The sequence below is a fragment of the Brassica napus genome, chromosome A1 (assembly GCF_020379485.1).
Source record: "Brassica napus cultivar Da-Ae chromosome A1, Da-Ae, whole genome shotgun sequence".
Taxonomy (NCBI): Eukaryota; Viridiplantae; Streptophyta; class Magnoliopsida; order Brassicales; family Brassicaceae; genus Brassica; species Brassica napus.
Genome location: NC_063434.1, coordinates 6,772,490 through 6,907,968, shown reverse-complemented (window position 1 = coordinate 6,907,968; position 135,479 = coordinate 6,772,490). Strand labels below are relative to the sequence as shown.

Below are 135,479 nucleotides of genomic sequence, written 5' to 3'. Positions count from 1 at the left end.
GAGTATCTTTGTTGACGCGAACCGTTTGAGGAAGAGTGTGATCATGGACATTGTTGGAGCTACGAGCGAGCATCAAGCAGCTTTGTATCTTGAAGGGTTGTGTCAGTTTCTTGCTGGGTTTAAAGATCAGGTTCTTCTCCAAGATTTCGAGGTCGTTGCATTGCCCAATTAGGAAAATAAATAACTCTGTGTTTCTTCATGGTTGAATCAAGATTTGATTAGTTGTAGAATGTTTTCAAAATTTTGTAAATTTCTATGGAGTTGCACTCCGTTATGTTACATATTACATTCTATAGAGACGGCCATAGCCGGTTATTATCCGGTTATGTTGAGATTTTGTATAGATGATATGGTTTTGTAAGTTTTCCACTTTTCAGAGAAATGCAATGTTGCTTACTTGTTTAGCTAGGAGGGCTTATCCAGCACCTACAAAAACAGAACACTCTTAGGTCTATGTTTCTTCTTATACATAATTTGGATGGACTCTCAAAGAATGTGAACTACTAAGAGTCTATTTGTTAATGTTCGTATGTTAGTTTAGAAAACACTTAACATTAATTGAGAGTCAGTCCAAATTACTGTATGTATAATGTTGAACGAATATAGCATGTCAATCGGTTTGTTCAGTTGTGGTTTGTTTGGAATTTTTCGGTTTGGTTTCTAGATTGATTGGTTTTCCTTCCATTTTAACATGTTAACCCAGAGTTTGCATCTGGCTGCAGCTGACCATCGATGGAGCCCATGGCATAGCTGAGAAATATTATCGAGCCCATAAGCCTAGAATTTCTGTAGAATATGTATCTGAACTTTATGTACAATTGTTTCGACTATGGTAGACTAGGCCCACCAGCGCTAGAGACCTTTTAAAAGATTAGGAGCATATGCACCGCCGAAATGAAAACATAGTTGAACTTTGATGTCGATTAAATTAATCTTATAAACGTGTCGTACAAATACAACTCACTGCTTTTAGGTTTATATTTATTTTATTTTAAGTACTCGCTGAAACAGTTTGATGATATTGAACCAGTTTGACGTTTACATGGCTTGAAACGCTAAAAATGAGGGCAATTCAAAGTCTTCAACAACTCTGTTTTAATAAACATAAAGATTTGACAATAACGTCGGCCTCGACCATCTAATTCTAAGTAATCTCCTTTAGAATAAACGAGGGTGTTAATTAATCGGGGGTATTATATATAATATAGAGTGATAGAGAGATTTCAACCGATTTGAAATTATCAAATGCTCATGCATGTAATAATAATATGCATATGGCCTGGCCAAACTAGTCTTATATTATAAGATAAACGACTTATTCTCGAGGACTTGTTGAATCTATTAGTGCTTATCACTTCTTCCAATTTATTTAACGAGCCGTATGCTGCCTTTTGTTAGCTGGCGTATAAAGGTTCATTGGTCATTTTTCTATGTTCAGATCCAATATAATATAAGAAATGTCGTCGTTCACATGAAAATGATTTTATTTATTCGGGGGACTATCTATCAATCAATTTTCTAGGACTATTAACATTTGAAAAAAAACTCAATACAAAAATTAATTCACGTAACATGTGGTATATGAGTCGTTTCTATTGTTAACTAGTACGTGATTCGTGAATATAGGATCTTTCAGTACAGGTTCTTGATAAAAGAAACGAATTAGTTTCTTATAAATTATAATGAAGTGGTTTTTGAATTTTGACTATCTTTATCTGGTTAGAACCTCATAACTATTATGAATACATACTTCTTTTGGTAAACATATAAAAATATATTACAGTTCTGTATTTTTGACGAAAATTACAATTAGTAGCAAAAAAAAGATTTAAAAGAAACACTGCAAATACTGAAAAGTAGAAGATTAAACAAGGAACGAACAAAACAAAACAACACTCTATACCCTGATCGCGATGAAACCATCTAAAAGCAACTCCAATGGTGAATATACTCATATTAGGTTCTTTGTGATAAAAATATTAATACTTTGATAATGGTTTACTTTTTATTTAAATCTTGTATTTTGTAAAAAAAGTCACTCAATTGAAGAAAGACATCTGTGCTCAAGAGGTTTAGAGAAGTCTTACTTCTTCTGACACACTTTCTTACTTTTTGTTTTTTTAATTGATAAAAACCCAGCAAAAACCAACCGATGGAGTTGGCCTAGTTACCACATTCTTCAGGAAAAAAAACATCCCTCAAAACCTATTCCACTCCTGTAGTTTTTCAAAATTCTAACACTGCTAATCTGCGATGCAACTCAAACGACTACAAACTCTTTTAAAACCAGATGCACAAGGAACATACTACTCCACCGGTTAAAACCGACTAAATGTTAAGCTTGTGTTTTTGATTGTACCGATCTAGCAGGACCTTTGCAACACGGTGTATAAGTCTTGTGCTTAGGATAATGAATATATACTTTATGGTAGATATATGCATATTTTGTCACGAAATTACCCTGAAAATTGTCATCATACATTTAAATAGCATATTTTAGTACTCGGATCATGTAATGCAGAATACCATAGTCTCCCCTCCCCTAAAAGGGAATATACGATGGGTGTGATCGGTAAATCTATCGTAATCTAGAGTAATAGAAAATAGAGGAATTAGGAGTAAAATCTTTAGAGTAAAAAGTTATAAACTAAAAACAAAAAAAAAAGTGAAAATAACTGTTTTCCTCCATCAAATCTATAAGGAACGAAAAAAATGCTTTTACCATTAAATATACAGTAACTAAGAGTGTGACTGAAAGGTCAAGTTAGAGTAAATATCTGAGAATAAAATATTTTTTAGCTGTGTTACGCTTTTTTATAACCAGTCAGGTGAAAAAAAGAAAGAAAATGTTTTACTCTCGGTTGCGCTAAAGTTGTTTGTCTTTTAATGTCTTAAAGAGTAAACATTTCCTCTATATTTACCATGTGAAATCCAGCGCAACAATTTTTTTTGTTATTATTTATTCAAATTTACATTTTTCTTTTTCACTCTATTACTCCACTTTACTCTGTCTTTTTTACTTCACTGAGTTTCCTACCAATCACAACCTAAAGTAAATTAATGAGAAACTTTTTCCACTTGATTGGTGTAGTTTTAGCTGAAAATAGAGTAAATATGTTTTCAACTAAAAGTTTCTCCTAACTATGACAAACAATCACATTCGATATATGCTTGCATGTATATGTATGCATTGTGATACGAGGAGGCACATATGCTGGTGACTTATAAGATTATATGTTATCAAATAATGTTGCCTTATCACTATCACTGTGATAACACGTGAATATTGTCAAACTGAGCTTATAGTTAGTGGTCAGCACACATGATTTTTTAACTATTGAATCAACATTTCTGTATGTATACTTATTATATTATCATTTGCCAAACCAAGTACCATCAATAAGTGCATAGACAGGGACATTCGCAACACCATCCACGCAAGAAACAGGAGGAAAAGATTCCTCAACTATCTACCTCTTTGGAGCCACTGATGTTTGCAGCACCACAAATGTAACTTAATTGTCTCTCTGTTTTTCCTTTTTTTGCCAGAGAAGCAATTTTAGATTAGTGTTTCTACTCATGTAAAAACTCTTTTTATTTCATTTATGATATTAACATCCTTAGCAAAAAAAAGAATAAAGATTACTACAGGCTGTTTTTCTAAACAGTAATAATAGTAATAAGACTAAAAGAAAGAAAGTGCTGTGGTTTATCTTTTCAACCGCATGTTTACATTGGTATGTCGCCGATTTACATTGCAATGTCCGAAGGACCGAATTAATAAGAGGAGCTAATTAAAATACTAAGCCCATATGGCAAATATATCATGTATATAGCGTATTTTACTAGTCGGATCATGTAATGCAAGATATCGTAATGAAAACAAAATTTGGGACAACAATATATACGACATACGCTTGCATAGTTGCATGTATATGTTTGCATTAGGATACGTGGAGACACATAAGCAGGTGACTTATAACACTATATGTTATCATAAAACGTTGTCTTATCATTAACACTCTGATAACATGGGTTCGTTGACAAATTGAGCTTATAGTTAGTGGTCGGCACATATGACTTTTCATTATTAATCAGTATTTCTTTATGTATAACTATTATATTATGATTTTCCAGACCAAGTACAATCGATACCAACAAAGAACAAAGGTAACTACAGGCTGTTTCCCTCTGTACAATAATACTAAAAATTGCAAAGGCTAAAACAGAGGATGTCTTTTCAACCGCATGTTTACATTGGTATGTCGCCGGTTTACATTGCAATGTTGGAAGGACCGAAGGAGTATAAGGAAATGATAAAAATATTAATCCAATACATACAGGAGAACTGTTGTATAGTCAGATACATTGAATCTAGCAAATGCACTAACCCAATGTGCAAATAATGCACCCGCACATACCTGTCGATGTTTCTTAAATTGTAGTATTAATACAAATCTCTTATATTCTTACAACATTCATTTTACTTTCATATTATGTACTTCCATCACCTACTTAGATTGTTGATTCTCGAAACACATTATAATTTTTTTTTTTTGCTAAATAAACACAGTATGATTTGTTTTCAACTGTTCTTATTTATAAAATTCTTCCAGTAAATGGCGACTCGGGAAGGTGTGAGATTTATCGATCTGTCAAATACTCGAGAAGGTATATATGTATTTGTCATTTTCAGCTGTGTCATCATTGCGTCAGCATATGGTTGTGGCCGTCAATCGTCATAGATGCAGCGTAGGATACACGTGGTGAACCTTCCTATGACCAAACTAAATATAGCTGTTTCTTTTTGTTTTCTTTTCTCTTTAATTTCAATCTTTTACCTTTCTATTTTTCATTTTATTTATTAATTTAATAAGAAAAAATATACACAAAATCATTCATTCTTCACTGTAATTTATGTTTCATTTTATAGTTACTTCGAATCTGAAGAAATTCTTTTACTATGGTCTCAATTAATGGGAAAATAATTATATTCATTCAGCTACCATGATGCATGAAAAGTGAAAACTATATGTAAGCTCCACCACCACCAATAAAGTGATCACGAAGAGCAAATCCCAGCCGTGTATTCAGTACCTGGACCCACTTCACATACCAAACTTCTATTGGTCCTTTAGTTATTTATGGGTCCCGTGATTTTTAACTCTTCATCAACTAACATCTTTTAAGTAATTGTTAAACTCTATAAACCTAATTTAATAACACATTAGCCTCAGCATCCACATCATTCTGTCATTCTCATTACAAGTAAACTTGATGTTATGTTCAACTAGAATACATAAATGTGTTGTGTGTATTATACACATCTTAATTTGGCTGAATGTCACTTACAATTCGCGAACGTCGTATACGAAAAGGCAATGATAAATCAGATAAATATGCCGAAAAATGACACCGGAACTAGAAAATACTACAGATTATTTATATGGGCCCATGAAGGCCCAACTAACACGTGGTTGCGTCACAATATCAGATTTAACACGTGGCGCCTACGCTTATTCAACTCTCTAGACTTGTAAGCACGTGTCTATTCACGAACCAGCTCCTTTTGGGTAACAAACTAACGTCCGCCTTGGTTTTTCTTTTTCTCTCCCAAATTTATTGTAGGTAGTAACTTTTTCATTAGTCAACACGGTTTATTAAATTATTTATATCTTCCTCCATAAATGTTTTTTTTTTCCTGGTAAAATCCAAAAATGCTTTTCTTTATTTCTTTCCCTGTAGTTTCGAAATACTAGTATACACTAGTAAAATTTAATTTTTCGTAGAAGTGAGAATTCTAGAAACCATTAAACATGGTAATTTACACGGGTGAGTAATGCCGTTTATCACCCAAATCAACGACCAATTCATTTGGTCAAGGAAGAAAAATACATTTCTATAATAACAAGGTGTGGACTGTGGAATCACCACCATAATATCAAATGTTAATGCATTGCACAAACATTACTAATTTTTTTGAAATGTGAACATTGAATAAATCAAAGATTCCACCCCAGAATCTGCCTAATGACGAACTCGTTAATCATAAAATAATGCAAATAGTTTTTTTATTCAGGGAAGCTAATAAGAAACTTAACATGGTCTTAATGGCAGATTTGTAAACAAATCATACACGTAGGGGTGTTTTCGGTATTCAGAAGAGGTTAATAACCTTGTTAACCACGTCTCTGCTCTGTCTCTTTGAGAAACAGACCTGTTATTGTTCTCTCGCAAACTCTATAAATACCAAAGCCCCCCGTCTCCTTCTTTTTCTCTCCTTCTCCTCTCTCATCTCTCTTTCCCTAAAACTCGGGATTTTCAGTATATTCCCCCTGCAAATTTCAGGGTTTTCGTACAGAAGAAAAAACAAAAAATCTCCTTCCCCGATCTCTCTAAGATTCTCTTTCCAAAAGGAGAGAAAATCTGCATTCTCCTCCCTTCTTCTTGGCGCCTGCTGCTGCTTTGTTCTTTCCAGCTCGTTTGAATCAGGTTTGATATCTATATCCCTTTTTGATTCGTGGATTGTTGTATAGCACCGGGTTTAATAGCTCGTTCGACCCCATTTTAGGTTTATTGTTTATGATATTTCTAGATCTCTTGCGTTTTTTTTATCGAACATTTGATTCCCTCTTTGTTTGAATATGTCTCTGTTCTTTCGTAACCTTACACCATTGGTTTCTGTAAAACCTTTTAATTCACATCTTTTGAATGTTACTTACGGCCCAAATTGGGTTTTTTATTTACCTCTTTTGATAAAATAGTGAATTTAATTTTGACTTTAGAGACTAGTTTTGAACTGTTCGTTTGGTAGTATATACGCGTTCTTTTGAACAGTTTGGAGTAACAGAAGAAGAAGCTATAAGTTTTTTTTGTCGGTAGCTCTTAATAATAGTGATAGTATTGGCTGTCATATAGAAAAGTCGGTTGTAAACTTCTGGTAGTTGTCAATATCAGTGACTCCTTTTCTCTTAATGCCATTAAACAACCATTAAGATGATTAGGTAAAAACAAGAGGAAGAGTTAAAAAAAAAAAAAGAACATAACTTTCTTGTTGACTTTGTTATGTTCTGCTTTTATGTCTTCCTTGATGCTTTGTGATGAAACATCCAAAAAGAAAGAAACTTTATTTTTTTGCGCTGTCCTGTTACATTAAATTTAGTAGAAACTTGCATCCTGATTTACTCTGTTTCTTGTGGTTGTATATTATGCAGGTTTTGTAGTTGAAGCTCAAGATCAGGCTAACAGTGTATTACTTGTAGTAAAAGCCTTAGAGATGATAAGGTAATGTGAAAATAAAAGCTTTCTAGTTTTCAAGAAACTTATGAATATTCTTACAAAAAGTTTTCAACATTTTCTTAATATTGTTTTTTTTTTTGTTTGTGTATAATCAACTTCAGTGTTAACTTTTAATGGACCGTTCACCAACAAGCAGTGACAAGAAAACATTGAAGAAGTGGTTTTTCATTGACAAAACAGTCGGATAAAAAGAAGATCCCATCGAATTTTCTTGTTTGAAAGCATTTTGATTTGGAGTTAAATGGATATTAATATAAACAAGACGACCCCTGTTCTCTCTGAGCCTACTACACCAGTCAGCAAATCAAGACTCGGATCATCCTTCCCTTCAGGTAGATTCATGAGTTTGAGGAAGAAGATCCCTAAGCTCGACGATGTTAGATCCAATGGTTGGTTAGAAGCAATGATTTCCTCTTCCCCGCCACGTAAGAGGCTTGTCAAGGACTTCAACATCGAGATTGCTCCTGAAGATGACTTTGCTCAACGGGCTTGGATGGTAAAACATAATATATCTCTTGGTTTGTTTCATTCACAGATGTTTTTTTATCTCTCTATTATTTACACTTTTATTCTTTTAACATTGACAGCTCAAGTATCCTTCAGCGATTACCTCTTTTGGGCATATTGCAGCTCAAGCTAAGGACAAGAAGATAGCTGTGTTTCTAGACTATGATGGAACACTTTCCCCAATAGTCGATGACCCTGATCGTGCCATTATGTCTGATGCGGTAAGAACAAGAAAAAGACATTTTATTATTATTATTATTATTATTATTATGCTCTTGTCTGAAACACAAAAGGCTAACAAGTTGACTCTCTCTCAGATGCGTGCTGCTGTTAAAGATGTGGCCAAGTACTTCCCAACAGCAATTATTAGTGGTAGAAGCCGTGACAAGGTGAGACTTTTAAACCATCCATTAACCACAATACAACCAAAAGTTAAAAACGCTAACACAGTTTGGACTTTGCTCATGTGTCAGGTTTACGAATTGGTAGGACTAACCGAACTCTATTACGCGGGTAGTCATGGCATGGACATAATGACTCCAGCAAATGTCAATGGGTCACCTGAAAACCCCAACTGTATAAAATCCACTGACCAGCAGGTACAATGAATTGTACCTTGTCTCAAATTTATATTTTCAAACAAACTCTTCTAATCTCTTTGTTACTTCTTTTTTAATAGGGTGAGGAGGTAAACCTCTTTCAGCCTGCCAAAGAGTTCATACCGGTCATCGAAGAGGTTTATAAAAATCTCGTTGAGCTGACTAAATCTATCAAAGGTGCAAAAGTAGAGAACCACAAGTTCTGCGCCTCTGTTCATTACCGTAACGTTGATAAGGAAGACTGGCTAATCGTTGCTCAACGCGTTCATGACCACCTGAAGCAATACCCTCGTCTGCGTCTAACTCACGGGAGAAAGGTACTTGCTTGCAATGAATGTAACATCACTCTAAATTCACACAAACACAGTTGGTTTACTTGTGTTTTGTTAATATGATTAGGTTTTAGAAGTTCGTCCTGTGATAGAGTGGAACAAAGGGAAAGCAGTGGAGTTTCTGTTGGAGTCTCTCGGATTAAGCAACGATGATGACTTCCTCCCAATATTTATCGGAGATGACAAGACTGATGAGGATGCATTCAAGGTACTAAGGGAGAAGGAGCAAGGATTTGGAATATTGGTATCGTCCGTGCCTAAAGAAAGCAATGCGTTCTACTCTCTTAGAGACCCCTCAGAGGTACTAATTACATAATAATCTGTAGTCTTTTATCAGTACATATGTTATGTTTTATATGTAAATGTAATGGTTGTGGTGTAAAATGGTGTTGTAGGTAAAGAAGTTTCTCAAGACTTTGGTGAAATGGAGAAAGATGGAAGACTCCACAAGTATTTGATGATTATGTAGGAGTATCATAAGAGCTTCATCCAACGCTCTGCTTGTTTTTTTTTTTTGTTTTTTTTTTTCACTTTCTAGTTTCTGTTTTTAACAGTTTCGGCATTTATATTTTAATTTATCATTTTTCCATATTATCCATCAATTAAAATGTATTACAATTAAAACTTTTTCATTATTCATTTCATAAGTTTCTTAAAGGGGAAATCTGTCTAAAATGGTACATCCTCAGTTCATAGAATCTTCTGATTCAGATTTCTGATTCAAGTTTAAAAGAAAACTGAGGCTAAAGAGAACTAATCCTTTACAAAAAACGAAGAGAGTCTAGACAATACTTTAGTATCAATCCTAACTATATAGGAAGATAAGAGAGGCTATATAGTTTTTTCAGCGGCAGAACCAATTCTCATTGGTCTGTGCTTTGTTTTGGAGGGAAGGCAACATAACTGAATCAGTTTAACTGTAACCCACCTTGAATCTCATAAAATTCTATTCGGTCCGTTCAAATCACCACCATTTAAACCCAATTTTGCCTATTTATTTATTTTTCTTATTTTAGGAATCGAAATTCAACAGTGACCAAAAAAGGAATTAAAATTCAGTTATTGAACCCACACATAACCCATTTTCCCCGCTCACGCCATCCGATTTTATTGTGTTCAAAAGTGCACAAGCACCGTTAGATTCGTCTCTAGATATCACTAAATTACTTTTATGTTTTTAACCAAAATAGATCTAATCTTCAGTACTACTCCCAAATTAACCAAAATCATGAGTCCGTCATGGGTTTTCTTAGTCGTCATAAATAACAAGGGGCCAAATTAAACAATTCTCGAGAATATAAGTACTTATTGTAAATTAGCATAAACATTTCCTACCATTAATCAAGAGAGAGAACATAAAAAGAAACAAACCACCACACTCACTCCGACAAAACTCCATAACTATGGCTTCCACATCCACCGTCACGACATTGACCATCTTCTTCTTCGTCTGCTTCATCGAGCTTACTGTTTCTCAGCAAATCTCAACCGTCGATTCGGAATGCACCGGCCGTTGGATCCACATCCGTACACTCCCTTCACGATTCAATCTCGATCTCCTCTCAACTTGCAACCACTACCCACTCACCGACGATCTCTGCCCTTACTTAGCCAACCACGGCCTCGGCCCAAAGACCCATACCCGCACCCGAAGCTGGTACCGAACCGACCCGCTTCTCCTCGAACTCATTTTCCACCGTCGGATCCTCGAGTACCCGTGCCTCACGCCCGACCCGAATCTCGCCTCCGCCGTCTACCTCCCTTACTACGCCGGCATCGACTCTCTCCGCTACCTCTACGGATCCGACGTCAACTCCAGCGCCGATCACGGGTCGGATCTTCTCTCGTTCCTGACGCAAGACTCCCCGGAGATCTGGTCTCGCCGCTCGGGCCACGACCATTTCCTCGTCATGGCCCGGCCCGCTTGGGACTTCTCCCAGCCGTTGACCGTTGACCCTCCGATCTGGGGAACTTCCTTCCTCGAACGCCCCGAGTTTTTCAACTTAACGGCGTTAACGTTGGAATCGCGTTTCTGGCCGTGGCAAGAGCAAGCGGTTCCTTACCCGACGTCGTTTCACCCGCACAGCTTGCCGTTTTTGGAGTCTTGGATCCGGAGAGTGCGTCGTTCGCGGAGAACGTCTCTCATGCTATTCGCAGGCGGGGGAGGAACCTCCTCCACCCCGAATATCCGCCGGAGCATCCGGCTAGAGTGTACCAACGTGACCGAAACAGAACCGGAAACCTCCTCGGAAAAGATCAAGACCTGCGACTTCGTCGACTGCTCTAACGGGATCTGCGAGCACGACCCGATTCGGTTCATGAGACCCATGTTGCAGTCTTCCTTCTGCTTGCAGCCGCCGGGAGACACTCCGACTCGCAAGGCGACGTTCGACGGGATCATCGCGGGATGCATCCCTGTGTTCTTCGAAGACCAGACGGCGAAGATGCAGTACGGGTGGCATTTGCCGGAGGAAGAGTTCTCGGAGTTCTCGGTGACGATTACGAAGGAAGATGTTGTGTTCAGGGGAGTGAGGATCGCGGACGTGTTGATGAGTATACCGAAAGAAGAAGTGGCGAGGATGAGGGAGAGAGTGATTGAGATGATGCCTAGGGTTATGTATAGACGGCATGGTGCTTCCATGGGGTTGATGAATAAGAAAGATGCCGTTGATATCGCTATTGATGGTGTTCTGCAGAAGATCAGTTCTAGGGGTTGAGTTTACTACCGAACACAGTTAAAACAGGTATTTATTATCATGTTGTTGTTGTCTGTTTGTTTGGAATCTCTTGTAACTATAGTTGTTCATGATGAGAGAATTTTGCATTAATCTCAACTACATAGTATTTTGTAAGTTGGATTCAAAATGTGTGTTTTGGATGGTAATATATAGTATGATATACTCTGTTTTTGGGGACAATTTGGAGTGTGTTTTTGTCGAGACTACACTGGTATATGAATTGAATCCTCAGTTTCATAAGATCGCTTAAGTCAGAGTATAGTGTTAAAAGCTATTAAAAAAAACTCCGGTTTATATATGAAGACATGAAAAGTCATCTGTGAAGACAAGAAGGAAGGTTGATGACTTGAACTAATCCTCTGGATCTGGATTCTGCTTCCACTTCCCGTACCTTTTTTTATGCTTTCGCTTGGTCATTGAATACAAACAATTACACTTCTATTAACATTGATGAACTCATACGTTTTTGTGATTTGCAAAAAATACATGGCAAACGTTGGAATTTAATATAGTCCTGGCGTGCACATGAAGAAGAATAGATAGTAGCCAATTATAAGAGTTGAAATCGAGAACATATAATAACCGAATACAGTAAATTACATTTATTGGCCATCTGATATTTAAACTAAAAACCGAATACAGTAAATTACATTTATTGAAATCAAAGATTAAAAAAAGTCACAAGTCAATATGTGGAAAGCCATGAACACAATTACATAAACTTCATATTCTCCACATAGTCTATGAAGGTATGAATCCTTCTTACACTATGATGCCGAAATCCCTTAATATTGACTCTCGTAAAAGTATTCCTCTCCAAATTGTAGAAGAAAACGTGGAAATGGTTTGATAGACCGTGAGACGAGTACGACGACCACACAAGCTCGCCTGTGCTAGTCATTCCAACAAACTTGTTCCCCGTGACTATTGACTCCCCTAAAGGATTCAGTACGTAGATATGCTTTGACCATTTATGGCTTGTAGCATCTTCTAGATGCCACAACACAACTTCTCTTTCCCGAAGTTTCATAATACCTAGTTTACCTTTGTAGTTTAACAAAGTCAAAGAATTTGTATGATCTGCAATCCCTGGTGGAATGTCTACATCATTGTTGATAAGGCAAAACTTCTCTGACCTAACGTCGAAGTAAAATATCACCCAAGAGCATTGGGAGTAACCCGAAGTACAAAGAACCATTTATGCATATATAACCACGTATCCAATTAGTCACCATAAAATGGAATTTGCGTTCGACCGGTCTCCAAAAACGTTTTCCAGACTCCAACGACAAAACCCAATGAGTGTCGGGTCTATAAATTTCGTGACCTGATGAGGTCATACACAACACTTTGAACTGTTTGCCGATGGGATCATAGCCAAAATACATCCCTGCGATCTTTTCTGTCCCTTCTGGAGCTTTGGTGTTACCCGTAGTTTTAACTTCTTTGGGTAGTTTGGGTAGGATTAGGAACTTTCCCTTGGATTAGGACCTTTCCCTTGGCAGGGTTACAAATCACCCGCACCTGTCTTCTTTTCCATCCGTGAAGCAAGATCAATCCACAGACTGGGGCAAAGATATCAGTCGGAGAATATTTGTAAAAAGACTCATGAGAAGACTTCGGAAAATATAGGGCATAATATTGAAGATGAGGGGGTGTATCAGATGGAATATATTTGGGAACAGATGTGTGATATGGGCTGGCTACAAGAGTTATCATCTGGATTATGAGGCTGAGTTGTTGAGTAGAAAAATAACTTGCCATCAGCTTCTAAGGTGAACAAGAGAAGTGGACGAGTGCAAGACTTGGTGAGAAACAGCTCAGTGAAATCATGACGGCGAAATATGAATGCCCAAAACTTCGATACGCAACGAAACCTAGCTATGGACTTAGCCGGGACTAGAGAGAATATAGTGATGAGTAAATCGACTGGAACTGTGTCTGAGTATTCTCTTACCAGTTTGAAGATTGTACTGTTTCATATATCTGGAGGTTATCTGGAGGTTGTTAATAATAATTTTTCCGAGAACAGCTGCTCCAGATGTTTCATGGCTGATTATACAAACCCTAAAATAGCTTCAGAGCATAATTAAGTAGAACGAAACCCTAGACTTCCTTTTCTGGATTCGACTAACTTTATGCAAGAATTCTTAATAGGCTCAATTAGGCCCAAAACATAGTACAACTATTTATTAATTCTCTTTTGCTAGTGGCCTAATCTATTATAGTCTAAACAATTGCCGTTTTGAAATAATGTTGGATACAAATTCTACAGAATTCTTGGGTTCTGGGCACTGGGCTTGATAATTTCTCAGCTAAGTCATTTATGGTCCATTGATGGGCAGCTTCAGTGAGATGCGCAATCTGGTTTAACATGCTGAAATGGAAGTAAACCAATCAATATAGAACCAAACCAGATATATCCAAACATATCATCTATTTAAAATCTCAACGTTTACACATTAACCGGATGATAAGCAACTCTAACATAACCGGTGCAAAATCCATATCATCTATTTTAAATCTCAACATTTACACATTAACCAGATGATAAGCAATTCTAACATAACCGGTGAAAAATCCATAGAAATTTATATTTTTTCTGAAATTTTATACTACTGCAGAATCAGTAATAAGCATTGGAGTGCCCTCGAAGGGAAATCCTTCCATCTCCCTCTTATCACACTTCCGGCTAACTCAAATCGAACATACTTAACTGACGTATAGTAAGTAGCGAAGAACTTCTTCAACCTATCAGCCGTAACGGAGGATCTCAAACCATATGTATAAAGATTTATTAAATTTTATACTACTGTAAACAACATGTGTAAAGATTTATTAAGAATCACTAATAACCATTGGAGTGTCGTCGAAGGGAAATACTTACTTCTTCAAGGCTCTATCAGCAGATAATCAAGATTTAAACTCTATAAAAACACAAACCATCTCATAAGTGATTTTGACAGAGGCAACTCCCACCGACTCAGCAGCAAAATAAGAGAATATATAATTCTCATCCATTTCTTATGTTACGTTGTCCATCCATAACATTCCATCGTTTGCATGAACCATTCCATCGTTTGCATGAACCATTCTTAGTGTTAGACTCTGTAACAACTTTTATTTGACCAATTCAGTTGAAATCAACCCATTTCCCGAAATTTTCTGATCACTATATTTTTCATCTATAGAAAATTGATTAGTGCTTGATAATATACTTTAAACATATTACATTGGTGTTCAAACTCTCAAGATATATTATGTATTGTAATCATGTATTAGACCAGTTCAGTTTAAACAACTGACCATCTCCATATTCAAAGATTTTATCATTGATGTACTATTTTAAATTTTTGTTTGCAAATTTAGTACATATAGTTGGAAGCAAGACATGTAACAAGTTACTTTCAATGATATAAATAAAACTAAAATGTGAATTACTGTAACTTTTTTTATGAACTGAACTATGAAATATGTTCACGCTTCTAAATGATGAATAGTAAATTCATACGAAACAGATGATTCATAATGTTGATTACTCTATTCTATAAAGTAGTATAATAATGAAACGAAGTGTTGAAAATAATACAAAGAAAAACAGTACACTTAGGCTATAACTGATTTGTTCCGTAGAAACACTATTGTCTCATGTTCAGAATTGGATGATTTGTTATGATATATGTGTTTTCTAACATTAATAACACTATTTTATTTATTGGCACCATAGAAATTCCTTTCAATCAAGAATGAATAGACTTGGGGGTGTTAGTGGGGATGAGATTTATAATGAGTCTTAGAATTTCTAAGTCTAGTGTTATTGGTTTATAGATTTTCATATTCTCATTAAAATCTATTGTTATTGGTTTGATGATTCTATAACTTTATACAAAATCATTTGTTATTCAAAAAGTTTAGATTTTAATGATTTTACAAATGTATTAAAGTAAGTGTTAAAGTAAGTAACTTCAACAAGTGTATGAAAAAAATCGAAATGAAGCCAAAGAAAAAGATTTTGTAATGAATAATAATATCTGGCCGTGATTATAGAATGGAGTAAATGAAGAAAGGCCCAATGTAAATATATATTTTTTGTCAAAAGGCCCATACGAACGCTTTTCATGGATTATTATTATCCTCTTCGTCCTGTAAACGCCACCGTTTCATCTCGCAGATTAAATTTCTAACGACAGTCATGTCTCCGTCAACGGCGTCGAGTTTCGTCGGCTCCATCTTAGCGGTTGACGCCGCCGTCTCTGCCGCGATTCACACGGCGGCGAAGCCATTCCTCCCGCCGTTCATCCTCCTTCTCCTGGAAATCTCCGCCGATTTCCGATTCTCCTTCCCGGTCTCCCTATCCCTCCTCCTCTCCCCTCCACTGCGCCCGTTCCTCATCCCCTTCCTCCTCGGCCTCCTCCTCGATCTGATCTTCGTCGGAATCGTGAAGCTGATCTTCCGCCGCCCACGTCCCGCTTACAATCATCCCTCGATGTCAGCTGCAGTATCGGCCGATCATTACTCGTTTCCCTCCGGCCACGCGTCCCGCGTCTTCTTCGTCGCCGCCTCGGTTCACTTCTTCACTTCTGAAGCTCAAGTGGTTTCTCCGAGCTACTCTTTCTTAGACGGGTGGGTGAGGGATCGTGGAGAGGGAGTTGTGAAAGGAGAGGTCTTGGTGGGTGTGTGGATCTGGGCTACGGTGACTGCTGTGTCGAGGATTCTGTTAGGGAGGCATTACGTGCTCGACGTAGCTGCTGGTGCTTGCTTGGGTGTTCTAGAAGCTCTCTTTGCTCTTCGGTTTCTGAGATTCGAACAGATCTTGGGGTGGTGGTAAGAACATTGTTATTGTTGTTGATGTAATGTTTGTGACATCAATTGATTTTTTTTTCGATTACATTGTCAAAAACAATGGTTACTTTTATGTTTCATGAATTCAAAGTTTGTGTCTTTTGGTTTCACTTTCACCACAGGCTCTTGTATGAATTCTTGTGTGTTTATGATCTGTTGCTCCATGACAATGCTTGTTCATTGTGTTACTTTAAAGTAGAAAAGGCTAAACCTTTCACATAGATAGATAGATAGATAGATAGATAGATAGATGCTACTGTTACCTGAATATGGACCTGAGATTATCTATGAGACAGTGAACAAGCGGATGAGTATAATCTCCTTAGTTTACTTGTACACCTTTTACCATGTTCTTTTCTATCTACGTGGATTCAAATGATAAATCGAGGGAGAAAAAGCACTGGCATGTGGAATGTTGGGAATGAGACTGTGACTGATTGATTAGATGTTTTTTGCGTTGCTGTGAACGTGTTATGCTTGCTAATAGACCATAGGCTATGAGTAGGTTTCTTTTTTCTGTGCTCTCTTTCTTAGTGTAGTAGCCAACATGTTTTTGTTGATTGGCTTGATCTCGATGGCTTCTAGAGTGTCAATAGCTTCCCGTTGTTGGATATACTATTGCAAGTTAGGTTGCAGGTTTTCAATCTCTGCCTCTTAGACCGCCTTTAGTTTGTTCTGATAGTACATCAAAGGTTCAGTAGTCAGTTAGTAAGTAAGTTAGAATGTTTTAAGGTTGCAGGAGATGCGTGTGAAACTTACACGTTTCTGCAATATGTAAGAGATTGTCTTCTACACTCGTGGAGCAAACTGTGAGCCATATAAATTGTTTGGAACAGTGAACCTGCGGATGAGTACAACCTCCTTACTTTACTTGTACACCTTTTACCATCTCCTTTCTATCTATGTAACTTCAAAAGATAAATCGAAGAAAAGAAAAGCAGTGGCATGTGGAATGTTGGGAGTGAGACCATGACTGATTGATTAGATGTTTTTGCGTTGCTGTAAACATGTCATGCTTGCTAATATCTGTGGTTTATTCCTCTGCGTTTTTGAATATTTCATACCTATGAGTAGGTTTCTATTTTTCTTTGCTCTCTTTCTTATTGTAGCAGCCAATATCTTCTTGTACCATGTAACAGAGTCTTTTCTTTATCGTCAGAAAAATATTACCGTTGCTAAACTTCATTTTGGCTCGATCTTGATGGCCTTCTACATTCTCAATAGCTTCCCGTTGTTGGATATACTTTTGCAAGTTCGGCTGCAGGTTTTCACTCGAATCTCTGCCTCTTTTGACCGTCATCTTTTGCTTAAGGTTGGTGAAAGGTGTGGTTCTGACAGGCGTATAGGCTTGTAGGTACCAGTTTCAACAGGTAATAATAGTAAGTTTACTTAGAATGTTTAAGGTTGCAGGAGATGCGTGTGAATTTGGACCCACTTCTGCAATATGTAAGAGCTGTCTTCTACACTCTATAGATGCTATTTTTTTACAAAATTCCCCATAATTGAAGCTTGAATGAAAGGTGTTGCATGATTAGTAACTCCAAGACTGTCTTATCAATATTCTTCGTCGACATTTTTTTAAAGAAAGTTAGATCAGTATTATTTAATGTGATTGATTGATTTGACATCATAAACTTGCTAAATCATCGCTGACAGAATTTGTTATGTGTCAGCTTTTCCTACAGCAATTCCTGCAGGAAACTCAGTTGGATTAGACTGAGAAAACAGGGTCAAGGGTAGATAGATGGCCAAGGAGGTGTATAGTTCCTAAATCTAAAAGTTCAGTTATTATAACTTTCTGACGGTAACAACAATCTCTCTTTTATATTTTTTGTATCCACCATATTGCTTCTTGGATTGGTTCTTGTTGTTAACCAGATAAACCAAAATACCAGAACCGATCGGTTATGAGTTTGGAGTGGGAGTAGATCATTTATGAGAGTGTAGTCAATTGAGAGATTGGTATGTGTTGTTTTCTTTGGTATTATGTATGCTGCAAAAGTAGAGGCACACAAAGTAAGATGGTACATCAAGAACAATGCCCACCAGTGGGAAACTTTTTATTATGAGTTCACATGGTTCTTTCCTGTAGATCAAACAAGGACATACCTTGTTTCAACCTTAATGATCACTTTTAGATTAGCTTCTTACATTTCTGTGGCTATAAAACAAACCCTCTTTTAATATTTTAATGACCCTACCACCATTGTGAGCACTCGTTGTAGTTTTTTGACCCAAAAAATAGAACAAATTCCAGTTTAATGATTAGCAAAAGGGAGAGTGATTAGGGAACAGTTAAATCACACATAGAAAGTTCAAAAAAAAAAAAAAAAAAGGAGTGATCATTTGAGTTGAGAGGTGATGATGGAACATTGTTGCAGTGAAATCTTCTTTTACATCCGAGTGACAGAGAGTTGATGGGTATGGTCATCTCTTTGTTACCATTTTTGTGGTGAATTATTGTTGTACTAGAGTTTCTTATTTTTGCCCTAAATTTTGCAAGTCAACACTCCTGTGACTCTGACCTAACTCAGGTAAAAAGAGGATCTCATGCTGTTCTGAGTTCATCATTATATGTCCTGCACTAACATCCCCAAAAATGAGAAAAGAAAATTGAGAAGAAAATTTTGGTTTTTAGACATGTGAGTACTCTTTGTGATATAAAATCTGAAAGAGAAGAGGATAGTACCAAACAACACACCCGTAAAGGAATTCACTTTCTTCAGGTTCTGGTGTTTTTCTTTTGGGGTTTTGTCTGAAAGTTGAGTGAAAGTTGATTATTCTTGAACTGATTTTATAAAGTTCTTAAGAAGTATTTGACGTATTAAATTAAATCTAATTTTGTAGCTTTGATGTAAATATTTTACATGATAAATGCAGATCAGGAGGATTCAAAACAGGAGGAATTGGGTTAAAATATTGTTTTTATTACTTGTTTTAGGTAAATGTGGATTATTCTCCATTTTCTAGTTTCTATAGCCCTCGTTTTTACATAAATTGTGTACTAATAATATAACACGCGGATTAATCTTTTGGTCACCCTTTTTCCAAAGCAAGTCGCTTTTGTTAAGAATCTTTGTTACATACTTTGTGTACAACCAAATCATTCGTTCCTAGTAACGCATATTATTAAGTTTCATTAGCACCAAACAGGGCCGTCTAACAGCACATGCAACTGGAGCGGTCGAACAGGATCCGAATATTAAAAATAAAATTTTTAGAATTTTTCAACAATATATACATAAATTATGGTCTAATACTCACTAATTTAGAATTAATAATTTATAAAAAAACTTTAAACCTATATAAGTAAAATTATTAATTTATTAAACTATTTTATTATATTTTAAATATAACGTTAATATTTTTTGAACAGGGTCCAAACAAAATTTGAGACGGCCACCAGAGATACTTTCGGCCAAATAGATGAATAAACTATTCAACAAATAACTCGATTTTTTTTTGCTTAAAGATAACTCAAATTCCATCACTATCTATTAATTAATCCTCTATTTTGTAACAATCTTTGTTACATACTTTGTGAATGAATCAAAGGTGTGGTGATTGTTTATTGTAGTATAAGGAAGTTAATTATTTTGTATACTGAGTGTTAATTTAGTCAAAATTTTGAAAGGTAGATTTCAATTATTGGAGGAAATTACGAACCAAGAAAATGTAGGCATTAAATTTAGGACCTAAAAGCTTATTCCTTAATTTTACAGTCAAGTACATACTATAATACTGTTTTCATAATCTGAACTTCGGAAATGTAACGTCTTTTGTAAGAAAAGTTCCCTGGAGAACTTTAATGGTTATCGTTTTTATAAAGGTTAATCCATAGTTTTAAGAGAAAGGGGAACTACAAAACAGTGTTATTTACTTCTTCAAAGCCACGCAAGTGGCAATCCGTACATAAACAATAAATATGAAAATCATTTTTCTCCTACCATCTGATATTTCAACTAGAATTAATAACCTGAAATCAATTCAAATTTGGATTAGTGCTATAAAGAGATCAAGAGAAGTTACTAGGACGTCAGCTAACTTTGGCAGAAAATTTTCTTGATAGCTCGCAGGTAGACAGTGTGATATCTTTTCTTTCTACTACTAAAGTACTAAGCTTCTTGTTCATTCCGTACTGAAGATCATGATTACATTATTGGAAACGATAGCATAAACTTAGGATTCTTAAACAAAAGATATAATATCCAATGCTATGTTTTAGTTTTGAACAATTAACATCTAAAATTTCAGTTCTATTTTAAAAGATTAAGCTGTAAAACAATACATGAACCATGCGTAGTAACACATGGACATCAAAATCAATATTTATCCCAAACAGTGTCTATTACTAGGTTCAGTCCGTCTAGATAAGAAAATGATTAAAACAATATAAATACATTTTAAATATCTTTTTGTCAACTAAAAAATAATATTAATTTTCATCATTTACAACTAATGTTTACTGTTTATTTTATTATTTGTAGTGATCATACCCTTTTTCGCCATTAAAATGCATTAAAATGTAATTGCTTCACTTTGTTGTTAATATTTGTTCTACTTTCAATTTTATAATAAGTAAAAATGATTTTTTAAAATTTCTAGTCAATTGTGTTCAACACGAAAAAGGTAGATCATTTTATCTTTTATGTGTTCGTTTCTTGAATTCAATAGCCTATTTTTCATACATATTTTAAAATTTATTAGTTTAAAGCCATTTTCTCAAAAGAAATACTAATTTAAATGATACAGAATGATACAAAAAGAATGGTTGATTCATTATTAAAAATAACTTAAATTATGTATGAATCATGAAAACCTAATACTAATAAAAAAATTTTTGTAAACTAACCTAATACTAATTATTATTTTATAAATATATTTGTTTGTTTGAATCTTGTATATGTCATTATATTTGAAAAGAAAAATATTTTTTTAAAATGACCTAAGTAGGTCATTGATTATCACTTTTCAAAAATACATTCAATCAAAAGTTTTTCGTATATATATTATAAACTTTTATAAATATTTTATACATTTTTTAAAAAATTTATAAATGATTTTTGAAGTTAATTTAATCTTTTTATCATAAATTTAAGGTATTTATGAAAAAAATTATCATTTAAAGTTGGATTTGAAAAGTGGTATCAAATTTGGAAAATTTTCACTTCTGGTCTCAAAATTCATGTTTCTTTCATTAAAGAAACATTTTTACAAATATCTTATTCGCTAAAGAGGCAAAATACATTTTTATCTTTACTTTATAGATATATAGAAATATAAATAATTATTTGAAATAATAATAAAATTTAAAATTTAAAAAATTTCTTATAGTTTTTGAACTATACGTTTTCAAATTATAAATTTCAAGATTATATTTTTTTAATCTGAATTTTTTATAAAAAGTTTTTTTTTTAATTTTCAGAATTCTTTTCAAATTATTTTTTGAAATTCAAAAATTCTTTTAGAAACTAATTTTAATTTTTTAAAATTAAGTATTTATTTATATATTTATTAAAATTCTACAATCCACTTTCCAAAACTCCAACCCTCAAATATAAGACATAAGTATAGATTAGTTAACTATAAGATTATAAATTTATATTTACCTCTTTAAAATTAAAGGTAAATATGGTTAACGTAAACATAAAAAATGGTATTAAAAATGCGATAATTTAGAAAAATTTCCATCAAACTTGTAGTAAATTTAAATTTATATATTTAGAAATTAAGAGCATCAGCAATGAAAGTATCTATCATGATCTCTTAACATAAAAATAATAAAAAGAAATAGAAAACGAAGAGAGAGAAAGAGAAAATAAGAGAGACATTCCCCAAGAGGAGAGTCTCTTAATAATTCATGACATTTATCATCTTTTGAATGGTTACCATTTTTTTTTGTATGTTTAAATTCCAGTTATATTATTTAGTGATATTAATAAAATAAGCTGAGGTATTTTTGTTAGAGTATGTTTCTATTGTGGATACTCTAAATAAACCATTTTATCTAAGTAAATAGTTAGAGTTTTAAAATAAACTAGAGATTGACATGTGCACCCGTGCGGGTTTGGTTTTTACTTTTTTTATAAATGGTTTAGTGATATTTTTAGACATATAAGCTATTTAGATATTTTTAAGTTCCTAAAAACTTACTCGGATACGAAAGAATCCAACTTGAACCCTGTCCGATAATTTATAATATACGAACATAGTTTAATTTTAAAATTTAAAAACTTGATATCCATAAAAACCGATCTGTATCCGAATGTATATCTGAATGTTCATATCTAACTGATTATGTAAACAAGCAAAAACGATATTGTTAACCATTTTGAATTCTTGTCACCAATTGAGTAATTTCATTTAAACACGTAAAATTATTATGGTTAATACGTAAAATAAATGACTTCGAATTATTATGATAAATATAATTAATGAAGTAATTTGGAAGAGTAAAAAAAGAAATATAAAAGATGTAATAAAACATTTAAATGAAAACACTAAATGAACTGGTTAAAATTAGTTGAAAAAATAAAAATCTGTTGGAACCCACTTAAAAATATGCAAGTATATTTTGTACTTCAGTTTTAAGAGAGTAGATAATAATGATTGACTTCAAAATATGATATGTATATTGAATACGCTATATATATATATAACTGATTTATTTTTTATAAAAATTATCTTAATATTATTATTAAATATATTTATTTATTTATTTTATATTTATTAGATATTTTATATATTCTATTTAAAATTGGTACCTTCATATATAAAAATGTTAAAACTATTATTATATTACATTTGGATTAGATAATATTTAGTCATTAAAATCATCTCTTAAAAAAAATATATATATAATATATTGATTATAAGAAATGTATAATTAAATATATTTTACATAACTACTAAATACTAAAAAATAAAAAATAATCGTGAAAGATTTTATTCAAACTTAAAACTTTCATTAACATGTTCAATTTGTTTCCTAGCTTGTCGTTGTGACATTATGTGAGTAATCAAAAAAACTCATTGTGATTTTTTTGTTTCTTTTTAAATGATGCAAAATATTACCAAACCAAGCTGTTCACAACTTGGAAATTTCTTAAACTTTTAATTGGATAATTGAGTGGGGGTGGATGAGTGTGTAATGTTGAGTACTTATGAAACATGGATTTGATATGCAAGCTTTTTATGTTGTTCATCTTCTCTTGACCCACGTTTTTGCTTATTATTTATCTCAACAATGTCTTCCTCCCATTGTAACATTCTTGTGATTTAGTCAAAAAAAAATCTTGTGATTTTTCATATTTTTATTGATAAATTCATCCCATTGGATTCCTTTATCTTTGTCAAATTTAAAATTCCAAATCAGTGTCGTGTATTGGACTTCATTTACATCATACGCCATATTAGTTCATACAGTTTATTATACAACTAGTTCTTATAAAAGGATCATATTCACATTTTGTTTGCTCAACTGTTTCCACGAATTCTCATACCAAACGAGCAACCAAGTACAAAAACCGGATTTGAACCTTTTTTCCTCCAACTGATATTTATATAAATAATGTGGAATACATTGGTGAAATGCTAAAATCGACAAACTTCAGGAATGTCTCCAAAAACCATTCCGGTGAAAAATAAAAGTTTTCCTGGACAACACGAACCTTAGCAAAGGAAACTAACCAGCAACAATTTAAGACGACTAAAATCAGAAAAGAGTGAGAGACAACCGAACACCAAAAATAACCAAATTCCAAGAAAACCTTTGATTGAGAGTTAACAATGACGATGTGATAACTGAATCCTTCTAGGTACTAGAACATAATTCACATTGTCTTTTTTTTTTGTCAACAAAATTACAACAAAATTACATATTCATATAGGCTCTGTAAACCAAACCGGAAGATATTGATCCATGTAGACAACAAAAGACGGTTATCGTTTTGTCTATGATATCAAATTATCGATTTGTACCACAAAATATTGACTTTTTAGTTATCCAATTTTCTATTTAAAAATTTAAATACATGATTCACTATCATAAAATTAGTAAAAACAAGATTTTTTTTGTCTTTGCAAAGCTTAAACAAAAAAGGTATATGTGAAAATTTTATATGTCCACATGTTCACATTAAGTTTTATACATATATATTCGAGCCCTGTCAAATTTCTTCATATTTTATTTATAACAAAAATTTATCAAACCAATATATCTTTATAAATTTTTTTTTTTTTTTAAGATTTTTAATTTCTTTCGTGTGTTGGATTAGTATTTAGTAGCAACATTTAGGTAATCGATTTGCCTTCAGTTTCTTTTATCTGAAATATATAAATTTAAGGTGATGATTTGCACATTTTATTTTTATTTAAGTCATATAGATGGGTCCTAATTCTTATAGGTGACAAGCTTTTTCTTATGTAAGGCTAGATTTTCCAACATTGTTTGGCAATTAAGTGTAAGTTTGGTTGGACATTTAGTCAAAGACCTTTATGGATACAATTATTGTTAACAATCAATCTCTCCACTTGAATTTTTTCTTCTAAATTTCTAATGTAAAGTTGGATAGTACGTAATTAAAAAATATCTTAACTTTCACATCCAAAATAAGAGGATAGAAAAATTTCATGTTGTTTTTTTCATTTTGGTAGCTTTGCTCAAAAGAGTTATAATTTTGCTAAGTATAAAAATACTACTATGTTTTTCGTTTATCATTGTATTTGTATGGACCTTGTGACATATCGTCATACAGGTTTTATATAACTGGATCACTCAAGTTTTTTACATCTTGTCTAGCGAATAGTGAGAACAAATAAACATTGTTTTACATTAAGAATAATAAACTCTTACCAGCAAACTATTTGTTTTTAAATATCATTATATGGATGTATACATAATACATCGCAAAGTAAAGTCTAATGCAATCAAATTATAGCCTTTTATCATTTTTATTAGCATTCTCATGCACATGGCAACATATATATGTGGATCCCCACATTAAATAGAGGCCATCACTTTCCAAGGAAAAAAGCACCTCTCCCAAAAGCTTGAATTCAATTATTGAATTTTGACGTTGATTTTTTTATATTTAATTGTCTATTTATATTCGTATATACAGATAACTCAAACATTGAATTATTCTGAAATCTGATATTTTTCATTACAATACAAAAATATTTCCTTTGTTACTAGACAAATTATATAGCAGGTGTAATTCCAAGGGTTAAGCCTTAAATTCGTCATGTAATCGTCCATTATTATTCTACAATCATTTGTGCTTACGCTTATAACGCATATCAAATCTATGAACAATTCTAAATTAGGTGAGGCGGAAGAGTACGTGCAAAGATGATTAGATTCTTAATGAGATACTGAGATGCCGATATATACTTTAAAAGTTCATTCAATATAGGTTCGTAATCTTAAAGTCAGGAAACATCATGCAGCTTTTTTACCTTAAAGTTCTACTATTCAGAAGAAAAAAATTATACTATTGAAATAAGTTTCAAAGATATTTTTAATTCGGATATTCAAGTAAAGCTTAAAACATTACCTAATATCCGCGTGCTCACAAAGTAAAATGTAGTGGAGTGCCTTTGAATTCAGGTTACTTAGCACCTCCAAGCCCGCTTACCACTAAACTACCATTTTATGAATAAACACAACTAGTTTTTATTTAAGATTTTAGCAATGGTCTACCTGCTCAAAAAAGGAAAAAAAAATATCTCCACAATAGACCTACATAGATTTTATTTATAACCAAGTTATGTTAAAAACTTAAACAGATTAGACATGTGATTCAGACTAACTATCTTAATAATGTATAAAGAGTGCACAAACTATTTGGGAACAATGCCACTTGTCAGGGACATATGGCTTTCTACGATGTTATCTAAAGATAATCTTGGTCTCACAAACACAAAGACACGATATGTACCACTATTATTGATCTTTTTTTGGGAGTTAGTGGGTTCGACGTGATTCCATCTCGGTTTCATATTAGGATGACAATTTTTCTTTGTTTTCTTATTATATTTGTAATTAAGTGACATAGTTTCAAAATTTAGCCACAATTTTTATAAGTCACATCTTAATAGTTTTGTTCTCAATATATGATATTTTAGTACATCTTGCAGTACTGCAAATATGAATACCGGTGACTCCGTTCTTTACAATATAGTAATTATTTCTCATACACAATATAGAAAATTATAACAATTTGCAGCTTTAAAAATGTTTGTTTAATATCAATTATGTATTGATTCAGCTTCGGTGAAAAACCGTGTCTCGGCTGGTTATATAAGGAGATTCACGAATGGTCTAGTCAGCAGTTCAGGTTTAGAAGTTTGTAGTCAGTGGATAAAATTAGGGAGTATGTAATGTTCAAAAAAAAAAAAAAAATTTAGGGAGTATGTATTTGTTATGGACATCTCACGAGTGCTTTTTCACCACCTTTTATTGTTCTTGAATATTGTCATCGTCTTCTAACCGTAAAGTGCTGTATTAGTTAATTAGTGGATTGCTTAGGGGGGTTTAGCCGACATTTAGGGGAAATGAATATAAAAAAGTAGTTCACCGTCTCGTGGTCGTCTTCTTTGTAGGGAATCTTGTCATCGTCTTCTTTACACTAAAAATTGACCCTATTCAATACACATACACACATATATGTCAATACACATATACGTACTTTCGAATTTGTAAATTAACAAACAAAACAACACAAATCTTCTAAATAAGTAAATAACTATAAATAACATAAGAATGTGAAAATAAATGATATTCTTCTTAAATTGGGAGATGAAAAGTTATACGATGTTCAAATAACTATATATAGATATTCGAGATATAAAAATTAATACGGAAACGAACTAGATCAAACTCAAAGAATATGGAGAATGAAATGTTGTTTGATCAAGGTGTCGTCACTGTGCTGAGTGAAATTGAATCCCATATACACAACTTTTTCCGTGATTAATTCAATACCCTAAATTTCACACCATAGTATCTTTGTTCATAGACATACAATTTGTCACACATCATGTGCATTAACCTAATTTCTAAATTCTTTGTGGTTTTTAGCTAATTGACTCAATATTTTAAATATTTCAATGAAATCCTATTGTTTATCTATACGCATAATTTTGGTTATGCACTCGAGCATAATTTTTATGCTTGTCAATCGTTTTCAATACAACAATGACAATTATTAGTGAACCTTTTACTAAAAACAAGAAGAAAATACAATGACAGTTACTAGTTAGCTCGAATGATAATTTAAGCCGAGTTTTATATAAAAGCGTTTTCTTTGTCAAAATCACCTACCCATAGATGACTGAGTTCAACTCGGGTTGAGTCTTACAGAATCGCATTGACGAACTTACGTCTAACCATATGTTCTTTGAATACTTACATTCACAGCCTCTAATTTTAGTGTATTAATTTTCTTATGAATCGATCTCTCCCTCACAATCTACGCTCTAAGTGTTTAATCCTCACAACTCTCACGCTCTCGTTTGTAACCAAGAACAAAAAGAAGAATCAAAAGAAAAGAACACACAGATTGTTTGCCCAGTTCGGGATTCAATGTGAATCCGTACGTCTGGGTGCTTGACGGCACAAGCAAAACGATTTCACTATATCACTCCAAGAGATTGTACACAGAACGATGATCAAAGAAGCTTATACAATTACTCGCAAGTTCTTGATCAATCTTTCTACTATCTCTCTCTGATACTAGCTCCTCGTCTCTTTCTCTCTATTTCTCGTGATGATAATGAACTTCCTTTCTCTCTCAGCTATATAGAGGAGACCGGTACAGAGGAATGAGCTGACTCCAATAACAACCCGGTTATCGCTTTCTCCAAACGTGTACCAAGAGTTAATGAACCAAACCGGTTCACTACTCTAACCCATTGTTGAATGTCACCAAACTTAACAATCTCCACCTTGACATCAACAACGGGTGTTCATCTCTCATGCCGTCAAGCATAGCTGTGTGCTTAGCACTTAGCTACTCCGAGATCAACAAGTGCTTGATCAAACTTGTTGCTCGGAATCACCTTTGTCAACATGTCTGCTGGATTCTTGGATGTATGAACCTTCTGAATCATCACTTCACCAGCCTCTACCATGTCTCGCACAAAGCTCATCTTCAACGCTACGTGCTTCGACACTGCTACATGCTTCGTTCTGTCGTGAAAGACGTTGTTCTTCGCCAAACAGATTGCGCTTTGTGAATCGCAACCAATCACCACTTCTGGTTGTCCATAACCCAGATCCTCTGTTAGCCCTCTCAACCACAGACCTTCCTTAATAGCTTCTACTAATGCTATGTACTCTGCCTCCGTTGTAGATAGAGCCACAACCTGTTGCAACCCTGACTTCCAGCTGACGGTATTGCCACCAACTTTGAAGATAAAACCAGTTGTAGATCTTCTTCGATCGAGATCACCACCAAAGTCTGAATCTGAATAACCTTCTACACAAAACTTGTCTTCAGACTTCTTGAACACCAATCCCACACTCTGAGTTCCCACAAGATACCTTAGTACCCACTGAACTGCTGCCCAGTGCTCCTTGCTTGGATTACTCATGAATCTACTTACAAGACCAACACTGAATGAAAGATCTGGTCTTGTACAAATCATGGCGTACATAATACTTCCAACTGCATTGGCATATGGAACTTCGTCATCTGAACTTGCAAAACCTTGTTCTCCTTCCTTCAAAGCTATTAGCTTGAACTGAGCTCCTATAGGCGTTGACACACACTTGGCTTCACCCATTCTGAATACTTGAAGAATTTTCTTCATGTATTTTGATTGAGAAAGCTTAAGAACTCCACCTGCTCTGTCTCTTTCAATATCCATACCAAGAATTCTCTTAGCTGGTCCAAGATCCTTCATGTCGAACCCTTTGCTGAGCATTTCCTTGACCTTCTTGATGTCCGACATCCTCTTAGCTACTAGCAACATGTCGTCTACATATAATAGAAAATATATGTAGTCGCCATCCTTAATCTTCTTCAGATACACACACAGATCAAACTCGCTTTTAGCAAACCCATTCTTCAGCATGAACGTATCAAAACATTTGTTCCATTGTCGCGGCGCTTGTTTTAGCCCGTAGAGGGACTTTACCAACTTGCAAACTTTGCCTTCTTGTCCTTCCTCTACGTAGCCCTCAGGTTGTTCCATGTATATATCTTCATCTATAGTACCATGCAAAAACGCCGTCTTCACGTCAAGTTGTTCCAACTCTAAGTCTTTATCAACCACTATAGAAAGCATGACTCGGATAGATACATGTTTAACAACCGGTGAGAATATCTCCTGGTAATCTATTCCTTCCTTCTGAGAGTACCCTTTCGCCACCAACCTTGACTTATATCTTGGTTTTTCAACTCCAGGAATACCTGGTTTCAGCTTATAGATCCATCTGCAACCTATAGCTTTCTTGCCTTTAGGTAAGTCCGTCAGAAACCATGTCTTGTTATCTTTCAACGATGTCATCTCATCATCCATTCCGGCATTCCACTTCTCCCAATCTCTGCTACTCATAGCTTCTTCGTAACTATTTGGTTCTTCTGAGTCAATCACCTCTGCTACTGACAATGCAAACGCCAACTCAGAATCTTCAGTGAACCTCGCTGGCTTCACTATCTCTCTGCGAACTCTATCTCTCGTCAACTGATAGTTACTCAAGTCTTCAGTTTCTTCTGTTTCATGTTGCTCATCTAACTGAACTACCTCTGTAGCTCCACCTTCAGCTTGACTCTCTTCATTTGATCCAGATCCTCCTCCAATCTCCACTGAGCTTTTGATTACATCTACCCCTCCTGCAACTTCTTGCTGCGGCTTTTCGATAGACTCCTTTTGAATATCTTTGTATAACACATCTTCTCTGAACACTGCATTTCTGCTGATGATACACTTCCGATCATCAAGAATCCAAACTCGATATCCCTTCACTCCAGTAGGGTATCCAATGAACACTCCTCTTAAAGCCCTTGGTTTAAGCTTCCCCTGATCAATGTGTACATACACAATGCAGCCAAATCTTCTAAGATGTCTGTACCCCGGTGTCTTTCCTAACCAGAGTTCTTCAGGTATGTTAAAGTCAATCGCAGATGATGGAGTGCGATTGATAACATAGACCGCTGTTGCAACCGCTTCAGCCCAAAATTTCTCTTCTAGCCCTGATTCGTTCAACAGACATCTGACCTTCTCCATCATCGTCCTGTTCATGCGCTCTGCAACTCCGTTCTGCTGCGGGGTATAAGCGCATGTCCTGTGTCTCTCTATACCTTGCTGCTTACAGAAATCATCAAATGCAACATTACAGAATTCTAAGCCATTATCAGTCCTAAGACATCTAACCTTCTTATTTACCTGATTCTCTACTAGTACTTTCCATTCACAGAATTTCATAAACGCTTCATCCTTAGTAGCTAGAAAATAAACCCAAACCTTTCTAGTGTAGTCATCTATGATCGACATGAAATATTGCTTCCTAGCTAGAGACAGGTGCACATGGGGAGATCCCCAAAGGTCAGAATGCACATACCTCAGTACCTCTTCACTGTTGTGTTTACCTACGTTGAAGCTAAGTTTTTTAGCCTTTCCCATAATGCAGTTCTCGCAGAATTCCAGCTCACTTATCTTCTCCTTATCTAGGATACCTTTCCCTGCTAGCAGCTTCAGATTCTTGATACTCGTATGTGCCAGCCTGCTATGCCACAGAGCTGTATCATCCTTTGACACTGCTGCCAGCACAGTGCTCACCACTGTATCGCCATTGAGAAGGTATAGACTCCCACATAGAGATCCTTGCAGAGCTAACTTCCCATTCTTGTAGAATGACGTCTTACCAGCTCCACCTTCTTGTTTAAATCCCTGCAGGTCAAGTGAGCTCACAGAAATCAAGTTCCTTTTAAGATTAGGAACATACCTGACGTTCGTGAGGCACTTGACCGTTCCTCCTATGGCACTAATCCTGATGGTGCCTATTCCTTGCACTGAGACGGCTCTATCATCAGCCAGCAACACTTGTCCTCCTGCATTCTCTGAGAACTCAGTGAACCATTCCCTTCTGGAGGTCATGTGATAGGAACACCCGGAGTCAATGATCCATCTCTCTCTTGGATCTTGTTCTGATATCGTTAAGGCATCTACTTCATGGAACTTGTCAACCATCACGGCTGCTTCACCATTATCCTCAGATTCCATTTTTCTTTTCCGAGCAAAACAATCCTTCTTAACGTGTCCTTCTTTCTTGCAGTACCAACACGTGAGCTTTGATCTTGAATGAGATCTAGATTTGTTTGATGATCTTCCCCTGTAGTTTTCCCTTCTATCAGGTCTTCCTCTAGTAACGTATGCATCACCAGAACGTTGTGAAGTTGATGCAGATGCTTCTTTCACATCTTTCAGTTCGATCTCCTTTGACTTTGCTGCATTTGTGACGTCTTCGATCGTCAACGTCTCTCTTCCATACTTCAATGTTTCCTTCAGCTGATTATACTGGGACGGAAGTGAACTCAGCAATAGTATTGCTTGAACCTCCTCTGAAACAGAAACATTAACACTGCTTAAACCTGAAACCAGCTTCAAGAAATCATCTATGTTCTCATCTATAGATTTCGATTCTATCATCTTAAATGTATAGAACTTGTGCTGTAGATGAATTCTATTAGGAAGAGTTTTAGAATTATACAACCTCTCAAGTGCGGACCAGATCGTTGCTGCCGTTGTATAATCCTCTAGCTTCCGCAGCACATGATCACCAAGATTCAGAATGATCATGTTCATTGCCTTCTCGGCCCTCTCCGACTTCTCATCCTCGAGCTTCTTGATTCGCTCCTTGAAGTCTTCTTCTGCCTCGCCTTTCTTCATCTCAATCTCCGATCCAGAGGTAGCTGGAGCTTCGATTAGAGCATCCTTGAGGCCAAGAATGGAGAGATGCGCCATCATGCGCTTCTTCCACATCGAGAAATCCCCTTGACCGTCGAAACAAGCGATCTTCACCTTCGCCATTGATTCCTTCATCTCCGAAGAACCTGGCTCTGATACCACTTCTTATGAATCGATCTCTCCCTCACAATCTACGCTCTAAGTGTTTAATCCTCACAACTCTCACGCTCTCGTTTGCAACCAAAAACAAAAAGAAGAATCAAAAGAAAAGAACACACAGATTGTTTGCCCAGTTTGGGATTCAATGTGAATCCGTACGTCTGGGTGCTTGACGGCACAAGCAAAACGATTTCACTATATCACTCCAAGAGATTGTACACAGAACGATGATCAAAGAAGCTTATACAATTACTCGCAAGTTCTTGATCAATCTTTCTACTATCTCTCTCTGATACTAGCTCCTCGTCTCTTTCTCTCTATTTCTCGTGATGATAATGAACTTCCTTTCTCTCTCAGCTATATAGAGGAGACCGGTACAGAGGAATGAGCTGATTCCAATAACAACCCGGTTATCGCCTTCTCCAAACGTGTACCAAGAGTTAATGAACCAAACCGGTTCACTACTCTAACCCATTGTTGAATGTCACCAAACTTAACAAATTTTTATAAACCTGTATATAACATATCATTGAAAGAGAGAAAGAAAATTCATACTTATGTTATACAACATTACAGCGGTATCTAATTTATATTAGTTGCCAAAAGAAAAAGCATATAAAAAGTAAAAAACTGAAATTTTAGAAAGCTTTTAAGCAAACAAAAAAAACTTTTAGAAAGCCTTTTTTCAAAAAAAATTAAAAAACTGAACTCTCACGCGTGTGAGACAATGGGACAACAAGCCAGTACCGGGTCATCCACGCCACGCCGGCCCACTGCCTCAAACATCCCACGGTCGATGCTATTTTTGTAATAAATGAGAATCATAAACACTGTGCTATTATATATACATAATAAATCTGACATCAACATTATAGATTACTCTTTTCTTGTATTTCATCTCAACAGCTTTTTCTACTTATAGACTATTTTTATAGATGATACAAAAAGTATATTACATAACCATGGAGGTTTTAACATTGTGCTTAGTGTAGTTGATCGTCCTTTTTTTTTTAAACTAAGTAGTTGATCCTCTTGGTGGGTGAATACTTATGCACTTTGAATGATATAGTTTTGGTATTTGCGTAGAGACACAAATCAAATATCATACTGTAGGCTCTTTATTTCTGAAACCACTAGGTTGCTTTTTTCTCAGTCGCCACGTCACCAAGATTTTTTTTTTTTAAATTTATTTTGTCAAAAAAAACTTAAACATGGTAGAAACATTCACATGAAGGAAACTGCAACCGTTAAAAAGCTAAACATAAAAGAGTAATACAAAACATTTACCGTAAAAGAATAAATTCACAGAAAAAAATCCGAATCAATAACCATAACCAAGAAAATCATATTCTTTGTTAAAAAAAATTGAGAATTTGTACTCCCTACACACAACATATTCCCTATTTGCACTCCATACCCTATTTCCCCCCATTTTTTTTCCCCCCATCATCACCTTTTTCCCTCAACTCTATGGTATCTCACTTCTTTTTGTATATTGAGCTAATTTACTCAAAAAAATTCTTGTCATTGGGTATCCCCAGTTATATACACGTAAAGAACGATTAAAATACTTCTGAAATCAGACAATAAAAATTCTATGAGTCTTCGTTCAGCAAAAAAATCCTATGAGTTATTAATTTTTTTTTGTGAAGAGAGCCTTGTCAATTTGTCATTACCTTTTTTACCTTCCAAAAATCTAAGATGTACGGTTTTGTAACTTGGTAATTTACCTTATTCCAAAACTAAAGTGGGTTTTTCCTTGATGTACGGTTTTGTAATTTAAGTTAGTAATTTATTTCCCCTCGCTGATAAGTCACTTTCGGCAAACAAAATACGAGGAAATGAATGATTATAATGTTCTTCTTTTTTTCTTTTCTTGAAAAAACCTGTTTTCGTTTACCCTACGGACTTACCAATTTCCTGTAAGAGTTATATATATATTACATTACAGTAGATAATATAAATTACAGTATTTGGAATGTCACTTCATAATATTATACTATTTTGGTAAATAAAATTCAATATTGTACTATATAATAATGATTGCATAAACATATTCTGGTTAGATTGTACATATCTTTGCCAAAAAATATTAACGTTACTATTTTCTTTTGGGTGAGTTCTAAAATGAAAAATTATCTACACGTCAGAATGAATATATCATAGTTATGTTTGCTGTTGTCAATTTCCATTTTACATTTTATCCATTTTTTTTCACAAGTGACAGCCTATCATCCCACATTCCCAATATCATATAAATCTATTAAAAATAAACTAATAGAATCTTCCTTTTTATAAAGTGATCATTGCCTGATTTAGATTACTAACAACAGTTTTAACCATGGCCATATATGCCCGTGTTTGTCCTCAATGATACTTAAATTTGTTGTTGTTGATAAGAGAAAAAAATAACAGTAAATCTGATTAGTAAGGTTTGGTAACTTAATATTTAATTAGCTTATATTATATATGATATTTTATTAACGATATAGTATGTGATATAACGTATAAAATAAGATAAAAAGGTAAATTAAATATTACAAAGTGTTTTTTTACCACATTTACCAAATAGTTTGTTGAACTGTAATCATGGTGTAACTGTCAGTGACCTTGATTGCTTGAAATCAAACTATGTGATTAATGTTGTGGACCTATCTTCTGATTTAAATATTTTTTTTTAAAAAAAAACACTTTGTTAGAGTATCTAATTAAGGATAAATTATCTAATTAAGGATACAAATTAATGAAAAAGAAGTCATGTTTAATTCCTTCCATATCCTTTTCAATATTTGGAAATTACAATCTAAAACCACCCCCAACATCTTTCTCATTTATCATCATCATATATACACATAACATACATTATATACATATCCACCAGAGACCTATATATGTAAATGTATTACATAAAGCCTTTATAGTTGGGTTGAAAGCTTACGCAGTCTCACATTAAAGCAACAACCTCTCTCTCTCTCTCTCTCTGATTCTCTTGTCTGAGAAATCTGAGTTTCAGAGCTTCAGGTTCTTTATTCTTCTTCAAGTCGATCTTATCCCAAATCTGCATGCTTTCCATCTACCACTCTCTTCGATCTCTTTATTAATTTTTTTTAATTCAAATAAAAAAAAAACTCAGAGATGAATGTGCTTCTAAGTCTGTGATCGGAGTCACCTCCTCGGAGTGATCGGCGATTAAAAAAAAAAACAAAAATGCGGGTGAAGGAGCTGCATCCTCTCTGCTGCATCACTCTGGAGAGTCCACACGCGCTTGATGATAACAAACCTCCGCCGGAGCCGGTCACGAATCTAACTAGGTCCAGGAGTCTTCCGGCGACGTCGCTAACCGGTGGATCCAACCGGAGGAGCCTGGCCTCGGCTGGATCGGTGGCCGGGATCTTGTACAAGTGGACAAACTTCAGCAAAGGATGGAGATCTAGATACTTCCTCCTCCGCGACGGAATCTTGTCTTACTCCAAGATCCGGCGACCGGAGAATCTGAATCTACTCTCTTCCTCAGACGACGTGAGGCTCATCGGAAATATCTCCGCCGATCGTCTCTCGAGGATGGATAGTTGCAGTGGTCGCCGGAAACAGGAGAAAAGCGTCGGCATTGTTCATCTTAAGGTATATATTTACATTGAGAAGAACTCAAGATTTTATTTTATTGATTGAAGTGTTTGTTTGTTTTTTTTACATGTCTTTCTGGGAAAAGGAGAAGCCTTTTTACCACTCATAGTTTGAGAAAAATAACCAGCGGTTTATAGAGTTGTTCATTATGTTCTTTTGACGGAAAATAATAAAAACCCTAAATTTGATTTTTTGTTTTCTTTTTGTTGTATTAATATTAATCTGTTTGGTATTAAATTTTTATGCCAGCTTTGAACTTGCTGTTAATCTCTTAGTGGGTCACATCAACAGGTGCTTGTTTGGTTTTCAAAACTTTAAACACTTTTGTTGGTTGCTACAATCTGGTGTTCTGTACCTTTAGGGTTTTGTTCAGTGGTCAAATTGGTTTCTTATTAGTGTTTTTATGTGTTAGGTTCAGTTTCTAACCCCTTTTTTTTTGTTTCTATTGGTTTTTCAAGATTATAAGTTATAACGCATTTGCCATCCGTCGATAAAGTTTTGGATTCTTTCTTTTTGAGAAGAGGCCAAGAAGATTAAAGATATATGTCAATTTTAGTCACTGGAACTATGATATTTTTCTTCAGTTGCATAACTAAAACAAGTCTATTGAATTTTGGACACTTTGCACTTGCATGTGATTTGATTTGATTTGTCTTGCAATGGTACTTGAGTTAAAGCCTTAAAGGGTATAATAACCATTTTTACTTTTCATTAACATCTTTTACTTTTGAATTCCCATTGACTAAGACGACTTTTAACCATAAATTATTTCATTGTGATGGGCTTATGTGTATATTTTATTCTACTATATGTTCAATTATAGAGTTTATTTCTTGGATTTTAGACATGTTTTGGTGCTTAGAACAAGTCTGTTGGAAAAATAATGGAGGGTGGGGTCTAGCCAATTATAAAAAAGACCTGTTTTGACATGCTTCTTGCTTGACAATGAGAAAACGATGGCTTGTTCTGAATTTTTCTACAGGCATATTCTTTGTTGAACTTTCAAATTTTAAATATTTAGCCTAATCCAAATACTCTGATCCAGTCATAACCTTATGATATTTTTTTTTTGTTTATGTTTTTGCTGATATATAATAACTTTTGTCTTTCTCAACCTATATAAAATCTAACGTGCCTTATCCAGTCTAAAATGATTTCTTCATGGGCCCAGCTTGATTTGTTCCTGTAGTTCCAATCTGCAGCTTCAAGCTTTTTTTCAAAGTTGAGCATATAGTTTTTGAAATTTTAGGGTCCTTTTTGCTTTTTACAAGATGGATCTTTGAGATTTTTGATCCAGAAACAGATTTCTTGTTGGACGAATTTGTGGTCTCTACTTTGTTTTTTTGTTTTGTCTTCTTATTGGTTTGATTAAGTACTTGAGCTTGTAAATAGATTTATATATTTTCTATGTTTTCCTCCAGCAGGTTTCATCTTTCAGAGAAAGCAAGTCTGATGATAGGAAGTTCTATATATTCACAGCGACCAAGACTCTTCATCTGAGGACTGACTCTATAAGTGATAGAGCAGCTTGGTTACAAGCTTTAGCATCTGCAAAATGCATTTTTCCTCTCCGGTCACTTAATGGGGATTTCTCCTTCACCTCACCAAAGGATTTGTCTATATCAACGGAGAGGTTAAAGAAACGGTTGCAAGAAGCTGGAATGAACGAGAATCTCGTTAAAGACTGCGAGCAGATCATGCTATCAGAGTTCTCTGAAATGCATGGACAAATCAAACTACTTCATGAAGAACGGACTAATTTGTTTGACGCATTAAGGCAGCTTGAGGTAAGCTTCGTAATATATATGGTCACGGTTGATGGTTTGGTCTCTCATGTTGGATCAAATATTTATAAGCCCATGGCTTTATATATATCTGAGGAATATGTGAATAGAATTGGGCCATTCAGTGGCCTTAAGAAGTTAAATGAATGAGAAGGGACAGAGTCCCACATCGGTTAAAAGGAGAGGAGTCATGATGTATATATATGTGCATGTATCATCAGTGTTCAAACGACTCTAGGAGAGAGGACGGCTCCCCACGCGCGCGCCGCCGCCGCCGTCCGGCCGGCTCGGCTCGGCTCGGCTCGGCGTGGGCGTGGGCGTGGGCTTGGGCTTGGGCTTGGGCTTGGGTGGAGGGCCTTTGGCCCGATAAGAACTATTCTTTTTGGACCAAGTTAAGCTCAACGTTTTGCCATTTATTTCGGGAAAAAACAACATACAATTTTATTTAAAACGACAAGTAGTTTGTCTAAAAATTAAAAACGTCATGCATGTTATCTTCTCGAATATTTAAAACGAGATAAGAGAGAGTCTTGAGGAAGAAGTTTCGGAACTCAACTTCCCTCGATCTCCGCGAGATTCTCGCCCACGTGCATCAGCTGTTGCGGGAAGTGGGTCATCTCCGTCTCTTTAAATTTGGTCTCTCCTCTTCCTTCATTTCTTAACTTTTCCCGTATCTAAATCCAACAGCAAAAATCCCTCTGCGTAAGTCTATTTTGCGAGAGTGTTTCGTAGAGTTTATAGTTCGATAGGGCGATCACGAGTGAGGCGTGATTCGTCTGCCATGGTTTTATCCTGGGACTCTATATTCGTACAGTTCCGTCTCACTAACGGAGCGAATATTTTGAGTTAAGGAAAGAGATCATATCTCGACTCCATGTCTCTTTGCGAATACGATTTCTTATCGTTCTTGTATTCGTCTTTACATTCGTATATTTCCTTAACATCGTTTCTTATTTTATCGTTTATGTCAGTCCGGTTTTCCGGCTTTTACAATTTCTTCTTGTGCTTCAAGTAATTCTTGAAATCCGCATAGCTTGGAGGAAGCTTTTCAATGAAGCTGAGAGTTGTGAATGTCTTTATTGCTTCCAATAATGAGCATATCATCTACATATAGGCATAGTAAAACATACGCATTTTTGGTATTTTTGTAGTATATGCATTTGTCACATTCATTTATTTTGAAACCATTTGACATCATTGTGTTGTCAAATTTTTCGTGCCATTGTTTAGGAGCTTGTTTAAGCCCATAAAGTGACTTTACAAGTCGACATACTTTGTCTTCTTGTCCGGGAATGACAAAACCTTCAGGTTGTTTCATGTAAATTTCCTCTTCTAAATCACCATTTAGAAAAGCAGTTTTTACATCCATTTGATGGATTTCTAAGTCTCTTAAGGCTGCGATTGCTATCATCAGTCTTATTGATGTTATTCTCGTCACTGGAGAATATGTATCAAAATAGTCAAGGCCTTCCTTTTGTCGGAATCCTTGAACTACAAGCCTAGACTTGTATTTTCCACCAGGTTTGCGTGTCATTATCCATTTATTCCCTAATGCTTTGCAGCCAGGTGGTAAATCCGTTATGTAATACGTATAATTTTGCATAATCGAATCTAATTCACTCCTGACAGCTTCGTTCCAAAATGGAGCTTCTGGTGAAGCCATGGCTTCTGCCAAAGTTTTTGGAGCATTTTCTACTAAAAATGCCATTAGGAAATCTTCTCCAAAAGATTTTTCCTTTCGAGCTCTTTTGCTTCTTCGAGGTTCATCTTTTTCTTCATTTTCTGAAATATCATTTATTGAAATCTCGACGTTTGTCTCAGTTTCTGAGTTCTTGTCATTGTCTCTTTCTTCTCGAGTTCGTTTTGAACCTTGTTTTTCCCTATATGGAAAAATATTTTCGAAGAAAGATGCATTTCTTGATTCCATGACTGTATTTTCATGAATATTTGATATTTCAGATTTATATACCAGAAATCGATAAGCATTACTGTTATGTGCATATCCGATGAAGATGCAATCCACTGTTTTAGGTCCAATAGTGACCTTCTTTGGTGGCGGTACCGCAACTTTTGCCAGGCACCCCCACACTTTGAGGTATTTATACGAAGGTAAATTACCTTTCCATAATTCATATGGAGTTTTGCCAGTTATTTTGTGTGGAATTTTGTTGAGGATATAATTAGTGGTAAGCAACGCTTCCCCCCACATGTTCTGGGGTAACCCAGATTCCTGCAACATAGCATTCATCATCTCTTTTAGAGTTCTATTTTTTCGTTCAGCAACTCCATTAGATTCTGGTGAGTAAGGAGCTGTAGTTTGATGGATTATTCCATGTTCTTTACAGAATTCATTGAACGGACCATCATACTCGCCTCCTCTGTCGCTTCTAACTACTTTAATAGTTGTTTTAAGCTGATTTTCAACCTCGAGTTTAAATTCTTTAAACTTTTCTAAGGTTTCATCTTTGCTATGTAATAAATAAACATAACAATATTTTGTGCAGTCATCTATGAAGGTCACAAAGTACTTTTTACCACCTCTAGTTTGTAAGTATTTTAAATCACATAAATCAGTGTGAATTAAATCTAGAGGTTTATTAGTTCTTTCAACACGAGGTGATGGCGTTTTTGTGAGCTTAGCCTGTACGCATACTTCACATTTTTGTTTACTTGTTTTGCATTTAGGAATTAGATTTAAATTCATTAATCTTTGTATAGACTTGTAGTTTACATGGCCTAATCTTTCATGCCATATATTAAAAGACTCAACCAAATAAGCAACTGGCTCTTTCTTATTCATTGAAACTTTTGGAGCTACAACTTTTGGAGTGACTGTCATTACATTCAACTTGACAAGTCCACCCTTAACATAACCCCTACCCAAATACATCCCATTCTTCCTAATCACGAGCTTATCCGCCTCAAAACTTGTGGCGAATCCATTCTTGCTGAGCAAGGTTCCCGAGACCAAGTTCTTCCTCATGTCAGGCACATGCTTCACATTCGTCAGAGTGACCTCATGTCCAGATGTCATCTTCAAAATCACATTGCCACGTCCTTCAATCTTGGAGACTGCAGTGTTCCCCATCTTGAGCTTCTCCTCAGTCTTGCTTTTCTGATAGGTGCTGAACATCGCCCTATCGGTGCAAATGTGGGTAGTTGCACCAGTGTCATACCACCATTCCTTGGGGTTGTTGCTTTCAACCATGTTGGCTTCAGTCACCACAGCAACGAGATCCTCCTCAGTGAGATTTGCCTGAGCCTTCTCATCCTTGATCTTTTTGCGACACTCAACTGTCTTGTGCCCCACTTTGTGGCAGTAGTGACATTTTCCCCTGAACTTCTCCACATTCGCATTCGCATTGATCTCGATGCCTTTGTTCTTGAAGTTTTTTCCAGAAGCCTTCAGGGCTGCAGCAATTTTGGATGGCTTAGCAGGAGAATTGGCGTGTGCCTTTCCTTTGCCTTTGTGCTCAGCCATGTTGACACTGTGCTCCTTAGCAGTGACCTTGTCAGCAATTCGGTTTCTGGATTCCATCTGAAGCCTCATGATGAGCTCCTCGAGCCCCATCTTCTTCTTCTTGTCCAGTGATCTCCATAGCTCTTTCGCCGTGGGGAACTCACAGTAGATACGGTACAATGGGTCAATGAGGCGACCCAAAATGTATCCTTTGCAGATGAAGTCCGAATGCACCCATATGTCTACAGTTGCGAGACTGTGAACATCATCAATCCCGTAAGGCATAATGGGCTTATCCTCCTGGATGAACTTGTCTAGCTTCATCGTTGTCAGGAAGAACAACATCTTCTTCTGCCACGTCTTGAAGCCTTTGCCATCAAACTGGTTTGGCATCAGTCCTTGAGTGAACACACTAGGGACAGCCGGAGGAGTTTGAACTGCCACCGGACCACTTGCGGTTCCTGAAATTGAACCCGTCTGATAAAGACCAGCACCGAATAGACTACGGCGAGTGGTTTCATCAGCAGCATTTCCTGCAGGGAGGATAGTGCTTGTTGTTGCTGCAGTGGTTGACGCCGTGATGTTTCCAGCGGTTGTCACGCCAGTTGCATCAGTTGCTGCAGCGTTGAGTGGAGTCTGAATGACATCGGAGGTGCCAATGGGATTGTTGTTATCGTTTGTCATTTTTCTGTAGAGAAAACATGAAAAAACGGATTAGTACTCCATTCAACAAATAACATATTATTTTAAAGAAAATAATAGTCTAAAATCGATGTTCATTTTTGGTGTTTGAACCAAATCATATCGATATAGTCTTGAGAAAACGTTTTGCAAACTCGCTTAAAAGCGTTCGCAGAAACCATTTTTGTAGACTTAGAATGTTTCACAAACTCGCTTAAGAAAGCGGTCTTGAAACGATTCATTTTATAGAACGTTTTGAAAATGTATCAAAAACGTTTTGCAAAAATGCTAGAAAGCAATCCGCAAATCGTAATGAAATAGAAACGTTTCGCGGAAGTGCTATAAAGCAAATCGCAAACACGTTTTCAGAATAACACAGAAACGTTTCGCGGATAAGCGTATAGCAAATCGCAAACATCGTTATCAGATAAGAATAAAACGTTTCGCGGAAGTGCTAGAAAGCAAATCGCAAACACGGTTCCAAAACCCGTTTTTATAACTCGTTCTTCAACCCGATTCGAGCTTTAGGAATAAAGCTATTTTGAGTTAAGATTGTAAAAGCCGGAAAACCGGACTGACATAAACGATAAAATAAGAAACGATGTTAAGGAAATATACGAATGTAAAGACGAATACAAGAACGATAAGAAATCGTATTCGCAAAGAGACATGGAGTCGAGATATGATCTCTTTCCTTAACTCAAAATATTCGCTCCGTTAGTGAGACGGAACTGTACGAATATAGAGTCCCAGGATAAAACCATGGCAGACGAATCACGCCTCACTCGTGATCGCCCTATCGAACTATAAACTCTACGAAACACTCTCGCAAAATAGACTTACGCAGAGGGATTTTTGCTGTTGGATTCAGATTAGAATAAGTATAGTTTTTTAGAGTCTATCGAGTCTGCATTTAGTCTGCATATGTTTAGAGTCATTTCTATTCATGTGGGGGATTGTTGGATCAAATATTTATAAGCCCATGGCTTTATATATATCTGAGGAATATGTGAATAGAATTGGGCCATTCAGTGGCCTTAAGAAGTTAAATGAATGAGAAGGGACAGAGTCCCACATCGGTTAAAAGGAGAGGAGTCATGATGTATATATATGTGCATGTATCATCAGTGTTCAAACGACTCTAGGAGAGAGGACGGCTCCCCACGCGCGCGCCGCCGCCGCCGTCCGGCCGGCTCGGCTCGGCTCGGCTCGGCGTGGGCGTGGGCGTGGGCTTGGGCTTGGGCTTGGGCTTGGGTGGAGGGCCTTTGGCCCGATAAGAACTATTCTTTTTGGACCAAGTTAAGCTCAACGTTTTGCCATTTATTTCGGGAAAAAACAACATACAATTTTATTTAAAACGACAAGTAGTTTGTCTAAAAATTAAAAACGTCATGCATGTTATCTTCTCGAATATTTAAAACGAGATAAGAGAGAGTCTTGAGGAAGAAGTTTCGGAACTCAACTTCCCTCGATCTCCGCGAGATTCTCGCCCACGTGCATCAGCTGTTGCGGGAAGTGGGTCATCTCCGTCTCTTTAAATTTGGTCTCTCCTCTTCCTTCATTTCTTAACTTTTCCCGTATCTAAATCCAACAGCAAAAATCCCTCTGCGTAAGTCTATTTTGCGAGAGTGTTTCGTAGAGTTTATAGTTCGATAGGGCGATCACGAGTGAGGCGTGATTCGTCTGCCATGGTTTTATCCTGGGACTCTATATTCGTACAGTTCCGTCTCACTAACGGAGCGAATATTTTGAGTTAAGGAAAGAGATCATATCTCGACTCCATGTCTCTTTGCGAATACGATTTCTTATCGTTCTTGTATTCGTCTTTACATTCGTATATTTCCTTAACATCGTTTCTTATTTTATCGTTTATGTCAGTCCGGTTTTCCGGCTTTTACATCTCATGTGTCTGATTTGATGTTGATAGGAAGCTAACCTCGAAGCTGGAGCATCAGGGATCCATTCAAGCCTTGGACGTGGAAAGTATAGTGGTACATGCTCTAACGCATTGAATGCTTTCAGCTTCCTTTGTGTGTGTTGGCTTGACGTTATTTGGTTTCTAGAATGCAGCACAACTGCTTCATCTGATGATAAACAAGAATTCGAGGATGTGTCCGAAGAAGATGAGCCTTCCTTCCACGACACAAAGGAGTACTTTAACGAACCTAACGTTGGTTCTGGATCCAATCTACCTAATAACTCTGGATACGCGGATATCAAGAGAAGAACAAAACTTCCTGATCCAGCTGAAAAAGAGAAAGCTGTAAGTCTTTGGTCTATGATCAAAGACAACGTTGGAAAAGATCTCACCCGAGTTTGCCTCCCTGTCTATTTCAACGAACCAATATCATCCCTCCAGAAGTGCTTTGAAGACTTGGAGTACTCTTATCTTCTGGACCGAGCATATGAACATGGCAAATCTGTAAGTGAAAACAAACTCTCTTTACTTGTAATTGCTACACTACAGTCTCTTATGTTGTTGGATTTCTAGGGGAACGGTCTGCTAAGAGCCTTGAACGTTGCTGCATTTGCGGTCTCTGGCTATGCTTCCACTGAAGGCAGACACTGTAAGCCCTTCAATCCTTTGCTTGGAGAAACATATGAAGCTGACTTTCCTGAAAAGGGAATACGTTTCTTCTCTGAGAAGGTACTTCTTTCAACACTTAAGTTAGTATGTGTAAATGTAAGAAATTTTACTCAAGACTATGGGAATATCATTCTTTTTTTTTAAAGGTGAGTCACCATCCAACTGTTATCGCCAACCACTGTGAAGGTAAAGGGTGGAAGTTCTGGGGTGACACTAACCTCAGGTCAAAGTTTTGGGGGAGATCTATTCAAGTTGAACCTGTTGGAGTTTTGACTTTGGAGTTTGATGATGGAGAAGTGTTTCAATGGAGCAAGGTATATATATATACAAACTTTGGACTCTCTTTTTGCTGTCTTTTTGGCTCTGAAATAATTTTATAATGATCTTTGTTTTTTTAGGTAACATCAACTATATACAATATCATACTAGGTAAACTTTACTGTGATCATCATGGGGTGATGCAAATCCGTGGGAACCGCCAACATTCTTGTACACTCAAGTTTAAGGAACAATCCATTCTTGAGAGAAATCCACACCAGGTGAGTTACAATGATATATAATCTAATGTACTTGAAACAACACTTATGTGAACGTTGTGTAGGTAAATGGTTTTGTTGAAGATGTGGCTGGGCAAAAAGCCGCAACAGTATTTGGTAAATGGGATGATAGTCTTTACTATGTTGCTGGTGATGGAGTTAGCAAGACTAAAGTCAGCGATCCTGCATCAAATGCCTCGTTATTATGGAGAAGGACTAAACCACCGCTTAATGTGACTAGATACAACTTAACCTCATTTGCTATTACCCTGAACGAGCTAACACCTGGTTTGAAGGTATTGTTAAAATGATATAATCTTGATTCTTGTTTCTTGTTTCTTCTACACATGGTATGTCTATTCTTTTTCTTTTTTTCTTCTTATAGCATTTGCTAATCTTGTGTAAATTTGATCCATGGATTTAGGAGATGCTTCCTCCCACAGACTCAAGGCTAAGACCAGATCAAAGGCATCTGGAGAATGGTGAATATGAGAAGGCCAACTTAGAGAAACAACGGTTAGAAAGAAGGCAGAGAATGGTAACGTCACCTTTAACATTTCACTGGTCCATGAATTGTCGTTTTGAAAGTTATGTTTTAAGGTCTCTGGTTTCTATGCAGTCGAGGCAACTTCAGGAAAGTGGGTGGAGACCGAGATGGTTCGAGAAACAAGGAGAAAATGAAACGTTCAAGTACACGGGCGGTTACTGGGAAGCAAGAGGACACAGGAAGTGGGATGATTGCCCAAACATCTTCGGCGAGTTCACGGAAGAGCAGCTAGCTGATTCTGCTTAAAAAGAGCCCTTTAAGTTCCTTTTTCAGGTAACATTACTCATCCTACAAGATCTTGCAAGTTGTAACCAGCTAAAAATAATATAATCCCTTGTACTTTTTAAATAGAGAACCCGAAACAAGAAGGTAAGATTTGCATCGGACAACATTGGAGTTATTTTACAAAGAAGAAACGTTTTCTCGACATGGGAAGTAGTATCAAAAGCCAACTTCTTGGTTTCAATTTTCTGTTTGAAAGAAGGGCAGAGAACAAGAGGATATCAGAAATGCTTCTGCTTATAATACTTTTTTTTTTTTGGTGAGGATGTGTAATGTCTCATCTCCTTTTGGTAGAGTGTCTCTGTAGAGTCTTTTATCTCTCTGTCTCTTTCATTCCGCATCTCTCTCGTTAAATAGTTGAGATTAATGTTAGGTTGTTGGTCCATTTGTATTTAATTTAAAAAATATATATGAGGGTTTAAATAAATCCAGGCAAAGACACTTTCCTTCAAATCCAGATTCCAGAGTTGCTTCAATTATATACTTAACCAAAAATAGATAGAAAACCAAAACCAAACCGGAAACAAATTAACCAATCAAACCAACCCCGTCAAAGTCAACACTTTGAAACAAGGAAATAGCAAAATCGAACTTCGCAACCTGCCTCGTCATCATCTCATCTATAAAAGCAAGAGTCTGAAACAATGGACCAGTAATAACAGAAACCAAAAAGAAAATGTCAGTCGTTGACTATGAAGCAGATATCTACCTAGACGCACGCCCCACTTACCCCGCCGATTGGTACTCCAAGCTCGCCGCTCTCTCTCACCATCACCACCTCGCCTGGGACGCCGGAACCGGAAACGGCCAAGCCGCCACCGGCGTATGTATCACATTTCCCGATCTATTTTTTTTTCTTTCAATCGCTGATTTTATAACGGTTTTCGCCAGATCGCGGAGCACTACGACAGAGTCATCGCGACGGACGTGAGCGAGACGATGTTACATCTCGGGAAACCGCATCGGAAAGTAACTTACCACCACACGCCGTCGTCGATGACGGAAGACGAGATGGTGGATCTGATCGGAGGAGAGAACTCCGTGGATCTAATAACGGTGGCCACCGCCGTACACTGGTTCGATCTCCCGAGATTCTACGCGATCGCGAAACGTCTCCTCCGTAAACCGGGAGGGATCATCGCCGTGTGGAGCTACACCACGGAAATGGCGGTGAGTCCCGAGTTCGACCCGGTGATGACTCGGTTCAACGAGAAAACGATGCCGTATTTTAAGTTCCCTGAGTGTCAGTATGTTGTGGACGGTTACAAGTCGTTGCCGTTTCCGTTTGAGAGCGTGGGCCTGGGCTCTGAGGGTAAGCCCATGGAGCTGGAGATGAAGAGGACGGTGTCGTTTGAGGGATTCTTAAGGATGGTGCGGTCGTGGTCTGCTATTGGCGCGGCTAAGGAAAAAGGAGTTGAGTTGTTGTCGGAAGATGTAGTGAAGGAGCTTGAAACGGCTTGGGGTGGATCCGAGCTGGTTCGAACCATCGTCTACAAGACGTTTATGCTCGCAGGAACCGTTAGAAACTAGTTTTAAACTGGTATGAACAGTTGAACAATAATTGTAAGAGTTTGTAATGAAAGGAAACTATGTGTATGCATATTATGATACTAAGCCTTGTGCCAGAGTAATTTGAGAATATCATGGCACCTCATGTCTAACCTGAAGAGTCGAATCCCATATGTCCTTTGAAGTAAACGTCTCTTGCAGTTACGGTCCTCCACTTGCCAAAGTAGGTTAGTTACACACATCTAACCGGCTAATGGAAGAAGTGTAGGTTAATACCTGAAGCTGTTTCCCTGATCTTGCAGTATCTGTTATCTCACCAATTCAGACGTGAAAGTATCCTTAACGAGGAATACCCAGACTTGTCAGGCCTGAAGGGCCTAGAATATGTATCAATGAGCTAAAATCAGACAAAGATATATAGTTAGGCCCAAAACCTTTTGGGAAAAGACTGATCTACAGTGGATTATTTCGGTTCCCATCTGACCTGTTTTTTTTGTTTTTTTCCTTGAGCAACGATCTGACCTGGTTAATACTTGAAATTTAACTGGTATTAGATAACCAAAATAAAATAAACATAAAAGGATTATATGTATTTTTTTTTTAATTTTCATCTGAACGAAGAGATACAACATACGGCTGGAAATCTACAAATTGAAGAACATAGTTAACAACGAAACATGTAAAAACAGTACAAATGTTTCACTTTATTTTCAACAACATATAGATATTGCGATTACCAAAAAAAAACATATAGATATTGCTAACACGCAAATAATTATTAGAGAAGCATACTTGCACCACTATTATCCGACGGAACAGGTGTCTTATAAGAGAGAATTAGGCGCATATGAAACCAGCTGGGGGAGAAACACCGCAGGACCCAAGAACCTGACCAAGTGTCACAGTGATACCCAGAATGTCGAGAACTGACAGTTTTAAGGCATTGCAGATGCAGACAGAGGCCACAGAGGGGGCAAGTCCAGCCACTAGAGAACAGCATTGCGTCAGCGGTAGAACGTTAAGGCCCACGATAGAGGTAAGCCTGTTGACACAAGCTTGGACCTGGGTTGAGCTTCTGGGACATATCGGAGCTTGAGGTCCGGGAGCTTGGGCCATGGTAAAGCCGAAGAAGACGAGGTTGATGGTGAGGAAGAGAGCTATGGTGATGTTCTTTGAAGCCATGTTTTGAAAATGCTAATTAAGCTTCTCTTTCTTTACTTTTTTTTTTGTGTGTGATTGGAGATGAGTGTTGGGTGAATCGTTTGGGAGGTGAGGGTTCCTATTTATAGATTTTTGTGTAGGTTTGGTTGCTTAGGATTTAGCTTCAGAATTTGCCAACGCAAATTAAAAGGAAACTGAAATAATTATACATGCATGTAGTTTAATTGAACAGAGTAAAATTTAGTCCTACATGGAGCATGAGTTGCATCTTCCCAAAGATATAAACGTCAGATGTATCTAAACCTCATCTAGTTATCTATAGAGGAGGTTTGGCAAAGAAAATTTAATTAAGAATCAAAATGCTACAAAATCCTAACAAAGTTGTTGTCCAGCTGGAGACATTTTATTGATTATTACTGTTAATTTAATATATCGGTCATAGAGAATTAGATATTTTGATTTTTGGATTAGTGTGAACATCGATCGACGCAAGAGCTTCCGATGAAGAGAAAGAGTGTTTCATAATGAAAATTTAGTATATAAATTAATCATGTTTATGCATATATATATATGGATTTTCATGTGTATATATATATAGTAATAGTAGTATAGGGGCTTGATTGTAAGTTTAGTTATGCAAACGAAAATCTCGTAAAAGGTCTAAAACTATCTTAAGAAAGTTGACATTTCATAATATAAAACTTTAATCCGCTTTCGCCTTTATGAAAATTAAATTTTTTTATAATATAATAAAATATATAATTCTATAAAAAGATATTGTAATGTAAATTATGTAATCTTACAAACATAATGAACATTTAGGAGTATATTTTGCTTATTTTGTTTTGGAAATATTTTTTTTTTTTTTTTTTTTTGTAACACAAACTTCATTAGCTAAAACTTAAATCCCCAAAGGGTACAAAACAGAGTTTTCAGAAAACAGAGCATGTTTTGCCAATACATCGGCCTCACTGTTCCTACTACGAGGAATCCAAATAAAAGAACAGAATTTGAAAGAAACAGCACAATGGAGGATATCCGCAACTATTCCATACAGTTCCGGAGGTGCCGACTGCGGCTTGAGCGCTGCTACCAGTTGAGTAGAGTCAGACTCGAAGATAACCTGCTGGATTCCCAACTCTTTACACTTCATAATCGCAGCTCGAAGGGCCAAGCCCTCAGCACTAAGCGGAGATCTGACTGATCTCGATGCGGTTTCAAACTGAACCTTACTACCTGTATGCTTCATAACCCAGCCGAATCCTGCTGTATTCGAATCACCCCTCCACGCCGCATCGACCGCAACTACTGTAGTTCCTTCCGGTAGCCTCAGAGGAAGGGGTAATGCCTTCTTACGTGGTGTCACCTTTTCCTGGGCCAGGAACCATTCTCGGGCCATAACCACCGCCTTGGTAATAGTTTCTTCCGGGGTTGATGTCTTGTTATTGAAAATCAGGTTGTTCCTGGCTATCCAGATCGCCCATAAAATCCAAGGGACCAATGAGCCAGCTTGTAGGCCGACTGGGGGAAGTGAGACTACTCTACAAAGGTCGGGCCACAACTCTGCCAAATCTACCAATCCTCTAAGGTCAAAGCCTGTGCTAAGCGGAGCCAATTCCCAAACCTTCTTAGCAAAACCGCAATGAAGAAGAAGATGATTCGTAGATTCAATCTCATTGCATCTTTTGCAGTGTTGATCAACGTTAATATGGCGTGCCACCAGTCTCTCTCCTACTGCTAGAGCTCCTTGAAAGATCTTCCATAGGAAGAGCTTAACCTTTGGCGCCACTGGTAGCCTCCACACATCTCTATGCCAGTTACTCAGAGTTGAGTTAGCAAACTGGCCATCATCACATTCTTCCAGGGCGGCGTAGTAACCTGACTTAGTAGTGAAAGCGCCAGATTTTGTCTTCAGCCAAACCAGCTTATCCGGAGCCCCGGTAGAACTCGGTTTAATGAGCTTGATTCTCTTCTCTTCAAAGGGGATCCATCGTTGAATAGCTTCGCTGTCCCATTCCCGCGTGTTTGGAAGGAAAAGGTCTGACACTAGAAGGGATAAGTTGTCTTCATTTGCTGGTCCCATTGGTCGTTCCTGTTGGGTGAGACTCAGCCATGCATCGTCCCAAACTCTAGCTGAAGCACCGTCACCAATCACCCAACCCGCATGCTTAAGCGCCAAATTCCTCCCTACCAGGATCCCATGCCACCCGTGGGAGACCGATGAAGCTTGTTGCACTGTAAGGAAGCTTTCCTCATGACAATATTTGCCAAACAAAACTCTACTGAGCAGGCAAGAGGGGTTATTGATGAGCCGCCAGCTAAGCTTGGCCAGGAAGGCATCATTAAAACATTCAAAGTCTCTCACCCCCAGTTCACCCAGAGATTTAGGTTGTTTCATTTTGTCCCACGACACCCAAGCCATCTTCTTATTCCCATCCGGTCCATCCCACCAAAAGCGGGTGAGGGCCGATTGGATTCTTCTAATCAGTGATGCAGGAAGCTTGAAGCATGTCATGGCGTATGCAGGAATGGGTGAGAGGACACTCTGTAGCATCGTTAACTTTCCAGCGGTAGAGAGTTTCCGATTAGCCCAGCTCTTTGCCTTTTGTTCGATTCTACTAACTATTGAGTTGAAGAGATCTTTCTTTTTGCGTCCAAAGTGCTCGGGGAGGCCGAGATACTTGCCAACTCCTCCCTCACCATGAATTTGCAATATGTCTGCAACCCTTTCTTTCAGCGCATCCGGAGTTAGCTTGGAGTAGGTTACCGAAGATTTTGCTACATTTATGGACTGGCCGGAAGCTGCTTCATATTTTTGCCAAATCTCCTTGAGGGCTAAACTGCTGGTCTCAGTTGCTCGAACGAAAAACATAGTATCGTCCGCAAAAAGTAGATGGTTTACTTGAGGACACCCTCGCGCAACCCGGATTCCTTTTAGACGACCATTTGCTTGGGCTTTGTTACATAGTCCCGAAAGAACTTCACTACACAATATGAAGATGTATGGTGAGAGTGGGTCTCCTTGCCGGATTCCCCTACTCGGTTTAACTCTTCCTCTAGGCGAGCCGTTGATGAGGAAGGCGTATGTAACTGAAGTCACGCAAGCCATGATCAAAGTAACCCATCGGCGATGAAACCCCAATCTCAGCAGAACCTGCTCAATAAAGTTCCACTCTAATCTATCATAGGCTTTGCTCATGTCGGTCTTGACCGCCATTGAGCATCTCTTCTCAGCGTCAGAAGTCTTCAGATAATGCAAAACCTCATGCGTGATTAAGACATTATCTGAGATGGCTCTACCGGCAACAAAAGCGGACTGGTTTTCTGAGACAATAGATGGAAGCAGTGGCTGCAGCCTCTTGGATAGCAGCTTAGAAATAATCTTGTAGTATACATTGCACAGGGCTATCGGTCGATAGTCAGCCACTGATTTCGGAGACTGTATCTTCGGTATCAATCGGATAAAGGTCTCATTTACTCTGTTCGGGAGAGAACCAGTAGCAAAAAACGCTTGTATCTCCTCCACAATTTCCTTTCCAATGGAATCCCAATTGGAATGGAAGAAACTAGCTGAGAACCCATCGGGTCCGGGCGCTTTGTCGGAGTGAATCGAGAAGACTGCATCCTTTATCTCTTGCGCCGTGGGGGGGCTAATCAGTTGCTCATTCTCAGGATCAGAGATAATTGGTTGGAGTGCTTCCTCGACTATCTCTCTGCTGTCTCCGAGGCCAGTAGTGAATAATGTCTGGAAATAATTCACTATAGCTTTGCTGATTTTGTCATCCGTGTAAACCAACTCTCCTGAAGCATCCTCGAGAACAGAGAAGGCATTGATCCGCTTACGATTTCTGGTAATAGCATGAAAGAAGCCTGAGTTTCTATCTCCCAATCGGAGCCACAGTAAGCGACTTCTCTGTTTCCAATACTCTTCTTCTTTCCTGTAGGCTTCTTGCAGTTCAGAGGTGATTTTCTGGATGAGGTTTGTATCATTTGCCATGTCCGTTTCGGCTGCTTCCAGAGCCTCCTTCATCTTATCGATAGCAAGTCTACTGTTACGTTGTTGTTTCTTACTCCAGTAGGAGATTGCGCTTCGGGTAAGAGCTATACGCTGGGTGACTGACTTATTACGAGCTTCCCTCCATGTGGTTTTGATCAGTTCCTGAACTTCAGGGTTATCTCGCAGTCGTCGATCAAAACGAAAGACGCCCCTTCTCCGCTTCTTCTCAGGTTCGAAAATGGAGGCAATAGGTTTATGATCACTTCCTTCGTATGTAAGATACACGCTTCTGGCTGTAGGGAAGCGCTCTGCCCAATTGGAGTTGGCAGCAGCTCTATCAAGCCTACATCGGACCAAGTAATCACCTCGCTGCCCTCGCCAAGAGAGAGGATCCCCCGAGTACTGCAGATCATATAGGTCTCCTTCTGAGTAAAGGTTCGAAGATCATTGTAGGAGCTTTCAGGTCTTTGAAGTCCCCCCTCTTCTCAGTTTCATTTAAAATGTCATTGAAATCTCCTGTAATGAACCATGGGGCATCTCTAGCATCTGATACTGATATCAAATATGTCCACAACTCGCGGCGCTTAATATAGTCAGTGTCAGCATACACAAACGAGGAGAAGAAGCTCTTGCCCTCATATTCCACTACCGTATCGATCAGGTTAGCATTTGCTTCAATGACTTCCACTTTTACTCTTTCCTTCCAGAGTAAAGCTAAACCTCCCGCACCATGCCCCATTGGGGAAACGATCTCAAAAAAATCAAAGCCTAGCTGCTCAAGTTTCTTCATTACAAACTCATTGGGATTTTTTGTTTCAGAGAGAAAGAGGATATCCGGATCAATATCACGCTTGATATCCTTCAGATGTTGGACCGTCGAGGGATTCCCTAACCCTCGAACGTTCCAACTTACAATTTTTAAGGACCGAGAGTTGACGGATTGTGAAAATCCGTCTTCCTCTTGCGGGCTGGTGGAATGAGATTGCAGAGGGGTTGGTTATCTGAGCTTCGCGTTCCTGATCTTTGCGGTTCTTCCCTGCGAGAAGCTTTACCCACTGCCCCAGTACCACCGCTGCCACGGGCTGTACTCAGCTTTCTTCTAGCCAAAGGTGGTTTGGTCTGTTGGGTCTTCCTCTTCTTTGAGCAGGAGCCCTGGAGCATTTTTGGACTACTCTGAATTCTTCTTGGCCCTGGTGGTCTACCAGGTTTGCGTTTTAAGATCGGTTCTGCCATCTCAGGTGAAGCAGTCTCTATCGAGGGCCCGAGCCGTTGGAGAGCCGGAACCCGGGGGCTTACAGTAATTGGTTCCTCTAAAGGGGTCAACTCATGGTTAGCTAACTCCGCCAGGAGCATATTTGTAGCTGCTACCTCCACCTCCCCTTCTTCTTCTGCTAGTCTAAATCTCTCTTGACGCGCCGCTCTTTCGGTAGGATCAACACAATTGGTGTACTTTGTCATGACATCTCTAACTTCTTCCATAGCTCCCTCAAGGGCTTCGTGAGGGATTTGTTGCAGTAACTGAGGTGATCCCTCCTGAAGGGGAACCCCCCTAGCAGGAGTCTCATTTACACTCCTTGAAGAGCTTGATCTTTCCAGTCTTTGAGTTTCTCCCATAGCTTGTTGTTTCCTCTCTGTTCTTGGGCTGGCCTCCCTCTGCTCCTTAGAGTATAAATTTCCTTTATTGGGGGGGGGGATTTTGGGGAGTTGCCCCTGATTACTTCTCTATACTCCATCTGCCTTTTCTTTGCTGTACCTCTAGAGAGGGGAGTCTCTCCTCTGTCCCTAGGTGCATCATAGCGGGATCTTTTGTAGGCTGGAGGTTCTCTGTGGTAACCACCACTTAGTCTATCTTTCAGGAAATCCCGAGGTCTTTTGTACGTCTGATGCGAAGTATTGTCATGGGTGACATCTCTTCTTCTCTCGTAGTGTGGCGGGGTATTTTGGGATCTAGAGGAGACCCTGTTGTTAGAGGTTTCCCTATCGCTCCCCATATGGTGGTTCACTGAGGATTGAATTGGTGGTGGATCTTTTTCCGCAAGTTGGCGTGCTGCTTCCGCTCTCTTCTGAGCTTTGAGTTCCAGACAGTCTCTGAGTTCGTGATCCAGACGACCGCAGACAGTGCAATGTTTCTCTAGTTTTTCATAAACTAGAGTGGCCGTGACCTCTTCTTTCTCCGAGAATTCCACTACAGTTTGTTTGATGAGTGGGAGCCGACCATTGATGTGGACTTTCATTCGGAATACAAGAGACGTAATCTCCGCTGTATCATAGATTCCAATGTTTTCTCCAATGGTACGTATCGTCGCCTCTGTCCACAAATGGACAGGGATTCCTTGGACCTTAATCCAGAATGGTATTAAAGATGGGAAGTCTGGTGATGTAGTTGGCTGCCATCTCTCAAGGATAATCATCCATTTAGCATAGTGGAAGGGTCGCTGCTCCAAAACCGCTAAGAGATCTGACTCCAGAGCGAACTGAAATTGGAAAAGACCTTGGCCAAGGTCCGAGCCCACTGGTTTCACCTCTGTCTTCCAATGTTCAGTGAAAAAAGGGATGAGAGACCAGACTTTCTGGACTGAAGGATTGGTGACTTTGCCTATGATGGTGAGAGTATGCTTCTTGAGTAAGGCAGAGTTATCCGACGCCGGAATCTTAACTCTGGCTGTTCGCGGGGCCTGGTAGGGTTCCAATTGTAAACTCTTACCCTTATCTACAGCTGGTAAGCGTCTATGAGCCATGGTTTCAGGTTTGTAGGATACTGTGAGTATTACTATCAGAACTAGTAGCCACCAGCAAGGGAGATAGTAACTGGGGAGAGCTTTCCTAATCTGCAGACAGCTTGAGGATTAGGGTCTTTCCTTCTTCATCAGTTAAGCCCTTCTAGCAGGCATGGGTAGCCGGAGAGGTGGACGGAGACGGTCCCTCCGACCATGTCGGGGGAGTGAACCCGGCGGAAAGGTCTGCACGCTCAAATGGAGAGTTGAAATATCCACTGGATATTTCCAAAAGCAGAAAGAATTTGAAAAAGATTTCTGGTTTGCAGGAAAAAGATACTAAACCCGGAAAGAAACCGCTAGATAAACCGAGATTGCTACAAAGGTCAACTTGCTATGGACCGTTCTTGGTAAGTGTGCCTGAGAGAGAAAGCCTGTTTTTTTTTTTTTTTAGATACTATATTTTGTGAACAAATTTGTCATGACAAAGATAAACTTAATGAAAATGTTACAAATTTTCAGTGTAATATATCAAAGAACACCAAGATTATTTGCATACAGTGTTATTTTAATAGAATAGTAAGCATAAAAAGAGAGGAGGGGGGGGGGGGGGGGGGGGGGGGGGGGGGGTCAAATTCGTCGATCTAATAATTATGTAGGTTTACGTGTTTGGACAACCTAAATGATCAACTATATATGTGTTGCCTAACTGTAGAGACTTAGCATATTCACATTCCTAACCCTAAACCCCATCTATATGAAAAATATAGGAAAATGAAACTCATGGAGCATGCCCATTTACCCAAGTATCAAAATCGACATATTACTTAACTGATAACAAACTTTGCGATTTGAACGTTATAAATCTGTAGCTAGACTGTCAATTTTCTTAAAATTAATACTCACTTCCGTCTCAGAAGTTATCAGTAGATAGAAAAAGCCTGGACTTCAATCCAATTCAATATACAAAACGCCAAAACTTTGTCAAAGATTTTCTTGCAATCCATTTTTGGACGTTTGTTAATTGCATGTGACCCAATATATCCAGATTACGACGAATCTTGGTAAGGGATTTCACATATTTCTCTATACCCTTTTTCTAAAATGGGAAAACAACAAAGAAATCATCTTATATCACATAAAGGTGTATGTACAGGAAGTCTAAACATCGAACGTAAATAAAATATGACGATAAGTTACGAAAGGTGAGTTGTTTAAGACCTGAATCTTTAATTAAAAGTCGTATCAATGTATATCACTAATATAAATATAGTAATGTAAAAGAAATGAGAAGAAATGTATCTTCAATTCTTCATACAGAAAGTTTTCACCTAACGACTAAGGTCAGTTCGAGTGTCCGACCGATTATACATGGTTTCGGGAAACTGGTTACTGCATGCCGCCTGTACTCTTAGTGTAAAAACAGACTACTGCAGTGCAACTTAACTCAGCCTTTTTTCTTATAATAAAATTACTTGAACTGAAGCCACCACTTATGTGTCTTAATCAGAAGAATATATAGGGTTTGGCAATAGAATAAATGGCTGAATGCTAACGTATCTGACCCTCCAAAAGCTGCTATAAATACCCACAGCCTCACTACACTTTAACCCACCAGTTTCCGTACAATAATCCTTTTCTGAGGACAAAATGGCTCCACATTGTTCAACTAAAACCACAGTTTTTGTACTGGCACTGATCAGCATCTTCTTCCTCAGAGAAACGGAAGCCCAGGGTAGGTCTCCTCCCCGTCAGCCTCCGGCTCCACGCCGTCCTCCACCTCCACGTCGTCCTCCACCTCCACGCCGTCCTCCACCCCCACCACCATTTGTTTGTCCACCATGTGTTTGTCCACCACCAGTATTTCCACCAAATATCCCACCACCCGAGATTACACCACCCACACCAGAACCTGAGATTTCACCAATGAAAGCTCCACCGCCGGGGACTACACCACCCGAGATTACGCCACCAGAAATTCAACCACCCGGGGTTACACCACCAGAAACTGAACCAGTAACTCCACCATCCGGGATTACACCACCAGAAACTGAACCAATAAATCCCCTACCAGAAATTCCACAACCCGAGATTTCACCAATAGATATTAATCCAAAAATTCCACCACCCGGGATTACACCACCAGAAACTGAACCAATAAATCCCCTACCAGAGATTCCACAACCCGAAATTTCACCAATAGATATTAATCCAAAAATTCCACCACCCGGGATTACACCACCAAAAACTGAACCAATAAATCCCCTACCAGAGATTCCACAACCTGAGATTTCACCAATAGATATTAATCCAAAAATTCCACCACCCGGGGTTACACCACCAGAAACTGAACCAATAACTCCACTACCAGAAATTCCACCACCAGAAATTCAACCAGCCGAGATTACACCACCCGAGATATCACCACCCGAAACTGAACCAAAGACTCCACCACCCGAGATTACACCATCACAAGTTCCACCACCTGAGATTACTCCTCCGGAGATCCAACCACCTAAAATTGAACCACCAGAAATTACACCACCAGAAAGTCCACCACCAAAGATTTCACCACCACAAATCGAACCACCCGAGATTACGCCACCTGAGATTACTCCCCCGGAGATTACACCACCCGAGATTACGCCACCTGAGATTACACCACCAAAGATTTCACCACCACAAATCGAACCACCCGAGATTACTCCACCTGAGATTCCACCACCAAAAATTTCACCACCTGATACACCACCACCATCCGGGACTCCACCAAAGCAAAGTCCACCACTTCCTCCTCCGAACTTCCAACCACCACCGCCCCCACTCCCTACATGTCCCAGGAACGCCGCTCAACAAAGGGCATGTGCCAATGTTGTAAGACGTTATGGGAATTTCCTAGACTTTGGAAGGGCACAACCATGTTGCTCTCTTATTCGCGATTTGTCTGATCGCGAAGCAGCAGCTTGCCTATGTGGGTTTTGTGCAACCTCCAGGTCAACGACGTTCCCCTCCTCCTCGCAATATTTTTGTTCTCTGTAGGGCTTGTGGTCGCAGGGTCCCCCGAGGCTTCATGTGCCCATAACCTTTTCCACGTACCCTTCGAATTACCTCCATACACAATAATACATACTTGCCACCTTTAACGAGAACTAAAATGGTTTGTGACTTTCTTTCTTTCTACTAATAATAATGTAATAAAACATCAATAAAGTCTATTGGCCTAATTTGCACTGCTTCATTATTGCTGTTTTGTTGATTTCACTAAACATTGGAGTTTATAGATAGAGACAATTAGCACGACAATCATGAAAAATTCTCAAGACGTCTTTAGCACAAATATTATCCCCCAACAAATGCTTATATAACATCCCTTAGAGCACGATGAAGCAAGCGTCTCTAAAGGGTGGGGGCCCAAGATTTTGGCAAAAGACGGTATGTTATGTTGCAGAGAATAAGAAACGTGTATTGGGTGGTTTTTGCACTGTTCGGGGGGTCTCATCGTGGCGGTCCGCAATTGGAACGCTTTTAAATTTTTTTTTAATCAAAAAAAAGATAAAAAAATAAAAAATAAAAAACCTTAGCGATGCAGATGCTCTTAATTAATCCAAAAACCCACTTTGGAACTCTTAATGATTTTTAAGTATTAAATGTTATTTAACAGACTTAGTTAAGAGACACCAACATTTTTGTGCTCCAATGGGAATCTCTTATTTAGGGCATTTTAAAAAAGTAAATAATAAAACATTTTAAACATAGAATTTAAAACATAAAAATATAAAAACATAGATTAGTGAAACTTACTTCGTATGATATTACATATGGTTTATTGAAGGCAACCTCATTTGCTGCTCATGTACTCTTCTCCTCTTGAGCGGAGGCTCTTCAGAGGATGATACTGAAGCAGCAGAGACATTCCAGGAACCATTTGAGCTGTCATCAAGGTCGAAACACCGCTTGGACTGTCCTGATCGAGCCAATTCATCATCCTCTTCTTGCTTGGATTGTGCTCCAACAATAGTTCATAGCATTCATTAACTTTCTCCTGTGAAGTCATTGCTGAGTCAGGCTCTGATCTCCACGGTATATAACATAAGCATCTAAGGACTTATTACAAAGTACATACCTGATTAACTTTGAGTAGAGTCATGAGCTGATGAGATTGGTATTCAACTTGTTCACGTGGTTTCAAGTCCTTGATGACATGAATCATTATCGCAGTTGCAAACACAGAAGGGATGTAACTCATAAACCTTGTATCTGTAACCAAAGATTCTATAATTTTAGCACCAATGATCCCAAACTACATTATCAAAAAAGGTTATAGATTAAAGAGTAAAAGCTAAACTGTTTCTGCATCTAATTTCATTTCTGTCAACACCATGAATCTTCAGTTTCCATATCAAACCAAGATCCAGAAATCCAAAAACAAAATCCATGAAATCTTATTTTATTTTTTTTGAACACATCATGAAATCTTATTTATATAAATATATGTACCAATCATATCCCAATTTTGTTTTTTTTTGACGGATCCTGATTTGATATATTAAATCATACAAATATATTTGGGATTTGATTATGTGTGGGTCACATCTTATTTGGATTACGGATTATGGTGAGGAGAACATTGAAGTAAGGAGGGGTAACGAAAATTATAGGAAAGAGTTTTGTTTCTTATCACAATTTATACAGTTTCGGTGAATCTTTAATTAGAAAAAGAAAAAGTTAGAGAGAGGTGAGAGAAACAATTTCTCTCTGTACTCTCTCCCCACCGACTCTTTCTTCTCGGAAGCTCTCTTTTGCTCTGTTTTCCGGTGGCCGACGGTGCCCTCGACCGTCGGTCGCCACCCCGCACGCTCTCTTGTTTCTCGTCTCGTCTCCTGTTTGACGGCCATCTCCTGCAGCCTCCTTGCTCAACGTCTCTGGATCTCCGATGGATTGCGGCCGGATCCACCGGATCTAAGCGGTCGACGAGTGTGTACCCGTCCTCCCTGGAGTGTTGGCGATGCTGTGGTTGGTCCTCCGTCTATAGGAAGCTTGGATTTGGTTATAGATCTGGTAGTCGGTGGTGGTTGAATCTGGGTCAGATCCAACCCGGAGTGCTCGTCGGACTCGTAGCGCGTCGCTGCCGTTGCCTCTCCGCCACTGAGATGTCTCTACCTTCCGCCCTATCTACCCAGATCTGTTGCTCTGCTAGGACTTCCCCATCCTCATCCTCGGATTTGCGATGAAAAGGCGAGTTGAGGCACTCGCCGGGGACTCCTTTTCGTCTGATTCATCTAGCCTCAAGCATGATGGCTGTTCTTGCCGTCTGTTGATAGGAGTTCTTTGCTCCCCTGTGGCTCACGATTCTGGAAGGAGATCGTCTGTCTGTGTTTCGTGACTCTTCCTCGTTCAGAAGCCGTTATCTTTTTGAGTCTCCTGGTTGTGTGAAGGGACCGGAGTCGAGTGCTGTGAACCTCCGCTTGCTTCCGCCAGGTTATCTCCGGGGTCCATTTGCTCGGTTCTCCTCGTTGGTTTAAGGTGTTCAGAAACTCGTCACGTTGATCTCTGGAGCTACTTTCGGCGTCTGGAGTGGTTTTCCACTAGACGATGGCCGGACCGGGACCTAGTCAACCCCGCTTCGCCTATTGTTTAGCTCGGGATCGCCTTCGGGATAGGCTTCGGCCCCTAAGCCTATTCTCCGGCTGAATTGCTCTCTGATTTATGCTCTTGGTGCAGGTACCGGCTTCAAGATAAAGCATCGATCAACTAGAATTGTAATGATGCTATTGAATTAGTTTTGTCAAGCTTTAATCAAACCCTCGGGTGATGATTGAATCTTCATGTCACTGAATGTCTTTTTTATCTTTTTTTGGGGCAGTCACTGACCTTTGCTTTATTAGCTTATCTTAGATGCAATAGGTTTTGATTCTTCAAAATCAAATGTATCTCATGCATCATTATTCATTAATGAAAATTCACATACTTATTAAAAAAAAAAAAATCTTTAGTTGCATGCTTCGTTGATTACCATACATATAATGTGAACATGAGTCTTTTTTCTTAAAATGTTTTGAGAACTCGCTAACCTCTAACATTAAATGTTTGATTTATCACCTAATACTTGTTAACTTCTTGGTCCCTCTACATGTAGCTCGTCTTGTTGCAGCTTCCCAAAGATATATACACTCACGATATCTAAGCCTCGGCAAGAAAACGTGCTTTAGGGAAGAGATTAATGATAGTACGTATCTTTGGTTAGTCCCCAAAACACTATAGTAAAGTTGACATCTCATAATAACAGGACGCCATATTAAATAACTATACTTCACTATTTAAGCGCTTACTCTTTATATATTTTTTTAATTGCACTTACAACTAACTTCTAGAATCTTAAATTGGTTAGCATAAGATAACTGAATTGCACTTTATAAAGTACTTCCAGATTTGACATTTTCTGAACTGTGCTAATTAACGTACTTCTAGATGTGATGCTTCTGGTGCAAATCTCTAAATAATTCCAGTTAAGGAAGGTTTAACAGTTTAGTTGATGTTTTGAGAATTAAGACGGTTGCTGGTGATGAACGTTGGTAAACTGTTTTTGTTAGGACTCTTGTTCTTGTTTTTTTTACTGTGTCCCCATCGCTAACCTAAAAAGGATTGTAAGATGGAATTCATGGAACATGTCCACCAATCTAGTGTCCAGCTTAGATAAAAACTCCCACAAATATATAACCAATCACTACTCTGCAATAGAATTGATCGCCGCTACAAATATATTGCTAATGCATGCATAGTGCTTCAGTCCCATCTCCAGAATATTATACCCTCAACTGGATAAGAAGTAATGCAAATAGCCTTCATCTAACGACTACGACCGATTTGGATGCCTAACCTATTTATTATACTGCATCCATCGATAAGCTAATAGAAGCATTCATAACCGGAAAATCTCCAACTAGCTTACGCATTTTGAGCAATGAAACCACCTCTGAGCAATAAGTAGGTTTGGCAATGAAACAAGTGGCAGAATGAAGCTCCAGTATCATGTATAAATACTCACAGCCTCCTACATCTAAGTTCACCAATTCCCTTACAATTTGACAAAATGGCCCCACAGGGTTCAACAAAAACGTTAACTCTCTTTCTAGCAGTGATCAGCATCGTCATCCGCAGCCAAACCGAAGCCCACAGCTTACCCCTTCACTGCCATTATCCACCGCCACGGGTGTGTCCACCGTGTCCACTACCACTGCCGCCTCCACCATGTCCAAAAATTCCGCCTCCACCATGTCCTGCACCAGCGATGATTCCGCCTCCACCGTGTCCAGCACCAATGCCTCCTTCACCCTGTCCACGACTCCCACCGCCTCCACCGTGTCCTCAGCCACCGCCTCAGCCACCAACATCACAACCACCACCTCCTCCAAACACACCACCGCCTACTCCAAACTCCCAACCACCACAGCCTCCATTAAAGACTCCACCACCTCCTCCAACTACATCACCACCGCCTCCTCCAAAGACTCCCCCACCGGAAACTCAACCACCACCTCCTCCAAATTCAGAACCACCAATGCCTCCACCGCAGACTTCACCACCACCCCCTCCACCAAAGACTCCTCCACCACCACCTCCTCCAAACTCCCAACCACCACCACCTGCTCCAAACTCCCAACCACCAATGCCTCCACCGCAGACTCCACCACCACCCCCTCCACCAAAGACTCCTCCACCAAATGTCCAACCACCACCACCCCCGCCTAGCACATGTCCGAGGAATGCTGGCCAAATAAGGGCATGTTCCAATGTCCTAAGACGTTCCGGAAATATCCTAGACTTTGAAAATGCGCAGCCATGTTGTTCACTCATCCGTGATCTTTCTGATGCGGAGGCAGCTGCTTGCATATGCAATTTGGTGAATGCACGACCCAACACTCTTTCTCCCAATATCACTATCCTTTGTAGGACTTGTGGCCGCAACATTCCCCGAGGTTTCGCCTGCCCATGACCAGTTTTTCATGTCCAATCCTAACCACCTAAATACTAAAACATACTCACCACTTGCGCCACAACTAAAGCATTTGGCCTTTTCCGTTCTAATAATAATAATGTAACGAAAATCAATAAAGAACTGTTTACTTTTCCATTCTGTGTTATTTTATTACTGTTTTCCTAATTCTGTTAGATTATTGGACTTTAGAACATTTCCACTAGTGAGATATTTGGAAAAGTTTATTATTAACTTAATATTAGTATTTTCATATAGTTTAATAATAGAATATATTTAATTATAAATTATAAAAAGTAAAGTAAGAAAAATGTTAGATGAATTCTTGCGTATTTGCTCAAGAGACATTAAATTATTTTTTGGGCTTTTTGCAAAATTGACCTACAACTTAAAGTCAAACACAAAACTAATCTCTTTTTTTTTGAAAATTGGTTTTGCCCTATTCACCCCACAAGTTCATATAATTTACGAAAATGCCATCAATTTTTTTTTTTTCGAAAATGACATCTTTACTCTCTCACCCTCATCATCTTCAAGTAATTACAAGATTGCCATTGTCATCAATACCACAACCACCATGAACAACCAATTTGAAGCTCTTAATGCTCCCAAAATCGATTTACCCTTCTTCTTTTTCCATTCTTGTGAACTAAACACAACATATCTCTCACTTTCTCTCCACAATGAGCTAAAAAAACCCAAGATTTTGATTCTAAAATTTGTATGGTTCATAGAGTCATAGAAGCTAACGATTCTAGGTGGGTGACTTTCGTTTGTGATTTTGTGTGCTTGGAAAAGCCTTATGTATGCTAAAGAACTTATCTCACCAATTTAAGGTATGACATCGAGTTTTTTTCCAGATCTGTTCGTCAGACGACTTACTTGGGAAGTCGTCTGGCTGTAGACGACTTACCTGGAAGTCGTCTGGCTGTAGACGACTTACCTGGAAGTCGTCTGGCTGTAGAGGACTTACCTGGAAGTCGTCTGGTCAACGTAGAGGTTATTTTTGCAATTGACTTTGAAATCTGTAACCTGAGACGACTGAAAGTTAAGTCGTCTACTATTGTTTGGTTTCAAAAAAATTTCCAAAGAACCTAGACGACTTACATTTCAGTCGTCATAGGTTAGTTTTGCATTTTGACTGGATAATTTCAGAAGTTTGACTTCTCCAGACGACTTACATTTCAGTCGTCTGGCGAAAATTAAAATAATAATATTTTTTTAAAAGTAAACGACTTACAATTAAGTAGTCATAGGTTAGTTTTGTAATTGAAAAAAAAACTTCAAGATTTAATTATACACAGATGACTTATAATTCAGTCGTCCACCAGACGACTTAATTGTAAGTCGTCCAAGATTTTTTTCCGAGATTCTGGTCAAACCTGGTAAATCCTGGACGACTTACATTTCAGTCGTCTCGTGGACGACTGAATTATAAGTCGTCTGTATATAATTAAATCTTGAAGTTTTTTTTTTCAATTGCAAAACTAACCTATGACGACTTAACTGTAAGTCGTCTACTTTTAAAAAAATATTATTATTTTAATTTTCACTAGACGACTGAAATGTAAGTCATCCAAAAAGTCAAACTTCTGAAATAATCCAGTCAAATGCAAAACTAACCTCTGACGACTGAAATGTAAGTCGTCTAGCTTTTTTGGAGTTTTTTTTAACCAAATAATAGTAGACAACTTAACTTTCAGTCGTCCGAAATAACATATTTCAAAGTCAATTGCAAAAATAACCTCTGCGTTGACCAGACGACGTATAGTTTAGTCGTCTAGACAACTTAGATTGAAGTCGTCCGCGTCTTCTCCGCTAGTTTTTAAGTCTTCTATGTTAGTTTTTGAATAACTTGTATTTTTAAGAGTGATAAGTAACTTCAAGATATGTAAAACTCATATTTACAAAATATGTTCTCTCCCTTAGTTTTACTAAATTTGACTAAGTTTTTCAACACAAACTTATAAAAAAATATGATATGCTTTGACTAGTTACTATTGTTTGTTTCCATCTCTTAAGTATTATTGTTATAGACAATGATGACTATTGTTATGAGTTGGAAGAAGGGTTAAATGCTTCTTAAAATGTTGTATCAATATGAAGCTACCAACATTCTTGTTTATTAAGATGAGAAAAAGGCCATTAGAGTTTATTATTGCATATGAGAGATCCAAAGATAAGAAAAAGGCTACTGAAGTCTATTATTTCATTGATTTGTAAATGTGTAAACACATTGTTAGCACATTTAATACATCTTGGAAAACATTATTACTGATTTTACAAAAAATTCACAACTAAAAGAGTAGACATGCAATTCACAAAACAGACCACAAACAAAACTATTATAGATCATTCCTCTACAAAGACAAGCTTGGATTCCACTTGAGTAGACAAGACCAGACGACTTTTAAGAAGTCCAGACGACTTCCAGGAAGTTCAGACGACTTTGTCAGAAAACTTTTAGGAAGTTCAGACGACTTCCATACGACTTTACAGGAAGTCCAGAATACTTTTAGGAAGTCCAGACGACTTCCAGACGACTTCCAGACGACTAACAGGTAAGTCGTCCCAGAAGTCTTCCAAATCTGAAAAACCTGCATATTAAATCCAGATCTGAAAAACCTGCATATTCAAAAACGTTCAAATGGCTTAAAAACAGAAAAAATGAGTGGAAGATTAGATAAATCTACCTTTACAGAACACACAAAAATACATATCTAAAAATAATAGATCTACCTTTAAATTAGTGGAAGATGAGTACCATCTAATTAAAAACCTGCAAAAAGATAGATTAGTAAGAAAGACATGAGACAAAACTGAAAAATTCATATAAAGTTTGGTGTTATCAAGTCAAAGAGATTAGAGTTGGTTTGGAGAGTTTTAATTTGGGAAAAAAGTAAGAACTTTATACAACAAGAATTTACCAAATGAAGAAAAATCAGACATAAGAACTTACCAAAACGCTCAAAAAAATCCAGACGACTTCCTGGAAGTCCAGACGACTTTGTCATAAGACTTCCAAGAAGTCCAGACGACTTCCAGACGACTTTCAGACGACTAACAGGTAAGTCGTCCCAAAAGTCTTCCAGATCTGAAAAACCTGTATATCAAATCCAGATCTGAAAAACCTGCATATCCAAAAACGTTCAAATGACTTAAAAATAGAGAAAATGAGTGGAAGATTAGATAAATCTACATTTATAGAACACACAAAAATACATATCTAAAATTAATAGATCTACCTTTAAATTAGTGGAAGATGAGTACCATTTGATTAAAAACCTGCAAAAGAGATAGATTAGTAAGAAATACATGAGACAAAACTGAAAAATTCATATAAAGTTTTGTGTTTTCAAGTCAAAGAGATTAGAGAGAGGTTGGAGAGTTTTAGAATGATGAACATTACATTTTTGTTGCAGCCATTTGAGAGGAGGAGAGAGAATGTGTAAATTTTTCTTTATATAGGGAGACAAAAAATCCAATTAGGTTAAATATTTTTGACTCAGACGACTTCCTGGACGACTTACATTTCAGTCGTCTGGTGAAGAAATTAAAACAGATGACTTACATGTAAGTCGTCTAGAAGAGTTTAATATTTTTAGCGGGAAACTAAAATAGAAGATTTTTCAGACGACTTACAAGTAAGTCGTCTGGTTTAAATTATTTAAGCGGGAAAATAATTTTTTTAAAAAATTTTAGGCGGGAATATTTGGACGGCTTACATGTAAGTCGTCTGTTTTAATTTCTTCACCAGACGACTGAAATGTAAGTCGTCCGAGTAAAATGATCCGGTTAGGTTAAAACGTACATTGGTAAAATTAAAGGTTCGGTACGATGTGGACGACTGAAATATACGTCGTCCGAGTAAATTATTCAACAGACGACTGAAATATAAGTCGTCCACACCCTAAACATAACCCCTAAACTTAATTATCTAATTAAACACTTCATAAAACCAAATCAAACTTGAAAAGTGTTTACTATACACAGAAATAAATACGTATATGTGAAAACTAATTTTTGAAAAAAACATTTTAGTTTTCCAAAATCTAACCCTAACAATACATACAATACTACAACATATGTTTGCCAAACTCCTAAACCAAAGTATTTCATGATTCACTACTTCCACTCATCTATCTTCAAAACAAATCAATTTTATCATATTTTAATTTATATCACTTAAAACTGTTTATAATTACTTGATTTTTATTTTTCACGCATCAAAATATTTTTTTACAAGATTTATAAATTATTTTTAAAATAAACTGGTACCAGACGACTTACACTTCAGTCGTCCAGACGACTTCCAACATCTCAGACGACTCAGACGATTTACTGGGGCTATATTCGTAAAAATGGCTTCTGTTTTTTTGTTTGGTCACAAGGGGCTGAGCTGTAATTTCACTAGGCTTTTAGGTTAGTTTTGCATTTGATTCAAGTTTGGGTATAGGTTTGGGATTAAAATCAAGTTGTGGGTTAGTTTTGACAAAAATGCTTAAAAATTACATATATAAAGTCATAGGGACTTTAGAGCTCAAAATAAAACCATCATACATAAGTTTAAGTCTTGAGAAACAAGGAAGCAACCCAATAGTGTAAAGTCGACACTTAACAACTTAACAAGATATTGTTGTGAAGTTAGTGATTAAGCTTTACCTCCTTCTTCCTTTGACTGAAACTGTGAACCATTCCATGTCTTTCAGTCTTTGTGAAGGCTTTTTTTTAATTGTACATGGGTTTCTTGATTCCATGGAAGTAGACTAGTCACGTGGTAAGTCGGTCATTTATTCCTGGAGATACTGAAATATTAATTTTCCAGTGACCGAAATTTAAATTCTGGTGGCTTCACCGTATTAGACTTTTTATACTCAAGTTAATCACCACAAGACCACAAGTCCCAGTTGTTTTCGAGAAAAACTTTAATGGCCCTACCTCCACGTGACCATTACATTTTTTTCCCTCTAGGATATCCAATTTTTAAGTTATTTTTATTTACAAAATTTGAATTATAATTTTTGTTACAAAAATGTATACAAAATTATAAACAACGCAAGACATAACGAGAACCATATTAATATAGCACAGCACCATATACTTACTTCCAAACTCTTATTAATTATGCCTATCGCCAGCTAAATTCCGTAAGGGTATAACGTGCTCGGTCCAAACAAATATTTTAAAATACCCAATTACGAATCAAATCATTTAGCTTATAATATATAGCATTTAGTCCTCTTATCAAGCCATTCACTTCCCCTATAAATACACACTAAACACTCTTCACTTTCTCCACCACTTCTCAACTTGAAAGTTTTAGGGCTTTTTTACCCCCTCCCTCAGTAACCAATGGCTGTTAAAGACTCTCTTGCTCTCTTCCTTCTCTTTAACGTCATTTTCTTCACCCTCACTACAGCCACCAGAAGTACCAATTGTCCTCCTCCACCACGCAAACACAATAAACACAAACCTAGCCCACCAACTACACCAACCACCACGGGAACTTGCCCTAAAGATACCTTAAAGCTTGGTGTTTGTGTTAACGCCCTAAACTTGTTGAACGATGTGACTCTCGGAACTCCTCCTGTGACTCCATGTTGTAGCCTCATAAAGGGTTTGGTCGATCTTGAAGCTGCGGTTTGTCTTTGCACTGCCCTCAAGGCTAGCGTTCTTGGCATTAACATTAACCTTCCCATCAACCTAAGCTTGCTTCTCAATGTGTGCAAAAGAAAGTCCCCACCTGGCTTCCAATGCCCTTAAACTCAATGCGTACATCAATCGGATAAATTAAAGCTTTAAATCTTTTATTGTAATGTTTTCTTTTGTACTCTTATTTGAAGTGGTGAAGTTCATGATGAACATCAATGAGTTTGTGTTGTTTACTCTTGTTGTATCGCGAGAGCGCCTTGCTTGAGTGCTACTCCCATCTATTGTAATTTGTTTATTTGTCGTATTGAATAAAATATCAATGATTGTTTTTTAGTTAACACGGTTTCTCTTTTCTTTTTAATTTTCAGTGTTTGTTATTATAAATTTATAATTATCCTCGGTAGTGAATACAAGATAAAATAACTAATTAATTTATGTTTGGCCCGTGGGTGTGGTATTGTTACTGCACACAGCACACGTGTATCTGATCGGGATATAGTTGAGATGCAAGAAGAATCAAATTATCAAAGAACAATCATTCCATATGTTTAAATTCGACTTAAGAACTTTAAGTTTGGGCAAACGAGTGGATATCACAAGATCAGTATTGTTATTATTAATAACCACTAGATAGTACGTACTATAAATAATCTAATTGATTTATAGGTTAAGTTTGAATTATGTCATTAAATATATGGAAGAGTAGTGTAATATGAAAAAGTTTCTCAAGATCCATAACAGTATGAAATACAGAAGTAGAACACTGGTATCATCGTCCAAGATTTTGTCGATGCTTAAAATAGAGGATAGTTAAGTACTCCAGTGAAAATTGTAAATTATTCTGGAAAAATTGTGATAAACCTTAAATTGAGCGACCAAATAATCGATATGAACCAAGCGCTCGTAGCTTGGTGGTAAAGGAGGTACAGCTGTACTGCCACCCGGGTTCGAGTCTTGGCCACAACGGATTTAACATCCCTTCCGTTGGGGCGCTGGACCCCTTTCGGGGGATAGTTGGGAATGTGGCTGTCCAGATACCAGAGTTATCAAAAAAAAAAAAAATAAATAAATAATCGATATGATGTGTTTATGGTTTTGGTTTGCTCCGAGGTCACAAAAGTAAGTTGTTATGATAGCCTTTCAAAACTCAATGACCGAACCAAGGCTAATTCTATAGAGTAAGTGGCAATATAATCTAAATTCTACTGTTAACAGAAATACTTTAGGTCTGATATTCTGATTTCTTAGATCATCTATGCTACATTATAACCTAGAACTGGCAAGAAACAATCCTGGTCTTAGTTTAGTCACATAGACATAGCCCTTAGCTCATCGAGTCATTGTCACCTTAATTACTTATGACAATCAATCCGGGTTGATACTCCAACCACTGTTGACGCATCTGCCACATGCCAGGAAAGGAGAATGTTTTCAGTTTTCACTTTTGACAAACTGCTAAACGAATAATGATCATGTGGGAGACATAATTCGATTTCAGATCTCTCCCGAAACCAGAAGACGATGCCCGTGAACCATCTTTGGCATGTTCAACCTTATTTTATAGCCCAAATTGAGATAAATCCAATTACAATAATATGATTTTCAGAGACTTATGACTTTTAACAATTATATCACATCACTTATAGAGATTTGACATGTTACTTCCTTTATCACGTAAATTATATACATACACGCATGGCGTGTTCCCGTGAACTTGATTTGGCATTCTCGGCCTAATTGATTTCAGAACTTTAATTATGGGTTGAGACCCGGGCTTGAACACATGATTATGATTATGAAACATTTGATTGAGACCTCCACTTTGTGGACCTCTGGTTAACAATTCTTTTTACAAAAAATATTGGTTTCTATTTTTATTTCAATATATATATATAGTTATATATAATGCAAATGTAAAATAAAAAGTAAAATATATTTTTATTATGCATAAATTTAATAGAAAATATTAGATTTTGGGTTATTATAATTTAAAATGATCAAAACTACAATAAAAAGAATATTATTTTTATGGTAACTGAAACTAATAAATTTTTATTTTAAAAATATATAATTCCAATAAAATTTTCACTATAAAAAAATTATTATTAATTTCAAATCAAAAAAAAATAATTTTTTTTTTATTTTTAAATAGGGCTTCTGAGTTGGTTTTAAATCTCAAGACCGGCTCTGTATGGGTTAAATGTTGATGTATTAATTTAAAGAAAAATCAGCGTATATGATTATCGTGCAAATTTAATTACACAATTCATAGAACACAGAGAGAGAGAGAGCTTTGCAACATTCAAATGGAAGCACAAGTTATTCACATATTGCTACGTTTGTCATGGCAAGTCAGTGAGAAATAATACCAAAGAGATTTGATTTCATAAAACTCAGCTGAAGTGAATTTAGCATCTGGGTTTTACTCAGTTGCTTCTTAAAGAAGAGATTAATAGTTTCAATAAATTAGTCCACGCTCACGTTTTGATTTTTAATTCACTGAAATTTACTCAGTTGGTTCATCAAACTATTAAACTGAAATATACTCACTCAGTTGGTTCATCAGTTGCGCTATTTACGAGAACAAATCACACAGATCAATACGAGGTTTCATAATTTTAAATTAAGACTTGTAACAAGAGCCCATTTAGTAGCATTGAGCTTTTATTCACAATTTCCAACAAGAGCCCCGTTCCGTTAGGGCTTCCTTATAAAATCGTAACGAACAAAGAATTTCGGATCATCTTCCTCTACATTAATTTCTTCTAGGGTTGTAAAATCCATCCGCCCTTGAAAATGTTGAAACATGAGTTTTCCAGACATGAAACATCACAATCTTCGAACCTAATCCCAGTTGATGTACTCATCGATATACTTACTCGTGTTCCGGCAAAGTCTATAGCTAGGTTTCGTTGCGTATCTAAATTCTGGGCATCATCCATACTCCGTCGTCGTGATTTCACTGACTTGTTTCTGACTATGTCTTTGACTCGTCCACGGCTCTTTTTCCCCATAAGATCTGATGGCAAGTTGTTCCTCTACTCTACACATCAGCCTCATAATCCAGATGATGATGATGACTCTTCCCTTGTAGCCACCCCTTACCATACGTCTTTTCCCGAATATTTTCCATGTGATATTTATTCACCGGTCTGTGGATTGGTCCTGCTTCAGGGATGCGAAAGAAAGGTGCGGGTGGTCTGTAACCCTGCCACGGGAGAGTTCCTAACCTTGCCCAAAGTGCTTCTGAAAGAAAAGACCAAACTGATCACAGCACAAAAAAAGAAAGAGAAGATTGCGAGAATGTATTTGGGCTATGATCCGATGAGCAAACAGTTCAAAGTGTTGTGTATGACTACGAACTTTTCACCTTTTGATGTTAGAGACAACACTCATCAGGTTTTGACATTGGAGTCTGGAAAAAAACGTGTATGGAGAACTATCGAACGCAAATTCCATTTTGAGGAAAGCTATAGAATAAGTGGTGATATATGCATAAATGGTGTTTTGTATTTCGCAGCTGCGTTGGGACTATCTTCTATGATAGTATGCTTTGACATTGGGTCTGAGAAGTTCAGCTTTATCAACACAAACAATGACATGGAACGAGGGCATTATCATAGTATGTATTCTTTTACTTTGTTCAACTACAAAGGTAGATTAGGTATATATCATGAGGAGGATTCGTGGTATCAAATTGGTAGGATTGTGTTTTGGGTTCTAGAAGATGCTGAAAACCATAAATGGTCCAAGCATATCTACAAACTGTGTCCTTTGGAGTGGAACTTTATCAGATATAGCATGTTTGTTGGAATGGCTGGTACAGGTGAATTTGTGTGGTCGTCGTCATACAAAGATTCACCAAACTCTTTCTACCTTAGTTTCTACAGTTTGGAAAGTGAAACTTTTACAAAAGTCAATATTCAGGGATTTGACGAGCTTAAGCAGCATCATCGTTTTATATCGACCTATCTAGACTATGTGGAGAATGTGAAGTGGCTCATGTAAGTGTTCAATGCTTTCATTTTATTCTTCTTATTTGTGACTTTGAAATTTCAACTCTGTATGTTATTTAAGGTTGTTTGGGGTTTCAAACTTTAATAGTTTTTGTCTTCCGTATTATCAGTTCAGACAAGCCATTGCCCAGAGCACCTCAAAACGATGCAGCTTCAAGAAGCAAGAAGCCCAAGTCCACTCAAACCCGTCTTGTCGGAAAGCGCAATTCTATTCAGAAACCTTCTCCAACGGTTCTATCAGTCAAGGACAAAAACAGAGCATGGCAGGAGAAGAGCAGAGGAAAGAGGATAGCGACGTCAAGTATGGGAACGCCTGGTGGTCCTGCATTGTCCAACCGATTTGCAGCCCTTGATTCACTAGAGGATGCAGGATGATACCACATGGTCATGTAAGAGTGAAATCATCTTCTTCTTCTTTTTTATTTTCAGAGCTTCAACTTTCATTTATCACTTATTATATCTATCTCTACCTCCTCAAAATCTCATAATTGTTTGACTGGATTGCACGTGGACGAATTAATGGTGGTTGTTGTAGAAAATGTCAATTAGATTAGGTTGATAATTGATCAAAATTCCATATGATACATACCATGAACGGCCGCTCACATAGCTAACATCGACAGTGCTCAAGTCGATACCATTCTGTAACATTGACCTGAATCTTTGAGTCAGGGGAAATGGTATTTTGGCTGTTAGATAAGAGTAGGAAGATTCAGATACTACTGGCATTGCAGACTGTTCGGAGCAAAGGAGGTGATCAACACAAAAGAAATAATGCGTCTGTGAAGCTAAAAGGAGAAAAAACAAGCCTGCAACAAATCCAGAGAAGAAGAAGTTGACCCATGCAAAAGTGAGCGTCTGGGAGATGGTAAAATTCATTAGTTTTACAAATTTACTGATAACACCAAGAGAGATAAATCTAAATTACTTCACTGTGGTATAATCATCAACAGATTTTTCTTCATCATATCACGTTTTATCATATCCATAGCCATATTAGGATCAGAAAACTGCGTTCTTTTATGTAACAAAATTGTATTAAGAGCCACACAAAAATCACAAAAACTAATAGTTAAGTAAAAAATAAGTTAGCATAAGTATTGTACCATATTAGCATAATTCTATTTCTATCATTAATTATTTTTTACTATAACAAAATAAACTTTTTAACAAAAAAAACATATTTTATTCGAAGAGACTAACTATTGCAAAATCTTAGGAAAAAAATTATATGTTTACTTTTACAAAAGGAATGATATTCTAAAAAAGTTAATACGAATCTATAAAATCTATAGAAACATCAATAAAAATAATGATAGAATCTAGCTATAAGTCAATATATATATATATATATATATATGTGCACAAAAATCTATAACTTATAAAGTTCACAAACCCTACGTACAATATAATTGGAGATATATGCATAAATGGTGTTTTATATTTCGGAGCTTGGTCCAAACGATATTAAACGATAGTTTGCTTGACGTGGGTTCTGAGAAGTTCAGATTTATCTACACAAACGAAGACCATGAGGATAGTTATTTTACTCCGGGTAATTTGACTTTGTTCAACTACAAAGGTAAATTAGCTCTACAGGAGGATAGTTCTCAAGATGGGCTTATGTTCTGGGTTCTAGAAGATGCTGAAACTCATGAATGGTCTAAGCATATCTACGAACTGTCTGCTTTGGAGAAGGACATGATCATATATACCATGTTTGTTGGAATGACTGGTACAGGTGAATTTGTGTGGTCGTCGTCATACAACCGACCACCACATTCACTCTACCTTCCCTTCTACAATTTGGAAAGTGGAACTTTTAGAAAAGTCAATATTCAGGGATTTCAGCATCGTTTACATCGATTCAGACCTGTCTAGACTATGTGAAGGATGTGAAGTGGCTTAAAGCATATGCAATGGTGGACTAATTCTTGGAGTCCTTACCATTATTTTAGTGTTTTTTTTTTTGTTTAAATAGTTAAGAACTTTAGTAAAAATAGTGTGTCCAATAGTGATTTCCGATTAGGAATCCTTACACAGATATACATATTTCTCTCCATCCAATGAGACGTGGCCACGTCACTAAAGACTTGATCCTTAAACTTTTTGTCTAAGGATTGCTCCTTACCGAATTGAATTTTGATAATATTATTTTATCTGGATTCGCCTAGGATATAGCACTAAGGATTCGTCTAAATAGACCGTTGCGGATGCTCTTGTAGCACTGTCCAAATGCTCTTTCATATATTATTATTATTATTACTTTGGATTTCAACTCTTTCTGTTATTCGTATTTTTCTTTATTAATTACTTTCTCGATCTCTATCTCCTCCAAATTATTGTTTGATTGAGTTACACGTTTTAGCAATGGCATCAAGCACATGGACGATTGATTGTAGAAAATGTCAATTTATAGACTATGTTGATAATTGATCAAAATTCCATATGTTCAATCTATAACTTCCACAATCTTCTAATGATCCATTTTAAAATTAAAGCAAGTCTTATAAGCACCAGATATAACCAGATCAGCTCTGGACCAAAGTAATCTGTAATAATATTTTAGATTTAAACCAAATGGTGTCACTGAAGAACATATGCTAGATATATGGATGTTTATTACAGCAATGGAGGACATTAAACACACAATCTAGCTACCAGTAGAGAACCAGGAGATAAAGAGCAAGAGGATGTTTCTACTGCACGAGTTTTCTCAAAACGGATTCTGCACGGTGCTCGAATCGTGGTAAGGCCCATTCATGTTGAATAATGTCGAGACCGTCCTTCTCTGCGCTCAGGCTCTGTGGCCACCAATTTGCAAATGGAAGGGTACAATTAATCAGGTTTGGACCAAGATCAGAACGAACAATGTAAGATAGATGATTCAAGAAAGTCTAGAAGGTTTTTATTATAGATACCTTTGATGCATCAAAACCAAATCCACCCATTTGCATCATTCGTTGTGTGTCATCAATTGCTGCATAAGAAAGAGAATACTTGCAATGACAAAAGAGTATCCACCACAACATGTTTGTTGGAATGAAACTGGTGTGAAGTAGCAGTGCGTGAATACTAACCATTTTCATCTCCAAGAATGAGGCTGAATAAGCCTCTTAGTCCAAACAAGTTCAAGAAGTACCTGAGACATGGACGAATAAGCTCATGAATGGTGAGCACAACCCGCATAGAAAACAGACATGTGCCATTCTTTATGTAACTAGATACATACATACCATGAACGGCTGCTCACATAGCTAACATCAACAGTGCTCAAGTCGATACCGTTCTGTAACATTGACCTGAATCTCTGAGTCAGGGGAAATGGTATTTTGGCTGTAAGATAATATCAGGAAGTGTCAGATACTACTGGCATTGTAGAGTGTTAAGAGTAAAGGAGGTGATAAACACAAAACAATAATGCGTCTGTGAAACAAACCTGCAACAAATCCAGAGAAGAAGAAGTTGACCCATGCAAAAGTGAGCGTCTGGAAGAAAATAAAATTCATCAGTATTATTTTTTTTCAAATTTACTGACAACACCAAGAGAGATGAATCCAAATCTACTTGACCTGAGGTATAATCATTGACAGATTTTTCTTCATCATATCCATGGCCATGTTAGGATCAGAAAACATCTGAGCTTGTGGGTTTTGAGCTTGATCCTTAGGAACATGCAACAATCCATTTTCCTACAACAAAGCAACACTTATTTTCTAACTCTTCCGTAATTCAAATGGCACACAAACTATACACTAGCGAGAGAAACGATAGTGCTGGTTCACACTGCAATCAAGTCTCGCACAAAACAAACAAGGAAACAGAAAAAAAAAAAAAAAAAAAAAAGATGCACGCAACTAGTAAGTAATAAGGAACATAATAATGTCAGGCGACGGAAGAGAGCTGATTCTACACAGTCATCAAATCGGATCACACAGTGAATACACTAAACTAGTTGCTCCTGAAGCCAGAGAAGCATACCTCGTTGCTGAAGTAAAATCTCCGAGCTCGGAAGGACTTAGGCGGGATGAAACTGGCACCTGCCTTGAGATTCCGAGCCCTAATCACAACTTGTCTACAAACACAACACAAATCGATGATTCAATCAGCTAATCGAATCTAAACATAAGGTGAAAGAGCAGGAGAATGACTAACCCTTCTTTGACCATCTTCGCATCGGGAGTGGGGGACGAACGCATGAGCTTGGAGACGAAGTAGCGGAGAACGCCAATGAGAACCATCACGACGGAGAGAGGGATCAGAACCCAGTCTCTGATCGCCGTGTCGAGAACTAGATCTTCCGCCATTGATACTCTTCCTCTTCTCTGAGCTCGATCGGGTGAATGAAGAAGAAGATGAGATCGAACAACTGATTTAACCATATTGAACCGGACATTTATTAAACCGAATTAATAAAAACGAACCGGAGTGACATTTCGATTTTAATTTTTTTAACTCGGTTTACGTTCGGACCGACCCGAATCATTGGTATATATCGAGATCCCTAACAAAAACTGTTAAAACCCTAATCCCCCTTTCTCCTCGTCGTCGTCGCTTTTCTTTCTCTGAGCTTGAAAGACGAAGATGACGGTGGAAGCAGTGAACCCTAAGGCGTATCCGTTAGCTGATTCTCAGTTAGCGATAACGATCCTGGATCTTGTTCAACAGGCTACGAACTACAAGCAGCTCAAGAAGGGAGCTAATGAAGCTACCAAGACTTTGAACCGTGGGATCTCCGAGTTCGTGGTTATGGCTGCTGATGCTGAGCCGCTTGAGATTCTTCTCCACCTTCCTCTCCTTGCCGAAGACAAGGTTACTATCTCTTCTCTCTCTATGCATCTTGCCGAAGACATGAAAGTTTATGTCTTGTTTTTTTTATTACACATGGCATCATTAGCTTTGCTGTCTGTTTTCATTAGTCTTATGAACTAGTTATGTCGGATTGTTATGTGGTCTGATTTGTGACTAAACTCTTATCTCTCTCTCTCTGCAGAATGTGCCGTATGTGTTTGTACCATCGAAACAAGCGTTGGGAAGAGCATGTGGAGTGACAAGACCTGTGATCGCTTGTTCAGTTACATCGAACGAGGCAAGCCAGTTGAAGTCGCAGATTCAACAGCTCAAGGATGCTATTGAGAAACTCCTAATCTAAGGGATTGGGTGTGTCGGTGTGAAGAGTCTCTCAAGGCTCTGACTGAAAGTTTCATTTGTGTAATCTCTTGGTGTAATTTTGTTTTTTATTTATGCAGTGGAGTTTTTTTTCTTTTAAGTTTGGATCTTGGTGCTTGGTTTGTGTTGAAACATTATTGTCAAAGAGCTTTTCTGCGGTCCATTTAGGTCTTTTTTTAACGATCTGTATAAGGCCCGTTTAGACTGTCGGAAAAGATTCTTACCTTCCGACATTGGTTGCAATACTTGCATGATGTTTAATAGCTTTGCTTTGTCTGTTCAACAAACATAAAACATTCGTTTCTTGCATACTTGACTTGGATAACATAAATCAAATCTTTCTACTTTCCCAAACTATTATAAAGTATTTGTAATGTTATTGTAATTAGCAAAACCAATCCAATTTATAAGCCAATGGCATCCTCGTTTATGACGTCTATTAAACAGACGGTTTCTTCTAAGCTGTATGCAGGGATAAATAGTATTAGCTCATGCTCAAATTACAACAGATCTCATCTGTTAACGCTGAGTTGCAAGGGTTATGTCAATCCAAGTTTTCGATTATACTCAAACCAAAAGCGTTTGAGACATCTCACAAGAGCAAGAAAACGAGAAGAGAAAGATGAGAAAGAAGAGGACGAGGACAATGAATACTATGCAGGAGAGGAGGAGGATGACAAAGAAGAGGACAAAGACGAGTATCGAGCAGAGGAGGCAGTTCTAAAACTATACACCGACATCAAAGACCGAAACATCAATGGAGTATCAGAAGTTATTGGAGATGAATGCCAATGCTTTTGCAACTTCTTATCTTCTTACCGACTCTTGCAAGGCAAGAAGGTAAAGAAAAAAAACATATTAAATTTTGCAGCAATTATCTTTTAGAAAGCTTTCTCATTTTGTAAATGGTCTTCCAAACTGCAGCAAGTGGTGGCTTTCTTTTACTGGTTGATGATGAACCTGGGGAAAGATATCAAGATTATTGTTAGACCAACCTCCAAAGATGGCATGACCGTTGGTGTTCAATGGCAACTCGGTTAGTCTCTCCTCCCACATTCCAAATCCGGTTAACCTTATATCCAAGCTGATCACATTTGGCTCGGTTATGGAATCTTCAACCCTTTCAAAAGTTCTCGCACCATACCAAACCTCCATATCTTTGTTACAAGATCGATCCTATTTTAGCATAAGAACAAATCTGTAACTGCAAGTCCAACTTTGTATTGATTCAAAAGCGTTTTGTTACAAGAATAAAGCAAGTTCTTCTCTCTCTTGCACTACACTCCAAATCATACATAATCCTCACATACGTTTATTCACTCCTACTTATAGCTAGAAAGGACATACAGTCACCGACATGTCATGTGCTATTGTCACTCACACGTGAGACAGATCCTCCTCCTCTCCAAGCTTTATTTCTTCACTCGCTTTCTTCTAGACTCTTCTGCTCCACAATGAACCAACTCATTATGGGCCAACTGTTCTCTTCTGTTGCTTATATCAGCTGGGCTTTGCCTCTTCTCTTATACTGATAGATAACCGGTGGGTGTGTAGCCGCATAAGTATCAATACTCCCTCCATTCAAATTGACCTTGTCCTCAAGGTCAAAGTCAGGAAATTGCCCCTCGATCACCTGTCTCCATTCCCACGAGCTATCAAAGTCCGGTAACCCTTTCCACTTGATCAGTACTTCCTGCTGACCGGTTACTGGATGTTTCCTGTGGTTAAGCACTGCTTCTGGTTCTGCAACCAACACTCCCTCTTCCGTTAACTGAGGTGGAATGGTAACTGCTTCTACCTCTTCTCCCACCATCTTTTTCAGTTGAGACACGTGAAATGTCGGGTGAATTCTTGCTTCTGCTGGTAAGTTCAATCTATAAGCCACCTTACCCACTCTTGCTGCTACCTCGTACGGCCCGTAAAAACGAGCTGACAGTTTCTCATTAGCCCTTCTTGCCAATGAACGGCGTCGATAGGGTCTCATCTTCAGAAACACTTTATCCCCCACTTCAAACTCCACATCTTTCCTATGACCGTCTGCTCTCATTTTCATGGCCTGTTGAGATTTGTGCAAATGCCCCTTCATCACCTCAAGCATTGCATCCCTCTCCATTAACCTCTCCTCTAAATCAGCGTTGACAGTTGAACCGTTTTCATACTTAAGCAGAGTAGGAGGTTCCCTTCCGTAGAGAGCCTGAAATGGTGTCATCTTGATCGCTGAATGATGTGCTGTATTGTAGCTGAGCTCTGCCCATAGCAAGTAACCAGCCCAAGCTCGCGGCTTATCGCTTGTAAAGCAACGCAGATATGTCTCTAGTCCTCTGTTGGTGACTTCAGTCTGCCCATCTGATTGGGGATGATACGCAGTGCTGAAGCACAACTGGGTCCCTGCCAGCTTAAATAACTCCTTCCAAAACTGGCTAGTAAATACCTTATCTCTGTCTGATACAATCGTTCTCGGGAACCCGTGTAGCTTCACTACTTCTTGAGCAAACACCCCTGCTACCTCAACCGCCGTGTAAGGATGCTTCAACTTGATGAAGTGAGCATACTTAGTGAGCCGATCGATCACTACTAGAATGGAGTTGTACCCCTCTGAACGCGGTAGCCCCTCTATGAAGTCCATAGCTACATCATCCCACACCCTCTCTGGTATCGGCAGAGGTTGCAGCAATCCATTGGGAGCTAGTGTAGAGTATTTGTGTCGTTGACACACTTGACAAGAAGCTACATGCCTCCGTATCTCTGTCATCATTCCCTTCCAGTAAAACAACTCCCCAATCCTTTTTTGTGTCCTCAATACCCCTCCGTGACCTCCAACCTTGCCACTGTGGAACTCCTTCATGATTACCTCCCTCCAGGGTGAGTCGGCAGGTAATACAATCTTCCCTTGTCGCAAGAGACGACCTTGAGTGACGGTATACTCAGGGTGCTCAGTTGAGCCCTTCAACACCTCTTCCCGTATCTCACTCAACCTTTGATCTCGGTCTACATCACTCATGATATCTTCTAACTGAATGGCTTTCGGAACTGACAATGCCATTAGCTCCGGTACCCCTACTCGCCGTGATAAGGCATCTGCAGCTTTATTTTCCAACCCGGGCCGATACTGTATTTCGAAATCAAACCCAAGTAGCTTCGTGAGCCATTTCTGATACTCAAGGTTGACCTCTCTCTGTTCCAACAAGTACTTGAGGCTTTTCTGGTCGGTGCGTACCACGAATCTCCTCCCCACTAGATAATGCTTCCACTTCTGTATGGCTAGTACGATCGCCATCAGCTCTCTCTCATACACTGACTTGAGTCGCTGTCGGTCAGATAGAGCCTGGCTGTAGTACGCTATAGGGCGTTGGTTCTGCATCAGCACCGCCCCTAGTCCTGTTCCCGACGCATCTGATTCGATGACAAACGTTGCATCAAAGTCTGGCAGCGCGAGAACCGGCACCGTAGTCATCGCCGTCTTGAGGTTTTGGAAAGCAAGATTTGCCTCTGCTCCCCAATTGAACTGATCCTTCTTCAGTAGAGTCGTTAGGGCTCTTGCTATCAGTCCATACTCCTTAACGAACTTTCTGTAGTAGCCCGTTAACCCCAAAAAACCCCGCAACTCTTTGATGTTTCTCGGTTCTGGCCACGCCACCATAGCTTCTATTTTTTCCCCATCCGCAGAAACTCCTTCCTCCGTTATAATGTACCCCAAGTATTCTATCTTTTTGCTCCCAAAACTGCACTTCTTGCGGTTAGCATACAATTGGTGACGCTCCAGTACTGCTAAGACCTCCCGCAGATGGTGGTGATGCTCTTCTTCGTTCTGACTGTAAACGAGTATGTCGTCGAAGAACACCAGTACGAACTTCCTTAGGTAAGGCCTGAAGACTTCATTCATCAGCGCTTGGAAGGTCGCCGGTGCGTTTGTCAACCCAAAAGGCATGACAAGGAACTCATAATGCCCATCATATGTTCTGAAAGCCGTCTTTGGCACATCCTCACTGCGCACATGTATTTGATGATACCCCGCTCTTAAGTCCAGTTTAGAGAAAACCTTTGCTCCTTGCAACTCGTCGAGCAACTGATCTATCATGGGAATCGGGTACTTGTCCGCTACCGTTGCTTTATTCAGTGCCCTGTAGTCGACACAGAATCTCCAACTACCGTCCTTCTTGCGTACCAACAAGACGGGACTAGAGAACGGGCTGTTGCTCTCTTGGATGATCCCTGCAGCTAGCATCACCGCTATCTGTCTCTCTATCTCTGCTTTCTGAGCATGTGGGTAGCGGTAGGGTCTCACGCTTACTGGACTCGATCCCGTTGCTAGCGTGATCGCATGCTCTCTTCCCCTCGACGGTGGCAACCCTGTCGGCTCTTGAAACACCGAGCCAAACTCGTCGGATATCCAGAGATATCCTGGTGGAAGTTCCTCCGTGTCTCCTTCTACTGACGCTTGCATTCCTCCATACTCAACAATTAATCCCTCTCCTGTCTCCTCCATTGCTTTCCATAAAGCTTTAAGAGATACTTGGGCTGAGAACAGGCTGGGATCTCCCTGGATGGTTATAGTCTCTCCTCCTAGCTGAAACTTCATCCATTGCAGCTTCCAATTATTCCTTGTCTCGCCCAATGTCTCAAGCCACTGTACTCCTAAGATGACATCTGCGATTCCTAACTCCAAGGGTAAGAAATTGGAGTTTACTTCGCAAGTAGGAAGTTTGAGAGTGACTCCTTCGCAAATCCCTTTTCTTCTCACTGTTACTCCCGCGCCCACCATTACTCCAAACCCTTGCGTCGAACTCACTGTTATTCCCAGCTTCTGCACTAAGCTCTCCGATATGAAATTGTGCGTGGCCCCGCTATCAATCAATACCACCACATCCTCTCCGTTGACGCTTCCTTTCAGCTTGATCGTGTGTGGGGATGAGATTCCCACCACGGTGTTCACCGATAGCTCCGCCACTTCGGTGTATTCTTCCCCTTCCTCCTCGTTTTTCACGTCGTTCTCATTCGAGATCTCTGTTTCTGTCCCATTATCCTGGACCACTAAAACCATCAGTTCCTTCCGCCCACATACATGATTCCCCGTCCATTTTTCATCACACTTATAGCATAACCCTTCACTTCGCCACTTCGCGTACTCCGCCGGCGTGAGTTTCCGAAATGGAGGTTTCAGTCGCCCATGAGCCGCCGGAGTTTGACTCTTGTTGTTATGTCCTCTAAATGTCGTCGTTGGAGATGAAGACGTCTGCGTTTTGGGTTTGTAGCTATTGGGCCCGTTTCCGAGACTCGGCCCACTTGTTCCCTTCTCCAAGTTGGGCTTTGGGTTTTTTGGGTTTCCGTCAGACGAATTTGTCGTCGCCGTAATCTCCGTCGTCGACCATTCCTCCACCGTTTTCGCCAAGCTCATCATTTTTTTCAGGGTTCTGGGTTCAAACATCTTAACCCCAGCCCTGATTTTTGGTTTTAACCCCACCATAAACGCTAGCTCTAGTACCGCCTGCGTTAGCTCCGGTGCGTTATTGGCAAGGGCGACAAAATCGCGGATGTACTCCTTCACCGTGCCCACTTGTCTCAAGGTGAGTAGCCGTTCTCCAGCGGTGGTGTCCTGTATCTCTGAGAACTGTTCCAAGATTCTTTGTTTCATCTGTTCCCAACTCGTAAAAGGGTTTCTTCCCCGCTCCCATCGATACCACATCAACGCTTCTCCGTCGAAACACATACGTACCGCCTTGAGCTTCTGCTCCTCCGTCAACTCCCCGAGCTCGAAATATTGTTCGACTCGCAAGACCCAACTCTCGGCGTTCTCTCCGTCAAACACCGGTACCTCCATTCTTCGCTGTATTGACCGGTCCGTCGTCGCGAAAAAGAAGTTTGCCGGGTCAGGCGAGATTGTTTCAGAGCCGCGTGGCCCCGACGTCTCTCCCCTTACCACTCTGTTTGCTTCAGGCTCCTTCGTCGTCGACGCCACACCGGAAGTACTCTTTTCCCCCTTACTCGTCACCGCTTCTTCGTCTTTCTCCTTCTCAGTGGGGCTTTCCTCCAACTGTAACATCTTCCCTCGCGCCATCGCCATCAACCGCTGCTTCTCCTCTTCCTCCTCGAGGAAACGTTGTTGCATCTGCTCGAGAAACGAAAAAGACTCCAACTTTTGCTGCATCGCAAACATGGCCAGTTCCAGGGATTTTACTCTCTCCCCTCCCTGCCTTTGCTCGACCAGCATCGTTGTTATCTTTTCCATCTCTTGTTGCATCTGCTCCATCGCCGGATCAACGTCGGTACGCTTTGGTGCCATGGGTTCTCCAAGATCAACTGCTCTGATACCACTTTGTTACAAGATCGATCCTATTTTAGCATAAGAACAAATCTGTAACTGCAAGTCCAACTTTGTATTGATTCAAAAGCGTTTTGTTACAAGAATAAAGCAAGTTCTTCTCTCTCTTGCACTACACTCCAAATCATACATAATCCTCACATACGTTTATTCACTCCTACTTATAGCTAGAAAGGACATACAGTCACCGACATGTCATGTGCTATTGTCACTCACACGTGAGACAGATCCTCCTCCTCTCCAAGCTTTATTTCTTCACTCGCTTTCTTCTAGACTCTTCTGCTCCACAATGAACCAACTCATTATGGGCCAACTGTTCTCTTCTGTTGCTTATATCAGCTGGGCTTTGCCTCTTCTCTTATACTGATAGATAACCGGTGGGTGTGTAGCCGCATAAGTATCAATCTTCTATACCAAAACTAACCAATCCGATTTGAAACGATTGCTCTGACCATAAAATGTAATGCACAGAATGGGAGAAGTCAAACATCCAATTGGGGAAGGGAGTCAGTTTCCACATGTGCCATATCTACCAGGGAAAACTGTTGATAAAGTTAGTCATCATTAGTGCGGTCTAAAGCCGGTTTGCATTTCGATTACATAGCCTCTGACTCATGACCAAAAACAATGCAGGAATGTGGAGATGTTCATGGAGCCAATCTTTCACATTGAGCCTCTTAGACTTGTGAGGCCTGATCAATATCAGTCTAATCACGTCTTCTTATGTTCATAAGATTAATGTGAAATACTTACATGTGTTGTTGCAGAGAACTATGGCGTTTGCAGTGAGCTTGGCTGAGAAGATGTTCATTTTCCTAAGACCAGTAGAAAACATAAGGAGACAAGCAATGACACTTATCCTTCTTGCTCTTCTGTTGCTTGCTGCAGTCGTTTTCTACTTCACCCAACCAAGACTATAAGACTAAAAATTACAGCAAACACCATGGAAGATAGCAAAATAAAGAAAACCATAAGAGTATAAGGTTTTGTCAATCAACTGAATCTCCAATGTATCAATTCACATCATTTTTTGTTTGCGGATGCACAATATTACCAATCAGAGTCATAGTTTAAACACATTTATTAAGATGCAAATACTCTTACACGGTAAAACATAGTTACACACATGTGTCTTTTTACCTTTTTTTCTTCCTAAAACATTCATGGGTAAATAGCGTTAAATACAAAACATCTACGCCATATACACTAGAGTTTTCAGTACTTCGAATATTACAGATTCCCTGAAGACTGTAAAATATTTAAATAAGATATCAACCTAAACCATTTTCATACACAGCCAACTAAACAAAGAACCAAAGGAAGATGAAGATAAGCATTAAAGGAAGTTAAAACTAAAAATTGTCTCGTCTTCCTTATCGGATTTCTACACCCGCGAGTCATAAGTAGGTTCTCTAGATACACACCTGCAAGAGGATTAAGATACAGAAATCATTGCCTTGTGTCTTGAACATTGCTGATATATAAGATATCATAATATGTGAAATCAAGCTTCACTTACACTAGCAGTCCCTAGTTAATGAAGTCAGAACCAGGAGATATCAAGACGGTTTGTACATATGGCGTCTCAGCATCTCATTAACCCCCACAGCTGAAATGCTTTCACATCCAAGAAGATCTCGGAGCTTTTCATCGCACTGAACAGCCATTGGGTTTACCTGGTCCTGATAACATATTGAAAAAAAGCAGAATTAACACTGCTTAGTTTTCTTATTTATGACCATTCAAAAAAAAGCATTATCTTCCCACAAAAACAAGGTTTTGTTATTGGGAAGCAATCAAGGAACAATCATAGTGTTTCAACACCCTACCTCTAAATTGTTGAGTTTTATGTACTCCCAAACACGGCGAATAATCTCTTCCTCAATAATCTCCGTCTCACCAGTGCCAAAGAACTTAGCAAGAGGCTCAGATAAGGATCTAACAGGCTCTGTGGTCTCATTCTCAGACTTAGTCTCCACCTCAGCTTTTGCCCGTTTCACTTGACTAGAGTCCTCTGCCAAAAAAAAAAAAGGAGATTTCAAAAAGTCAGTAACACTGAACTAACCAAGAACATTCCAAGTAGAACTAATGACAGCTTGTTAATGAAAGCATTACTTGATGGGTCAAGCGGGAGAATATGCTTAGCAAGCAACTTATTCATCTTGAACATGTCAGTGCAATCAGTCTCGAAAACCACACGCAACGCCTCATCACAGATGATCTTTCGCTTGTTACTCGGGTCTTGGAGGTTGTTCTTCCTTATGTAAGCCCACAATTGCCTAACAATCTGCAAAACCAAAAGCCAAAACACTTTTAATAACAAAACAACTGTTTATACCCACATTGTCGTCATGGTGAATGTAAGAAAGTGACATTAAACCTCAGTTCTGGGAAGAGCAGGTTCACCAACAACGACTTGAAGCTCTGGAGAAACCTTACAGACTTTGTTTAATCCTCCAGGACCACCTTTTCTTTTAGTTCTGCAATAAGTAAACATTGACAAATACCAAGTCACAAAACTATGATTCACATCCAAAACACTATCAATTTGCTAATTATATCAGTGGGTGATAATTCTAAACTTGAACATGTAAACCTAGAAACAAACTTGACCTAAAGATTTAGACTTTCCCAAAAAGGAAACTTCAAAAACAGACCTTTCTTTGGGGGCTTGATTAACAGATAGAGAGGCATTGGCGCCTTGTGAAACCAGCAAAGAGAATCCTTGTCGCGGAGACTGTTGCTGGTGCAGCTGCGGCGGCGGATACGGCTGCTGGAAATTGAGGTCATAAGAGTAGTAAGGAGGCTGAAGAGCGAAATGCTGAGAATGGGAAGCAGAGAATTGAGACGGATGGTTATGTGTGAAATGCCATTTCGCCGGATCATTGCCGCCGAAATGCTGCGACGGCGGAGGTTGTAGGATTGATGCGGAAGCAGAGGAGGCTGGTGGGTGAGCTGCACGGAGGAGGTGACTGATCTGGTCTCTGATGAAGCTCGTCTTCTCCGTGAGGTCTAGACCTAGCTTAGCCTCGAGCTGGTGAACAACACTGGTTAACGAAGTGAGAGAGGTGGGGTCGGATTGCCGGAGCAGAGTCTCGACTACTTTCGCTAGATCCTGGTCCGACACCATTGACAAATGACGACAGAACTCAAAGCTTTTATTACCAGAGAGAAAACAAATAAATTACCCCACACGGAAAAAACAAAATATCTCTCTCTCTCTCTCTCTCTCTCTCTCTCTCTCTCTCTCTCTCTCTCTCTCTCTCTCTATAACGTATGGGATGACGAATCTACCCTTTACGGTCGATTTTGATCTATTGTGAGTCATTGTATAGGCTTTTATATAAAGGGTGTATCAGTCTTTTGCTTAACATCGTTGCTTTTAACTTCCTGGCCAGCTGGCTGTAACTTTGAACCTCCGGATATTAAATGTCGTATGTGTCCCCAGAGATTTTGACGCGTTTGCTGTTTGTTTCGAGAAGCTTGAGGATATAAATGGTATTTCGATCAGCATAGGATAATCCTTGATTTATGACAACAGAAAATATTGGTGAAAAAACTTAATCTTGTTATTGGGCCTGGGCCAACAATAAAATAACAAAGCCTGATTTATGATTGTTTATTATCCAGCTCCTAAACCGTCCGTCCTCCGAAGCGAATAAAGGTTCTTGCGTCGTCTATCGAAGTCTACCTTCTCGCGAAATTTCGAATTTTCTCGGGAAAATTTTGTCAGCGAGGTATATCCTCGAGCAGATACACGACCTTCGAGCTCTCTGATTGAAGTATAACGTCTTTCTATTGACGAATCATTCCTGTTTTTCTATAGAGGATCTCGCTAATCGCTTATCTTCTGTGTTCTAGGGTTTTGAATCAACTTGCGTAAGTAAAATCTCGAGGATGAAGAGTGAGAGAGAAGTTAAGAACGGTGGTGTTGAGGAAGAGAGAGATGCGAAGCGTAAGAGAGTGATAGAGTCATCTAATGATCACGATGTCGAGGAAGCGGAGAACGAGCAGAAGAAGGATAACGGAGCTGCGAGAGTGGAGGAGAAGAGCACAATCGGACTCGATGACGATGAAGGTCGAGGGAAACGTTCACGGCATGTTGAAGTTCGTCGAGATTGCCCCTATCTTGATACTGTTAATCGTCAGGTAATGTATCTCTCTCTAATCATATGTTATTGTGTTTTGGGGATAAGCATCTTTAGCATGTTTCTTGATGTGGAGTTTCATTCAGGTTTTGGATTTTGATTTCGAGAGGTTTTGCTCAGTCTCATTGTCGAATTTGAATGTCTATGCGTGTCTTGTGTGCGGGAAGTACTTCCAAGGGAGAAGCCAGAAGTCTCATGCTTATACACATAGCTTGGAAGCAGGTCACCACGTTTACATCAATCTTCTCACGGAGAAGGTGTATTGTCTTCCTGATAGTTACGAGATCAATGACCCTTCTTTGGATGACATTCGTCATGTTTTAAACCCAAGGTATGTTGACTGCCTTGTGTTCAGACTATTTCTGCTTGCATTGCTTGTTAACGTCCAAGGCTTTGGAAGTGATTAACAAATTAATTGTCTTTGACTATTGCCTCAATCAGTTTATTCTTGCTTGTTCTCTATATACCAGCCACCATTAATATGTTTTTATGACTTTGTCTTTCATGGTTTCTCAAAGTTTCTTTTTTTATACCAATTTTATTTTCAGTTCCTTCTTATCAAGGCGTTGGTGCTATTCATTTACAGGTTTAGTAGGGCACAAGTAGAAGAGCTTGATAGGAATAAGCAGTGGTCTAGGGCTCTTGATGGCTCTGACTATCTCCCGGGAATGGTAATCCTCTCTCCGTTAACACTGTTTATCTTTTATTAAGTTTGTCTCCTAAATATCTTGTAAACAACAGGTGGGATTAAACAACATACAAAAGACAGAGTTTGTGAACGTTACAATACAATCGTTGATGAGAGTTACTCCTCTAAGGAACTTTTTCCTTATTCCCGAGAACTATCAGCATTGCAAGTCTACTCTTGTTCACCGCTTTGGGGAACTCACTCGAAAGATTTGGCATGCTCGAAACTTCAAAGGACAGGTTTGACTCAATTGATGCTATTCACGTTTTTTAGTTTTGTTTTATGCCCTCACTTAATAAGGAGCTTGCTAATTCGACTAACCTTTGCGTCAACAGGTAAGTCCACATGAGTTCTTGCAGGCTGTCATGAAAGCCAGTAAGAAGCGATTTAGAATAGGCCAGCAATCAGATCCAGTAGAGTTTATGTCGTGGCTCCTTAACACTTTGCACATGGATCTTCGAACTTCAAAGGACGCCAGCAGTATCATCCACCAGTGCTTCCAGGTATGTGTCCATCCTTTGACACGTCAACATAGTGTAGTTTGATATAATTGGTTGCAAAAAGCTGGACTGTTAATGTTATCTGATAACCATTACAGGGTGAGTTAGAAGTTGTGAGAGAGTATCAAGGCAATGAAAACAAAGAAATATCCAGGATGCCTTTTCTGATGCTGGGGCTAGATTTGCCACCGCCTCCTCTTTTCAAAGATGTCATGGAGAAAAACATTATCCCGCAGGTACACACATCTGAATTTAGACTGTTAAGTTATGCCTATTTCAAACCCTGCGAGTTATTCTGTTCTGTCACTTATAAATAATGCATTCCAGAAAGAGAGACATTATTATGAATTAAGATATGTGAGGAGCTATGTTAGAAAATTATAAGTTTCACTTTATGAAAATGTCACATTTGGTCGATACACAATAACACGGATACCTATTTAGTGATTTCGTGATTTGTAGTTGTCCTAGAGACTTGAGCATACTGTACTTTTGGAATCCATTTTATGAGTTAGGAAGGGAAGAGTTCTCTTACTTCTTTTTTGGTTTGGACCTGTAGTAGCCTTTAGGGCCTTGCCATTGCGTCTTTGACTTTTTAGTTAGCAAAGCGAGGTAAGTAGAGGCTAATTTCTTTGATGTGTTTGGGTCAGGTTGCTCTATTCGATCTGTTGAAGAAGTTCGATGGAGAAACTGTGACAGAGGTGGTTCGCCCAAGGCTAGCCAGAATGAGATATCGAGTAACCAAATCTCCTCCGTACTTGATGTTCCATATGGTTCGGTTCAAGAAGAACAACTTCTTCAAGGAGAAGAACCCTACCTTGGGTGAGTTTATTTAGACTTTTCTGTGTCAACATTGTTTTACAAAGATCCCTAATTCCTTTGACTCAAATATTCGTTGTTGTTGTTGATGTGACAGTTAACTTCCCAGTGAAAGACATGGAGCTGAGGGATTACATACCATCATTGCCTACTGCCGCTGAAGGGGAGAAGACGTGTACAAAGTATAACTTAATCGCCAACGTTGTACATGATGGTAAACCAGAGGATGGGTATTTCAGAGTGTTTGTGCAGCGGAAGTCGCAAGAACTCTGGTAACGTTTCTTTCTTCTATAGGAATGTGTGACTTTTAAAACTTGAAATTGGGATGTCAATTGTTTCGTGTGTTAATGTTCTTAGAAGTGACTCAAACAGATAGTGTTGGGTATATGACTGCGATGTAGATATTTGCATAAGACCTACAAAATTTGAGGATATTAATGTGTGCATCTATATATTTCAGGTACGAGATGCAGGATTTGCATGTTGCAGAGACGCTCCCACAGATGGTGGAACTATCGGAAGCATACATGCAGATATATGAGCTGCAGGAGGAATAGAGCGCAGTAAACAAAGCTTACTCATCATCGCTTTAAAGAGTTAGTTTCCAGGTTTTATTTCTTGTATTGAGGATAGAGATTAAAGACGTGTTCTTCCACAACTCTCTTTGGATATAGATAATATTGGACCTCTTGAAGGCTTACTCATATGGAAAGACCCAAAGGAAAACGAAAACTTGAGTTTTGGGAACATCTTATGCATCATTTTGAAATGAAAGAATAAAATATACATAAATCTATTGATGATTTTACGTTTAACCTTTTCAGATGGTTAAATGTAAATGGGATCAGTGAATGATTGATAGGTAAAGAGTCAAATAATGATTATGATAATCATTGAAGTCCAATCCAATCTAGGGGGTACTAACACAGATTGGTTAAAAGGATGTTATTTCAATATTAGCCAAATTGATCATGATTCTAGTACTTATTAGTCGGCCTAAGTTTTACGCTAATAATATGATTATGTACGTCATGTTTGTAATTTTGTGATAGATTCTCTTTAAAAATCTGATGTTGAATATGGAAAATAATTTTCACTAAAATGTACTATTACAAAAAGGAAATTACTGTTTAACGCTAGACAAAGAAAAATAATATAATTATTATACATATATTTTTCTATCCCATCTTTTAACAATCTAATTAATAAATTTAGGAAGTTGACAAAAAAAAAGGAAGAATCTAGTTCATCGTTTTCCTTTTGGCGGTTCTATTCCATTTGTTATTTATTTATTTTTTGAAGTTTATTCTGTTCCATTATTCTAAAAACAAAACTTTATTTTTCGTTTTTTGTAAGAACCAATCCTTAAAGAATCGATTTTTTTTGTAGAAGAATAATACAACAAATAACCATATAATTTATCTCCAACATCACAAGGTCCCAAATTGTTTAGACAAGAAAAAGAATACTAGTGCAATAAATCTTACTATTTGAAAATTAGCTGGTACATATCCTCAACTTTTATTTTGTGTGTTCTCTAACATGTTCTGGAGAAGAACATTACCTTTGATACCTTAAAATAATTATTTATTGTCCCCTCAAGAAACATGAAACCTTAAGATTCTAAGAAAGAGAAAAAGACCAAAATAGCACTAAATCAAGTTTTTGTTCCCAAACTAGCATTCAAAGCCAAAAGCCACAAAAATAACACTCAAGGGGTGGGGTTTAGGGTTTATAATTTAGAGTTTAGAGTCTAGAGTTTAGGTTTTAGGGTTTAGAGTTGAGAAGTAAGGTTTTGGGGATAAGATTTCAAATTTTGAAAAATAAAAAAATTTAAATTTTTCAAAAGATAAAATGTTATTTTGGTCATTTTAGTTTTTGAGTGCTATTTTTGTGATATAAACTTAGAAATGTGTTATTTTGGAGATTTGCCCTTCTAGAAAATAAATATATAAATAAAATAAAAGAGTTGTTTCGTGTTTTCTATGTTCTTTCTTTTTAAGTCGGATTCTCTTCCTCCTCACAGTAACCGAGCTCACATATCAGGTTTCACTTTCACTTCTCGGCCTTCTGTATTAACATAGTCTATGAATAGATGTGTATTAAACACTTCTCTCCTCTCCTCAGTTCTCAGATCTTTAGTAGTCTTCTTCCTCTGTTTCATCTTTCATAGTTCATGTGGTTCTTTAAAAACATTAGTATGCTTGAATTTTGGTTTTGATTATCGATTGTGCATCGTTCTTTGTAATCATGCTCATATCTGTCTCGATTGAGTGATCCAGCTTAATTTCTTTTCAAGTATATGCAGGTATTGCTCGAGCTTTTCTCCAGCATGTCAATGATTCAAAGTTGTCATATTACTATTCTGAAAGATATTTTTCAGTCTTTTCCCAGTTCATATTCTTCCTTTCATTTGTATATTTTTATGTTAATACTCTATGGTCATGTAGTAACGGACGTATAACTTAACTTTCATAGGTGCTAGGTAGTAAAGTGTTTTTCATTTCTCAGGAAAACAGAGAACGTGAGCAACATGCACAAAGAGAACACCGGTGATGCTCCATCAGCACATACCCCTCGTGTTCGTCATCACCGCAAGCGAAACACTGATGTATATATGTTTCTCTCTTCTTATTCATGTTTTTTTTTTGTATATATAGTTGATGAGACACAGGTTCTTGGTTTAGTTAAAGTTGCTTTTTCGTTTTGCATATAATTTGGCTGAAAATTCAAACCAATTTTCTGGTGTTTAGGTTGTTGCAGGAGCAGGCAAACCAAACGGAAGTCATTTACTTGTCAATGATAGTAGCAAATACAAATCTTTCCTCGTTCGAGCATACTCCACTGTCTGGATGATCGGTGGTTTTGCTCTAATAGTCTACCTTGGTCATCTCTACATCACAGCCATGGTGGTTATTATCCAGATATTCATGGCACGAGAACTTTTCAATCTGCTAAGAAGAACTCATGAAGATAAACAGCTCCCCGGTTTTAGATTACTCAATTGGTAAAACTACACTTAAAAGAGTTTCTAACATCTTTTTCTCTTATGTGAGTAAATACTAAAATTTGTAAAATATGTTTTTTTGCAGGCACTTCTTTTTCACAGCAATGCTTTTTGTATATGGTCGAATACTTAGTCAACGGCTAGTCAACACTGTGACTCCAGACAAAGTCCTTTATAGGCTGGTCACAAGCCTCATCAAATACCACATGGCAATCTGTTACTCCTTGTATATATCCGGTTAGATGTTTTTATCAACTTTTCAGGTTTACTCTTTTACTGCCAATCTCTTACTGATTTACTTACACAGTCGATATTTTTTGGCTGTAGGCTTTGTTTGGTTCATCCTGACATTGAAAAAGAAGATGTACAAATATCAGTTTAGCCAATATGCATGGACGCACATGATCTTGATTGTGGTGTTTACTCAATCTTCATTCACCGTGGCCAACATCTTTGAAGGAATCTTCTGGTATTTTACAGAATTTAACATTTAAAGTCACCTGTTCCTTCTTTGAGTCTACTTTGTTAAGATTCTGTTTTTTTTTAATGTTGCAGGTTTCTTCTTCCTGCGTCACTTATCGTCATTAACGACATCTTTGCGTATATCTGTGGTTTCTTTTTTGGAAGAACACCGTTGATCAAGCTATCACCAAAGAAAACGTGGGAAGGTTTCATCGGAGCTTCTATCACCACAATGATCTCTGCATTCCTGGTAGGCTAAGAAGTGAATATTTATATCAATGTTAATGTTTTATTAATCTTTTGCTTTTTTTTTCTGCAGCTTGCAAATATAATGGGACGTTTTCTATGGCTTACATGTCCCAGAGAGGTACTTTCATGTAATAATATTCATGTACTTGGAAGTGATTACCATTTATGTTACTGGATTGTAATCATTTTACAGGACCTATCCACGGGCTGGCTCCAATGTGATCCGGGTCCTTTGTTCAAGCAAGAGACACATGCTTTACCAGGGTGGATCTCTAATTGGGTGAGGCTAGATATTCTACAGTACTGTAACAATTACGCGAGGAACTTGCATTGCTTTCTAAACTAAAAAAAGTGTTTTACTTTGTAGTTGCCTTGGAAAGAAATTTCTGTACTGCCAGTTCAATGGCATGCTCTATGTCTTGGATTGTTTGCGTCTATAATAGCTCCTTTTGGTGGCTTCTTTGCCAGTGGTTTCAAAAGAGCTTTCAAAGTCAAGGTTAGTTTCAGTATACAAAACGCCTATATCTATGCAGCAATATTGATTCACTGTTTTTCATTTCTCAGGACTTTGGTGATAGTATTCCCGGGCATGGTGGAATCACAGATAGAATGGACTGTCAGGTATATTTGGGATCATCAACTTCAATACATTGTTATTGCATCCTTGAATCCTTTCTAACATCATTGCATCTGATAATATACTTGTTTCCGTTTTTGTTTTGTAGATGGTGATGGCTGTTTTTGCATATATATACCATCAATCCTTTGTTGTACCTCAAAGCCTCTCTGTGGATAAGCTCTTAAACCAGGTAAAGAAGATTACTGTAAAAGAACCAACACAACATAATCAAGATCTTTTATTTGGCTTTTTGATGAACTCTCGTATGTTACAGATAATCACAAACCTGACATTGGAGGAACAACAAGCTCTGTTCATGAAGCTTGGCCAAGTGTTGCAGGAAAAGGTTATTGGATCTTAGATCATCATCACAGGCCTTCACTCTACCTACCATGTTATATTCTATGCGTGTCATACAAAGCAATAGATTCATAAGTTTGTTGTGTTTCTCGTTTTGAGCTACACCTTTGGTTTTAGCCTCTGTATATAGTAAGAAGAATGTAAGATGATGTATGACACAAGAAACAGAGAACACAAGAGCGTTTCAGCAAGTTAAAAAAAATCAATTCTTCTTAAGATCATCATCATCCCCGATAAAAACTAATACAAGAAACAAAGAATCTAGACTCTGTATCTAGAGAGTTTCACTTCCAAAATAATATATAATTAAAAAAGTCGAACTTTCTGATAAATCCGATGAACAAAAACTATATTTATGATCTTCTTCTTCTGGGCTCTTTTTTCCCCAAATCTTTCTCATTGTGCTTTCGGCTTCTCGATCTTGACATAAGGAAGAACTCCCAGAAAGTACTTGACCTTCGGATTCCACCCACGTTGCTGAGCTCGACAGAACATCAAGAACGTGTTTGCGAAGTAAGAGTTGAAACCCATGCAGACATGCCACAGAGCATGTCCCTGAGGGTTCACAGGCCACTGAGATATCCTCTTGCAGAACACACGGTCGCAGAACCAGCACACGCTCCCCACAAGGATCGTGGCAACGTACCATTTGGCAATCCTTTTAGCCGCGGCGTCCTCGGTGTGAATGTAGTACTTGTACATCCGAGGGATGCAGAGAAGGCAGAGGATCACGTAGTGGACCTTGAAAGCGATCCCAAACCTGAGGTAAGCGTGGACTACAGCAAAGGCGGCACCGTAGAGGAAGAGGAAAGTGGGCATGGTGCTTCTGTAATGCCAGTCTGGTGAGTAGAGGATGTACATGTAGAGAAGTATCTCCCACACCATTGGGGTCTCATCGCTCTGTTGTTGCCTGTTCCGAACAAGAGACATAGAATCATCATTAACAAAACTTTGGATCATTCAAACAGCTACATATACTTACACGTGCTGCAAGGTGGCATGGTAGAGCATGCTGCCGATAGCAAGGATCATGTTGGAGATGTGAAGGATGCTGAACCTCTTCTCAAAGCGTTGCCTTAAGGCATTGACGAGACCAATGAGAGCGAGTAGGATTCCAGGGAGACCGGAGATGGTGTTGTAGAACTCTGCAATGTAGGATGAGTAGGCGTAGTTCTTCTCACAACACTCTATAGTAGAGGTCACAGGACCCCAAAAGCTAGATATCCCATCAGCCATTTCTCTATCCTCCTCTCTCAGTATGAATATTACTCCTCTGTGTAAAAGCCTCCTCCAGACACTACTAAGAGAAGCCACCAATAAAAAAACCCATCTCAAAGGAAACTAACATGATTCATCTAAAGAAACTAGCTTTCTCATTCGTTAATTTAAACATTATCTTGAGGTGATTGAGTGAAAAGGACAAGCTAGTAGGCAAATGAATAAAGAGTAAAGGTGAAGACTTTACTTGGAGGAAGAAGCAACAAGTATAAAAAAGTAATGATTTTTAACATGAACCTACACGCTAGTGGTGGCAGTTGAGAATCTATCCCCTTGTACAATTAGAGTGGAAAATTTTGAAAACCCAAAGCTCAAAAGCATATCTTACAAACACACCAACGATCAACAAAATGAAATCCAACAACGAATCTAGGTCACACCTACTAAACTTAAAACAAATGGGATCAAGTATCAGATCCACGACAATCAACATAAGAGAATCTAAACCGATCTACGGGAAGGAATCAAACACAAACCGTTTACTCCTGGGCGATGATGCAGACAAAGAAGATCGATCTCCTTCCTTCCTTCCTTTCTTCTTAGCAGATCGAAGGAATCAGATGACCTTTCTCTCTATCTCTTTCTCTGCCTCCTCCCTGATCGTTTTGTTTCTTCTTCGCCTTCTCTCTCTCTTTTCAGGGGCATTGTCGTCTTTTTATCTGCCGGAATTTCGATTTTAAGGTAATAAACATAGATTAATTTACATTTCTGGTCCCTACTATTGTTTCCTTTTCTTACTTAACGTTGATTACAAATTTACAAACGAGGACTCCTCCATTCATTACACTTCTCTTAGATTTCGCCATCTAACCCTTTTTCGTCCAATCATTTTTTAACCTTAGTCAAATCTCAAATACATTATCATATTTATATCTCTTTATTATATTATGATCATCTATTACATTGTAACATATGCGATACTAATGAATAATTTTCTAAACAATATTTTCACAAAACTCTCACTCAACTTTCAAATCATAATCCAATTTTTATTACGATCATATGCATATACAATATCTACGATGAACAAACTCTTTGCATATAATACAACTACAATGAACAGCTATATATGCAACACCCTAAAATTTATTACACAAAATTGTACCATCTAGGAATCGATCTTAAAATATTGACTATTGGACAATGGTGGTTCTACAATTAATCATTTAGTTTAACTAACTACAAATATTACTAGTCAAACTTTGTTTTTCCTTGTTTTAACATTGTAAAAAAAAATTATTTAACTAATAAATCTAAATAATACTTCAAAATTTATTGTTATTGGATTTTTTCACTTAATTTTTTTTTTATTATTCAATTAAAGTTTTATATCTTCTAAAAATCCAGATTATTCAAGAGTAAATAATTTTAAAGTATTGGGATAGTAAATATTGTAAATGAATTTCAATAAAAGATTATAAGTAAATTATTTTTTTAAAGAATTAAGTAAGATTTGGAATCGTTGATAGAAAAGTAAAATTTAGAATCCACGTGTATTTTAAAATTTTAAACCAAAATTTTGATTCTAAAAGTTTTATAAAATCTAAAAAAAATGAATTTAAACTTACGATTGAATAACATTATTATTAGACATTTCAAAAACTTATTTTGGAGAATTAAAAACCACAATTAAAATGTTATAACTGGCAGTATGAATTTAGGAAAGCATTATTATCTATGGATATAACTTTACTGAGATTTAATTGACGAACTGAACTTATATAAATAACAAAACAAAAGATTACAAAATGATCTCTCCATCTAATGTCCTTCAAAAGAGCTCACATGTTCCTATTTTTAGGCACGTTAATTAGGAACATCGTCAACAATTGTGTGTATCTCGAGCGCACATGCTCATCAAACTCTCTAAATCCCAAAATATTGTTTGACGAACTCTTAACATTTTCTTGGTCTTAATGGTTCTTTGTAGCTTAGGCTAGCTTCTAAAATTCATGAAATAACTGGGCCTTCTTCGATTGGCCCATGACTGCATTAAAGAAAAACTCCTTGTTCTGGCTGGATAAGCTAAGTGGATCGGTTTTATACAATAACTACATATATTAAGCGAATTAGTACAAAGACCTCATAGATGATTAGGATTTGATTAAGTTGCTAAAAGCCGTTTACTAGTATCCGCCTTCACATCCACCTGAAAACACAAACTCAAGATTCGCAACTACATTTTCAAGCTCGAAAAACACTTGAAATACTCGGGTTTCTCCTTTTTTTGTAATTTGTAAATGTTAACCTATGTATGATGTTGACACAAGCTCTGCCTCATTTGTTACTCTTCGGTATATTTTTTCGAGCTCTGCGTGGATCTCCTGTACATCCGAAAACAAGGCTACTGACAAAGATGTACGCTATATGCGGCCATCTAACACAACTACGTAACTGCTGTTCATCTTTAAACTTAATTTCGTAACTGTTGAGCATTAACAACTTTGTTTCTTTTAAACTGAATCATCCTCACTACTGTATAGTGCTTGCTCACCGAAATCATTTATCCCATTACAGTCCTTGGATGTGACAATAGATGGATTGTTTAAATATTTTTGGCCTAAAGATTACAACGATAATGACCACACATCTGAGGCTTTTACACCAGTTCCATTAAAACAGAGATTCTTAATGTCAAATCTTATAATTTTGGAAAAAATAAGGCCAAATCTAACGGAGAGAAACCTACTTGAGAACTAATCACTATTTGAGAAGCCGATGATAGTCATAAGCCTTAAAGATAACCGAAGATTGTCGGTTCGATGAATTTCAATATCTCGCAGTTAAAATTAAGATAAATTTCTGTCATGCATCTGTATTAATTTGTTCATAAACACGATAACCTTTTTATAATCCTCAGCCACGCACAACCATACATTACCCAAAACAAATGAAATAATTATCGCAGTTGTGTTGAACTTGATTTAGAATAAAGAATATTCGTATGTAGGCACCCATAAGACACATAGCTGCTCATTAACAAAGAGCAGATTGCCTGGAAAGGAGCCCAATGTTTGATCTACGAGAAAGGTTTCATGAAAAATGACAAATGTTTTAAATCTGCATTTCTCTTCACTCTTATACCCTTTCTCTTGACTCACAGTTTCAAAAAATAAAACACAAACTTACTAACACAATTCACAGTTATAAAACATGTAAGAAACTCGGTAAGCAGATGAATCGACCGGAGAAATTTTTGAATCTCCCTCGCGATCACCGGCCAGATAGCTTCTGAATCGATCTAGCTACAGCCGAATTGGCCAATTCAAGAATAAGGGTATAGTTAACCCCTTCTCTTGGTACAATGTAGCCACACCAACAATACAGGGACAAGAATGTCTTTTCGATATATGTTTCATGAATAACAGTTTAGAAAGAACGACAACTCTCAGGAGGCGAATTAATAGACATGGGATGAGACAGAACCAAAAATAAAAATGTAAGAAACTCGGTAAGCAGATGAATCGACCGGAGAGAAATAAATCTCTCTCGCGACCACCGGCCAGATAGCTTCTGAATTGATCTAGCTACAGCCGAATTGGCCAATTCAAGAATAAAGGGTATCGATAACCCCTTCTCTTGGTACAATGTAGCCCCCCAATTATACAAATCTAATCAATACGCTAATAAACTTTAATTTGAATCAGAAAACCCCTAAAACCTCCAAAAGTATATGTTACAGATGTGTGAACCCTAATACTAGGCGGCGTGAAGAAGAGATGATGATGATGAAAGAAAGATAGTTAAACCGATATCTATATATAGGATGAACATCAGGGACAGAAAGGTCTTTTCGAGTTAGCGCTCTCTCTGGAGGCGCCGCTTAGGTCAAGAATAGCGGAGATCCTCTGGATGAGAAAGAGTCTTCCTAGGTTTACAATAATGAAACCCTCTAGCCAAGACAGAGTCTTCTTCTCTTCCCAATAAGATCGGGCTTATAGCAAAACTTGAGATCTGAAAGATCGAGAGCCTTCTTTTTGTTTGTTCTTCTTACGGAGGAAAGAGACGAAACATTAGTTTTATTTTAAAAATTATTTTATTAATCTCGAAAATTAAAATTCGAAAGCGGGATCGTGATTTGAATGGAAGGAGTAGGAGCTCGGTTAGGTAGGTCATCGACTCGTTACGGTCACGGAGGACCGGCTACGGTATTCACAGGTCCGGTTAGGAAGTGGAAGAAGAAGTGGGTTCACGTCTCTCCCTCCTCCAAGAAACACTCCTCCTCCTCCTCCGTTGCTTCCGACGGATCGCATTTGTTGTTCTTTAAGTGGGCTCCATTGTCTCAGGGCGGCAGCGGGAATGAGGATGGTAAAAGCGAGAGTAATTCTCCCAGCGAAGAGCCTGTGACGGAGACGACGGCGCAAGAAGAGCCTCCGCGCCGCAGATTCAAATACGTGCCGGTTAGTTTTGTTGATTCTTGTGCTACAGTGATTATGGTTTTAATTTCTATTGATTAAAAAATGGTGTAGATAATTTGACAAAAAATTAATAAAAGTATTTAATTTTAAAATATAAATTAAATATTTTTATTTTGAATGGGGTCCCAATTTTCTTGGACTGGCTCTGGCTTCTACCCCTAGTTAAACCTCATATAATTATCTATTACAAATTAACAAATACTATTACATAAACAATTTTATAGCTAATGATTATACCTGATTTACTAAGATATACGTCTAAGTGTGCCACTTGTATAACAACAGTACTCTTTACACATTTTTGTAAACATCTTTTCAGTAATTTGCATAATTTACTTATTTGGGATTCAAAACCTTGTGACTTGGTATACTTTAGTCGGTACACATCAGTGTTGTGGTCTCATGACACTGATGACCAGCTTGTTACTCTTCTGCATAATTTCTGAAAACAATCCAAAAGGGGGCGAGCCATTAGAAGAGTGATAAACTGGCGCCACTGCGTAACTCCGGGTTTGGCTTATCGTACTTCTTAACTTGCACTGTAGTCATGAACAAGATAAAATAGAGTGAGAAGAAAGCATTTGTTAGAGATGGTCTATGTACGTCCATGGCTTCTTCCTTTTCTTCTTTGATGACCAGACTCATTGATTCAGAACTAAACATTCAAAATTCACAGAGGATTCTTGTTTTTTCTTTGTGCTTTTGCATTCATTGCAACCCCAGTTGGTTCTTCCACCTCAACTCCACCATTGTCATTAAAAGAATACAATATAGGCAGTAAGAAGAAAACATTAGTTAGGAATGACTTAATGATTCATCACCCTCCCCGACTAGTCCAGTCTGTTGCTTGTTCCTGAACCTGGTAAGTCAAGTCCAAACTCATTAACTACGAATTGAATATGCATAATTTCATTTAGAATTCTTGTTTCTGTTTTTTTCCTGGTCTGATAACACATTTTTGTTTCACTTTGGAGAAGGTATGATGTGCTATAAAAGTAGCATTATGAATGGAGCTTCTTCTGAGCTTCTTTTATCAATTGAACAAATAACACACAAGAATCACAAGCAAGATGGTATCCAGCTTCGTTTTGATGTCTTCATCTTCTTCGTCATAATCATTCTTTGGCAACAACAGGCTCGGCTTCAGATGCAAAATCGTTTCTGTAGACGAAAACAAGTGTATAGATTTTTGTGTAAGAGTTAAAGAATGTTCATTAGTAGAAAAGCATTGCTCAAAAATGGCAAATGAAGGATGAGATTAGTTCTAATTCCAGTAGCCTAAAAACTCGAGAGCATTTTATATATTGATCTTACTTGATTTTACGAGAAAGCTGGTAAATGCCAGTCCCGGCCATAGCAACATTAACGCTAAAGAGGTTCCAGTTTTTCTGTAAAACCAAAATATTCGTAATCATTACTGTAATAAGAAGAGCTAAGAACAATACTTTTGTCTTTTCCTCGTGATGGCATTATGAAGAGGAGGAGTGCTAGAAGAAAAACTCACAGGAGTGATAACCATGCTGTAACGAGACCAGATAACTCCAGTGCATGTAACAGCTAAAAGAGATATCATCAGATTAAAAAAAAAAAACTGTTAAAAGATCATTAAGACAAAAGGAAAGCAATCAAAAAGACAGTGGGAGTAAAAAGATATTACCAAGCTGTTGAGGGTAAGAGATTTTGTCAGTAGGTTTGGCAAAGTCTGCAATGTTGGCTATGCTGATACCCCACTTGAACGTTGGCGCCCAAAAATGAACTGACAACGAAAGAGCTTTGATCAAACTACTACGAAAGCATTTCGTTGATGTCAATTCAGCTTTGAATTATTCTGTTCCGAAAATGTATTAACAGAGACTTCAATTCATATGACAGACACTGACATATAGAGAGGAAAGAGTGTGATTCTTTGTGTTTTGTACAATCAAAGTTGTTATACATTTTTTTTTTAACACATTCATTCCAATCCTAGAATTTAAACATGGCTCTAGCGACAACAGTCATATCAAAAAAGGAAAAGGAGTATAATCGAAATCGATGCAAAAAAAAACAAAGCTATGATCATGGAACATGACTCACTGGTTTTAGGACCGGCAGGGTGATTCCAGAGAGCTTGAAGCTTCGAAGTCGCCATCGATTATTTTCTTGTTCTATTTGTGATTCCAGGGTGATCCTCTCACCAACCAATCAATCAATCGTTTCCTGAGATTCTTTTTTCCTTTCCTCCTCTCTACCAAAACTATACTTACCAAATGTACACCATACGATGTCGTTATACACTGAACATGCACTCGAGGACATTTTTGTCATTTCAGCTTCCTTTATCTTTTGTCTCTGTGCTTTCTTGGTTTGATTACATGTCCTTGAGCTCTTTTTTTGGCTGTATAAATTGATCTACCATGTTGCACGAAAAAAAAAGAATTGATACTTTTTCTTAAACTGCAAGTTCCACCCTTGCTTAGTTAAACCTTGTGATTTCATTCAAAGCTGATGAATAATGAATGTTATTACAAAGAACAATAATTATATTATAAAGATGATTCTAAGTCCTACAATTTTACATGTTTTTTGAGGATTCAAGCGTCTGAAATAAAACATCTAAATGAATCATTTGGTTGCATCTTGGAGTTGTACAAACTAACAACACCTTACTCTTTTGTTCACCAAAAAATGTATTGATCTTCCTATAGAGATTCAGCACCCCGTGCACCCAGAACGAGTTACTTTAATTCTGAACAACAGGAAGAACCCTCATCATTGTACCTGAATGATTTGTATTCATGTGGTGAATACGTCACAAGAACAATAGAGCATTTTTCTGTTATTTTGATAATTCAATTTCTCTAGGAATTGAAACCTTGTGACTTATTAGTATCCATTTTTTGGTACACACCAGTCTTGTGCTCTCATGACACTGTTGACGAGCTTTTGCTCTTCCGTTTATTGAACAAGCCGCTGTGGCTTGTGAATTATCAAATCTCGACTCTTTATATTCAAACAAAAAAATTACGACTCTTTTTATACTAAAATGGCTTTTTTAAACAAAACAAAAACTAAAAGTTTCTCTCTGAAGACCTTAGTTTAAGGGAAATGATAATCCAAATGTAGTAAACAACCTATACTCTCTCTTGTAACAATGTAAATTGTCTATCTACAGGCGTATCCCGGTCTTGGGCACTAGATCAGCAACAAGGAGCTACTGTATATAGAGTCATGGATCAGGTTGCGGATGCAAAATTTGTCGTTTTTTTTTTAATTGCCTAAACCAATCTTAGGTAAAAATATATATTGTACATATACATGTCATCTGTGAAGACGAGAAGAACAATGATGACTTGAAGCTAATACTATTTGCTATCTGGACTCTGCTTCCACTTCCCGTCCGTATCTCTATCGTAAAACTTTATGGTTTCTTTTAGTTACCGAATCTGTTACCTTGTTGATGATATCATACGTTCTGTGATTTTATTGATTTTGAAATTCATAGTCTTGCATGCACACATGAAGAAAAAAATAAAGAAATAGTCAAAAACTTCTTCTCTTTTTTGAAAACTGGCCTTGATAGTCAAAAACTTTAGCAAAAACTAGATATATTATAAAGAATCCAAACAAGAAGATGAGCTATATAAAAGAGCTTAAATACAAAAATATAAAGCCTCAAGTTAATATATACGAAAGCCTTGAACACACTTGCGTAAACTTCATATTCTCCCATGGAAGGTGCGAAAGGTTTGTGAAAACTATGATAAAAGGGCTTGTGAAAACTATTTTGGGTTTAGTCGGTCTATTTTTGTTTTTGATTTGATAAAACATATGCTAATATTTGTAGACAGTATATACTATTCTTCGTTTTTGGGATCATCATCAATACTATGAAACATAAGTGACAAGAATTCGAATTTATATAATAACTGTTAAACTAAACCAATATCAAAAAGCTAAAATTACAAATCTCGAGTATTTTGCTAACTTTGTTCAAATTAACTATTGAGATACCATATATGTTGGGAAAATGGCCATCATGTAATATTTTCAAGATTTTGTGAGAATGATGTTTTTGTAAGTGGAGATTTATTTAACGTAAGAACGAAGATAAAAGTCTATATCATAGTTTTAACATTATGTTCTTAAAGCACCCGAAAACGAATTTAAAAATGATGATTCGGTATATGTCGATATCTAAATTTGAAATCATATAAATAGTGAACAATTATTAGATCCGACAGAAACCAAAAAAGAAAATCCAAATGAGTTGCATGGTGTGTTGAAACTGCAAGGGTATTCACGTCTAAAATAAGAGTATCCCATTTGCGCCCATATTATCTCTTTGGATTCTCGCAGCTGCATCCACCGACTATATGTGATTTGCCACCATCACCCCTAGACTGATTCAAATATTACAGAATTTTGACACTGGAGTGACAGCTAGAATAAGAATCCAAGTCCAATAAGCAGTATACATGTCATTGTTAAACAAAGTATTGATTAATGTTTAAGAAATTTAGAGGAAACGTGTAATTAGGAAGCCCCTAACCTAAATTATCATCAAACAAACCCAACTAATATCATTACTTAAATCTATCATCCAAGATTGCAAGTACTACTTGATGATAATAATTTATAGTGGAAGACAAGTAGTCTTCAAACCGATGTATTATCTTAGGCTCTAGATAGTAACAAGTGGTTGTTTGATCTATTCATACCGGTACTGTATATTTTATACTGTTTCAGTTATTGCAAATCATTCTGAATTTGAAATGCAAATTTACAAGCTATAAAGAAAGTAACAAGGAGAAGGTCATAAAAACATTTATACGTGTAAGAGAACTTATTATGATATTGAAACGCTGGCATGGGGTCATTGGAGATGGTCCTACATTAAGAGGAAAGGTCTATTACTCGTTAACACCAATCGAATCTATCAATTCTTGTGACTTCAACAGCCAAACTCTAATAATCTTCTTTTACAACAAAATTAAATAAAATAATAATAATACCAACAAAATTGTCGATCTTTTGTTTCTTTTAATAAGAAGTTCCGAATTTGATGTTTAAGCTTGTATTTAACAAGGGTCAAAAGACCTCCTACACTTTTGTCGCGACAGGCAAAGATACTGGACTTCATGTTTTTTTTATTGTAATCAATGTACACAAAATACCATAGTCCAAAACAGTGCTCACATGTGATGTGTTTTTTTCTTCTTTCTTATTGCATTAGCCAAATTAAAGAAACCAGATATTTGACCCCAAAAAAACAGAAACCGGATATTTGGATTTGCACCCTATGAAATGAAAATTTTGTAGGTGAGAGCGTCACAACGACATTGATATAAACATATGTAAAAAACTAAGAAATGAATAAAAGGCAGGTTTGATAGTGTCTCATTTTCTTAAATTGGGAGATTTATGTCAAGAAACTTACAAAATGGGGTAATTTAGCAAAGTTTAGAAACATAGGTGGAAAAAGCGTAAAATAAAAAAAGGCGCCAACGATAGTAGGGGATACTGTTACAAATGAACCAATAAAAAAAAACAAAACCTCGCAACTCTAACTAACAGTTGTCTACTTCAAAGATCACGCAATCGCCTAGTTTAAGAACTCAGTGGCAAAATTGTAATATATAAAACACCAGATACCCTTTTTCGTCATTTAATATCTTTCTTCTACCTTCTCTCTCTCTTCTGAAGCACTCAAAAAGAGTAAAGTTCTCTGCTTTTAGATTCAGCTACTCTCTCTAGCAAAAAATGGCAGGTCGGATTCAATCACACCAGCTACCCAATGGACTCTTCGTCTCGGGAAAGCTCGAGCAGCCTAAAGAACCGCGACCACCGACAATGGCGGCTCGCGCTGTGCCTTACACCGGCGGCGACATCAAGAAATCCGGCGAGCTCGGAAGGATGTTCGACATCTCCGTCCTCGATCCCCAAGGACCGCCGCCGCCGCCGCCGCTCATCGTCGGTGGTAACAGCAGCGGCGGGAACTCGAGGCAGATGGCGCCGCCACGTGTCTCCGGTTCGTCTTCGAACCCCAACAGTGGATCCAGACCCAACTCGGGGACGGTTAAGAAGTCTTCGGGTCCTCTCTCTCAGCTCCAGCCTACCGGTTTGATAACCTCCGGTTCGCTCGGCGGTTCCGGTCCGATTGGGTCCGGGTCCAGACGGTCGGGTCAAATGGACCGGCAAGTTAGCAACTTGGGGTCGAGCAAGGCGAAATACGGGTCGTCGGTTACGAGCCTGAGCGCGGACCCGGTTCGGGTCGGGTTTAAGGTGCCGAAGACGGTTGTTTGGGCGGTGATGATTGTGGCGGCGATGGGGTTGCTCGTGGGGGCGTTTTTAACCGTGGCGGTTAAGAAACCGGTGGTGATTGCGGCGGTGATAGCGGCGGTGGTTCCCGCCGTGGTGGTTCTGGTGTGGAATTGCGTTTGGGGAAGGAAAGGGTTGTTGGGCTTCATCAAGAAGTATCCAGATGCGGAGCTTAGAGGCGCCATTGATGGACAGTTCGTCAAAGTTACTGGGGTATATATGTTAATGTTTTAGTTTTTGTCTTTTAATAGTTTTAAGTTTGGTAATTAGAATGTCACATTATCCTTGTCGTTTTGTATGGATCTGGTTAAATCTTTTGGTTCTGTGTTTGTAGGTTGTAACATGTGGAAGCATTCCTCTGGAAACTTCGTACCAAAGAACACCAAGATGTGTCTTTGTTTCCACGGAGTTGTATGAGTACAAAGGTCTTGGTGGAAGATCCGCAAATTCAAAACATCGATGCTTCTCTTGGGGATCAAGACATGCAGAGGTTAGTTAATATGGTTTTTGACTTAGTGGCTAGGACAAGATTTGGTTGATGTGGTTTATGTTCTGTTTTTGTAGAAATACGTGTCGGATTTTTACATATCAGATTTTCAATCTGGATTGAGAGCGCTGGTAAAAGCAGGGTATGGAGCAAAGGTTTCTCCTTTCGTCAAACCGGCGACAGTGGCTGATGTAACGACTCAGAACAAAGACTTGTCTCCCAGCTTCCTTAAGTGGCTTTCGGATCGCAACCTCTCTGCTGATAACCGTGTCATGCGTCTCAAAGAAGGGTAATGCTATACACCTGTTTGACTTTACTTCTAGAAGTAGACGTTTACTTTGACTGGTACCCATGGATTTTATTCCACATTAAAAGTCTTGAGCATGGAAAAATATAGTGATGAAACATGTGATGTGGGAAGAAATCTATTAACTTTTCACATCAGTGTTTGATAAGTTTGAATTAGGACTAAAGTTAGTAAGACCCCTTAAAGTCACCGTTTTTATTACAAGAAAGCGCAATTTGTTTCACATTTAAATCATAAGTTATTGTGTGGTGATGATCAGATACATAAAGGAAGGAAGCACGGTGAGCGTGATGGGAATGGTGAGAAGACACGACAATGTTCTGATGATAGTTCCTCCTACAGAAGCTGTCTCCAGTGGCTGCCGGTGGTGGCATTGCCTCCTCCCGACCTACGCAGATGGTCTAATCATCACGTGCGACGATAATCAAAACGCTGATGTCATCCCTGTCTGAAACCCAACATGTATCTAATGCTTTCTTTTTTTTGCCCCAATATTCAATGCTTAAGAGTTAGGCCCACGAGACTGAGAGAGCAGGGCCCAGGTTGGTTTAAAAAGGAAATCAGATGGGCTTTGCCTTTTGCGATGATCATGTTAGCTGTTCTTGTTTCCCCTTGGATGAGATTTTATGTAATGTTTGTTTCTGTACATAACGCTCCAAATTGTAAATGTTTAAATAAAAATATTATGCTCCATTTACTATTCACTGCATAATAAGAAAATTATACATTACTGTAATATATAACATGCGAATAAACAAAGTAAGATTCATCAGTTTGTGAATGCAAAAATGGTTGTATTTACTATTTAGTCAAGTGTGTTGCGACTCTTCGAGCTTAGCGTACTTTTTACTAAAGTTCTTAATACGAATACGACTGATTGAGATCTTAATATAACAAAGATGACTTTTCACTTAAATCTTATTACAAAGTTTAACCTTTATTGACTTTTTATCCTTTTAAAAAATTCTGTGATAGAGCTCATGGATTGTATACGGTGTAACGTGTAAAGTACAAAATGACATGTTTTATTTATTCGTCACTCTATACTGCAAAGCATACATATCAGACAGAGTTAGTAACTTGAAGTCAATACATCATACATGTCTTAATTAAACTCAAAGACAAATCAAACATCTATACAGATAGAGAGATACATATATATTTTAGAACCACGTACATGTTTTGTATCTATTACTGAACAAAAAAAATACTTGTGACACTTTCCGTATTTGTAAACACTAATTAAACAAAACTGAAAGAAGAGAGAAACCATATCATCGCCACGGTGAAACAATATCTACCCTTCTTCTTCTTCTTCGTCATCTCTTCTATAGAATACAACATGCCAAAAACAATCCAGTCCTATATTTTACTATGTATTTATCAAATACCTTATTCATGCTATGTTCACTGTCAAGAAAAAGAAAAAAGAGAGTTACCAAATGATTGCCATGAGAAGATTATGTTTTAGGAAAGAGAAGGTTGACTTTAAGCCAATATATATACATACCGATTGTTTTATTGAGCAACCATAGAAGAAGAGCAAGTTCAACCCCGAAAATCGTATGCAACCATGATCTATCCACAAGGAATCCATACACTGTGATCCCAGCTCTGTTGTTCTCCAGATACGTCACTGCAAAACAGAACAATCATCAAGTAATAAGTTTCGTAATTTTGTTAGATGTATATAACAAAAAAAATCATTCATGTTAAACAATTTTTTTTTTTAATTATTCCTACCTAGAGCTTGACGTTTTTGATAAGAAATGGTATTGGCATAGATAGGATGTATCTTAGTATTGTCAAGTTCATCGTCTCCTTCTCCTTCCTCATCATCAGATGTATCCATCTCATTGCGACATGTTGAAATCTGTGACTCAACATTTGAAGCTGTAGGAGTTTCTCCATCATGAAGGTTCTCAAACGAGTCTACCGTGGCGCACACGTTCCATTTAGCTGCAAGGCTTGTTACAGACTGAGCTTTATGAGTTATCTTCGTTGCACTTCTCAAACATATGAATACTCCCGTAACCAAAATCAACGAACATAACTGTAATAATAACAAACATAAACACACATTTTGATTAGTACTAATCCAGGCATCTTAACGTGAAAGGGTACTTAAAGAACTCTTACCGCAAGCTCGCCAACTTCGTAGATATTGACAGCAACACTAGCTCTGGTCGTGGTAAGCAACGCCATGAACTGAGTACCGGTGACAAGAATCAAAGACAAGAGAATGAATCTCCTGAAACGATGACTAACAATTCTGAGATTACGACGGATCTTTTGGTGCTCGGCGAGAGCTGCGCCAACGTCTGTGATCTCAGAGGCGAAGCAGCGTGCGAAGTCGTTGAGACGGAGAGTCTGGAGATGGCATGTGATTTGGTAGAGGATGCAGACGGTGATGAAGATGGCGTTGCGGTAAAGCCAAGAAGAGAGCTGGAGAGTGCAGGCGATGACGTTGCTTAGAAGAGGGTTGATGAGGTAAGGAATCTGGTCGGAGCCGGAGATGTACCACCAGATTCTGTAGGTCGCTTCTAGTGTTAGTGATGGGAGGACGAAGATCATTAGCCGTTTCTTTGATCTCTGTAATCATGAATAAACAGAGGATACGAGATTACTTAAACAAAACTTAACAAACAAAAACAACATCCGACCTTAGCTCAGTTGGTAGAGCGGAAGACTGTAGTCTGTGACAGCAAATCTTTAGGTCGCTGGTTCGATTCCGGCAGGTCGGATTCTTTTTTCCATTTTTTTAAAGATATTTTTTTAAAAAGAAATTTACAGATAAAAAAGAGAAAAGAAGAAAATGAAGCGTGACGCTTCAACAACAAATAAAAAAAAACCAAAAACTGTCGGCCAGAAGAAAGAGTGCTTACATTTAGATATTTTATTAATCATTTTAAAATAATTTAAAGCTTTTGAAAGAAATATTTCAAAAGATTCTCAACTTTGAATGACTTATCCAGAATTGAAACATGAGGATTCAAATAATTATCTCAACTTTTAAAAATTTGAAATGCTAAATTGTTTATTTAAAAATTAGTGAATAATGATTGTTTGAGTTTATAACTATGTTCTGCAATAAAAAACGACACGGGAAATTAATAACTAATATGAAAATATGTCAGTTTCTTGCTTCCTATCACATCAATTACATCATTTGGTAAAGCATCTTCTTCTGTTCTTTTGGAACCATTAGGTTTTGTAATATCATCATCTCTAATTTTAATTTAGGAACGATTATGATCGGTGTTTAATGATTTAAACCAAATTAATTTACATACCTGAATCTCAGCTTCGTATTCGATCCGAACCTTGTCGCTAACATCCAAGAGCTTATCGAGGAACAGGAACCGTCGCATCCCGAACTTCCTCGACCAATAGGAGAGGCTAACGAACGAGATTCCGGCGAAAATCGAGAGAGAAAGCTGAACCACGGCGTCGTAAGGGCGTCGGTGGTGGAAATCGCAGTCGGAGCATACGAGGACGAAGTGGGAGATGATCGGGACGCCGACGACGAGAATGAAGAAAACGGACCAGGAAAGCAGAGCGGTGCCGCGACTAGACTTGTCGAACCAGAGGACGGTGCTCAAGAAGGGGAAACGCGACGGCGGAAACTCAGGATGGAGTAGATGTTCCCGAGATCCTTGCTCCGATGATGGCTTCTCCATGAAAAAGGGTAGTTTCGGGATTTGGAATATTTTAAGAGGATTCTTCGGGTGAAAGTACAAACAAAGAGGGAAATCGAGTTGATTTTATGGTTATGCGAAGAACCACCTGTAATCCTCTGTTTAAATAGTAAAGTTTCGTGAATTTATATTTTAATATATATAAGTATGTTTAATTTTAAAAGACACACGTATTGTTAAACATGGGCCTATATGTTTTTGTGGTAGTTTATTGATTTTTAGATATTATGTGGTTTGCTGATTGATTGTTTGTTGGAAAGAGAGTTTTATTTTCACTTCTGCTTAACAATAATTAAAAAATGTTTGTCATAGAGAAGCTAGTGGAATGGTGTACGTAATCAAATGAGGCAGTGATTAGTTTATTACGTGTTTATTGTTTAGGAATTTGACTCTGTATGACTTTCAAATCCAGCTGCTGTATTTGTAAAAACAAAAAAAAATTAAGTTGGCGAACAACAAAAAAATACCATAAAAATCTAGATGACACATTAGTTCGAGTATTTTTTGTAATACTAGTATCAGTTTTTAAACTCGTCGAAACTGGTATTACGTGAAAACGGGAACACGTCATACCTACAAACTGATTTTGTAACCCGTGAAACTATCGAACATTCCTAACTACTAGTAGAGTAAGACTAGAAGGAAGTGATTATTAACCGCGTGAATTCAATCACGTTTTAACTTTAAAAATAAAAATTATTTTTGTCTTACAAGATCACTTCATAATTACCTAATAGTACTTGCTTTATAAAAATCTACGCCTAACTATCTCACTAGAGCTTTTCTATGAAAATTCATGTCCAACCGGGTTTACTTGCACCATGTCGAAAACACTTTATAAATTTTTTTTTTGTAGTCTTTATAATTATTTAACAAATCGTTTTCTCTGAAAAATTGAAACCTCAACATTTTGGTGTAAAAAACAATAACGAACTCTTAGTTAAACTAAATAGCTTCCACAAACGTGTCCACATTTTAACATAACTTTTCTATCGGTCGTATGATGATATGTCCCTTGATCAAACTGGTCCGGTTCACACGAATGTAAATCGCAGAGTCTTTTTTTTTTTTTTTTGTCGTCTTCCCATCTAAGCTAGATCAAGTGGAGAACAGACGAGTCGATTCTCCGAGGAGCATCTCCATCTGTCCGGGTCTGATCTATATGGGAGAAAATATAATCTCTGGATCTTGCCTCTTTCGCTAACGCGTCTGCCCGGCCATTCTGACTCCGAGGAATATGAGATAGTCTCACATCCTCGAAATCATCTTGTAACCTCTGGAACTCTTCGAACTCTGTCGCGAATGCTGGCCAGTCCATCGGGTTTGTAATCATGTCCACTAAGTCCAAGCAGTCCGTCTCGAACCGTACCGATGTGATCCTCCTGTCTCTCATACATGCGGCTGCCCAAAGTAATCCTTCCATCTCAGCATGTAAAGCTGAGAGGCTCCTGTTATACGCCCGTAATCCGAAGTATTCTACGCCCATTTGATCTTTAAAACTCCACCCTAAGCCACTGACACTGCCATTATTGATCCATGATGCATCAATTTGACAGGTAGGGATTTGGGGTATCCCATGGGGCACTGTCTCAACCTCTATAGTAGGAGGATCGTCATGATCTTCATCTGCTTTCTCCTTTTCATTAGCCTTCCTCCAACATTCTGCCTCAAGAGACGCATGTTGGAGGGTGGCAAAGGGAGATACGTCTTTCCCATTGAAAAGTTTATCATTCCTCGCCTTCCAAATATACCAACAGATCCATGGAAAGGTATCGAATTGTGGTCTCAGAAGAGCCACCTCTTTTCTCTTCCATAATAGGAAGTTCATGTTTTGATATATAGATGTACTCGGGAAGTAACCCGGAAGGGACGGATAGTCCGATAAAGCCCAAACCTGAAGAGCTGGTGGGCATTCAAAAAGAAGATGATTAATCGACTCCACTGGGCCAGCACATCTAGGACAACTCCTATCGGTGCCCAGGTGTCTATACATAAGCCTCTCTGCCGTCGCCACACAGCCCGAGATAGCCTGCCACAAAAAATGCTTCATTTTACTCGGGGCATTTATCTTCCACACATGGCTTTGTAGGCCCGTGATACTTGGTTCTAAAGCCCCTTCCTGTGAAAGACTCAACTTGGCCGATCGAAGTAGGTCATAACCGGTTTTAACTGAATAAACTCCTGATTTTGTGTGGTTCCAAACATATCCATCCGGAGCACGAGAGCGGGAGGGCTTGAGCCCAAGTATCAAAGGGATATCATCTGAGTGGAAAAAATCCCGTAGAAGTTGTATATCCCACTCCTTGGTATCATTCCTAATAAAGGACTGAACAAGGAGTTGGGGTAGTCTGTATACAATGTGGTCAGCAGGTTTAGGCGGTCGAGCCACTATATCTGGGACCCAAGACTCACTCCAAACCCTCGTATCTTGACCCGTGCCAATTGTTTTCCGTAACCCCGAGATGAGTAGAGGTTTTGCTGCCATGATACTACGCCATCCATATGATGGTGAGTATGTACGCCGATCTTCCAAAGGAGAAGTGTGATTATAGTACCTTCCTTTTAGAACACGTGCTAGTAAGGAGTTCGGGTAATGAATAAGTCTCCATAATTGTTTTGCAAGAAGTGCGATATTGAAGTCATGGAGATCTCGAAAACCTAGTCCCCCCAAATCTTTGGGGATACAGATCTCGTCCCATGCTATCCAATGTAAACCTCTGCTGTTTTGTTTCGAGCTCCACCAAAAATTAGACGTTGTGCTCCTTAGTTTATCTGTAATGCCTTGTGGAAGCAAGTAACACGACATCACAAATGTCGGAACTGCTTGAGCCACAGATTTGACTTGAACTTCTTTTCCTCCTTTAGAAAGGAGTCTCGATGACCAAGTGTTGACTCGTCCATTGAACCGATCTTGTACAAAAGAGAACACTTTCATCTTTGAGCCACCGATTTGTTCCGGTAATCCAAGGTACATTCCCATGCCACCTTCAAGAGAGAAGCCTAGAACATCTTTTATATCTTGCTTCCGAGAATACTCCACTCGGTTTCCAAAGAACATCGATGATTTTGACGCATTTAGTCGTTGTCCTGATGCTTTCCCATATATATCTAGAATGTCCATGATCTCCTTGCATTGGCTTAATTCTGCCTTACAGAAGAAGAGACTGTCATCTGCGAAAAGAAGATGAGAGATCCTTGGGCTCGCCCTAGCAACACGGAGACCTAAAATCTTCTTTTCTGCTTCTGCTCCATTTAAAAGTGAGATCAAAGCCTCTGTACATAGAATAAACAAAAAAGGGGAGAGGGGGTCTCCTTGTCTTAACCCTCTCATTGGTAGGATTCGCCCTCTTGGTTGCCCATTGACTAAAACTTGATATGTGACCGACGTGACACAACACATAATGAGGTCAACCAGTCTTTCATCAAAGCCCATCTTCAGCATTAAAGCTGCTAAGAAACTCCACTCCACTCTATCGTAAGCTTTGCTCATATCTGTTTTAATAGCCATAAAGTCTTTCCTACATCGCTGATTCGTCCGTAAGGCGTGAAAGTTTTCTTGTGCTATCAGGATGTTGTCAGTAATCAAACGTTTTGCCACAAAGGCAGATTGTGTCTCTGAGACCAAGCACGGGATAACCCTCTTAAGTCTCTTGCACAAAAGCTTAGATATGATCTTGTAGCTAACATTACAAAGACTAATAGGTCTGAACTCAGTCATGTCTCGAGGTTTTTTCTTTTTCGGGATGAGACAAATATTTGTCTGGTTCAATAATGGGTCGAAACTACCCGTCGCAAAGAAATTTCGGACAAGTCTAATAATGTCTTGCCGCATCTCCCGCCAAAATTTTTGGAATAATTTACTAGTCATGCCATCTGGACCGGGTGCTTTATCCGGGTTGATGTCGAAAAGGGCTCTCCTAATTTCTTGTTCCGAAGGTTCCTCTAAGAGTAACCTATTATCGGTACTGGACACCTTTTCCGAGATAAAACGAAGGGAGGCGTCTAGTTCTGTCGGCAAAGAAGTAGAGAAGAGATCTCGAAAGTATTGAACAGCTACGTTCTCCACTTCGATTTCACTCTCTACCAACTTCCCATGTTTGTCTTTGATACTAACTATCCGATTTTGGGCTCTTCGTTGTTTTGTAGTGGCATGATGAAATTTTGTGTTCCTGTCCCCATCTTTGTGCCATTGATCCCTGCTTTTTTGTTCCCAAAAAGTATTTTCTTCTCGAAATGCCAAAATCAGTTGTCTTCTCAAATCCTCCAATTCTTCTGTTGTGGTGAATTCATCATCTTGTGCCATGTCTATCTTATGTTTTAACTCCTTAATTAATAAGGCAGAATTTGAAGGGTTTTGTTTTTTCCAGGAGCTAATTTTATTTCGACATGAGGTAACTTTTTGATGAAAATTCCTCATTGGAATCTCATCAAATTGTCCCCATCCCGAGATTACCGCTTCCTTGAACCCCGGTCTTCCGATCCATCTCTTGTCGAAGCGGAAGTTCTTTCTTCCCCTCTTAACACTAGACTGAATCCGTGCTAGGACCGGTCTATGATCTGAGCCCCATAGTTGTAAAAATTCTACAACTGAGTGGGTAAAAAGAGCGTGCCATTCTCCGTTTGCAACTGCTCTATCAAGTTTGCATTTTACTTTCCCGGATCTTCTTTTTCCCACCCACGAGAATGAATTTCCTTTATATGGGAAGTCAAGCATTCCACAATTTTCTAACATGATACGGAAAGGGAGAAAAGAGCATTCTAAACGACGCCTTCCTCCTCTCTTTTCATGGTTACCAGTGATCTCATTAAAATCTCCAATCATAAACCACGCTCCACTTCGGTTGGTACTCATGCGTGACAATCTTTCCCAAACTAGGTCTCGATGTCGAACAACAGGGTCCCCGTACACGAATGTCATAAAGATCGCGTGTCCTTCAAGTCTAGTTTCAATATCGATCATATGCGTATCCGTATATAAAATAGTAACCGAAGGATCATCCATATAAAAAAGTGCAAGTCCACCACTTCTACCAACAGGGTCAACAGTACAAACATGATCATATCCAAAAGAAACTTGCACATCTTGCAAAAAACTCCGATTGTTCTTAGTCTCCGAAAGAAATAAAAACTTAGGTAAAAAACAATGAAACAACTCATGTAGATGCTCCTTGGTCAAGTCGGCTCCCGCCCCTTGACAATTCCATGCAATTGTGTTCATCTTGGAATTTTTGGTGGTTTATTGCTTCCCACCTTTGCTGATTTTTTGTTGTTCTTCAAAAGTAAATCCGCCTTTTCAAAGTCACTTGGATCTTGGCCTTGGTCCGGAGAGAGAGTCTGATTGAGTTTTGGCCCACTCTTTGATACCTTGGCCTTGGAAGAGGCCCGACCCACCATTAGGTTTCTCTGTCTGAGAGAGACGCCAGTAGCAGTGGGGCTTGGAGTTCCTCTTTTCTTCTGTGTCGAGGATCGTGACGAACGGCCAGGCGTTAACTGAGCACAGCGGCTTCCAATTACCGATGTCTTCAAACCAGATTGCTTCGGACTCTCCTCAACCAATGCCTCTTTCGTTTCCTTCCCTGATTCCGTGGAACCTTCGATAATCAACGGCAGAGGTATACGATCAGAAGGGGGGGCAGGCTCCTCCTCCTGCTGCTTTTCGTCGTAGAGGAGTTCATCCTCATCCATCAAATCATCCTCATCAATATCAAAGGTAGCATCTTCATTCATCCAATCTTCCTCTTCTAAGATCCTTTCAGCATTAGGGTCCTCAAATTCTTTGTTGTCGTCTTGTATCTCTTTGTTTATGTTGGTCTCCGCTGTATGATCAGTCATCTCATCTTCCTCTAGTGTTTGCTCATACCAACTTTTTTCTTTCTTTTTTCCCATTTGCGCAGGTGGTGAGGAGTTGGGCTTTGGTGAGGAAGGGTTATTCTCGGCAGCGAATCTGAGACTCTTTTTTGCAGAACTTACAGTATCTGAAGAATCTCCAAAGTCTCCAACTTTCTCCTTCAATTTCAGTTCACCTGATGATCTTTTCTGTAATGAGAGCATAAAAGGTCTTTCTCTGACATGTTCTGGAGAGGAGATGCTACGACAAGCCAATTGGTTCTGATCAGACGTTGTTCCTTGAGTACAAACGTCCAGATGGAGAGCACGAGGGCCTTCAGGTACTTCCTTAGAACCATGAGTTTCAGAGACTAGTTTTTTTTCTGCTTTCTTTGCGTCCACTCTTTGTCTGCTTGATGCAAAAGAGTCATCATACCTTCTCTTGTTATATGTCTCTTTATTGAAAGTTGGCTTATCACGGTCTCTGTGAGCATTGCGATTGTCTCCACGGTGGTCATCTCTAGGAGCATACCGAGAGTCAATGCGTTTCCATACGCTATCCCGGTTATCTCTTTGAGGACCTTCCCCGGAGCGTCTCTCCTGATGGCTTGAAAGTTTCTGCTCAGCTACGTTGTGGCGTTTAGGGAGATCACCATTCCTGTTGATGTCTTTTCTGTTATTGTCGTTCCTTGGTTGGAGGCCTTGATCTCTGTTTACTTCTTTTGCTAATCTGTGCTTTTCTTTTTCTTTTTCAGACAGCTGTGGGCAGTTTTCATCTTCATGGGAGAGGAGACGGCATGAATGGCACCATCGATGTAGATTACCGTATTCAAGAGAGACAGGAACAATCTCACCGGTTGGAAGTTGCGCACGAAGAGCAAATTTTATGGGAAGATCAGCGTTCAACTCAACCTCGAATTTTGCTGTTTTTGCTTCCACCAAACCAACATGGCCGAGCCTTTTTCCAAGGGCCCTGAAGATCGGTTCGAGCCAGAAGTGTGTCGGGATCCCCATTGCAGAGACCCAAAAAGTCATAGTGTTTGGGAATGAGTCACCTATGTGAGGCGCCCATCTCTCAAGGGCGAAGGACCATTTATTGAAATGGCATGGTCTTTTACTCAGCACCTTCTGGAGGTCATCTTCTGAGTCGAAGTCGAACTGGAAACGGTGGTTCCCCAAATCTACGCCGCGGACTCGACCTTCAACGTCCCAAATGCTTGGCCTAGGCAGTAGAGCAATGAGAGCTTCAACATTGCGTCTTTCTCTATTGAAAAGCCTTCCTACCAAGCTGAGTCTGTAGCGAGCTATAAGCTCAGAGTTATCTACATCCGGCAGGATGACAAGGTCGTCATCTTCCTCCTCTTGAACTGTTGTCCTGTTTTTGTTTGAACTGGTAAGTGACTGAGACATCGCTTGTGTATCTAAAAACTCTAGTAACTTCTTCCTTTGTAGGAGCTAGGACCTAGCAAAGAGAAGAGAGAGAGCTTTCACTGGATCGCAGTTTTAAAACAGGGACCAAAACACTACTAGTAGTGCCGGCCGGCTGTAAAAACAAGACCATTCCTTGTTTGCATTGTTGAGGCTTTCAAGATCTTCCCAGTAGAGAGTTTTCATAGTCGATAGGGGAGAAGCTTGAGAGGGTTTAGATCCACTGCTTTTCCATGGGAGCAAAGGAAAATGGAGAAAAACTTTCAAGGGTTTTGAGAGCCAAACTTCACAGATCTTCGCCGAACTCTTCAGTAACAGGGGCCAAAGTATGTCGTGGGAGGATCAGTAGATCAGAGGCTACCCGGATCTGTTAATTTCAGACCAAGAGGACACGGCACGGTGGAGCCGTACATATTGTCCGTACTGTCGCCATTAGGGGAGCTTCTGGGGGAGTTACCTATAAAATTTCTTCTTAGCCCTCCACATCATCAGGAAGCATGGGGCTTTTGTTGACACGTGGCACTCCTAACAACGTATGTTATTCACTTTGATTTTTCTTTTTAACCTAACCAACCGTCGCCGTTCCAAATCCTCTTCTCAGCGATTCAAATCAAAAACGGCAGTCTTTACGGAATTGAACCCTCAATACCCACAACTTCATCTTGCTTCTTTACTTCTTCTTCAAGCTCGCTCATGGAGTATATATATAGAGGGTTTGAGCGTCTTCACAATCATCTATTTTGTCTGCCTTTAATGGCATAACCCTAAAGCTCTCTCACCAATATCCGATAATGGCTAATCAACAGCTCCGATTCTCAGAGCTCAAGATAGGCCGTAGTATAAATTTTGTGTCAAGATAGGAGGAAAGTCGATGGGTCTCGATCTGATCCTGCTTGATGGATAGGTAACTACTATAAATTTTGATGTACGTTAAAAACCATTAGGACCTTCTAAGAATAACATCTCACGGGGTAAGCCTCACCTGATGATGGTATCCTTTGATTAGGCATTTCGATCTCTGTTCTTTGTTTATTCGTCTCTTTGTCTTTTATTGTTTGCGTTATTGGATTTATATCTCGACGATGTAATTCGATTTTCATCGGGGGATGGGGGCTTAAGATTGTTTGGTATCGCGTAGATAACCAGCACTTGATATCTCCGTCGCGACCTTTCACTCTCGAGAGACAGTAGCTTTTCGTCATGGTGAATTCTCAAACCCACTCGAGAATCGGGATGGTACGCGTCGAATTCTTCTTCCAAAATTTGTGTTTATATATCTGCCCATTTTACTTCCTTCTGTGCAGGCAGAACATGAACAAGAAGCTATTAGGCAGAGGAAAATGCAAGAGCTGATGGCTCAACATGGCACTGTAACTTCTAATTTCTAATAACCTTCACGTATGCCAGTTCTGTTTTTTTTTTCAATTGAGAAAAATTGCATTTTGTGACTCATTGTGAACTAACCTGATGTGCAGGGGAAGCATGCAATCATCAGAATCCAGATCAATAGAAAGCGCAAGAAAATGCTAAGAGGTGTATCGTTTGTTATCTATTAGTTGAAAAAAACTCTATGTTGAGCTAAACTATTCTCTGATTGGAACGTATGTTTAGGGAAGCTGATGAACGTAGAAAAGTGATGCTTAGTCAAATGTTATCTTCCCAAGCGCGAGAGAGAAGTATTTCCCATAAAAAATGCTTTGGAATTCGTCTTTCTTCTCTTCATTTGTTTCTTGTGACTTAGAGTTAAACAATATCATTGAGTTTAAATTTGCCTCGGATGTGTTAACAGATCCAGTGGTATTGTGCGGTTGACGACGATTAGGAAGAAAAAATTAGGATGTGCTTTTTATATGTATGGAGATCTCACTGTTGAGCTGGTGATGTTGAGTTGGTGAGTTCACTGTCGCATGTTCATTCTGAGTGAATCTTAATGGTCTTCCAAATGGTAGGATGAGATAAGAGAGTAATCAGAAACTGGAACTCTGTATTTTTTTTTGGCATTTCCTATGTGAACCATCTCTATCTTCATTTTCATTTTTCTCATGATTTTTTCCCAAGTTCTTTGCTTATTATCTGACTTTTTTGCTAATGAATACATTCTCTAATCATGATTGATACAAATAAATATTTGTAATTCTCTTGGTTGTGAACGATTGATGCTGCTCCATCATCTTCTTCACAAAAAAAATCAAAGATCAAACTAAATACTAAAACAATCATTTGTCTAATAGGTGACGCTATCGTGCAACTTTTCTGCCAACATATCCATACATTTCTTTTTTTTATTGTTGCTAAAAATATCTAATACATTTCCTAACGATTGATTTACAACCTTCCTAAAACTATGTGATAACCTAAAATACAATGGTCTTAGTTAGCTTTGACACTCAAGTTGTTAATTGTTATAATTGAAGAGCAAGGGGACAATCTTTTTTTTTTCCTTTTTGTCAACAGCAAGGAGACAATCTAACCAACATAGATGGATCAGTCTACAAATGTTACTGTTTGCTCTCTCTATATTTTATTTCTAACTAATTTAGGTATACATAAATTAGTTTTAAGGAATATAAAAAGAGTATTTTTCAATTTCTATTACGAACAAAAATGAACATATCTATTTAATATAAATCCGATGAATGAATTGAGGTCTAGAAATATATTAATTTTTTCAAGGTTAATTTTATGCAAGAAAACAAATTTGGTGAATAGATATTGTTCTAACATGTTATATAAATCATTACATTTTATTTAATTTTTTTATTCAATAATTTATGTTCACTAAAAATCCGTTAATGGCTCTTTTAATTTAAACCAACAAATTTAATATAATCTTAAATTAAAATATATTTATTATTTTAAATTTTAATTAATTAAAATAATTAAAATATTAAATATTTTTATCGTAGACTCACCCGCCCGTAGGGCGGGCTAACCCCTAGTAGTTAATATAAAGTTCTTTTCACGCCGGTAAATTTTTTTTTGTTTCTTTTGTTTTTGCTGTTTTTAAATACCAAACATGATTGAATTCACGGGATTAAATTACAACACAGCAGTTTCTAGCCATACAGATGTTCGAAATATTAGCTACTCTCCTCTCTCACGGACTAGAAAATCAGTTAATGGTAATGACGTGTCACAAAACTTGGGCCTTAGGCCATACATGCTTCATTAGAAGCCCAAGAACGTAACCCGAGTCGGATAATTTGACTTAACCGGATCCTTTTTTGGTAGGAAATATCTCCGGCCGTGATTTGGTGTATGACGTCGACGGGCACGAGAGAAGTCGTGGAGAACCCATCAGAATATCCGCCCACCATCATCCTTGGGAACCCATATTCGTTTTCGTCTATTAACCCGCAAATTCCCCAAAAAAAAATCTTCATTTCGACGCAAAAAAATCAAAGCTTTACTTTTATTCCCTGTGACGGAGATGGCAGCTACGGTGGCGATTTCAGGCATCTCCTCACGGCCTTTGGTTGCTCTTCATCGCTCCAGAGCCGCCGCTGTTTCGTACAGTTCCTCTCGTCAACTCCTTCGTCATCGTCAACTCCTTCGTCATCGTCCTATCTCTTCTCCTCCCCTAAGTTTCAGGTTGCGTGATTTGAAAAAAGTTTTTGTCTTTCATCCGTTTCTAGTTTCTTGACTTGTTTGCTGTCTTTGCAACGTTTCAGGAACGTTCGTCGCGTTCAAGCAACGATTTTACAAGACGATGAAGAGAAAGTTGTGGTGGAAGAGTCTTTTAAAGCTGAGACTTTTCGTGGTAAAGAACCACTTCTCGAGGAGGAGTCGGATACGAGTTCTAGTGCTCTGGAGGCTTCGGTCATCAAGCTTGAGCAAGGAGTCAATGTCTTCCTTACAGTTAAGGGTCTTGATTGAATTGTGTGTTCAGATCACCTGTGCGTCTAACTGATTTGTTTTTCCCTCAGGACTCGGTGATTAAGATACTCGACACACTCTACCGTGACCGGACCTATCCAAGGTTCTTTGTGCTTGAAACCATTGCTAGAGTCCCTTATTTTGGTAAGTGCATCCCTTTAGAGGCATACATATGTTTATATGTTTTCTTCCTTTTGTCTATCAATAGTTTATGGAGCTGATGAATGCCAATAGGGGAACATGATGTTTAGTTAACGTATTGCTCAATGCAGCTTTTATGTCAGTGCTACACATGTATGAGACCTTTGGTTGGTGGAGGAGAGCTGATTATTTAAAAGTCCATTTTGCTGAGAGCTGGAATGAGATGCACCACTTGCTCATCATGGAAGTGAGAACTTCACAAGCTTCCCATTCTTCTACTAGTTTCATACTCTCTACTTAAATAGTTGGTTAAAAATTGTGAAATGCATGGTTTTTGTATCACAGGAACTGGGTGGAAACTCATGGTGGTTTGATCGTCTTCTGGGCCAGATCGTAGCAACCTTCTATTACTTCATGACCGTGTTCTTGTATATCGTTAGCCCAAGAATGGCATGTAAGTTTCTTTTAAAACCATTAATCATGCCGTGAGAGTCAATTGATTCTACAAAAACTGCTTCTGGTCGAGATGACTTGATTAACCTGTGTGTTACCGCGACGCAGATCACTTTTCAGAATGTGTGGAGAGTCATGCGTTTGAGACTTATGACAAATTTCTCAAGACCAATGGAGGTTATTGTTTTTTTTACATTTTCAATATTAGTTTTTAAATTTGCACAAAAGTCTTCAACAATCTTTTTACATTCCGTATTGTTCATCAGATGAGTTGAAGAAATCGCCTCCACCTGACATCGCCGTAAAATACTATACCGGAAGCGACATGTACTTGTTTGGTAAAAGATTAACCTTTTGTTCTTGAGTTACTCAGATTGTCTTCCTTTTTGACTAAGTACGAGTCTCTCTATTTTTGTCTGCAGATGAGTTCCAAACATCTAGAGCTCCAAATACTAGAAGGCCGGTCATAGGTAACGATTTATATATGCAACATTGTTATCAGTTTGTGACTTTACTTTGGTGTTGCTTTTGTAAAGACCTCTCTCTAACGTGTTGTAATGTGATTATGTTGTTGGGGGGGGGCAGAGAATTTATACGACGTGTTTGTGAACATAAGAGACGATGAAGCAGAACACTGCAAGACGATGAGAGCTTGTCAGACTCTAGGAAGTCTCCGTTCTCCACACTCCGTTTTAGAAGACGAAGAGTGTGATGAAGAATCAGGATGTGTTATCCCTGAGGAGGCTCATTGCGAAGGTATTGTAGACTGCATCAAAAAATCCATTACTAATTAAATAAATCAGGAAGACACAAGACCAAAGATGGATTGTATCAACTTAAAGTTAAAAGAATAGATAAAGCCAATATATATACTTAGAAAATAAAGGAAAAGTGTGAGATTCCCCATTGTTATGTATGTGGGAGAGAATTCTTAAATGGTTATATGATGTAAAATTACTTTATTCAACTAGTTAACTATTTTAAAATCATTTTTAGTCGTTTTTTTTGTCAATCATTTTTAGTCGTTACTTCATCGTTTTATGCAACATTAAGTAAATAAAATGTGGTTGGTTTGTCTATAATTTCTTTGAACTATCTAGAATAACATTGTACACTGTGATTTACTTTTCGGAAGAAGATGATCGAAAATGTTTTTCAAGTACAAAATATCATCATCATCTTAAAAAGCTCTCATTGGTATTAGCGTTAGAGTCTCTCTCTCTCTCCTCCCGTAATTGGGGAAAATTATGGCGCGAAGATGACGACGTAAATGGGGACATCTCACGTGGGAAAAGCCTTGATTAATGCGCCTCTCTCTTTAATTTCACTCTTCCTTTTTTTTATTTTTTACCTTTTTCTTTTAGATTTCAAATTATTTTTCCGCCACGGTGGTTAATCAAGAACAAACATTTTCCCGCCATAAATCATCCCCCCGTAGTTTATAAACAATCTCTCTCACCCTCTCATGGCGGAGCCGATCCGTCTGTTTCACCATCAGAGAAGAGATTCTAGAACTGAGTCGAATAATGAGTGACTTCGATCTCGGAACGACTCAGAGGATGACGACTGAGACACACCGCACGACGACGTTTCTTGATCTTCTCCGACGCCAGATGAGCGTTGCCGATCGCACCAGGAGAAAGCGGACTCTTAGAGAGCGGTTGAGATTCAAATGCATTGCATGCTGTGGGCCCACCATCAACAATACAACAACTAGTGCTACTCTCCACAGTCCAACCTCTAGAGAAGACGAAATCGAAGAACAAAGTGAAATCCAGTTCGTTCCCGGGTCAGACGCTGGATCGGGTTCGGGTATGAATCTCGCGACGGCTTTAGAGGCGGAGAGATACAACCGGGGAGAACCGGCGGTTGATATGACGCCGAGGAGAGTGTCGTTGATGAGATTACTGGATGAGACGGCGGAGAGAGTGGACAATGACGGGAGGGAGACGGAGATATCGACGGCGTCGATGGAGACGTTAACGGGTAACGATTCGGTGTGCTGCGTGTGTATGGGAAGGAAGAAAGGCGCTGCGTTTATTCCCTGTGGACATACTTTTGCAGAGTTTGCTCCAGAGAGCTGTGGCTCAACCGAGGCTCGTGTCCTCTTTGCAACCGTCCGATCATCGAGATCTTAGATATATTTTGAAACCAATCGAATGGCTGTAAATTCTCGATCAACATAGTTTTTACAGTTTGTTACATTTCGTTTGTTATGGAAAGATGATGTAAATTTCAAAAAAATACAAGATATTCTGTTCAGAAGGCCCATTAAGTCAATTATAAGCCCAATAAACATATAGTTTGGACGTTTCCTCTCAATCGCGCTTTTCCGAAACGCCAGAAAAACGCTGTGAAGATATTTATCGCATGGTAGCAGATCTCGACCGTTAAAGGACCAAAGTAGTTGGCAAACTGAGCGATAATCAGAAAACGGCCAGACAATAGTACACTGCCGAAGTTTCTAGCATCGTGTCATTTGCATGGCGCCTAATTCTCGTCGAGAACTAGAGATAATAAAGAGCAACTTTCCTAAACAATAATTTCTGTCTATCCCTAAATATTTTTTTTTTGTTTTTTGCAGAGAAACTTTCTTGGGAAAATTGCCAAAAGAGAATAAAAAAACCAGGTTGTTGTCCCTTTGGTATAAAACTAGTTTTGTCCATTTTTTCTCCTTTTTACCCTTTGTATTTCTGAAAACTAATGAAATAAATAATTTTGAGAATCAAAAAAATTATTAAAAATATAAACAATTAATAAAACATCCATATACACAAGCTGGTAATTTTGTTTTGTTCAAAAACTTGGTAAATAAGATTTTTAAGATACGTTCTACTAAAAGTAGAATGCATCTTCAACATAAAATAGTATAGTAGAAAACAATTTCTAAAATAAACACGTTCATCTACTTCTTTTAGAACGTCCATTTTACTATTTACTAAATTTCTAAAAAAGAGGAATGTGCATTCTACTAATCGTAAAGGTATCCACTTTCCTTCCGAATGCATCTTCTACGTTTATAAAGTATTCTAAATTTTAGGGAATGTGTTTTCTACAATGTACTCTTACGTCTACTCAAAGTAGAAAATGTATTCAAAATTTTTATCATTCTTCTAAACTTTTAGAAGTCGCCTTCTACGGATAAGAATACCTGATTTTTTGCGAAAATTAATGAAATTTCAGTTAAGGAAATATTATAAAAATCTCCTAAAAATATTCTAACTTCCTAAAACGTGTTATGGTCGATTTTACTTGAAAAAATGAAAGAAAAAAATGATTATCCCTTCTCTTCTTCATCAATCTATGGTTTTCCCATAGTTTTTCTTTTGATTCTTCTCACAAACTCTTGTTCTCTATGATGCATATCTATACCGTTTTTTTTTTTCGATTGCCTTTCAATTTTTTTTTTCATTTTTTCCATTAACTTCTATTTTAAATTCAAATTAACTTTTAAATTGTGTTTAATTAGATTAAATATAGGGATAGTTTTGGGATTATGAGAAAAATTATACTATTGAGACAACTTCATGTTGGTTTTATACCAAGGGGACAACAACCTTGTTTTTTTGTTCTCTTTTAGCAATTTTCCCAACTTTCTTTTTCATTTATTAGTACTTTCCATGTGCACACAGAAACAATGTATTTTGTTTACTTCAAAATTTCACAAAGTACAAAAGCATTTAAAGGGCATTATGTGACACACGTCATACAATTTAATGAGCTCTATGACTTTCAGTTTGAAGATCTAATTATAGCATTGAATCACATCGTAATTACAGATTATGATTATCTGTGTGTAAAATTGTACTCCTAGTTTCAGAATCCCTTACTAATCAATCCTTTATACATTTTGAAAATTAGTCAGCATGTGTCAAATTGGATTTCTTGCCATAAACAAGAGCCAAAAAAAACCCTAAACAATGATCGCCTCACACCACGATGCTTAAGATGTCTGTCTGATTATCGTGCCTTTGATTTTACCAATTTATGTGGCTAACATTTATTACCCCTCGTGATTTGGTTTGAGATCACGTCATTTGCCAAATCAGCAGTAATGATGGCTATAAATTAGAACTCAGTATGTACATTTTTCTTGTTCACTAGCTTCGAAGTTTCTTTCGAATAATTAAAAAAAAACAAAACAATGGCGACGGTTCAGTTCTTCAACCAATTCCCCTGCAAAACCCGAGTCCAAAGCTCAGCAAACTCAAAACCCCTCTCCAAGCCACCGTCTTCGCTGGTGCCGATGAGCGCGCTCACTCGCCGTCCGTCGTTTCCCCCCGGAGAATTCGCCGTTTCTCGTTCTGATTTCAGAGTCAGAGTCATCGATGCGGAAGACGAGTTGGATCCGGAGACGAGTGAGGGAGGAGGATCTGCTCTATTGATGGCGGAGGAAGCAATCGAATCCGTGGAGGAAACAGAGGTTCTCAAGAGATCGCTGGTGGACTCTTTGTACGGCACAGACCGAGGTTTGAGCGCATCGAGCGAGACGAGAGCCGAGATCGGAGATCTAATCACACAGCTCGAGTCCAAGAACCCTACACCAGCTCCCACCGATGCTCTCTTCCTTCTCAACGGCAAATGGATCCTCGCGTAAGTTTCCCGACACAAACTCTTATCCTTTGTGTTTCGTTCGTTATAATTATATCTGTTTTTTTTTTTGCAGGTACACATCGTTCGTTGGTTTGTTCCCGTTGCTTTCACGAGGGATCGTGCCGTTAGTTAAAGTCGATGAGATCTCACAGACTATCGATTCAGACAACTTCACGGTCGAGAACTCTGTTCTGTTCGCGGGTCCGTTAGCTACAACCTCGATAAGCACCAACGCCAAATTCGAAATCCGTAGCCCCAAACGCGTCCAGATTAAGTTCGAGGAAGGTGTGATCGGAACTCCTCAGCTGACGGATTCGATCGAGATCCCGGAGTATGTTGAGTTTCTTGGTCAGAAGATTGATCTTACTCCGATCAGAGGGTTGCTTACATCTGTACAAGACACGGCTACGTCTGTGGCTAGAACCATATCGAGCCAGCCACCGTTGAAATTCTCTTTGCCAGGGGACAGTGCACAGTCGTGGCTGCTCACGACTTATCTGGACAAGGACATTAGGATCTCTAGAGGAGATGGTGGAAGCGTCTTTGTGCTTATCAAAGAAGGAAGCCCTCTCTTGAACCCTTGAACTCTTTAATGCCAAGTACAAACTAAGTGTTTAATATTGTTGTTGTAGTGTTAATCGTTTGTTTTAACTCGGATGGTATGGAGTTAAGAAATAATGTTGTAGTTGCTATAAAAAATACAAAAAAAAAATATACAAATGTTAAGAATCTCTTGCTCTTTGGGTTTCTTTTTAGCATATCCAACAAAGAAACGTGATAACAACGAGTATGTGTTGCTTTAACTGCCACCTTCAATTTGTTTTTTCTTTTAATAACTCACCTTCAATTTTTTTATATTTACCTTTTAGCTCTCAATATCATTTATAGTTTTCATCCTTGCAAATTTTACCATTCTTCTTGTATATTAAGCTAAGTTACTCTAAAATATAACTATAAATAGCATAAACGTGTTAGTAGAATATTTAAAACAAAATGATAAGTGATAAAATGTGATAAAAATCGTTCATTCATTTTTAATATTGTTAAAATAAAGTAATGCTTTGAGAAGGCGAATTAGTGCTTTATTTAATTTTCAAATTATATTTCAAAATTTAATTGGATAAAATAAATAGAAAATCAAAACTTTTAAATAAAATTAAAGAGATAAGGTTATGAATTATCATTAAACATTATTATTGTTTAAGGATTTATGAATTTTTTAGTCTTCTAAATCATGAATTGTGAGTGAGCAGGCTTGATAAAGGTCATGAAAAAAAAAAAAAAAATAATCGTTTGCAAGGAAACAGTCATCTCATCCGATTAGCGTGTCTCAAATTAGCTAAAAAAACAATAATTAAAAACAAGATAAAGATCCGAGAACCGTCCACGTGTCACACCTTATGTCCGAACCGAACCGGCTTCTCGTAACCACATAAACGAAACTCCCTTCATTTCGATAAATATCCGCAGAACAGAAGCACTCCCAAACAAACAAACAAACAAACCCTAAATCGACGATGATGATGATCAGGCAAGCTGCGAAGAAGGCTCTAGGGCTTACGTCACGCCAATCGACTCCTTGCTCCGTCGGTATCTTCCGATCGTACCATGAGAACGTCATCGACCACTACGACAATCCCCGCAACGTCGGGTCTTTCGACAAGAACGATCCCACCGTCGGCACGGGGCTCGTGGGGGCTCCCGCCTGCGGTGATGTAATGAAGCTGCAGATCAAGGTCGATGAGAAGACCGGTCAAATCGTCGATGCTCGCTTCAAGACCTTTGGTTGTGGTTCCGCCATCGCCTCGTCATCTGTCGGTATGTAATATTTGGTGAAGATCTTCATGTTCTGTTCCGTTGTCCTGTAATTAATGAAATTAGAGGACTTGAGGTTCAATTAGAGATTCTGATTAGTTGTTCTCAAATAGATTTATTTGGGTTCAAATCGATTGTTCTCTTATGTATGCTATGTCTTATGGTCCTTCCTTGTGGTTAGTCTACACGGCTTAGTGATTTCTGTTTGTCTGGTTTTGATGTTTTCAGCCACTGAATGGGTGAAAGGCAAAGCTATGGAGGAAGTCCTGACCATCAAGAACACGTAACTACTCTTTGTTTTGTCTCTTACATTTGTATGTTATAATCTGGCATTATTTCTATTCGTGCTTTGAAGGCATTAAATAATATGTTTTGAGTTGTTGTTGTTGCATTACGTGAACTTGTGTTGAATGTGTGCTTTTTCTTATCTGTGAAGCGAAATCGCGAAGCATCTTTCTCTCCCACCAGTGAAGCTTCATTGCAGTATGTTGGCCGAGGACGCCATCAAGGCAGCTGTGAAAGACTACAAGGAGAAGCGTGTGAAGACAAACGGTGCTTAAGAAACCCACACAGGCTTGATTCCTTCTGTTAATGTTTATGCCATTATGTGTATATGATGGTGAAAACAGGGGAGTTGTAGAAGAGGACCTATATGTTTATGTTCTCTTAAAGGTTCAAGTCTAAGTACTTTTGAATAAACTCTGTTTGACAAAAACATCTGAGAAGAATGATTTACTTTTGCTCTGTAGGTCTTTGTTGTTTGATATTTTTCCTTTTTTGTGAGATTTATATCATGGAGTATTGATATTAAGCAGTCTCAAACTAATCGACTTCCTCATGAAAAGGGAAAATATTGATAGATTACATGAACTTTTATTAAAAGGCAAAGGGAACTAAACATCAACTTCCACGTTTGAGGATAGAGAGAGATAGATCATGGTGATCACACTCACATGGTCTCCTCAGAAGCTTTGTCACATGTATAGGTACAGAAACACATTCTGAATGGGTATCTCGGCTGGCCTGGATGTACCTCAGGGACCTTGCATTCGCACTTGCTGGTTGTAATACAGAAGTCTAAAATCCCGATGCACTCCCCACCTTCCACTTCTATAAAACACATAACCACATACAACAAATTTCAAATACTTAAATTGAATATTCGAATATGCGTACATGATTTATGAACCTGTGGGAGAATGAAGGAGGAAGGAGAGAGGAAGGAAAGCAACAACAACTGTGGTAGACCTCGAGCTATCCATTTCATTATTTTATCTTCTTGATTTGCTTATTGCCCTCGTTCTAGCTAGTGTGTTTATAGCAGCGGAGGAGGAGGGAAAAGGCTGAGATTTCCACGTAGGTACAACCTTATTTAACATTTGATTTTAAGACTCTGATCAAGGTGATGATATCATGTGGGTATTATTTTAAAACAAAACTTAAACAATGGCTAATTACTTTTATTATCCGCCAATGACTAAGTATTTATCTACTAATAATAGCAATCCCAATTAATTCCAAAGGTTGTGTGCTTTTATAGAAAATATATTTATTAGATTATTAGAGATAAATAAATATTTTTCAGAAGTACAAGATTTGACTTATATTTAATTTTCAATAAAATAGGTTTGGGACAAAAATAACATATATGGAGAAAATGGAAGTTTTATCATCTTGAAGAAAATATAACGTTTCGAAAATTCAAGTGGATTATTTCCACAATGGTTTTAAGTAAACAATTGTAATTATCTAGATGAATATTTGAAATTATTTAAATGTTATATTGTAATTGTTTATATAAATATTCACAACTTTTAAATGCTCAATTATAATATTTGATGATTAACCATTCTAATCCGGCTGATTATTGCTAACTAAAATTTAACTATTTAAATTTTAACATTATTTTTCTGCGATTAACATTGTTGCTTTAAGTGAAAATGTATAGTCTCCAGAATGCTCTGTCTCATATATAGCTTTGAATAACAGGTGTTGCTTCCTTTACCCTTAGCTCCTCGACAATGAGGCTGAAGACAATGTCCTAATTTCATTTTTAGTGAAATTTTTGTTTGTCGAGAATTTTTTTTTACTATAAAAATAATTCATTTAACTTTGGTTCTAATTCGGTTGATATAACAATCAATAAAACAAATAAATATTGTCACTAATAAAGTATTCCACAAATATTTTCAGTAAAACTATATATGATATGCAATTATATATCTTTTTCATTTAGAATATTTTTTTTATTGAAATGGTTTGTGGTTATTTCTCATTTTACTTATATTATACATTTTTAAAATTCATGAAAAAATAAAAGATCTGTATTTTTTCCTTATTTTATTATACTTTGATAGCAAAATAAGATGCTTTCTATAGAAGTATAGATTTACAAAGTGGCATATATCTACTAATAATAGCAATCCCAATTAATTCCAAAGGTTGTGAATCTCACTTATGTTGAAAGGTTGTGTCTTTTCTAAAAGATGTTTAAGGGGTTATATCTTTTCTAAAAGTTTAATGTTGGAAGGTTGTGTCTTTTCTAAAAATTGTCTAAATAGTTTTGCTTTTTTCTTATGATGTAAAATGTCTTTGTATAATTCTTTGTTTTATGAGATATGTATATGTTAGTGTAATGGGTTAAGTTGATAAGTTGTGACTATTCATATAAGTACCTTTTCAAAAGTGAAAAGTTGTAACTATTCTTATAAGTATCTTTTCAAAATAACTACCTTTAAATTGGAAGAATGTGACTATTCAAATTGAAGAGTTGTGACTATTCAAATTGAAAAGTTGTGACTATTCAAATTGAAAAGTTGTGACTATTCAAATAGATTTTTAAAATCTATAAATAGTTTCTGCCATGTATTTCTCAAAATAAAATTTTCACTAATCAAACTAATAATAAAATGGTAGACACAAAATATTCAAGAGGTACGTACATGTTTTTTTTAAACTAAAGTACATACATGTTTTGTTAGTCGGTTTGTAGGAAATTCATTAACAAGCTTGAAAAGGGCACTAAGAGTTAGCATTTGTTTGGTTAAAGTTGAAAAGAATACCAACTCAAGTGCATAAAAACAATAATATAGACTTTCTGCATTATGAGAGTTTGTATATTGATTCACCTAAATAGATTTTTCAACGGTAGTGATGATACGGATGAATTTCTTTTATTGTGGTAAAACCAATAAAACAATAATTAGAAAAAATCGTTAAAGATGCTGTAGAGTCACGAAGAATAAAAAATTATGAATAGTTGCACCTTTTGGTCAATATGTTCAATAATATTATTTGTGTATGCATGAAAGGTTGCATACTAAATTCTAGAATTATAGAAACAGACTTTTCTTGTAGAAACAGTTATTAAGTAAATTGTTTGTGAAAGGTCACAATTTAGGATGCCAAGAGGTGTCAAGTACAAAAAGAGTTTTTAAGTGGATGTTAGATAAATTTGTTAACTTATTATGAAAAAGTTCAATAGTTAATTTTCTGAAAATATATTACGTTTTATCATGAAAGGGTCAGTGAAAAGATTCAGTAATTAATTTCTGAAAAATACAAATTCTCAATAAATGAACATGTTTTTTTGGCTTAAGTGAATGAGTTTTTAAAAACTTTTTACTATAAAAAAAATTAATGGTTAAACTTATGAAAATATACAATTTTCCGTTATGAAAAGATTTAATGAAAAATTTCAATGGTTAAGTTTTTGAAAAGATATAACTCTTGAAAGATTATCTTTTGCTAAGTGAAACTATGATGTCATACTCAAGATCTTAAATAATATTCAAACCATTAGATTAAAGGTAAAGAATAAACTCCACCGTTAGATTTAGTTTTTATTTTCCTATAAAAATGCTGACATTACAGTTTAGATAAATAGCTTTGTTATTATATATAGAGGCTCAATTGATTCTTAAAAGGCTTAAAAGGTTATAAAAATATTGAAAGATTGTGTCTTTTTATTTTAGAGGTTGTACTGATTTGTAAAAGGTTATCAAAATATTGAAAGGTCTATTTCTATTTTAGAGGTTGCATTGTTTCATATTTTGTCCATTTTCATATTTGAAATTGCTTTGATTTTTAATAGATTATCAAAATATTGAAAAGTTATGTCTTTCATTTTAGAGGTTTTGTTGATTCTTAAGTGATTATTAAAATATTAAAACGTTGTGTCTTTTCATCTTAGAGAGGTTTCATTAATTTTTAAGAGATTATTAAAATATTTAAGGATATGTATTTTCATAATGATAACGTTTTGCATATTTTGTATTTTTTTTTATTTTTAAGGTTGCATTGATTCTTAAGAGGTTATCAAAATATTAAAGTTGTGTCTTTTCATTTTAGAGGTTGTATTGATTCTTAAGAAGTTATTAAATATTAAAAAGTTGTGTCTTTTTATTTTAGAGGTTGCATTGATTCTTAAGAGGTTATTAACATATTAAAAAGTTGTGTATTTTCATCTTAGAGGCTGTACTGACTTTTAAAAAGTTGTCAAAATATTTAAGGACGTGTCTTTCATAATGATAGTGTCTTGTAATCAAATTTTAAAGATTTATAAGTAATTATCAGTTCGTCTAAAGGTATATCTTTTTATTCCAAATTCTTAAGAGGTTATTAAAAATGTCTAAAGATATGGCTATTCATTCTAAAGGTTGCATACATTTTTTATGAATTTTGTTTGCTTTCATTTTCATATCTGTTTTGGATACATTTTAAATAATCTTAAATTATTTTTAAAATACTCAGATAATTCGGTTTGTTGGAAAATTTACATTTTATAAATTATATGCTAAGAAGTAATATATATTATTTTCCAGTTATATTCTATGGCTTATTTTTTTATTTTTGAAACACAAAATATTTTATCGTGTATGATATCATGTTCTGGTGGGGTTTTTTTCTTCTAATATTTGGTTTGGTTAATTTATTGTGTTTCAGATAAAATACCTGAGCCTATTTAGACAATATTATTTATTGATAGATAGATATTACCAAAATGTAAAGCAAAAAAAAAGTATTTTTATATATGCACATTTTCATTTATGCTTAAATTTGATATACATGTTTATTTGTTGAATTTCTAATTACACTTAAAAGAGAAATTATTGTTAGAGATTAAAATGAATCTTTTACAACCGTTTAAATGAACTATAACAATTGTTTAGATGAACAATTACTACCAATTAAATGAAATATTGTAACTATGAGTAATTCAATTTTTTGGTGGTTGACCATTGCATTCTTTTAATGAACCATTGTAATTGTACATTTTAATGATTATAGCATTTGGTGACTGTAACTTATGGTAATGAGTCATTGCAATTTTGGTGCTAAGTGTTAACCACTGCAATCACTAACCAATCATTGCAATGTGGAAAGTATTCTAATACACCCTAGTTGGAAAAAATCTATTCTAACTACCCCACTCTTTTTCTCACTACCCTACATTTTTTCCCTTTCCCTTCCTACCCTTTCTTTCCTCATAATATATATTGTTTTCTTTTTCTTTTTGTTTTCAAATACAGTGGGACCCGCCGAGATCTTTTCTTTTCCTTTTCTTTTATATTATTTTTGTTTAC

General features: G+C 37.8%; 27 protein-coding genes, 1 long non-coding RNA gene, 3 other non-coding genes and 1 pseudogene across 42 annotated transcripts in view; 22 read left to right on the top strand and 10 right to left on the bottom strand.

Moving 5' to 3' along the window:
* Positions 1-785, top strand: part of LOC106375182 (protein INAPERTURATE POLLEN1) — a 1,659-nt gene extending 874 nt beyond the window's left edge. Inside the window, exon 1 of the mRNA XM_013815051.3 lies at positions 1-785. This exon is cut by the window's left edge and continues 874 nt beyond it. Within this exon, the coding sequence (XP_013670505.2) occupies positions 1-172 (172 nt within the window). The 3' untranslated portion in view covers positions 173-785.
* A 5,456-nt stretch (positions 786-6,241) lies between these two features.
* On the top strand, positions 6,242-9,394 carry LOC106376534 (probable trehalose-phosphate phosphatase G). Its single transcript, XM_013816624.3, has 9 exons — positions 6,242-6,492; positions 7,215-7,284; positions 7,401-7,795; positions 7,887-8,027; positions 8,124-8,195; positions 8,280-8,405; positions 8,486-8,722; positions 8,805-9,038; positions 9,133-9,394. Exons 3-9 carry the CDS (start codon positions 7,541-7,543, stop codon positions 9,193-9,195), a joined length of 1,128 nt encoding a protein of 375 aa, XP_013672078.2. The 5' UTR covers positions 6,242-6,492; positions 7,215-7,284; positions 7,401-7,540; the 3' UTR covers positions 9,196-9,394.
* A 682-nt stretch (positions 9,395-10,076) lies between these two features.
* Positions 10,077-11,655, top strand: LOC106376533 (probable xyloglucan galactosyltransferase GT19). Its single transcript, XM_013816623.3, has one exon. The coding sequence runs from the start codon at positions 10,141-10,143 to the stop codon at positions 11,452-11,454; it is 1,314 nt and encodes a 437-aa protein (XP_013672077.2). The 5' UTR covers positions 10,077-10,140; the 3' UTR covers positions 11,455-11,655.
* A 235-nt stretch (positions 11,656-11,890) lies between these two features.
* LOC125578331 lies at positions 11,891-13,456 on the bottom strand (annotated as a pseudogene).
* A 1,986-nt stretch (positions 13,457-15,442) lies between these two features.
* LOC106376531 (probable lipid phosphate phosphatase beta) lies at positions 15,443-16,427 on the top strand. The gene has a single exon (XM_013816622.3). The coding sequence runs from the start codon at positions 15,668-15,670 to the stop codon at positions 16,301-16,303; it is 636 nt and encodes a 211-aa protein (XP_013672076.2). The 5' UTR covers positions 15,443-15,667; the 3' UTR covers positions 16,304-16,427.
* An 18,886-nt stretch (positions 16,428-35,313) lies between these two features.
* On the top strand, positions 35,314-46,345 carry LOC106376530 (oxysterol-binding protein-related protein 2A). Of its 4 annotated transcripts, none has more exons than XM_013816621.3 (11): positions 35,314-36,012; positions 37,440-37,802; positions 43,868-43,931; positions 44,004-44,362; positions 44,432-44,587; positions 44,674-44,841; positions 44,926-45,066; positions 45,129-45,359; positions 45,488-45,601; positions 45,683-45,883; positions 45,962-46,345. In XM_013816621.3, the coding sequence occupies exons 1-10, from the start codon at positions 35,599-35,601 to the stop codon at positions 45,854-45,856; spliced, it is 2,184 nt and encodes a 727-aa protein (XP_013672075.1). In that variant the 5' UTR covers positions 35,314-35,598; the 3' UTR covers positions 45,857-45,883; positions 45,962-46,345. The 4 variants fall into 4 exon arrangements, with proteins under 4 accessions (XP_013672075.1, XP_013672074.1, XP_048596725.1 ...); XM_013816620.3 differs by having other exon boundaries at positions 37,437-37,802; XM_048740768.1 differs by lacking the exon at positions 35,314-36,012 and adding an exon at positions 37,239-37,341.
* Positions 46,346-46,398: 53 nt separating this feature from the next.
* On the top strand, positions 46,399-47,531 carry LOC106376529 (putative methyltransferase DDB_G0268948). The gene is made up of 2 exons (XM_013816619.3): positions 46,399-46,715; positions 46,784-47,531. Exons 1-2 carry the CDS (start codon positions 46,569-46,571, stop codon positions 47,420-47,422), a joined length of 786 nt encoding a protein of 261 aa, XP_013672073.2. The 5' UTR covers positions 46,399-46,568; the 3' UTR covers positions 47,423-47,531.
* A 49-nt stretch (positions 47,532-47,580) lies between these two features.
* LOC106374673 (putative lipid-binding protein AIR1) lies at positions 47,581-49,337 on the bottom strand. The gene has a single exon (XM_048740780.1). It carries the CDS (start codon positions 48,581-48,583, stop codon positions 48,239-48,241), a length of 345 nt encoding a protein of 114 aa, XP_048596737.1. The 5' UTR covers positions 48,584-49,337; the 3' UTR covers positions 47,581-48,238.
* A 7,162-nt stretch (positions 49,338-56,499) lies between these two features.
* Positions 56,500-58,536, top strand: LOC106375006 (36.4 kDa proline-rich protein-like). Its single transcript, XM_022690940.2, has one exon. The coding sequence runs from the start codon at positions 56,924-56,926 to the stop codon at positions 58,310-58,312; it is 1,389 nt and encodes a 462-aa protein (XP_022546661.2). The 5' UTR covers positions 56,500-56,923; the 3' UTR covers positions 58,313-58,536.
* Positions 58,537-61,341: 2,805 nt separating this feature from the next.
* LOC125578321 (leucine-rich repeat extensin-like protein 3) lies at positions 61,342-63,404 on the top strand. Its single transcript, XM_048740751.1, has one exon. The coding sequence runs from the start codon at positions 62,364-62,366 to the stop codon at positions 63,264-63,266; it is 903 nt and encodes a 300-aa protein (XP_048596708.1). The 5' UTR covers positions 61,342-62,363; the 3' UTR covers positions 63,267-63,404.
* A 5,131-nt stretch (positions 63,405-68,535) lies between these two features.
* Positions 68,536-69,256, top strand: LOC125578311 (pEARLI1-like lipid transfer protein 1). The gene has a single exon (XM_048740746.1). It carries the CDS (start codon positions 68,619-68,621, stop codon positions 69,027-69,029), a length of 411 nt encoding a protein of 136 aa, XP_048596703.1. The 5' UTR covers positions 68,536-68,618; the 3' UTR covers positions 69,030-69,256.
* Positions 69,257-71,688: 2,432 nt separating this feature from the next.
* Positions 71,689-73,330, top strand: LOC106376526 (putative F-box protein At1g53360). The gene is made up of 2 exons (XM_022690936.2): positions 71,689-72,922; positions 73,045-73,330. Exons 1-2 carry the CDS (start codon positions 71,715-71,717, stop codon positions 73,307-73,309), a joined length of 1,473 nt encoding a protein of 490 aa, XP_022546657.2. The 5' UTR covers positions 71,689-71,714; the 3' UTR covers positions 73,310-73,330.
* Positions 73,331-75,457: 2,127 nt separating this feature from the next.
* Positions 75,458-77,291, bottom strand: LOC106376527 (ER membrane protein complex subunit 3). Its single transcript, XM_013816617.3, has 8 exons — positions 77,090-77,291; positions 76,916-77,009; positions 76,507-76,626; positions 76,374-76,422; positions 76,171-76,270; positions 76,015-76,076; positions 75,856-75,914; positions 75,458-75,738 (listed from the first exon to the last, which is right to left on the bottom strand). Exons 1-8 carry the CDS (start codon positions 77,239-77,241, stop codon positions 75,634-75,636), a joined length of 741 nt encoding a protein of 246 aa, XP_013672071.1. The 5' UTR covers positions 77,242-77,291; the 3' UTR covers positions 75,458-75,633.
* Positions 77,292-77,443: 152 nt separating this feature from the next.
* On the top strand, positions 77,444-78,264 carry LOC106376528 (NHP2-like protein 1). The gene is made up of 2 exons (XM_013816618.3): positions 77,444-77,746; positions 77,928-78,264. Exons 1-2 carry the CDS (start codon positions 77,519-77,521, stop codon positions 78,084-78,086), a joined length of 387 nt encoding a protein of 128 aa, XP_013672072.1. The 5' UTR covers positions 77,444-77,518; the 3' UTR covers positions 78,087-78,264.
* Positions 78,265-78,517: 253 nt separating this feature from the next.
* On the top strand, positions 78,518-85,351 carry LOC125578306. The gene is made up of 5 exons (XM_048740734.1): positions 78,518-78,943; positions 79,028-79,139; positions 84,894-84,975; positions 85,056-85,107; positions 85,190-85,351. The coding sequence occupies exons 1-5, from the start codon at positions 78,518-78,520 to the stop codon at positions 85,340-85,342; spliced, it is 825 nt and encodes a 274-aa protein (XP_048596691.1). The 3' UTR covers positions 85,343-85,351.
* A 235-nt stretch (positions 85,352-85,586) lies between these two features.
* On the bottom strand, positions 85,587-87,622 carry LOC125578304. The gene is made up of 6 exons (XM_048740733.1): positions 87,080-87,622; positions 86,803-86,902; positions 86,538-86,709; positions 86,252-86,436; positions 85,942-86,104; positions 85,587-85,846 (listed from the first exon to the last, which is right to left on the bottom strand). Exons 1-5 carry the CDS (start codon positions 87,550-87,552, stop codon positions 85,982-85,984), a joined length of 1,053 nt encoding a protein of 350 aa, XP_048596690.1. The 5' UTR covers positions 87,553-87,622; the 3' UTR covers positions 85,587-85,846; positions 85,942-85,981.
* Positions 87,623-88,042: 420 nt separating this feature from the next.
* Positions 88,043-91,326, top strand: LOC106376520 (U4/U6.U5 tri-snRNP-associated protein 2-like). 2 transcript variants are annotated; one of them, XM_048740726.1, is made up of 10 exons: positions 88,043-88,204; positions 88,284-88,571; positions 88,657-88,901; positions 89,157-89,241; positions 89,312-89,497; positions 89,594-89,761; positions 89,857-89,994; positions 90,409-90,580; positions 90,675-90,849; positions 91,038-91,326. In XM_048740726.1, the coding sequence occupies exons 2-10, from the start codon at positions 88,320-88,322 to the stop codon at positions 91,132-91,134; spliced, it is 1,518 nt and encodes a 505-aa protein (XP_048596683.1). In that variant the 5' UTR covers positions 88,043-88,204; positions 88,284-88,319; the 3' UTR covers positions 91,135-91,326. The 2 variants fall into 2 exon arrangements, with proteins under 2 accessions (XP_048596683.1, XP_048596685.1); XM_048740728.1 differs by having other exon boundaries at positions 88,056-88,159.
* A 1,212-nt stretch (positions 91,327-92,538) lies between these two features.
* Positions 92,539-95,495, top strand: LOC106376518 (phosphatidate cytidylyltransferase 2). Of its 4 annotated transcripts, none has more exons than XM_013816608.3 (12): positions 92,539-92,623; positions 93,089-93,188; positions 93,331-93,584; positions 93,670-93,821; positions 93,912-94,053; positions 94,140-94,296; positions 94,366-94,413; positions 94,489-94,575; positions 94,663-94,791; positions 94,860-94,916; positions 95,021-95,104; positions 95,189-95,495. In XM_013816608.3, exons 2-12 carry the CDS (start codon positions 93,111-93,113, stop codon positions 95,273-95,275), a joined length of 1,275 nt encoding a protein of 424 aa, XP_013672062.2. In that variant the 5' UTR covers positions 92,539-92,623; positions 93,089-93,110; the 3' UTR covers positions 95,276-95,495. The 4 variants fall into 4 exon arrangements, with proteins under 4 accessions (XP_013672062.2, XP_048596665.1, XP_013672063.2 ...); XM_013816609.3 differs by lacking the exon at positions 92,539-92,623 and adding an exon at positions 92,630-92,885; XM_048740713.1 differs by lacking the exon at positions 92,539-92,623 and adding an exon at positions 92,639-92,970.
* Positions 95,457-97,278, bottom strand: LOC106376519 (alkaline ceramidase-like). 2 transcript variants are annotated; one of them, XM_013816610.3, is made up of 3 exons: positions 97,029-97,278; positions 96,257-96,571; positions 95,457-96,184 (listed from the first exon to the last, which is right to left on the bottom strand). In XM_013816610.3, the coding sequence occupies exons 2-3, from the start codon at positions 96,508-96,510 to the stop codon at positions 95,671-95,673; spliced, it is 768 nt and encodes a 255-aa protein (XP_013672064.2). In that variant the 5' UTR covers positions 96,511-96,571; positions 97,029-97,278; the 3' UTR covers positions 95,457-95,670. The 2 variants fall into 2 exon arrangements, with proteins under 2 accessions (XP_013672064.2, XP_013672065.2); XM_013816611.3 differs by having other exon boundaries at positions 96,257-96,574; positions 97,029-97,268.
* A 2,425-nt stretch (positions 97,279-99,703) lies between these two features.
* On the bottom strand, positions 99,704-99,806 carry LOC125579386. The gene has a single exon (XR_007317403.1). It is a non-coding gene; the product is annotated as a small nucleolar RNA snoR109 (small nucleolar RNA).
* A 181-nt stretch (positions 99,807-99,987) lies between these two features.
* On the bottom strand, positions 99,988-100,088 carry LOC125579385. The gene has a single exon (XR_007317398.1). It is a non-coding gene; the product is annotated as a small nucleolar RNA snoR109 (small nucleolar RNA).
* A 546-nt stretch (positions 100,089-100,634) lies between these two features.
* On the top strand, positions 100,635-101,030 carry LOC125576132. The gene is made up of 2 exons (XM_048735510.1): positions 100,635-100,952; positions 101,022-101,030. The coding sequence occupies exons 1-2, from the start codon at positions 100,635-100,637 to the stop codon at positions 101,028-101,030; spliced, it is 327 nt and encodes a 108-aa protein (XP_048591467.1).
* An 822-nt stretch (positions 101,031-101,852) lies between these two features.
* On the bottom strand, positions 101,853-103,216 carry LOC106376516 (mitochondrial pyruvate carrier 4). The gene is made up of 5 exons (XM_013816605.3): positions 103,047-103,216; positions 102,628-102,726; positions 102,475-102,527; positions 102,285-102,358; positions 101,853-102,131 (listed from the first exon to the last, which is right to left on the bottom strand). Exons 1-5 carry the CDS (start codon positions 103,099-103,101, stop codon positions 102,086-102,088), a joined length of 327 nt encoding a protein of 108 aa, XP_013672059.2. The 5' UTR covers positions 103,102-103,216; the 3' UTR covers positions 101,853-102,085.
* Positions 103,217-106,615: 3,399 nt separating this feature from the next.
* LOC106376511 (uncharacterized membrane protein At1g16860-like) lies at positions 106,616-108,764 on the top strand. The gene is made up of 4 exons (XM_013816600.3): positions 106,616-107,483; positions 107,605-107,760; positions 107,835-108,046; positions 108,324-108,764. The coding sequence occupies exons 1-4, from the start codon at positions 106,713-106,715 to the stop codon at positions 108,514-108,516; spliced, it is 1,332 nt and encodes a 443-aa protein (XP_013672054.2). The 5' UTR covers positions 106,616-106,712; the 3' UTR covers positions 108,517-108,764.
* Positions 108,765-109,073: 309 nt separating this feature from the next.
* Positions 109,074-112,032, bottom strand: BNAA01G12090D. Its single transcript, XM_013816599.3, has 5 exons — positions 111,358-112,032; positions 110,204-110,656; positions 109,808-110,117; positions 109,575-109,700; positions 109,074-109,474 (listed from the first exon to the last, which is right to left on the bottom strand). Exons 1-5 carry the CDS (start codon positions 111,742-111,744, stop codon positions 109,461-109,463), a joined length of 1,290 nt encoding a protein of 429 aa, XP_013672053.2. The 5' UTR covers positions 111,745-112,032; the 3' UTR covers positions 109,074-109,460.
* Positions 110,723-110,808, top strand: TRNAY-GUA. Its single transcript is given in 2 exon segments — positions 110,723-110,759; positions 110,773-110,808. It is a non-coding gene; the product is annotated as a tRNA-Tyr (tRNA).
* Positions 112,033-116,976: 4,944 nt separating the features above from the next.
* Positions 116,977-118,998, bottom strand: LOC125576124 (protein KRI1-like). Its single transcript, XM_048735498.1, has one exon. The coding sequence runs from the start codon at positions 118,996-118,998 to the stop codon at positions 116,977-116,979; it is 2,022 nt and encodes a 673-aa protein (XP_048591455.1).
* Positions 118,999-119,227: 229 nt separating this feature from the next.
* On the top strand, positions 119,228-120,785 carry LOC125578292. 3 transcript variants are annotated; one of them, XR_007316377.1, is made up of 4 exons: positions 119,228-119,920; positions 120,155-120,252; positions 120,321-120,414; positions 120,492-120,785. It is a non-coding gene; the product is annotated as an uncharacterized LOC125578292 (long non-coding RNA). The 3 variants fall into 3 exon arrangements; XR_007316379.1 differs by having other exon boundaries at positions 119,228-120,252; XR_007316376.1 differs by having other exon boundaries at positions 119,228-120,414.
* A 1,474-nt stretch (positions 120,786-122,259) lies between these two features.
* LOC106376504 (ubiquinol oxidase 4, chloroplastic/chromoplastic-like) lies at positions 122,260-124,487 on the top strand. 2 transcript variants are annotated; one of them, XM_048740687.1, is made up of 10 exons: positions 122,260-122,376; positions 122,408-122,607; positions 122,688-122,874; positions 122,943-123,036; positions 123,165-123,280; positions 123,379-123,487; positions 123,595-123,663; positions 123,753-123,824; positions 123,909-123,956; positions 124,072-124,487. In XM_048740687.1, exons 1-10 carry the CDS (start codon positions 122,275-122,277, stop codon positions 124,278-124,280), a joined length of 1,206 nt encoding a protein of 401 aa, XP_048596644.1. In that variant the 5' UTR covers positions 122,260-122,274; the 3' UTR covers positions 124,281-124,487. The 2 variants fall into 2 exon arrangements, with proteins under 2 accessions (XP_048596644.1, XP_013672048.2); XM_013816594.3 differs by having other exon boundaries at positions 122,271-122,607.
* A 445-nt stretch (positions 124,488-124,932) lies between these two features.
* Positions 124,933-126,076, top strand: LOC106376509. The gene has a single exon (XM_048740694.1). The coding sequence runs from the start codon at positions 125,013-125,015 to the stop codon at positions 125,622-125,624; it is 612 nt and encodes a 203-aa protein (XP_048596651.1). The 5' UTR covers positions 124,933-125,012; the 3' UTR covers positions 125,625-126,076.
* Positions 126,077-127,525: 1,449 nt separating this feature from the next.
* Positions 127,526-128,812, top strand: LOC106373524 (plastid lipid-associated protein 2, chloroplastic). The gene is made up of 2 exons (XM_048740690.1): positions 127,526-128,079; positions 128,153-128,812. Exons 1-2 carry the CDS (start codon positions 127,631-127,633, stop codon positions 128,661-128,663), a joined length of 960 nt encoding a protein of 319 aa, XP_048596647.1. The 5' UTR covers positions 127,526-127,630; the 3' UTR covers positions 128,664-128,812.
* A 705-nt stretch (positions 128,813-129,517) lies between these two features.
* Positions 129,518-130,642, top strand: LOC106376503 (iron-sulfur cluster assembly protein 1). Its single transcript, XM_013816593.3, has 3 exons — positions 129,518-129,897; positions 130,123-130,177; positions 130,331-130,642. Exons 1-3 carry the CDS (start codon positions 129,597-129,599, stop codon positions 130,452-130,454), a joined length of 480 nt encoding a protein of 159 aa, XP_013672047.2. The 5' UTR covers positions 129,518-129,596; the 3' UTR covers positions 130,455-130,642.
* The last annotated feature ends 4,837 nt before the right edge of the window (positions 130,643-135,479 follow it).

Coding starts and splice junctions, on each gene's coding strand:
- LOC106376534 (XM_013816624.3), top strand. CDS start 7,541: ATGGATATTAATATAAACAAGACGACCCCTGTTCTCTCTGAGCCTACT. Junction 8,406..8,485: donor TAAAATCCACTGACCAGCAG/GTACAATGAATT, acceptor CTTTTTTAATAG/GGTGAGGAGGTAAACCTCTT. Junction 8,723..8,804: donor GTCTAACTCACGGGAGAAAG/GTACTTGCTTGC, acceptor TAATATGATTAG/GTTTTAGAAGTTCGTCCTGT.
- LOC106376533 (XM_013816623.3), top strand. CDS start 10,141: ATGGCTTCCACATCCACCGTCACGACATTGACCATCTTCTTCTTCGTC.
- LOC106376531 (XM_013816622.3), top strand. CDS start 15,668: ATGTCTCCGTCAACGGCGTCGAGTTTCGTCGGCTCCATCTTAGCGGTT.
- LOC106376530 (XM_013816620.3), top strand. CDS start 35,599: ATGCGGGTGAAGGAGCTGCATCCTCTCTGCTGCATCACTCTGGAGAGT. Junction 44,588..44,673: donor TACGTTTCTTCTCTGAGAAG/GTACTTCTTTCA, acceptor TTTTTTTTAAAG/GTGAGTCACCATCCAACTGT. Junction 45,067..45,128: donor TTGAGAGAAATCCACACCAG/GTGAGTTACAAT, acceptor AACGTTGTGTAG/GTAAATGGTTTTGTTGAAGA.
- LOC106376529 (XM_013816619.3), top strand. CDS start 46,569: ATGTCAGTCGTTGACTATGAAGCAGATATCTACCTAGACGCACGCCCC. Junction 46,716..46,783: donor ACGGCCAAGCCGCCACCGGC/GTATGTATCACA, acceptor GGTTTTCGCCAG/ATCGCGGAGCACTACGACAG.
- LOC106374673 (XM_048740780.1), bottom strand. CDS start 48,583: ATGGCTTCAAAGAACATCACCATAGCTCTCTTCCTCACCATCAACCTC.
- LOC106375006 (XM_022690940.2), top strand. CDS start 56,924: ATGGCTCCACATTGTTCAACTAAAACCACAGTTTTTGTACTGGCACTG.
- LOC125578321 (XM_048740751.1), top strand. CDS start 62,364: ATGGCCCCACAGGGTTCAACAAAAACGTTAACTCTCTTTCTAGCAGTG.
- LOC125578311 (XM_048740746.1), top strand. CDS start 68,619: ATGGCTGTTAAAGACTCTCTTGCTCTCTTCCTTCTCTTTAACGTCATT.
- LOC106376526 (XM_022690936.2), top strand. CDS start 71,715: ATGTTGAAACATGAGTTTTCCAGACATGAAACATCACAATCTTCGAAC. Junction 72,923..73,044: donor GAGAATGTGAAGTGGCTCAT/GTAAGTGTTCAA, acceptor CCGTATTATCAG/TTCAGACAAGCCATTGCCCA.
- LOC106376527 (XM_013816617.3), bottom strand. CDS start 77,241: ATGGCGGAAGATCTAGTTCTCGACACGGCGATCAGAGACTGGGTTCTG. Junction 77,010..77,089: donor GCGAAGATGGTCAAAGAAGG/GTTAGTCATTCT, acceptor TTGTGTTTGTAG/ACAAGTTGTGATTAGGGCTC. Junction 76,627..76,915: donor GATTTTACTTCAGCAACGAG/GTATGCTTCTCT, acceptor GCTTTGTTGTAG/GAAAATGGATTGTTGCATGT.
- LOC106376528 (XM_013816618.3), top strand. CDS start 77,519: ATGACGGTGGAAGCAGTGAACCCTAAGGCGTATCCGTTAGCTGATTCT. Junction 77,747..77,927: donor CTCTCCTTGCCGAAGACAAG/GTTACTATCTCT, acceptor CTCTCTCTGCAG/AATGTGCCGTATGTGTTTGT.
- LOC125578306 (XM_048740734.1), top strand. CDS start 78,518: ATGGCATCCTCGTTTATGACGTCTATTAAACAGACGGTTTCTTCTAAG. Junction 79,140..84,893: donor TGGTGTTCAATGGCAACTCG/GTTAGTCTCTCC, acceptor TGTAATGCACAG/AATGGGAGAAGTCAAACATC. Junction 84,976..85,055: donor CAGGGAAAACTGTTGATAAA/GTTAGTCATCAT, acceptor AAAACAATGCAG/GAATGTGGAGATGTTCATGG.
- LOC125578304 (XM_048740733.1), bottom strand. CDS start 87,552: ATGGTGTCGGACCAGGATCTAGCGAAAGTAGTCGAGACTCTGCTCCGG. Junction 86,903..87,079: donor AATCAAGCCCCCAAAGAAAG/GTCTGTTTTTGA, acceptor TACTTATTGCAG/AACTAAAAGAAAAGGTGGTC. Junction 86,437..86,537: donor TCTCCCGCTTGACCCATCAA/GTAATGCTTTCA, acceptor TTTTTTTGGCAG/AGGACTCTAGTCAAGTGAAA.
- LOC106376520 (XM_048740726.1), top strand. CDS start 88,320: ATGAAGAGTGAGAGAGAAGTTAAGAACGGTGGTGTTGAGGAAGAGAGA. Junction 89,498..89,593: donor CTCGAAACTTCAAAGGACAG/GTTTGACTCAAT, acceptor TTGCGTCAACAG/GTAAGTCCACATGAGTTCTT. Junction 90,581..90,674: donor GGAGAAGAACCCTACCTTGG/GTGAGTTTATTT, acceptor TTGATGTGACAG/TTAACTTCCCAGTGAAAGAC.
- LOC106376518 (XM_013816608.3), top strand. CDS start 93,111: ATGCACAAAGAGAACACCGGTGATGCTCCATCAGCACATACCCCTCGT. Junction 93,189..93,330: donor ACCGCAAGCGAAACACTGAT/GTATATATGTTT, acceptor TCTGGTGTTTAG/GTTGTTGCAGGAGCAGGCAA. Junction 94,792..94,859: donor AAAGAGCTTTCAAAGTCAAG/GTTAGTTTCAGT, acceptor TTCATTTCTCAG/GACTTTGGTGATAGTATTCC.
- LOC106376519 (XM_013816610.3), bottom strand. CDS start 96,510: ATGGCTGATGGGATATCTAGCTTTTGGGGTCCTGTGACCTCTACTATA. Junction 96,185..96,256: donor CATGCCACCTTGCAGCACGT/GTAAGTATATGT, acceptor TGTTCGGAACAG/GCAACAACAGAGCGATGAGA.
- LOC125576132 (XM_048735510.1), top strand. CDS start 100,635: ATGGAAGGAGTAGGAGCTCGGTTAGGTAGGTCATCGACTCGTTACGGT.
- LOC106376516 (XM_013816605.3), bottom strand. CDS start 103,101: ATGGCGACTTCGAAGCTTCAAGCTCTCTGGAATCACCCTGCCGGTCCT. Junction 102,727..103,046: donor CCCTGCCGGTCCTAAAACCA/GTGAGTCATGTT, acceptor TTTCGTTGTCAG/TTCATTTTTGGGCGCCAACG. Junction 102,132..102,284: donor CAGCTTTCTCGTAAAATCAA/GTAAGATCAATA, acceptor TTTCGTCTACAG/AAACGATTTTGCATCTGAAG.
- LOC106376511 (XM_013816600.3), top strand. CDS start 106,713: ATGGCAGGTCGGATTCAATCACACCAGCTACCCAATGGACTCTTCGTC. Junction 107,484..107,604: donor AGTTCGTCAAAGTTACTGGG/GTATATATGTTA, acceptor CTGTGTTTGTAG/GTTGTAACATGTGGAAGCAT. Junction 108,047..108,323: donor GTCATGCGTCTCAAAGAAGG/GTAATGCTATAC, acceptor GGTGATGATCAG/ATACATAAAGGAAGGAAGCA.
- BNAA01G12090D (XM_013816599.3), bottom strand. CDS start 111,744: ATGGAGAAGCCATCATCGGAGCAAGGATCTCGGGAACATCTACTCCAT. Junction 110,657..111,357: donor AATACGAAGCTGAGATTCAG/GTATGTAAATTA, acceptor TCATGATTACAG/AGATCAAAGAAACGGCTAAT. Junction 110,118..110,203: donor ACGAAGTTGGCGAGCTTGCG/GTAAGAGTTCTT, acceptor TTATTATTACAG/TTATGTTCGTTGATTTTGGT.
- LOC125576124 (XM_048735498.1), bottom strand. CDS start 118,998: ATGTCTCAGTCACTTACCAGTTCAAACAAAAACAGGACAACAGTTCAA.
- LOC106376504 (XM_048740687.1), top strand. CDS start 122,275: ATGACGTCGACGGGCACGAGAGAAGTCGTGGAGAACCCATCAGAATAT. Junction 122,377..122,407: donor TTTCGTCTATTAACCCGCAA/ATTCCCCAAAAA, acceptor TCATTTCGACGC/AAAAAAATCAAAGCTTTACT. Junction 123,957..124,071: donor TACTAGAAGGCCGGTCATAG/GTAACGATTTAT, acceptor GGGGGGGGGCAG/AGAATTTATACGACGTGTTT.
- LOC106376509 (XM_048740694.1), top strand. CDS start 125,013: ATGAGTGACTTCGATCTCGGAACGACTCAGAGGATGACGACTGAGACA.
- LOC106373524 (XM_048740690.1), top strand. CDS start 127,631: ATGGCGACGGTTCAGTTCTTCAACCAATTCCCCTGCAAAACCCGAGTC. Junction 128,080..128,152: donor AACGGCAAATGGATCCTCGC/GTAAGTTTCCCG, acceptor TTTTTTTTGCAG/GTACACATCGTTCGTTGGTT.
- LOC106376503 (XM_013816593.3), top strand. CDS start 129,597: ATGATGATGATCAGGCAAGCTGCGAAGAAGGCTCTAGGGCTTACGTCA. Junction 129,898..130,122: donor CATCGCCTCGTCATCTGTCG/GTATGTAATATT, acceptor TGATGTTTTCAG/CCACTGAATGGGTGAAAGGC. Junction 130,178..130,330: donor GTCCTGACCATCAAGAACAC/GTAACTACTCTT, acceptor TTATCTGTGAAG/CGAAATCGCGAAGCATCTTT.